This window comes from Lissotriton vulgaris, chromosome 9, assembly GCF_964263255.1.
Source record: "Lissotriton vulgaris chromosome 9, aLisVul1.2, whole genome shotgun sequence".
Taxonomy (NCBI): Eukaryota; Metazoa; Chordata; class Amphibia; order Caudata; family Salamandridae; genus Lissotriton; species Lissotriton vulgaris.
In genome coordinates, this window is record NC_141697.1 from 628,417,489 (window position 1) to 628,561,667 (window position 144,179).

A 144,179-nucleotide genomic window follows, 5' to 3' on the forward strand; every position below is an offset into this window, starting at 1 on the left:
CTCAGTTATTGTTTTTAGCTCTTTTCCTTGCTCTTCGGATCATATTTCTAGGGTAGTGTTGTTCAATCAACTTCGTCTCCAGAGTCTCGGCCTGTTCCTCATAGGTTTCCATACTAGAGCAATTCCTCCGGATCCTGAGTAATTGACCTACTGGAAAATTTTGTCGCAGTGATTTGGAGTGGAAGCGCCCAAAAAGTAGTATGCTGTTTTTGTGTGTGCTCTTGTTGTGAACTTTAGTCTGGATCCATTCCGCTGTCATGCTTATAGCTAGGTCCAGAAAAAAGGCTCCCTCCTTGCTGACTGCATGTATGAATTTCAGATGTTCATCTCTAGTATTGATCCATCTCACAAAGTCCTCAGCTTCATCTTGGTTGCCGCGCCAAATGACAATATATCATCTCAATACTTTCAATTGTGCTGCAAATGAGTTGCCTTGATGGAAGATGTGGTCCACTTCAAATTGGTGTACATAGAGGCACGCCATGCTCGGAGCAAAAGAGTTTCCCATGGAAGTGCATCTGATCTGATGGTATATTGTGTCTTCATATTCGAAGTAGTTTTCCATGAGAGCAAATTCTGCTCACTCCATGATGAAATGTCTGGGTGTCATGAGCTCCCAGTCTCTTTCCTGGAGAATGTGTTCTACCACGCTCAATGTGCGTCTCTGAGGTATGCTGGTGTATAATGCCTCGATGTCAATAGTAAAGAAAAGATCTTCAGCTGTGATGATCTCGAGTTCTCCAAGTAGGCACAGGACAACTTAGTGTCTTAGGCAAGATGTAGACGACTGTACGATAGGTCTCAAAAACCAATCGCAGAATTGTGAAAGAGGTTCAAGAACTGAACCTATTCACAACACTATAGGTCTCCCTGGTGGGGGGCATCCTTTTTTTGTGGATTTTGGGGAGAGTATAGAATCTGAGGGTGCAGGGATTATCCCCCACCGGAAACCCAGCCTCATGTTTGGTTATCCAATCTTTCATCAGGCCCTCATCCACCAAGGTTCTGATTCTGTTCACAAGTCTTGGAGTAGGGTAAATCCGGTGGACTTCATAGCTGTTTTCATCTGATAGCAATCTGATGCATTCTTCGTGATCCATGTTTTTATCCATGATAACGATTGTGCAGCCTTTGTCAGCTGGTTTAATGACAAGTGTAGTATTCTCTTTCAGGTCCATGAGAGCCTTCCTCTCACCTTTCTTCAAGTTCTGTTAGACTTTGATGTTCTGAGAGTCGATTGTTTGAATTTCCTTCAGTACTGCCTGTTCGAATGCCAGGAGTGTCACTGTTGATGTCATTACAGTGTCAGTTATATGTTTTGAAAACAGTTTTGTAAATTATTGGTTGTATATAATTTGAAATGTTTTATTTCTCCATTTTCCTCTCCTGCTTTTTCCCATTACTTTTTTTCTATACCTCTGTTAGAAACGGGGTAGCGTGGTGTGGAGCGGGTAGGCTAAATTCGGAGGCATTGTGTAAAGCATCCACGCAGCACACTCACAGACGACACACTAGGCACACTACAAAAAGAGACCACACCAGGTTAGGTGAAAAAACAGCATATGTATTATGCAGAACACGTCATGAGGCAATCACAGTTGTAACACTGTGCCAAATGGCACCAGGTAGCCATTTACAGGGGACTATTTACACGGCAGGGCCAATCGGCCCGCTGCCAACATCATCACCAGGTACAAAGATAAGTGTAAAACCGTCAGGATTAGATGTGCACCTACAAGTACTTACTGGTAAAATAATTAGGTCAGCAAAATTGCCGTAGCATCAGCCACATTAGCTCAGGCAGGAACATGTGAGCATAAATCACATCAGCATGAAACATTAGGCATAAATCAAGTAGGCGTAAACCTGAAGCATAAACCTCGCCAGTTCAGGCATAAAATACAAGCACCATAGGATGGCTTTAGGCCATCTCATAAGCATAAATGCAATATCATCACCTTGGGCAAAACACGAGAGCCTGGAGACATTAGTCATCGAACTAGCACTGCAACCATTGCAACCCTGAGGGGAAAAAAGCAGGTAACGGTATGGGCCTAAGACATTATCAGTAGGCAGAAATCACTAGGCAGAACATCAACAGCATAGGTCTATGAGGCCTAAGTATATTATGCATAACCTTCAGCACCTTACAATAAGCAATATACAGGGACGTGTGAGCACGGAGGCATTATCATGGGGCACAGCCTGGCTTCAAAAACAAACTGGCCCCAGGTGGCAGATCAGTCTTTTGCCGCAACCGTTGCCACTGCCAACTGTCCAGCGGGGTGGTGGTGTAAAATAAAAACAGTTCTGGGCACGTTGGAGTCCTCTCTGTGACTCGATGGTCACCACAAATGCACAACTGTTGCAGCGGCCCGCAAAGGCATCGCTGCTGTGTAGCCCCAAAGGAACACTGGCACTACTGTGCAATTGGGAACCCAGATGGTGCCTCTCTCTAGGACGCTGTGGTTCAAGTAATGCCCCCAAATCGTTGCAGCTGCCCACTGTCAAGTGGGGCAGCTGAGCAGGCCAGCACAACCACTCTGCTGCCCTCAAAGCGGCACAGAGGGGTGGCCGCATCGACAGTGTGCCCCGGCACCACCCCTATCAAGCTGGGACTGAGACCCCACTCACCAGACTCTCTTTTTCTGCTGCTCCAGGTCTTCTCTGCACTGGGGACAAGCACCAGTAGTGTGCCTTGGTCGACCCTGCCTCCCGACCGTCAATGACTTCACCCGGGCCCCCTCCTGGGACCCGGGACTTCAATCGGGAGATGCGAGGCTCCGGAAGACGTCTCCTTCCTGTGGGCCAAGCATGTTGGGCTCTCCTCTACTCACAAGAGCCCCGCCAACTCCAACAGCTTCTCTTCCTGCGGGGGCACGAACCAGCGGAGTGGGCTCCCGCTCCGGTTTCAAAGTAAGCGAAGGCTCGGGGCTCTCACTAGCTCATGGGGCCCACGCCTGACTTCTGGGTCGCTCCTTCTCCTTCCGGGTGGCCGCGGTTAGGGCGGCGGCCCTCAGTTAATCCCCAGGTCGCGGCAGTGATTCCTGTTCAGTTGGCACCAGCGCGGGGTAGGCTCCCGCTTAGTTTTAAATAATTTCAGAGGCACCAAAACCGTGGGGGGGGGGGGGGCTCCCACTGGTTATTAAATATGCAGGAACACAGCAATGACATGGAGTAGGCACCCACTAATTGGACCTCAGCAAAAGAGTGGCCATAACGCAGGTTAGGCTCCCGGTGTTCTTTTTAGACATGCAGCTCCCCAGACAGCACTTATAATACGGCACAAACGCGGGGTAGGCACCCGCATTTCTCTTGCACACAGGGGGGGTCCCCACCGGGGGTCCCCCCAGGGTCACACAGCAGCGGGGTAGGCTCCCGCTGTATTTCTAAAACAAGCAGCTCTCCCTGGCAGCACGCGCTACAGGTTCCCCGCACCTTCTTCCTTAGGATAATTTAAAAAAGTGCTCAGGCGGCGCTACAGTCCTCCCAGGATCACATAGCGCTCTGGCAGCACAGCGCTGCAGGGGGCAGGCACTCCTCACCTCCAGGGCAGCGAAGACAAAGTGCTTCCCAGGCGCTAGACAGCAGGCAGAGCACAATCCATGCTGGGGTAAAGCTGTGGCGCTACCCCGGCGCTAGGTCCCATAAAGTAAAGTAGTGCCCACGCTCCTCACCTCCAAGGCACAGTTGTAGCACTCACAAGGTGCTAGGGCTGGAGCACAGGCAGGCAATGCTGGACCATATCAGCAGTCAGTGGGCACTAATCAGTACAGGACAGCAGCTCCTAGAAACAGTCATCTCCCATAAAGGCATAAAGGGCCACTCCTCCTGACATAGCAGTCTTCACTCCAGCAAAGGCTCTCACTGGCCCTGTGGACATCAGAGGGGTACAGATGGGCTAAGGGGCCAGCACACATACCCTTGCGGGGGTACCTCCTGGCAGAGTGTCCCTTCTCGATCAAGTCCACGCTCAGTCTGAGCACAAGGAGGCACAGCCCCCCTATATATACCCCCTCACCCCATCTACCAGAAAGGGCTAAAACCTTCTAGAAGGCTCCTGCCAGTTCCAGTCCCAACTGTCACTATGGGGGAGGTGTAGGGCACCCTGTCACTCCAAACACTAGACCACTAACCCTCCTCAGGCAGGCGGCACAAAGCACCCAGCAATGACGTCCATTTTAAAAGTGACATTTTCTTACATGGTGAAGATAAACCTCTGCACACCATTGCGCAGCATGTATTATTTCTAGTGCAACCACCAAACATGCATATGTATGGGGGGGCGTGGCTTGCCATGCTGCGGAATGGCCGCTATGTAAGCGAGCTCCGCCGGCCAAGCCAATATCCTACATTGATTCGTATATATATCGAGGGGTCAAGACACCTTAATCTACATGTCCAATTGATCATCGCGGTGGTGACAATCAGCAGGGGAAATCCTGACCTGTAGATCTGCCCGCCTGCCGAGATTGCTGCTTCGGAGTGCTGCGTCCGGATACAGCCATTGCACTGTGGACCTCGTCTGCGGCCGACCCCTCCTACTTGAGCCCGGGGATTCATCTGGGGCCTAGGAACGAGGCCTGCACTGCCAGGGATGCCGCGCGGTACTGCTTGGCCGGCCGGACTACTGCAGCCGCCCACGCTGCCTGGGACTATCCGCCGCATGTCTGCTGCCCCGCTGCCCTTGGGGCGCCATTGATCCCACGGAGATTGCATTCGGCTGGACGGGTGGTGCTGTTGCTGACGCACCGGCCCGGCTACAGGGAGAATATCTGCACCGAAATCGGCGCGGCGAGGTGAGAGGCGCATTGGTGGGCGGTGGTACTTCTACCCCCCCCCGCGGCTTCATGGGGCACCTGGACTAGCAAGGGGAGGTCGCTCATTGTTCCGCCATTTTGTTTATTCGAACGCCTGAGGTAGAGGTTCCCAGTCACCTCATCAGGCACTGCTACGCTGACACCTATTACTCGTGTGGGGAGGCAGCCTGAGTGTGGATGCTGTGAGAGGAAGAAGGAGGGCTCAGGAAGTTATGCTTGTGCCCCATGTCCAGCGCCTGGCTTCTGTTCTGATTGATTGCCCATTTAGCTGTCCTGCTGTTGGGGAGGAACATACCGCGGAAAGCCTTTCTTCATCTGGAATGACTGTTTCACTATAAAGCTACATACCCACGCTATGCAGGCTGCTGCTGGGACGGAGTCATAGAGAAGGTTTTCCTCTCTGTGGTCTGGAAAGGTCATGCGTCAGCTCCCCCTACTATTCCGGTGCTACATCCTCAGCCGGTTCTCACAGCCTCAATCTGAGTGGAGCATCGCTGGGAGTCGGTCATTGTGCTTGTCCAGGGCCCATTGCAGCTGCAGCAGGGCACGTGGTGGCCGTACTTGCCATCTGCTGCGTGGAGGTGTAGACTTTGTCCTTGAGGAGGCCTAGAACAGTTGGTCCTATGGGGTGCTGGTCCTGCCATGCCTTTCTTGCGTGCCTGCAGCCATAGTAACAGCGCTCTTTGGTCATGGGAAAGTCAGACGCCTAGCAGCCCAAAATCAGCCTCGAGCAGCACCGATCCACTAGACATTTGGAATCGGACTCTTAGTATTCCACAGGAGGGGCAATGGGGGGGCACCAAGAAGATCAAGGTGAGGTCATACGCTCGCTAATGCTGGAAATGCTTTCTAGCCTGCGTACAATTGACGCTAAACTGGATACCCTGACTGCCCAGATGGAATCGGTGAAGACTCAGGTGGGAGTCCATGAGCATCGGCTAGATGCCCTCGAAAATAAACAGTCTGACCTCCATGACTTCCAGGTCGAAACTAAAAGTCAGCTGTCTCAGATGGATCGCCTCTTATCCGTAATCAGAGCCAAGAACGAGGATTTAGAAGACAGATCGCGTCGGACCAACCTACACATCACTGGCATCCCGGAGACCACGGTGATCACGAAGATGGAAGTGTTCGTAACGGAATTTCTGCTGGACTTGTTTACTGCTCATCTTTCACCGGTGTTCGTGGTGGAGAGGGCTCATCATACTCTGGGAGCCAAGCCGCCTGTTGGTGCCCCTCCACGTCCAATCTTGGCCAGACTATTGAATTACCAAGATCGAGATGTGATTTTGCATCAGACTCGCACAATGGGGCAGATAACACATCAAGGCAACCATATCGCCTTCTATCCAGACTTCACCCCCGCGGTCCAGGCGGCCAGACGTGAATTCTTACCAGCGAAGAAGATCCTTCTCCAAGCACAGGTTCCGTATTCTCTCCTTTACCCTGCCAAACTCAAGGTCTCCTATGAGGGCACTGCTCATTTCTTCACGGACGCCAAGTCTGCTCTAAAGTATGCTAAACATGTTGGTGGCAGGCGCGGCAAATCCAGTCCCAGACCAGATGCTGCCTCTTCGCTACAGCTAAGTGATAATGACTGATGAGATAGTGCTTGTTACTTTGAACTGTTGAGAAATTGCTGATGCTCCTGTTCCTACCAAGCACTGTTGTCTTGTTTGCAGTTTGTATACCGCAGGACATCTTATGCTCATATAAGTCTTTTGTTAAATGTTTAGATATGATGTTGCAGGTACCTGTTAACTTGGTTCACTCCTATTGGTCTGCCATCAACGTTGCGTAAGGCGCGCATATGTCTTCCATCACAATATGTTTCATTGATGTATTTCTGTCGGGCTACGGGCTGGGGGGGTTGGGTCGGGGTGGGAGGAAGAAGTTGTGCTATATCTGATGGCAATGGCAGGCTAAGTTAAGATGCTTCTATCCCTGGCCTGTACGCTACCCTACTTTCCACACTGGTTATGCTACGGGCCTTGCCTCTTGCAGTTTCTTGGCCACCCTGCTGCGGTAGGGGAGCTGGCCGGCTCTCTCGTCCCGATGGGAAATTTCCCTTGCAAATGTTATGTTGTGTTTCATGGGAGGGGGGTCATACTTCAACCTGATTGGGGGGTTGAGTTGGGTGGAGGGTGGGGAAGGAGGAAAAGTCTTTTTGTTTTTTGGACATTGCCAGCTAACAGAATTTTAATTGCCATTATGCCGGAGTTACACACACACTGGTCCAGTTGTAGCATTGTTCTATATGTAGATTTACCGTCACTCACGAGTTGAGAGTGAATTGCCTGACATGGAACATACGAGGTCTAAATGACAGTAGGAAGGCTAGGTTAGTGCATGCTTATCTCACCAGGCACAATATTGATCTCTGTTTATTACAGGAAACACACCTTCGGTTCCAATCTTCCGCCAAGCTCCGCAACAGACGATGGGGCGCAACGTATGTATCCGCCTACTCGTATTACTCTCGAGGGGTGGCGGTACTGGCAAAAAGGAATCTAGATTGGCGGGAGAGGGAAATTCACGCTGATCAGATGGCCATTACATTATTATGCTGGGTCAATTGGGGGGCACTTGGCTAACCATTGTTGTGGTCTATGGACCGAACACTGATTCCCCCGAATTTTTTCCCTATCTTTGGGCCAAGGTCCGGGCCTCTGGTTGCGCTACGGTTTTGTGGGGAGGTGACTTTAATGCCATCCTTGATGATAGTTTAGATAGACAGGGCTCGGCGAGAACGCACCACCCTGCGTCTAGTATTAATGATGGTGACATGGTCGACATCTGGTGCCTCCGTAATCCCCTGCTCAAAGAAGGCACATGCTTCTCTGTACATAACCGTGCCTGGTCCCGTCTTGATTATTGGCTGGTGTCTCAGGATGTGGCTAGCTGGGTGGTGGATACTGAACACTTGTCGAGGACCATTTCTGACCATTCGCCTTGTCTATTGACATTGTCTCTCCCTGGTACCATACGTGGACAATTCTCCTGGAGACTCCCCCAGCACGCACTTCTTGATGAGGCATTTAAGGAGGAGATACGCTCTGACATTGTATATTACTTTGCGCTTAACACGGGCTCTGTCGATACCGAAGCCTCGCTGTGGGAGGCGTTTAGGTGGTCATCAGGGGACAGTGTATATCCAGTCAAGCGGGAGTACTTAAAACTATTAGGCACACCCTTTCCGCCTTAGAGGCACAGATTAAGGAACTAGAGAAGAGGATCAATATTGACTGTGACTCAAATCTCTTAGCGGACCTCAAGGTCAAGATGAAGATGAAGAAGAGGCCCAGAGAGAAGTGAAATTCTTGGGGAAATATACGGAAGCTCACCGGTATGGCGAAGGTGACAGACATGGTCGCACCCTCTCAAGTATGCTGCGTGCCCCGCGCTCTATGGCCTGTGTGCCTGAATTAGTGGGCCAGGATGGAAGGACGTTTGGGGGCTCCCTAGCTATTCTACAGGAGTTCTCTTCCTTTTATGCTCATTTATATACAGCCACGCAGACTGAGTGCCCAGAGGGCATGCTGGAGTTCTTGGGCTCCCTGGCACTTGTATGGGTCAATGATCGCCATAGAGAGTACATGCACTTACCCTACATGGTTGAGGACGTCACAGATGTCATAAATAGCCTTCCCCTTGATAAAGCCCCTGGTTCCGATGGTCTGACTTCCGCCTTCTACAAGACGTACGTGGCAGAGCTTTCCCCCAGACTCTTAGCAGTAAATAGGGAAGCGCATGAGGCTGGTATTTTACCAAGCTCCATGCGCGAGGCAATTATTGTCACCTTGATAAAACCAGATAAGTTGGACACTGATCTCAACTCCTATAGGCCCCTATCGCTCATCAATGTTGATGTCAAAATTTGGGCTAAGTTGATAGCGAATAGGCTTTAACCTTTACTTCCCAGTATAGCCTTGCCGGATCAATCAGGATTTATTCCCGGGAGGTCTACCTCTCATAACCTTAGGACTATGTTTTCCGTTTTGCATTATTTACATCCCGATGTACAGGCGGCGGTGGTGTTCCTTGATGGGACAAAGGCTTTCGATTCGCTCGAGTGGCCGTTCTTATTCAAAGTCCTGGAGCGGATGAGCTTCGGCCCATTGTTTCTCCAATGGATTAAGCTATTATATACTAAACCGATGGCTAGGATCCGGGTGAACAATGTTGTGTCTGACTCCTTCCCAATCACACGGGGTACGAGGCAGGGCTGCCTGCTCTCTCCCTTGCTGTTTGCCATCGCGATGGAGCCGTTGGCTGCACGCATCCGGCAACATCACACTGATAAGGGGATAGGTTTTGGGGCGCGCAGTTTGTTGATCTCACTTTACGCGGACGACATAACACTATATATTCATAAACCTGAGCGTAACCTAGACATCGTGCTGCGTGAGTTCATCAAATTTGGTGGGCTATCTGGGGTGAGCATAAATTGGACAAAATCAGTAATATTTGTCTTAACCGACAACACCAAAGCGGTGACCTCGGAATTCCCGCTCAAATGGGATCAGGATCAAGTGAAATATCTGGGTGTCTGGATCAGTCACAACCTACAAGACCTTTGGAATCTAAATTTTGGGAGGACTATGGTTTGGTTAGAGGAAAAAGTAGCATTATGGTCTAAACTTCCGCTCTCACTGGCCGGCAAAATTGCACTAGTCAAAATGATAATCTTGCCTAAATATTTATACCTTTTCGTAAATTTGCCACTGATACTTACTAGCCCGTTTTTTAAGTCACTGCAGACTTCATTGGTCTCTTTGGTCTGGGCGAATGGTCAAGCTAGGGTGTCTTGGGCCCTTTTGTCACTGCCAACAGCTATGGGGGGATGGGCGCGGCGGACATGAAACTGTACGCACTCTGTGCGCAGGCGCAATTCCTGCATTACTGGGTACATCCAACGCCATTTCAGCCTCATGTGGAGGTGGAGGCAGACGCGGTTGCGCCTGTCCCTCTTAAGGTCGCCATTTTTCAATCTTATAAGTGGCCTAGAGATGGTATTGACACATCTGAGACCCTACGGTGGGCTTGGGATGGCCTACGGAGAAGGGCGGGCGCTCGGGTTTTGTACGCCCCCTCTATTCCACTTGCAAACAACCCAATGTTACCCAATGTAACGGATGAGTTAAGTGATAGAGTAGCACAAACGTTGTCTTTGCATACATTTGCTGATCTATCCCCTGAGGGTCTGTTCAGGGGACCCCCGGTTGGAGAAGAGGGCCAGTCGGTGCCCTTTGGTGAGGCCTTTTTGTATCACAAACTCCGGGCCGCATGCAGGGCACTACATGATGAATTTCCCTCCCAGCCAACCCCACTAAATGCTCTGGAAAACCTCTTGCGTTCAACATCTTCGAGGAAACTTATTACTAGATTATACACTACCATGCAAAAGGATGCCCCTGCAACTGCTCTCAGTGCCCATCATAAATGGTCTGCTGAGTTGCCTTCCCCCTTTACAGATGACCAGTGGTCGTATTGTTGTGCCCAGATGACTGACCTGTCACCCAATTATAAACTTAGGTTAATTAATTTCAAGTTTTTGCACCGCTACTACAGAACACCCATTAGTCTTTACAGGATGGGATTGAGGGAGGATGATTGTTGTTGGTGCTGTGTGTTAGAGGCTGCCACCTTTTTACACATGGCATGGGACTGTCCGATCATTTCTGAATACTGGTATTCGATATTTGTAGCCATAAACCAAATCTTAGGGCTATTACTATCTCCATCCTCGTTACTGGCCCTGTTGAGCTATGTGAAAGGCACGCATGTTAAAAAGTGAAAATTGCATGCGCTTTAATTGCTCTTTGCCAAGCGCCAAATAGCCCAGATGTGGGGCAGGAAGAGTAAACCCACTACTGCAAATTGGATCAGAGAGATCACCTATGGTCATACGCAGTTAGATACTTTTTGAGAACTTATGCCACCTGCTTCTAGGCCTAAGGACATATGGGGGCCCTTTATTGATTGGGCTCGGGAAAGGTCGGACGCATCTGAATGAATGAATGAATGAATGAATGAATGAATGAATGAATGAATGAATGAATGAAACTGTTCTTGTATTGCGCAAACTTAGCCCAGTGGGCGTCAAAGCGCCTAAATCAAATCAAATGCAAAAGCTAGCACCCCCACACTGCCATATTCTATCATAGGTAGGCCCTCTTAAAGAAGCAAGTTTTGAGAGCCTTTTTAAATGACTCGATTGAAGGGAGAGTTTTTATTTCAATGGGGATTGAATTCCAGAGCTGTGGGGCAACCACGGAGAAAGCTCTGGCTCCCCATCTAACAAGTTTGGCACGGGGCACAACAAGTTGACAGAGTCCCGCAGAGCGAAGGCTTCTTGTTGGGATATAACGCATTAGAAGAGAGCCAATAGCACTTGAAGGACCTTCTTTCAATGCTCTGTAAGCCAAACACAGAATTTTAAAAGAGATTCTGTGCTGCACAGGAAGCCAATGAAGGTCCTTCCTGGCCAAAGTGGCGGAAGAGGCTTTTGGAAGATCCAAGACAAAGCGCGCTGCAGCATTCTGCACAATCTGCAGTCGGTGTATCAAGCTTTTATTGGCTTCCGTATACAGGGAGTTGCAGTAATCTAGCCTCGAGCCCACCAGGGCGACTGCAACCTGTTTACGCGCCTGGGGGGAAAGATACCCGCGGATTTTATTAAGTATCCTGATCACACCCCAGCAGGTGGCCACGGTCCTGTTGACTTGTAGGGACATAGAAAGCGAGGTGTCAAAAATTACACCAAGATTTCTGGCAGATTGGGAGGGAGTGGGGCAGATGCCAAGAGAAGAAGGCCACCACTCACTCGACCAAACGTCTTGGTCCTTCCCAAAGATCAACACCTCAGTTTTTTTTTTCGCCGTTCAGTTTGAGGGAATTTATAGTCATCCAGTCAGCCACATACTGCATGCATACCCTGAAACTGGCGGCAGATGTACTGACAGAGGTGTGAGCTAGTGACACCATGATCTGAGTGTCATCTGCGTAGGACACCACCTCCATCCCCTGAGATCTAACTAGTCTTGCCAGGGGAGCCACATAGATATTAAACAGGACTCTCAACCATGTTGAGTGTTATCAAGGTATTCAGAGGAATCGAGAAAGGAGGACAGATGAAAGTTCAGATGCGCCTCAAGCATCTTAGTGGGAGCTGGAAGAAGGGAGATCGGTTTAAAGAGTTTCAAAAGGGCCGGATCAAGGGACGGTTTCTTAAGAAGAGGTTTCACAATTGCCTTCTTCCATACTGGGGGGAAAGATCCCTGAGTGATAGCCTTGTTCATAACCTCCAGCATAGAGGGAAGAAGGCTATTTCTGCATTCCTTCAGTTTTTTCAGAGGTAGAGGATCAAGGGGAGAAGCCGATTTGGTCCTGTCAAGTAGTAGATTCAGTGCTTCCAGGGATAAAGATGGAAATTCCATGAGTAGGCGGGAGGGATCTTTGCCTAAAGAATCAAGACTGGATATGACAGGTGGGATTTTTTGATCAAGAGCATGACAATGGGCTTCCAAAGAGACATGTATGTCATGAATTTTATTATGAAAGAAGTCAGAGATATTATTGCAAAGTTCTTGCGAGCTAACTACGGGATCAGGGAGTTGCAGGGAGCATAAGGTGTCGGCAATTTTAAAGAGCTCCCTAGAAGAGGAGAGAGAGCTGGTAAGATTGGAGAAGTATTCCTGCTTCTCTATTACCACTCTCCGTTTATAAGCCCGCAGCGCAGATTTGTGAGCCTCTCGATCATTAGAGTCCCAAGATTTCCTCCAGTTTCTCTCACTGCTCCTACATCCTTGTCTCAAAAGTCTCAGCTGATCGGAAAACCAAGGTGCCGTAGGCTTACGGCGCGCTACATAGCGCAGAGATGAGGGGGCAAGTTGTTCCACTGCGTTAGAAATGGAGTCCGTCAGAGCTTGGGCTGCCTCTGCTGCGTCTTTTAAAGCTAAAGATTCAGGGGTGGAGACCAAAGGGACGAGGACCTCATCAGAGATATTCCTTAAGTTTCTCCTAAGGGTGAAAGGGGAGGTTGTCAAGTTAGTAGAACAGGGGGCAGGAGCGGAGAGTTCCAATGGCACGGCAAAGTGATCTGTCCAGACCAACGGTAGCGGGGGGCCAGTGGAGAGCCTGTCGTCGTTAGAAAATACCCCGTCAAGTATATGTCCAGCCTTGTGGGTGGGACTTTTTACAAGCTGGGCGAGGTCACATGCTCCTAGCGATTCGACGAGTGAAATTGTGTCCTTTGAGTTGGTCTCATCTAGGTGAAAATTATAATCACCAAGAATGGTAAAAGCCGCTTTTCCGAAGTAGGGTTCTAGGATAGTCATTAGTTCTGAAGGGAAACTGGCCCTAGAACCTGGGGGTCTATAGACCAGAATACCGGTAAAGGAGGCTGATGGAGAAAGAGTAATACAGAAATAAAGTGATTCTAAGCAATCTGGAGGAATCGATAGTGGTTTAATCACACAGAGAAAGGAGGATTTGAGAAGAATGGCAATGCCTCCTCCTCTGCGCAAGGGTCTATCTAGCCTATAAAGAGAGTAGCCGTCAGGAATGGCCATAAGCAGATCGTGTCCAGAAGTATCTGAGGCCCAGGTCTCAGTGATGAACACCCAGTCCGGCTGTCGGTTATCAACGAAATTGTGAAAAGCGACATTGTGCTTAATAAGCGAACAAGCATTAATTAGGAAACCGGATCTCCGGTGCGGGGTAGGCTGTGTGGGCGGAAGGTGTAGACTTACAGCGACAGCACTGGAAAATACAAAAGAGGCCGAACAGGCCCAGGAACTGTGAGAGTGCAGGATCCCTTCGGGAGAATAGCGGTGAAGGCAAGGCTGGGATGCAGGTCTTAGTGCAAGGAATTCAGACCTGGAGTATAGTCCAGTTGTCTCAACAGGAGGGGAAGGAGTGTGAGCTGGGTCCAGCCCGACCTGCAGCCCGTCCTCAGCGCGGACGGGCGCAGACGGGCTGGACTCTGGCGTGACTCCGGTTGGGCATCCGGCGCGCCCGCAAACGCGTCCGCTACGCGGAGAAGCCCGTCCCGTTTTATAGGAAGCTAGAGCGCGTCAGGGCGGACCCACACCCAAGATGGCGGCAGTCACACCCTCGCCTCCCCGGGACCAACTCTCAGCGTCTACACTCAGCTGAGAGTGGCCCAGGCGGTAGAGGGAGGAAGGGGAAGTCGAATTCTGGTTCAAACACTTATTAAAATCAAGCGCACGATAGTAACACAAATCACTAAAAGAACAATTCTAAAATGCTTCTTTTTCACCTTGAGCATAAGTCTGCTAGCAAAGCAGGTAGAGGAAAGTGCGATAGAACCTCCGGCTTCCGCCTCAGAGGGTGAAAGGAAAGTTTCAGCGCGCAAGCACTAAGCCCCGTTTTATAGGAAGCTAGAGCGCGTCAGGGCGGACCCACACCCAAGATGGAGGCAGTCACACCCTCGCCTCCCCGGGACCAACTCTCAGCGTCTACACTCAGCTGAGAGTGGCCCAGGCGGTAGAGCGAGGAAGGGGAAGTCGAATCCTGGTTCAAACGCTTATTAAAATCAAGCGCACGATAGTAACACAAATCACTAAAAGAACAATTCTAAAATGCTTTTTTTCACCTCGAGCATAAGTCTGCTAGCAAAGCAGGTAGAGGAAAGTGCGATAGAACCTCCGGCTTCCGCCTCAGAGGGTGAAAGGAAAGTTTCAGCGCGCAAGCACTAAGCCCCGTTTTATAGGAAGCTAGAGCGCGTCAGGGCGGACCCACACCCAAGATGGCGGCAGTCACACCCTCACCTCCCCGGGACCAACTCTCAGCGTCTACACTCAGCTGAGAGTGGCCCAGGCGGTAGAGGGATGAAGGGGAAGTCGAATCTTGGTTCAAACGCCTATTAAAATCAAGCGCACGATAGTAACACAAATCACTAAAAGAACAATTCTAAAATGCTTTTTTCACCTCGAGCATAAGTCTGCTAGCAAAGCAGGTAGAGGAAAGTGCGATAGAACCTCCGGCTTCCGCCTCAGAGGGTGAAAGGAAAGTTTCAGCGCGCAAGCACTAAGCCCCATTTTATTGGAAGCTAGAGCGCGTCAGGGCGGACCCACACCCAAGATGGCGGCAGTCACACCCTCGCCTCCCCGGGACCAACTCTCAGCGTCTACACTCAGCTGAGAGTGGCCCAGGCGGTAGAGGGAGGAAGGGGAAGTCGAATCCTGGTTCAATCGCTTATTAAAATCAAGCGCACGATAGTAACACAAATCACTAAAAGAACAATTCTAAAATGCTTTTTTTTTTCACCTCGAGCATAAGTCTGCTAGCAAAGCAGGTAGAGGAAAGTGCGATAGAACCTCCGGGTTCCGCCTCAGAGGGTGAAAGGAAAGTTTCAGCGCGCAAGCACTAAGCCCCGTTTTATAGGAAGCTAGAGCGCGTCAGGGCGGACTCACACCCAAGATGGCGGCAGTCACACCCTCGCCTCCCCGGGACCAACTCTCAGCGTCTACACTCAGCTGAGAGTGGCCCAGGCAGTAGAGGGAGGAAGGGGAAGTCGAATCCTGGTTCAAACGCTTATTAAAATCAAGCGCACGACGATAGATAGTCTAGCGGTGATAATGATCCGGCGAGAGTTGCTGGGTCGCATGAGTGTTAAAGTTTATCCGAGGTCAATGTTATTGATATTGAGTTATGGTTTTCCATTTTCTAAGCACTATATGATAGCAATCCTCTACTATAGGCTCAATGGGCGATTGCCGTGTTTCTACTGGTAAATGCATATGTTCTTTTTGAATTGAGGATTACTGATGAACAAAAATGCTCTTGTCTCCTGCTCGGATGTGTACTCCGAATCTTGCTTTCTCTTCTGGTATGGTCAATGCACTGTTTCCTTTTACTTTAACTTTTTTTTTGTTGCACTTTATTTATGTATCTTTCATATGCTTTGTATTTGTATTATGGTGAAAATCAATAAAGAAATAAAAAAAATAAAAAACATACATATGTATAGTGTCTCATTTCGAACCACAAAATCTATATTAGGTAAAAAAAAAACTAGGGGGAAGGCAAAAAGTTCAGATGACCCTGAAAGCAGGGCCAAGTCCAAGACCCTCACACTTTAATATTCTTTCCATATTGATGTGTTTTACCCTTTCAGGTTTTTTTAATCTCTGCCATTGTTTCCCTCTGCTCTGCCAAGTACCACGCATCAGATGTTAGACTAACACATTTCAGTGTGGTAGTCCGCATCACTACACTGAAATGGAAATTCAAGCATTTGTAGCGCCTCAGTATCAAGCCAGAGTGCTATTAGTTCTCTGTTAGAAACTGAAATCCAGGTTGCAACGCACGGTCCGCACTGCTTGTGCCATGTTCGGGCGGCGGGCTCACCTTGTGACTAAGCTGGCTTAGGCAGGCGGGAGCAGAGGCCTCATTGTAACAAAGTTTATACACTTCCTCTCAACTCGGGCAATCCATTCAATTTAACCGTGTGACTCACTGTGAGTCCCATCAAGTGATGGCACCTCACAGTCCGTGTTAAAATTATGCCCAACAGCTTCTATCAAGAGACATGCACTCTTTATATATTGGCGGACTGGCTTGGTACGAGGGGGCTATGCAGCAGTCAATGACTAATGCGACAGGCTTGTGACACATGGCCGGTCCCGTCCCAGTCTAGACAGCCACGGGATTGGTGGTCTCTTACAGGCAGCACTTAGCTTCAGCCAAACAGCCTCACCTCAGAATGCATACCGCTGCGCAGCAGGCAAGGGGTCATCAACTCAACTCCTGGAGGAGCACAGCTGCAGCCAACTCTGAAGACAGCAGCACCCTGGAGGGAGAGGCTGAGCCTACACCAGCAGCAGGTAAGGGAACCCGTGCCCCCACCTTGAAACTTAATCTCGCTCCACGTGGGCCAATACTAGCTTCCCTGGTCGGTTTGGTCTTGAATTCTCACAGAGCAAGCCAGGAGAGCAAGTACTCACGCAATCAGCAGGTAATGGGAGCCACAGGGATGAAAAGGTCTGCACTTACCACTTAACCCTGCAAATGGCTTGATGCCCCACTGGCGCTTCACAGCAGATAAACGGCAGTGATCTGCAGCGCCACAGGAAGTAAGGGGCCCAATGTGAGAAACCTGCCTGCAACTGGAATCTTTCCCCCACACCCTCCAAAAAGACCAGTGAAACCCATACACTCACCCCCCATTCACCCAGCGTCCCTGCTTCCATACTTCCCTTCTAAAAAGGACTGCCCGGGTACACCCCCTGCATACTAGTCTGCCACAGGTGAGTGCTGCCTACACATAAATAAGCAGGAAGGTGAGCCCTAGGAAGCAGTCACCAGGATAGATGGGGCCTTCCTAGGGCCTCAGTCTGTTGGCGCCTACCTAGCGAAGCAACTCCGGCCCCTAGCATCGACAACTTGATACCTGGTTACTGTAATCAGGGGCAGTGGTAAGGATGATGGTCCAACTTTCAGCATGGCCAGCAGCTTTGTCACGTTCGAGTCTGTTGTTTTTAGTAGGTCTGTGACAGGTGCAGCCTGCTGGTGTGATCTGCTGCTGCGGGGTGGGGCAGGTAGTGGCAGGCCAACCGGGGCTGACACTACTCAGCTGCACTCATCCGTTATCATTTTTATTCGGATTGATTACATAGTACTATCTTTGAAAAGAACCGCTTTCTGGTTGGCTGTAAAGGGTGTGCCTCACTGTCCTGAGCCTTGCCATCACCCTGGTCTTTCTGCGGCGGTTTGAGAGTTCTAGGTTAGTGCCCTTCGATAATTGGTGACTTGCAGTAATTTTAATACCTTCTTAGAGTTTCTCTTTCGTGATATGGATGTAATTTCTGATATTTATAGGCTTCAATCATCTTTATTACTTAACTTTGCTTGCCAGAAAGTGTAACTCATAGTTGAAATATCACGCATAATTACACTGAAATGATATGAATGTCACACACAGCAATCTAAAACCTTGCAAGCTATGTTCCCTTCTCTGTCCTTCTCTCTCCCCATGCTTTAATTTACGTCATTCCATCTCTTTGAAAATAAAAATTCCATTCTTTCACTCCGACTTCGTGTATATTTTTAATTTTCATTTATTTCACGTTTCCTTCTTTGTACTATTTGCGATTTGCTTAAATAATAAAAATAAAATTCCATTCTTTCACTCCAAGTCCCTGCGTGCATTTATTTAATTTTCATTGATTTTACCTTTCCTTCTTTGTACTAGTTGCGATTTGCTTAAAAAATAAAAAAAAAGAACATTATTTCACTCCAATTCCGTGCGTGCATTTATCTCACCTTTCCTTCTTTGTACTAGTTGCGATTTGGTTGGAAAATAATCATTCCATTGTTTCACTCCGTCTCTGCATTTATTTTTCATTTATTTAAGCTATCATTCTTTGAACTACTTTGATTTACTTCCTATCTCTTGTGCAGCGTGGCTCCAGCATTAGAGAAACTAAACGTCAAGTAATTTATAGCGTGTGCTCGGTCTGGTGTCCCATGATATCGTGTATCCCTGCACTCAGCCCGAGCAGAGATCGACTGCTTCTGTCTGATCCTGCCCGGGCTGAGTTCATTCTCCGAAGACGGCCGAAGTGCAGGGGATACACGATACCAGGGGAATACCACATATTACACAACACCTGTTCTGTTTACACTGGAACATGTGTACATGTGTGCTGGCTGAGTGAAGAAGACAAACGTCTGACTCTACCTGGGGCACAGGTAGTCTGTTGCAGATGAGTCCTTTGATATATTGGTTATGGCCTGTGCATGCCTTTAAATTTAATTGTATTTACAACAAGGGGTGGTGAGGGACAGAGTCTCTGAATTAAGCAGAAAGCTCTCACCCAGTCAAGAGATCAGGGCTAGATCCAACACCGTTTTTTAGCTCACTGCACCATCCCAGTTTCAGAACCTGGCTGTATGCAAATTAGTCTGTTCCTGTCCCAGTGCATGATGGGAACAGGGCAAACCAAACTACAAAAGCCAATTCTTACACTGGGAAGGAAACAAGCTCCCGGGGACCGGTTTCTGGCATTACAGCCGTCTTCGGCCCGGTTTGCTTGAATCCTGATGGTGCAATGAGCAAGGGTCTCACATCTGAGAATACCCTTCCACGCTTAGGGTGGACAAAAATATTTACAACAAGGGGTGGTGAGGGACAGAGTCTCTGAATTAAGCAGAAAGCTCTCACCCAGTCAAGAGATCAGGGCTAGATCCAACACCGTTTTTTAGCTCACTGCACCATCCCAGTTTCAGAACCTGGCTGTATGCAAATTAGTCTGTTCCTGTCCCAGTGCATGATGGGAACAGGGCAAACCAAACTACAAAAGCCAATTCTTACACTGGGAAGGAAACAAGCTCCCGGGGACCGGTTTCTGGCATTACAGCCGTCTTCGGCCCGGTTTGCTTGAATCCTGATGGTGCAATGAGCAAGGGTCTCACATCTGAGAATACCCTTCCACGCTTAGGGTGGACAAAAATATTTACAACAAGGGGTGGTGAGGGACAGAGTCTCTGAATTAAGCAGAAAGCTCTCACCCAGTCAAGAGATCAGGGCTAGATCCAACACCGTTTTTTAGCTCACTGCACCATCCCAGTTTCAGAACCTGGCTGTATGCAAATTAGTCTGTTCCTGTCCCAGTGCATGATGGGAACAGGGCAAACCAAACTACAAAAGCCAATTCTTACACTGGGAAGGAAACAAGCTCCCGGGGACCGGTTTCTGGCATTACAGCCGTCTTCGGCCCGGTTTGCTTGAATCCTGATGGTGCAATGAGCAAGGGTCTCACATCTGAGAATACCCTTCCACGCTTAGGGTGGACAAAAATATTTACAACAAGGGGTGGTGAGGGACAGAGTCTCTGAATTAAGCAGAAAGCTCTCACCCAGTCAAGAGATCAGGGCTAGATCCAACACCGTTTTTTAGCTCACTGCACCATCCCAGTTTCAGAACCTGGCTGTATGCAAATTAGTCTGTTCCTGTCCCAGTGCATGATGGGAACAGGGCAAACCAAACTACAAAAGCCAATTCTTACACTGGGAAGGAAACAAGCTCCCGGGGACCGGTTTATGGCATTACAGCCGTCTTCGGCCCGGTTTGCTTGAATCCTGATGGTGCAATGAGCAAGGGTCTCACATCTGAGAATACCCTTCCACGCTTAGGGTGGACAAAAATATTTACAACAAGGGGTGGTGAGGGACAGAGTCTCTGAATTAAGCAGAAAACTCTCACCCAGTCAAGAGATCAGGGCTAGATCCAAAACCGTTTTTTAGCTCACTGCACCATCCCAGTTTCAGAACCTGGCTGTATGCAAATTAGTCTGTTCCTGTCCCAGTGCATGATGGGAACAAGGCAAACCAAACTACAAAAGCCAATTCTTACACTGGGAAGGAAACAAGCTCCCGGGGACCGGTTTCTGGCATTACAGCCGTCTTCGGCCCGGTTTGCTTGAATCCTGATGGTGCAATGAGCAAGGGTCTCACATCTGAGAATACCCTTCCACGCTTAGGGTGGACAAAAATATTTACAACAAGGGGTGGTGAGGGACAGAGTCTCTGAATTAAGCAGAAAGCTCTCACCCAACGGTGATGGATCAAGCCCTGATCTTTGGACTGGGTAAGAGTGGTCTGTTTAACTCAGACACTCTGTTCATCACCACCCCCTTTTTGTAAATCGTTTTTGGCCACTATAGGTGTGGCAGGGTATACTCAGACATGAGTCCCTTTCTCACTGCTCCATCAGGATTCAAGCAAGCCGGGCCGAAGAAGGCTGAAATGCCAGAAACCGGTCCCCGGTAGCTTGTCTCCTTTCTGGTGAAGAATTGGCTTGGTAGTTTAGTCTGCCCTGTTCCCATGATGCACTGGGCCAGGGACAGACTGATTTGCATATAGCCAGGTTCTGAGCTGGGATGGGGCAGTGAGATAAATAACGGTGATGGATCAAGCCCTGATCTTTGGACTGGGTAAGAGTGGTCTGTTTAACTCAGACACTCTGTTCATCACCACCCCCTTTTTGTAAATCGTTTTTGGCCACTATAGGTGTGGCAGGGTATACTCAGACATGAGTCCCTTTCTCACTGCTCCATCAGGATTCAAGCAAGCCGGGCCGAAGAAGGCTGAAATGCCAGAAACCGGTCCCCGGTAGCTTGTCTCCTTTCTGGTGAAGAATTGGCTTGGTAGTTTAGTCTGCACTGTTCCCATGATGCACTGGGCCAGGGACAGACTGATTTGCATATAGCCAGGTTCTGAGCTGGGATGGGGCAGTGAGATAAATAACGGTGATGGATCAAGCCCTGATCTTTGGACTGGGTAAGAGTGGTCTGTTTAACTCAGACACTCTGTTCATCACCACCCCCTTTTTGTAAATCGTTTTTGGCCACTATAGGTGTGGCAGGGTATACTCAGACATGAGTCCCTTTCTCACTGCTCCATCAGGATTCAAGCAAGCCGGGCCGAAGAAGGCTGAAATGCCAGAAACCGGTCCCCGGTAGCTTGTCTCCTTTCTGGTGAAGAATTGGCTTGGTAGTTTAGTCTGCCCTGTTCCCATGATGCACTGGGCCAGGGACAGACTGATTTGCATATAGCCAGGTTCTGAGCTGGGATGGGGCAGTGAGATAAATAACGGTGATGGATCAAGCCCTGATCTTTGGACTGGGTAAGAGTGGTCTGTTTAACTCAGACACTCTGTTCATCACCACCCCCTTTTTGTAAATCGTTTTTGGCCACTATAGGTGTGGCAGGGTATACTCAGACATGAGTCCCTTTCTCACTGCTCCATCAGGATTCAAGCAAGCCGGGCCGAAGAAGGCTGAAATGCCAGAAACCGGTCCCCGGTAGCTTGTCTCCTTTCTGGTGAAGAATTGGCTTGGTAGTTTAGTCTGCCCTGTTCCCATGATGCACTGGGCCAGGGACAGACTGATTTGCATATAGCCAGGTTCTGAGCTGGGATGGGGCAGTGAGATAAATAACGGTGATGGATCAAGCCCTGATCTTTGGACTGGGTAAGAGTGGTCTGTTTAACTCAGACACTCTGTTCATCACCACCCCCTTTTTGTAAATCGTTTTTGGCCACTATAGGTGTGGCAGGGTATACTCAGACATGAGTCCCTTTCTCACTGCTCCATCAGGATTCAAGCAAGCCGGGCCGAAGAAGGCTGAAATGCCAGAAACCGGTCCCCGGTAGCTTGTCTCCTTTCTGGTGAAGAATTGGCTTGGTAGTTTAGTCTGCCCTGTTCCCATGATGCACTGGGCCAGGGACAGACTGATTTGCATATAGCCAGGTTCTGAGCTGGGATGGGGCAGTGAGATAAATAACGGTGATGGATCAAGCCCTGATCTTTGGACTGGGTAAGAGTGGTCTGTTTAACTCAGACACTCTGTTCGTCACCACCCCCTTTTTGTAAATCGTTTTTGGCCACTATAGGTGTGGCAGGGTATACTCAGACATGAGTCCCTTTCTCACTGCTCCATCAGGATTCAAGCAAGCCGGGCCGAAGAAGGCTGAAATGCCAGAAACCGGTCCCCGGTAGCTTGTCTCCTTTCTGGTGAAGAATTGGCTTGGTAGTTTAGTCTGCCCTGTTCCCATGATGCACTGGGCCAGGGACAGACTGATTTGCATATAGCCAGGTTCTGAGCTGGGATGGGGCAGTGAGATAAATAACGGTGATGGATCAAGCCCTGATCTTTGGACTGGGTAAGAGTGGTCTGTTTAACTCAGACACTCTGTTCATCACCACCCCCTTTTTGTAAATCGTTTTTGGCCACTATAGGTGTGGCAGGGTATACTCAGACCTGAGTCCCTTTCTCACTGCTCCATCAGGATTCAAGCAAGCCGGGCCGAAGAAGGCTGAAATGCCAGAAACCGGTCCCCGGTAGCTTGTCTCCTTTCTGGTGAAGAATTGGCTTGGTAGTTTAGTCTGCCCTGTTCCCATGATGCACTGGGCCAGGGACAGACTGATTTGCATATAGCCAGGTTCTGAGCTGGGATGGGGCAGTGAGATAAATAACGGTGATGGATCAAGCCCTGATCTTTGGACTGGGTAAGAGTGGTATGTTTAACTCAGACACTCTGTTCATCACCACCCCCTTTTTGTAAATCGTTTTTGGCCACTATAGGTGTGGCAGGGTATACTCAGACATGAGTCCCTTTCTCACTGCTCCATCAGGATTCAAGCAAGCCGGGCCGAAGAAGGCTGAAATGCCAGAAACTGGTCCCCGGTAGCTTGTCTCCTTTCTGGTGAAGAATTGGCTTGGTAGTTTAGTCTGCCCTGTTCCCATGATGCACTGGGCCAGGGACAGACTGATTTGCATATAGCCAGGTTCTGAGCTGGGATGGGGCAGTGAGATAAATAACGGTGATGGATCAAGCCCTGATCTTTGGACTGGGTAAGAGTGGTCTGTTTAACTCAGACACTCTGTTCATCACCACCCCCTTTTTGTAAATCGTTTTTGGCCACTATAGGTGTGGCAGGGTATACTCAGACATGAGTCCCTTTCTCACTGCTCCATCAGGATTCAAGCAAGCCGGGCCGAAGAAGGCTGAAATGCCAGAAACCGGTCCCCGGTAGCTTGTCTCCTTTCTGGTGAAGAATTGGCTTGGTAGTTTAGTCTGCCCTGTTCCCATGATGCACTGGGCCAGGGACAGACTGATTTGCATATAGCCAGGTTCTGAGCTGGGATGGGGCAGTGAGATAAATAACGGTGATGGATCAAGCCCTGATCTTTGGACTGGGTAAGAGTGGTCTGTTTAACTCAGACACTCTGTTCATCACCACCCCCTTTTTGTAAATCGTTTTTGGCCACTATAGGTGTGGCAGGGTATACTCAGACATGAGTCCCTTTCTCACTGCTCCATCAGGATTCAAGCAAGCCGGGCCGAAGAAGGCTGAAATGCCAGAAACCGGTCCCCGGTAGCTTGTCTCCTTTCTGGTGAAGAATTGGCTGGGTAGTTTAGTCTGCCCTGTTCCCATGATGCACTGGGCCAGGGACAGACTGATTTGCATATAGCCAGGTTCTGAGCTGGGATGGGGCAGTGAGATAAATAACGGTGATGGATCAAGCCCTGATCTTTGGACTGGGTAAGAGTGGTCTGTTTAACTCAGACACTCTGTTCATCACCACCCCCTTTTTTTAAATTTAATTGAGCATCCATTAACACACATCCCAATTTTATTGGAGTAAACTATACGTCTGTAGTGATTTAGTGTATTTTCCTTTTGAGTGGAAACTGGAACAAAATTTATAATTTTGGATTTTCTGAAAATAGAAAGGAGATTGTTGTGTCTTTGTCTACTATTAAAAGCATCCAGGACACAAATAAAATATTAATTTGGCCATATGCGTGCTCCTTCATACTTTTTAGTTTTTCCAATATTTCCCTAAGCCAGCTCTAAACAGATGCAGGTTTTGAACTACTCTGCTTGGCCAAGGTATTTACACTACGGGATAGCTGGTAGTTCAAAGACACCCCTGGACAATAGGACCATTGTGTGGGATTAGACTTCTCCTCAAACAGCAAGAGAGAGGAGAGAATTATGCATAGATAACTGAAAAGCCTGGGCATGCCCTTGTCACAGGATCAAAAGTAGAACAGCAGTCACACCAGGGATCCCTTTGATGTTTTTGAGAGAAGGAAACAAATTGGCAGCGTCAATTTGGATCAGAGCTAAGGTACAGAGAGAGATCTTGTAGACCACAACTTGATACTGCCATTTTCAAAATACTACGGGTGCTGCAAAGAGTGGTGGCCAGCCTAATGGCTGCTCCTAAGAAGTGTCTGTCAGGGGTAGAACGATGAGTTTACATCACTGGAATAGGCAAATGCCCACTTTCAAGCAACCTCAAACTCTATTTTTGAACCCATGCACAAGGAAGAGATTGGAGAGATGGATTCCAGGAATGTACTTTTATGGGCTCTATTCGCAGGGCTCCAGAGCCAGTGGGTCTTCTCTCTTCCTCTGTGGGAAAGTATAGGTGAACCTGCCCGGGACCGAGAAGGAATATGTTTCCTGAAAATATATGAACTCATTCTGTGGATGGTACTCTTGGAGGAGATCCCTCTACATTCTGCTGGACTTTGGTGCCCTGCATTGGCCACACTGCTGTGGGGTCTTGTGCATGCTAGCAGTGAGTGTATTCTGCCATTAGGGGCTATGGGAATGCTACTGCTAGAAGATCTTGGTCTAAGGAGCTGCGGACAGAAGGCAGCTCCCTCAGGTTCTTAAACAATGAAAGAAGAGTAGGCTTTAAGAGTACTCCTGGTGGCTGGAGCACACCACCAGAGGCATAGAGCCAAAACCCCCATTGAGTGTGACCGACCCTTGAGGATGGAAAAAAAAGTTTAGCCTGCTCGTCGAGAAGTTACCCGGTAAGCCCCCAAAGCTACAGAGCCAAGAAAAGACATAACTGGGCTTGAGAGAACTAGTTCATTATGCCATGACAGGTGTAGGATGGGGCTTGGTAGGGGAGGGGTTGGAGAGCAGCTGTGATGATCTCGAGTTCTCCAAGTAGGCACAGGACAACTTAGTGTCTTAGGCAAGATGTAGACGACTGTACGATAGGTCTCAAAAATCAATCGCAGAATTGTGAAAGAGGTTCAAGAACTGAACCTATTCACAACACTATAGGTCTCCCTGGTGGGGGGCATCCTTTTTTTTGTTAATTTTGGGGAGAGTATAGAATCTGAGGGTGCAGGGATTATCCCCCACTGGAAACCCAGCCTCATGTTTGGTTATCAAATCATTAATCAGGCCCTCATCCACCAAGGTTCTGATTCTGTTCACAAGTCTTGGAGTAGGGTAAATCCGGTGGATTTCATAGCTGTTTTCATCTGATAGCAATCTGATGCATTTTCGTGATCCATGTTTTTATCCATGATAACGATTCTGCCGCTTTTGTCAGCTGGTTTAATGACAAGTGTAGTATTCACTTTCAGGTCCATGAGTGCCTTCCTCTCACCTTTCTTCAAGTTCTGTTAGACTTTGATGTTCTGAGAGTCGATTGTTTGAATTTCCTTCAGTACTGCATGTTCGAATGCCAGGACTGTCACTGTTGATGTAATTACAGTGTCAGTTATATGTTTTGAAAACAGTTTTGTAAATTATTGGTTGTATATAATTTGAAATGTTTTATTTCTCCATTTTCCTCTCCTGCTTTTTCCCATTACTTTTTTTCTATACCTCTGTTAGAAACGGGGTAGCGTGGTGTGGAGCGGGTAGGCTAAATTCGGAGGCATTGTGTTAAGCATCCACGCAGCACACTCGCAGACGACACACTAGGCACACTACAAAAAGAGACCACACCAGGTTAGGTGAAAAAACAGCATATGTATTATAGAGAACACGTCATGAGGCAATCACAGTTGTAACACTGTGCCAAATGGCACCAGGTAGCCATTTACAGGGGACTATTTACACGGCAGGGCCAACCGTCTCGCTGCCAACATCATCACCAGGTACAAAGATAAGTGTAAAACCGTCAGGATTAAATGTGAACCTACCAGTACTTACTGGTAAAATAATTAGGTCAGCAAAATTGCCGTAGCATCAGCCACATTAGCTCAGGCAGGAACATGTGAGCATAAATCACATCAGCATGAAACATTAGGCATAAATGAAGTAGGCGTAAACCTGAAGCATAAACCTCGCCAGTTCAGGCATAAAATACAAGCAACATAGGATGGCTTTAGGCCACCTCATAAGCATAAATGCAATATCATCACCTTGGGCAAAACACGAGAGCCTGGAGACATTAGTCATCTAACTAGCACTGCAACCATTGCAACCCTGAGGGGAAAAAAGCAGGTAACGGAATGGGCCTAGGACATTATCAGTATGCAGAAATCACTAGGCAGAACATCAACAGCATAGGTCCATGAGGCCTAAGTACATTATGCATAACCTTCAGCACCTTGCAATAAGCAATATACAGGGACATGTGAGCACGGAGGCATTATCATGGGGCAGAGGCACAGCCTGGCTTCAAAAACAAACTGGCCCCAGGTGGCAGATCAGTCTTTTGCCGCAACCGTTGCCACTGCCCACTGTCCAGCGGGGCCGTGGTGTAAAATAAAGTCAGTTCTGGGCACGTTGGAGTCCTCTCTGTGACTCGGTGGTCACCACAAATGCACAACTGTTGCAGTGGCCCGCAAAGGCAGCGCCGCTGTGTAGCCCCAAAGGAACACTGGCACTACTGTGCAATTGGGAACCCAGATGGTGCCTCTCTCTAGGACTCTGTGGTGCAAGTAATGCCCCCAAATCGTTGCAGCTGCCCACTGTCAAGCGGGGCAGCTGAGAAGGCCAGCACAACCACTCTGCTGCCCTCAAAGCGGCACAGGGGGGTGGCCGCATCAACAGTGTGCCCCGGCACCACCCCTATCAAGCTGGGACTAAGCTCCCACTCACCAGACTCTCTTCTTCTGCTGCTCCAGGTCTTCTCTGCACTGGGGACAGGCACCGGTAGTGTGCCTTGGTCGACCCTGCCTCCCGACCGTCAATGACTTCACCCGGGCCCCCTCCTGGGACCCGGGACTTCAATCGGGAGATGCGAGGCTCCGGAAGACGTCTCCTTCCTGTGGGCCCAGCAGGTTGGGCTCTCCTCTACTCACAAGAGCCCCGCCAACTCCAGCAGCTTCTCTTCCTGCGGGAGCACGAACCAGCGGAGTGGGCTCCCGATCCGGTTTCAAAGTAAGCGAAAGCTCGAGGCTCTCACCAGCTCATGGGGGCCCCCGCCTGACTTCTGGGTCGCTCCTTCTCCTTCCGGGTGGCCGCGGTTAGGGCGGCGGCCCTCAGTTAATCCCCAGGTCACGGCAGTGATTCCTGTTTAGTTGGCGCCAGCGCGGGGTAGGCTCCCACTTTGTTTTAAATAATTTCAGAAGCACCAAAACCGTGGGGGGGGGCTCCCACTGGTTATTAAATATGCAGGAACACAGCAATGACGTGGGGTAGGCACCCACTAATTGCACCTCAGCAAAAGAGTGGCCTTAACGCAGGTTAGGCTCCCGGTGTTCTTTTTAGACATGCAGCTCCCCAGACAGCACTTATAATACGGCACAAACGCGGGGTAGGCACCCGCATTTCTCTTGCACACAGAGGGGGGTCCCCACTGGAGGTCCCCTCGGGGTCACACAGCAGCGGGGTAGGCTCCCGTTGTATTTCTAAAACAAGCAGCTCTCCCTGGCAGCACGCGCTACAGGTCCCCCGCACCTTCTTCCTTAGGATAATTAGAAATAGTGCTCAGGCGGCGCTACAGTCCTCTCAGGATCACATAGCGCTCTGGCAGCACAGCGCTGCAGGGGGCAGGCACTCCTCACCTCCAGGGCAGCGAAGCCAGGTGCCAGACAGCAGGCAGAGCACAATCCATGCTGGGGTAAAGCTGTGGAGCTACCCCGGCGCTAGGTCCCATAAAGTAAAGTAGTGCCCACGCTCCTCACCTCCAAGGCACAGTTGTAGTACTCACAAGGTGCTAGGGCTGGAGCACAGGCAGGCAATGCTGGGCCAGATCAGCAGTCAGTGGGCACTAATCAGTACAGGACAGCAGCTCCTAGAAGCAGTCATCTCCCATAAAGGGACACTCCTCCTGACATAGCAGTCTTCACTCCAGCAAAGGCTCTTACTGGCCCTGTGGACAGCAGAGGGGTACAGATGGGCTAAGGGGCCAGCACACAGACCCTTGCGGGGGTACCTCCTGGCAGAGTGTCCCTTCTCGATCAAGTCCACGCTCAGTCTGAGCATAAGGAGGCACAGCCCCCCTATATATACCCCCTCACCCCATCTACCAGAAAGGGCTAAAACCTTCTAGAAGGCTCCTGGCAGTTCCAGTCCCAACTGTCACTATGGGGGAGGTGTAGGGCACCCTGTCACTCCGAACACTAGACCACTAACCCTCCTCAGGCAGGCGGCACAAAGCACACAGCAATGGCGTCCATTTTAAAAGTGACATTTTCTTACATGGTGAAGATAAACCTCTGCACACCATTGCACAGCATGTATTATTTCTAGTGCAACCACCAAACGTACATATCTGCACCGAAATCGGCGCGGCGAGGTGAGAGGCGCATTTGTCGGCGGCGGTGCTTCTACCCCCCCCCCCCGCGGCTCCATGGGGCGCCTGGACTAGCAAGGGGAGGTCGCTCATTGTTCTGCCATTTTGTTGATTCAAACGCCTGAGGTAGAGGTTCCCAGTCACCTCATCAGGCACTGCTACGCTGACACCTATTACTCGAGTGGGGAGGCAGCCTGAGTGTGGATGCTGTGAGAGGGAGAAGGAGGGCTCAGGAAGTTATGCTTGTGCCCCATGTCCAGCGCCTGGCTAATGATTGATTGCCCATTTAGCTACATACCCACGCTATGCAGGCTGCTGCTGGGACGGAGTCGTAGAGAAGGTTTTCCTCTCTGTGGTGTGGAAAGGTCATGCTTTTTTGGAAAGGGAAAGTGTACACCGGGTTAAGTGTATTGGTAATCTGAGAGTAATTTAGACATGTGTTTTATAATAAATCATTCTTCACCCACAAAATTATGGTTGATGTCATTTATTTTTTGTTTTTAGAGTATTATGAGTTTCCGTTTTTTTACCTTTTTTTTTAATCTTATTTTACTTTTGCTCATATATATGCTTTTTTTTGTTGCAAAAGATATTGTCATATACAAAACATTAAGAAATTTTCACATAAATATTCACTTTTTTAAAATAACCACATAATCACTGTATAAAACTTAATGTAAACGTAAACGCAGAATTAATTCCTTCAACGCGTTTCGGCCGTTCGCCTTCCTCAGGAAATCTGCCTTGTTCTTTACTATAGTTAATGTGGCTTAATTGTAGGAGCAACACGGCTTCTAATAGATATATTTTGTTTACTTCTGTGCAGGGGCCGCGGACCCAGATCTGTATATCTTGTCTAGTACTTTTATTATATCGAATTTCTCTGTCTATCTTTCTCGTGCGCAGCGTGGCATTGAATAATTCCTGTATTTTTGCTGGGTTCTGCCGGGGTGGTAGGTAGTCCCTACTTCAGAGTGTCTGTCAACTCCACCGAAAAAGCTGCCTCTTTCTATTTCAGTGGTCTGTGTTCCCGCTAAAGATAATTTTAGACCTAGTACTGGTCTTAGACCTCTTCTATGAGTTACCGTGTGTTCTGGTTTGATAATTGGCTGCTTGAATGCTCCGACCGTGGCTGCTATGGGCTGGGTCATCTGATACGTGAGGGTGCCGTCCTCGATGTGTCTCGAATGTCGATCTAGACGGAGTCGTAGAGAAGGTTTTCCTCTCTGTGGTGTGGAAAGGTCATGCGTCAGCTCCCCCTAGTATTCCGGTGCTACATCCTCAGCCGGTTCTCACAGCCTCAATCTGAGTGGAGCAGCGCTAGGAGTCGGTCATTGTGCTTGTCCGGGGCCAATTGCAGCTGCAGCAGGCCACGTGGTGGCCGTACTTGCCATCTGCTGCGTGGAGGTGTAGACTTCGTCCTTGAGGAGGCCTAGAACAGTTGGCCCTCTGGGGTGCTGGTCCTGCCATGCCTTTCTTGAGTGCCTGCAGCCATAGTAACAGCGCTCTTTGGTCATGGGAAAGCCAGACGCCAAGCAGCCCAAAATCAGCCTCGAGCAGCGCCGATCCACTAGACATTTGGAATCGGACTCGGAGTCGTCCACAGGAGGGGCAATGGAGGGGCACCAAGAAGATCAAGGTGAGGTCATGCGCTCGCTAATGCTGGAAATGCGTTCTAGCCTGCGTACAATTGACGCTAAACTGGATACCCTGACTGCCCAGATGGAATCGGTGAAGACTCAGGTAGGAGTCCATGAGCATCGGCTAGATGCCCTCGAAAATAAACCTGACCTCCATGACTTCCAGGTCGAAACTAAAAGTCAGCTGTCTCAGATGGATCGCCTCTTATCCGTTATCAGAGCCAAGAACGAGGATTTAGAAGACAGATCGCGTCGGAACAACCTACAAATCACTGGCATCCCGGAGACCACGGCGATCACGAAGATGGAAGTGTTCGTAACGGAATTTCTGCTGGACTTGTTTACTGCTCATCTTTCACCGGTGTTCGTGGTGGAGAGGGCTCATCATACTCTGGGAGCCAAGCCGCCTGTTGGTGCCCCTCCACGGCCAATCTTGGCCAGACTATTGAATTACCAAGATCGAGATGTGATTTTGCATCAGGCTCACACCATGGGCAGATAACACATCAAGGCAACCATATAGCCTTCTATCCAGACTTCACCCCCGCGGTCCAGGCGGCCAGACGTGAATTCTTACCAGCGAAGAAGATCCTTCTCCAAGCACAGGTTCCGTATTCTCTCCTTTACACTGCCAAACTCAAGGTCTCCTATGAGGGCACTGCTCATTTCTTCACGGACGCCAAGTCTGCTCTAAAGTATGCTAAACATGTTGGTGGCAGGCGCGGCAAATCTAGTCCCAGACCAGATGCTGCCTCTTCGCTACAGCTAAGTGATAATGACTGATGAGATAGTGCTTGTTACTTTGAACTGTTGAGAAATTGCTGATGCTCCTGTTCCTACCAAGCACTGTTGTCTTGTTTGCAGTTTGTATACCGCAGGACGGATCACTGAAATATTATCGACGGTCACATTATCGACTTGCTAAAATATCGTTGAAAAATTATCGACGACAAAAATATCGACTTCCTATACTTATTACACAAACTACAAAAATATCGAGTCAAAAATATCGACTCTTTAGAATATCGAGAACATAAATATCGCCTTAATAAATATCGACTACAAATATATCGTTTTACATGAAATTACCCCTAACACTACAAAAATATCGACAACTAAAATATAGACTACTAAAATATCGTTTTCAAAAAAATATCGAGTTCATTTTTGTACACTTTCATGTCTAAAATACCATATTAATCATCAAAAAAAGTCATTGCTCTATACAAAATACATTTTACATATAATACCTGTTACTTTTATACCATTCCTATTTATCTACATTTGCTATACATTCTATTAAATGCGTTCTATCATTTTCAAAATATTCTTTGCATTTAACAAACATTTTCATTACTTATTTTCACTTAAAAATCAATTGTATTTAACAACTAACCTGCTTTAATGCGGAAATCATCACATACCACCATTCTCACATCAACAAACACACCAATTAACAAAAAAAAATTCAAACTAGCCTATACAATGCTTCATTACATCCTACAACCAATCAAATCAAAGCACACAAAATACACATACTATAAAAGGGATACATGCATTCTACCATTTGTTGCTGCTAACTCTATAGAAAGTAGATGACAACACTCTGAAGATTTTTTTGCTGAAGAAACATCTTTAAAGATCCAGCTCACTAGCTAATTATTCAAGTAAGTAACAGTGCATTATTTAGAAATCTAAATTAGAAGTGTACTATTTTACTTATATCTCCTAAATCTTGCACTTATTTTATTTTTATCTCCTCCTACATTTCTGATAGAAACTATTCCAAATAAATTCCTAATACATGGTCATATTTCTTCACCTGGAAAATCAGATAGTAAGTATATATTAATGTTCTGTTATACACCAACTGCTGTTTTTAAACACTATTTCACAAGATTCATTCTTTATTTAAAACATTATATTTACAGATATTCTGAGATTTTCCTATTTCTACACTACAAATGTATAAAACTACACTAATTAAACATGTAAGTATATATGTTTTTGTTATTAAACACCCAATATTTAAAATGCAAATTTCTAAACAACATATCTTGCATATTACATCTTCCCTACAGATCCTATAAAAACATCCAAGATCAACTATACCAAAAGACAAGACTACCCTTGTAAAAAATGTAAGTATACTTATAATTTGTCTAAAACGTCCGAAAAAAACGCAAACTATGTTCTTAACACCATGTTATATATTTTATATTTCCTCTACAGATATTCTGAATACATCATACATCTATTCTACAGATCCTATAAAAACATCCAACACCAACTATACCAAAAGACAAGACTACCCTTGTAAAAAATGTAAGTATACTTGTAATTTGTCTAAAACTTCCGAAAAAAACACTAACCATGTTCTTAACACCATGTTATATATTTTATATTTCCTCTACAGATATTCTGAATACATCATACAGCTATTCTACCTACAACAAAGAAAACTACTTAGTTAGAAGTTAGTATACTTTTAAATATTTCCCACTTCCCAACGGTTCAAAATATTATTTATAATAATTTACATTTATTTATTCTATCTTCTCTACAGATCTGAACTTTACTACCTTGATGTACTCCACCAAATACTACAACTCAACTATTTAAACAAGTAAGTATATGTAATGTTTACATCAAATGTACTACTAAGCAAAATTCACAACTGCTTTTTCCTAGGAAAAACGTTTGTTATGTGTAAACATTAACTTAGCATTTCTATATTTTCATACCAACAGTAAATAAAGAAATACATACAAGAAAATCCTTCAAAATACAGTTCTGCATTTGTGATTACTACTTTTAGTAACTGTAAGCATAAATACATCATTAATGATGTTTGCACCACAAAGTAAAATATATGTTTTTTGATGTTGTTTCTTTCTACTCTTTCCTAGAACAAGTAAAACAAAATGACAGAAGGTGCAGAATTTGTTATGTCACAGAAAAATAAATTACTATTATGTTATATGGGTTATGTGTATAATCAGGAAAGACAAAGTGGTAGAAAAGTTTTTTGGAAGTGTACCAAATATTACTCAAACAAATGTTATGGGAGGGCTACTACTGAGGAAACTAATGTGTTATTTACCAGGGAACACAATCATCCCCCAAATGTCACAGAAATTAAAATAAGAGATGCTTTAGAAAGTATTAAAAGTGCTAGCACACAAAGTGATAAACCAACAAGACAAATCCTTAAAGAAGAACTGTTAAAAGTCCCAGCCCATGCTTCAGGTCAACTACCCTCTATTGACTCCCTGAAACGCACAATTGCACGCACTAAAAGACTCACTAGCACAACCCAACCCAACCCAACTACTTTTGAGGAAATTATTATTTCACCAGAAATGGGCATCACACACAATAAAGACAAATGTATCCTTTTTGACAATGAAAGCAGTACAAACAGAATCATTATGTTTGCAACTGCAAGTAATTTAAGAAAAATCCAACAGTGTCCCCAATGGATGATGGATGGAACATTTAAACCATGCCCAAAACCTTTTTATCAACTATATTCCATCCACGGTTTATACCATAACTCTAACATACCTTTCATTTACTGTTTGCTACCCAACAAACAGCAAAACACTTATACAGAAGTATTAAATATTCTCAAAACTGAAATGAATAATTATTTTCCAGAAAAAATAATTATTGATTTCGAATTAGCTATGATTAATAGCATTTTGAGAACATTTCCCCACACAGCAATCCAGGGTTGCTATTATCATTTTAATCAGAGCATATGGAGGCATCTCCAAAAATCAACTTTAAGTATACTGTACTCAACAGATAGCACCTTTGCCTATCAAGTTAAAAAATTGATAGCCCTGGCCTACGTTCCTGTTACCGATGTAGCGGAACACTACAATGTATTAATTGACAGCACATATTACAAGAGGAATGAAGATAAACTAACCCCATTACTGGACCTTTTCGAAGATACTTGGGTGGGAAGGTTGCACAGATCTGGACATCGACGCCAACCCAAATTCCAAATCCCTTGGTGGAATGTCTATCATAGTACTTTAAACCAAGAGGCTAAAACAAACAACAGTATAGAAGGGTGGCATAATGCTTTCCAAGCTACCACAAGCAGAGGCAAACCCACATTCCATAACCTTCTAGAAGCTTTGAAAAAAGAACAAAGCTATCAAGAACTAAGAATGGAACATTCTGTGTCCCAAATTGGTCCAAAACTCACTAAACAAACTAAACAAATGTTCCGACTACTGCAAAGTCAAGTCACACTATACCCTACAACTAGAGGATTAGAATACCTGTCAATAATAGCTAAAAGTCTACTATAAAAATGTCTACAAAATATACTAATGTCTTCTTACAAATATGGTAAAATTACAAATCATAAACATTTGTAAACAATTATAAATAATACATATTTGTTTAACAAACTTATCAAAATTTGGAACATTATTTCTGAACAAATATGCAATATTTATAATTACATCACACATACACCTTACATAAAAATCGACATTTCCCACCCAATAAAAAAAGTACTTTAAATACTTACAATTTTTGTAGATGAAAAAGACGTAATCAAACAAAATACAATCCATACAATCCATTCCAATATAGGCCAATTCCAATATGGGAAACCCTCAAAAACCCAAAAATTAAGTAAAAAAGAAATAAACGCTCCAGGAAATCCCGAAAACAGTAGTGTGGACACTTTAGTATTTAAAGTGATATACACACAACTTTTAAAAAACGGTCACGCATATCAATGTATCAATCCAATTCGAAACCCTCCAAAAACCCGAAAAATGTTTAAAATGTGTAAAATCCGCTCCTGGCAAACACGAAAAATAGGAGATACATGTCAAAATATAACCATAATAAGTCATACATTAGTTTCTCCGGAAAAAAACACGCTTCCTTCCATGTAGTTTTCATGCGAGGAACCGGAACCTGTAAAATAACAGACATAACGAAACCCACCCACAAATAGCCCATAACATTTGTAAATACACTCACAATTAACAGTAACCATGTAAGAAGACATTTCCGAACACTTAAAATAACACTAGAACTAAAACATACACAACGCATCTATAACAACGACATTTCACCTAAACGCTACTTAAACAATTCATACATACACAAAAAAACACTATACAGTTCGAATATACCCTCAAACATTACCACTCAGTTATAATTTGTATGTAAAAATAACCTTACCTCTCTCCACGCGAAGCAACTCCCAACCGCAAGCTTCTCCAGTGCTGAATGAAGCGCAATAACCTTACGCGGTAAAAAAGTAGTCCCCTTAAACCATTTTTGATAAGGTATCATAGACAATCCAATGTTATAGTAAAAAAAGTATAATACATACACATTTTTATTTTAACAAATTAATACACTAGACTCATTATAATTTAACATGTTTAAAAAATACAAATATATTTAATATTAATTAATATATAGTAATTATTATATATTAATAATATTAAAAAATTATGTAAGACTTGGAATAAAAGATGTAAATATTTTCTTATTGTGTACATTTATAGTAATAAATTTGTGTTTGTTTTTAACTAAACATTATAATTGTTTATGGTAATAATTAATAATAATAAATAATATAACTTATTTATTGTTATTAATATCAATATTATAACCATTTAATATATAAACAATGCCCTGAAATATTTTTTTTTTCTCTGAATGTATGTTTTTCTTAAAAGAATAAATAAATGATTATGCTTAGTAATTAATAATAATAATAATAAATATATTTGTTATTATTTTTATTAATTATTACAAAATGTTTTATAATAATTTCTAAGTATTATAAAAGTATATAATTGCATAAATAACCTTTTGGCAATACCAGATATTATTATTAAACATATTGTTCCCCTATACTGTTAAAAAGTTTACAACATAATATATTTATATGTTTAATTTAAAAACAACATTGTCTGAAATATGTAACAACAACTGTTTTAATTTGTATTTCAATTTCTTGAGCAAATGTAATAATTGTTATGTTACTTTATAAAAATGTAAATGTAAAAAACATATATTTAATAATATTAATATCTAATATTAACATTATTAAATATGAATGGAAGATGTTTAAAAAAAACTTGTTTTTTATTTAATTCAATATAAATACTTGTAACTCAAAGTTAATGATGAAAATATTTTATATGTACTGAAAAAATGTTGTTAACTAATTTTGTTTGATAATGTACAACATGTATATAAATGATAATGTGTTATTCTGCGAATACTACATTTCAAAAAAATGTTATGTTATTTTTGTTTGTGATTGTATTGTAGTACACATTAAAAAAATCAAAAATTATTTAATAAAGTTTTGTGAAAACATCCATGTTGCATTTTTTTAAATATTATAAGACAGTGATGTAAAAATGTATGCAAATGTGCTGTACACTGACCAATTTAATATTTCCTATTGCTACTCCAGTCAAGCTAATATCATGGAAGGTGGTGGACACTGACCAATGATTATTTACTATTCCTACTCCAGTCAAGTTAATATCAGGGAAGGTGGTGGACACTGACCAATGATTAATTACTAATCCAACTCCAGTGTAGCTAATATCAGTGAAGGTGCTGGACACTAACCAATTAATAATTACTATTCCAACTCCAGTCTAGCTACTATCAGGGAAGGTGCTAATACATATATTTTTTTAGATAAATTAAAAATGTAATAATGTAATGTAATATTTTAATTTTTAATTTCATTTAATGGCATTAATTTATTTTTTTGTTTTTTACCCTGTACGCCTGTACCCCAAAAACCCAAAACTGACCCTGAACACTAAAAATACCCCTTCACCCAAAAACCCAAAACTGACCCTGAACCCTAAAAATACCCCTTTAGCCAAGAACACAAAACTGACCCTGAACCCTTAAAAAACCCCTTTACCCAAAAAATGAAAACTGACCCTGAACCCAAACAGTACCCCTTTACCAAAGAACTGAAAACTGACCCTGAACCCTAAAAATACCCCTTTACCCAAAAACTGAAAACTGACCCTGAACCCTTAAAAAACCCCTTAACCCAAAAACTGAAAACTGACCCTGAACCCAAAAACATACCCCTTAACCCAAGAACTGAAAACTGACCCAGAACCCTACAAATACCCCTTTACCCAAATCTGAAAACTGACCCTGAACCCAAAAAATACCCCTTTACCCAAGAACTGAAAACTGACCCTGAACCCTATAAATACCCCTTTACCCACAAACTGGAAACTGACCCTGAAACCTTTAAAAACCCCTTTACCCACAAACTGAAAACTGACCCTGAACCCAAAAAATACACCTTTACCCAAGAACTGAAAACTGACCCTGAACCCTTAAAAAACCCCTTAACCCACAAACTGAAAACTGACCCTGAACCCAAAAAATACCCCTTTACCCAAGAACTGAAAACTGACCCTGAACCCTATAAATAACCCTTTACCCACAAACTGAAAACTGACCCTGAAACCTTTAAAAACCCCTTTACCCACAAACTGAAAACTGACCCTGAACCCAAAAAATACACCTTTACCCAAGAACTGAAAACTAACCCCCAACCCTTAAAAAACCCCTTAACCCACAAACTGAAAACTGACCCTGAACCCAAAAAATACCCCTTTACCCAAGAACTGAAAACTGACCCTGAACCCTATAAATAACCCTTTACCCACAAACTGAAAACTGACCCTGAAACCTTTAAAAAACCCTTTACCCACAAACTGAAAACTGACCCTGAACCCAAAAAATACACCTTTACCCAAGAACTGAAAACTGACCCTGAACCCTTAAAAAAACCCTTAACCCACAAACTGAAAACTGACCCTGAACCCAAAAAATACCCCTTTACCCAAGAACTGAAAACTGACCCTGAACCCTTAAAAAAAACCTTTACCCACAAACTGAAAACTGTCCCTGAACCCAGAAAATACCGCTTTACCCAAGAACTGAAAACTAACCCTGAACCCTAAAAATACCCCTTTACCCAAAAACTGAAGACTGACCCTGAACCCTTAAAAAAACCCTTTACCCATAAACTGAAAACTGACCCTGAACCCAAAAATACACCTTTACACAAGAACTGAAAACTAACCCTGAACCCTTAAAAAACCTCTTTACCCACAAACTGAAAACTGACCCTGAACCCAAAAAAATACCCCTTTACCCAAGAATTGAAAACTGACCCTGAACCCTAAAAAGACTCCTTTACACAACATTAATTATTATTATTTAATTACCAATTAATTAATAATTAACAATAACAATAAAGTACATATATTAGCACATTAGCTGTAATTAATAGAATTTATTAATTAATATTAATTATTCCCAATTAATTAATTAACAAGAACACAAAATTAAAGATAATAAAAAATTACTCTAATTAATGTAATTAACGAATTAAAATTAATTAATTACCAATTAATTATTTTAAAAAATATGTCAAATAATGTATTAATTAATTAACTAATTAATATTAATTAATTACCAATTAATTAATAATTAAAAAATTAACAAACATATATTAATTAATTAATTATTATTAAATTACTTCCCACCCTATTCCCCTATAAACCCACAACCCGCTCCTAAACATTAACTACAATTTTTATTAATATTAATTAAAAAAAAAGAATTTTTAACATTTTTTCTACATATTCTCGATATTTTTTACTTTGACTATTTATCGATATTTTGTCTGGTCGATATTTTTGAGTCGATATTTTTGTAAACGATATTTTTTTATCATTTTTTTAGTCGATATTTTGACCAACGATAATTTTGATATCGATATTTTATTACAGTCGATATTTTTTACTCGATATTTTGTCCATTCGATATTATGGAGTCGATATTATGTCTAGTTAGCCCGCAGGACATCTTATGCTCATATAAGTCTTTTGTTAAATGTTTAGATATGATGTTGCAGGTACCTGTTAACTTGGTTCACTCCTATTGGTCTGCCATCAACGTTGCGTAAGGCCCGCATATGTCTTCCATCAAAATATGTTTCATTGATGTATTTCTGTCGGGCTACGGGCTGGGGGGGTTGGGTCGGGGTGGGAGGAAGAAGCTGTGCTATATCTGATGGCAATGGCAGGCTAAGTTAAGATGCTTCTATCCCTGGCCTGTACGCTACCCTACTTTCCACACTGGGTATGCTACGGGCCGTGCCTCTTGCAGTTTCTTGGCCACCCTGCTGCGGTAGGGGAGCTGGCCGGCTCTCTCTCGTCCCGATGGGAAATTTCCCTTGCAAATGTTATGTTGTGTTTCATGGGAGTGGGGTCATACTTCAACCTGATTGGGGGGTTGAGGTGGGTGGAGGGTGGAGAAGGGGGAAAAGTCTTTTTGTTTTTTGGACATTGCCAGCTAACAGAATTTTATTTGCCATTATGCCGGAGTTACACACACACTGGTCCAGTTGTAGCATTGTTCTATATGTAGATTTACCGTCACTCACGAGTTGAGAGTGAATTGCCTGACATGGAACATACGAGGTCTAAATGACAGTAGGAAGGCTAGGTTAGTGCATGCTTATCTCACCAGGCACAATATTGATCTCTGTTTATTACAGGAAACACACCTTCGGTCCCAATCTTCCGCCAAGCTCCGCAACAGACGATGGGGCACAACGTATGTATCCGCCTACTCGTATTACTCTTGAGGGGTGGCGGTACTGGCAAAAAGGAATCTAGATCGGCGGGAGAGGGAAATTCACGCTGATCAGATGGCCATTACATTATTATGCTGGGTCAATTGGGGGGCACTTGGCTAACTATTGTTGTGGTCTATGGACCGAACACTGATTCCCCCGAATTTTTTCCCGATCTTTGGTCCAAGGTCCGGGTCACTGGTTGCACTACGGTTTTGTTGCGAGGCAACTTTAATGCCATCCTTGATGATAGTTTAGATAGACAGGGCTCGGCGAGAACGCACCACCCTGCGTCTAGTATTAATGATGGTGACATGGTCGACATCTGGTGCCTCCGTAATCCCCTGCTCAAAGAAGGCACATGCTTCTCTGTACATAACCGTGCCTGGTCCTGTCTTGATTATTGGCTGGTGTCTCGGGATGTGGCTAGCCGGGTGGTGGATACTGAACACTTGTTGAGGACCATTTCTGACCATTCTCCTTGTATATTGACATTGTCTCTCCCTGGTACCATACGTGGACAATTCTCCTGGAGACTCCCCCAGCACGCACTTCTTGATGAGACATTTAAGGAGGCAATACGCTCTGACATTGTAGATTACTTTGCGCTTAACACGGGCTCTGTCGATACCGAAGCTTTGCTGTGGGAGGCGTTTAGGTGGTCATCAGGGGACAGTGTATATCCAGTCAAGCGGGAGTACTTAAAACTATTAGGCACACCCTTTCCGCCTTAGAGGCACAGATTAAGGAACTAGAGAAGAGGATCAATATTGACTGTGACTCAAATCTCTTAGTGGACCTCAAGGTCAAGATGAAGATGAAGAAGAGGCCCAGAGAGAAGTGAAATTCTTGGGGAAATATACGGAAGCTCGCCGGTATGGCGAAGGTGACAGACCTGGTCGCACCCTCTCAAGTATGCTGCATGCCCCGCGCTCTATGGCCTATGTGCCTGAATTAGTGGGCGAGGATGGAAGGACATTTCGGGGCTCCCTAGCTATTCTACAGGAGTTCTCTTCCTTTTATGCTCATTTATATACAGCCATGCAGAATGAGTCCCCTGGGGGCTTGCAGGAGTTCTTGGGCTCCCTGGCACTTGTATGGGTCAATGATCGCCATAGAGAGTACATGCACTTACCCTTCATGGTTGAGGACGTCACAGATGTCATAAATAGCCTTCCCCTTGATAAAGCCCCTGGTTCCGATGGTCTGACTACCGCCTTCTACAAGACGTACGTGGCAGAGCTTGCCCCCAGACTCTTAGCAGTAAATAGGGAAGCACATGAGGCTAGTATTTTACCAAGCTCCATGCGCGAGGCAATTATTGTCACCTTGATAAAACCAGATAAGTTGGACACTGATCTCAACTCCTATAGGCCCCTATCGCTCATCAATGTTGATGTCAAAATTTGGGCTAAGTTGATAGCGAATAGGCTTCAACCTTTACTTCCCAGTATAGCCTTGCCGGATCAATCGGGATTTATTCCCGGGAGGTCTACCTCTCATAACCTTAGGACGGTGTTTTCCGTTTTGCATTATTTACATCCCGATGTACAGGCGGTGGTGGTGTTCCTTGATGCGACAAAGGCTTTCGATTCGCTCGAGTGGCCGTTCTTATTCAAAGTCCTGGAGCGGATGAGCTTCGGCCCATTGTTTCTCCAATGGATTAAGCTATTATATCTTGGGCCCTTTTGTCACTGCCAACAGCTATGGGGGGATGGGCGTGGTGGACATGAAACTGTACGCACTCTGTGCGCAGGCGCAATTCCTGCATTACTGGGTACATCCAATGCCATTTCAGCCTCATGTGGAGGTGGAGGCAGACGCGGTTGCGCCTGTACCTCTTAAGGTCGCCATTTTTCAATCTTATAAGTGGCCTAGAGATGGTATTGACACATCTGAGACCCTGCGGTGGGCTTGGGATGGCCTACGGAGAAGGGCGGGCGCTTGGGTTTTGTACGCCCCCTCTATTCCACTTGCAAACAACCCAATGTTACCCAATGTAACTGATGAGTTAAGTGATAGAGTAGCACAAACGTTGTCTTTGCATACATTTGCTGATCTATCCCCTGAGGGTCTGTTCAGGGGTCCCCCGGTTGGAGAAGAGGGCCAGTCGGTGCCCTTTGGTGAGGCCTTTTTGTATCACAAACTCCGGGCCGCATGCAGGGCACTACATGATGAATTCCCCTCCCAGCCAACCCCACTAAATGCTCTGGAAAACCTCTTGCATTCAACATCTTTGAGGAAACTTATTACTAGATTATACACTACCATGCAAAAGGATGCCCCTGCAACTGCTCTCAGCGCCCATCATAAATGGTCTGCTGAGTTGCCTTCCCCCTTTACAGATGACCAGTGGTCGTATTGTTGTGCCCAGATGACTGACCTGTCACCCAATTATAAACTTAGGTTAATTAATTTCAAGTTTTTGCACCGCTACTACAGAACACCCATTAGTCTTTACAGGATGGGATTGAGGGAGGATGATTGTTGTTGGTGCTGTGGGTTAGAGGCTGCCACCTTTTTACACATGGCATGGGACTGTCCGATCATTTTTGAATACTGGTATTCGATATTTGAAGCCATAAACCAAATCTTAGGGCTATTACTATCTCCATCCCCGTTACTGGCCCTGTTGAGCTATGTGAAAGGCACGCATGTTAAAAAGTGAAAATTGCATGCGCTTTTATTGCTCTTTGCCAAGCGCCAAATAGCCCAGATGTGGGGCAGGAAGAGTAAACCCACTACTGCAAATTGGATCAGAGAGATCACCTATGGTCATACGCAGTTAGCTACTTTTTGAGAACTTATGCCATCTCCTTCTAGGCCTAAGGACATATGGGGGCCCTTTATTGATTGGGCTCGGGAAAGGTTGGGCACATCTAGCGGTGATAATGATCCGGCGAGAGTTGCTGGGTCGCATGAGTGTTAAAGTTATCCGAGGTCAATGTTATTGATATTGTGTTATGGTTTTCCATTTTCTAAGCACTATATGATAGCAATCCTCTACTATAGGCTCAATGGGCGATGGCCGTGTTTCTACTGGTAAATGCATATGTTCTTTTTGAATTGAGGATTACTGATGAATGGAAATGCTCTTGTCTCCTGTGTACTCCGGATCTTGCTTTCTCTTCTGGTATGGTCAATGTACTGTTTCCTTTTACTTTAACTTTTTTTTTTGCACTTTATTGATGTATCTTTTATATGCTTTGTATTTGTATTATGGTGAAAATCAATAAAGAAATAAAAAAAATAAAAAACATACATATGTATTGTGTCACATTTCGAACCACCAAATCTATATTAGGTAAAAAAAAAACTAGGGGGAAGGCAAAAAGTTCCGATGACCCTGAAAGCAGGGCCAAGTCCAACACCCTCACACTTTAATATTCTTTCCATATTGATGTGTTTTACCCTTTCAGGTATTTTAATCTCTGCCATTGTTTCGCTCTGCTTTGCCAAGTACCACGCATCAGATGTTAGACTAACACATTTCAGTGTGGTAGTACGCATCACTACATTGAAATGGAAATTCATGCATTTGTAGCGCCTCAGTATCAAGCCAGAGTGCTATTAGTTCTCTGTTAGAAACTGAAATCCAGGTTGCAACGCACGGTCCGCACTGCTTGTGCCGGCTTCGGGCGGCGGGCTCACCTTGTGACTAAGCTGGCTTAGGCAGGCGGGAGCAGAGGCCGCAATGTAACAAAGTTTATACACTTCCTCTCAACTCGGGCAATCCATTCAGGTTAACCGTGTGAAGGATGTGGAGGAGTGTGGCTCAATGGTTAGAGCGGCAGACCCTGATGCAGAGTTCTGGCCTGGGACCAGGGTTCAATTCCCGCCTCAGGCGGGTCTTGGGCTCAATTACCCCGGACCTGACAATTCTCGCCTCGGTGCCTAGTCTAATCATGGGTCCCACTCTGCAACTCTGGGCAATAGCTTGCTTAACCTCCACACCGGCCCCAACAGCGCTAAGGATGCCTGGCTTCACCCTGGGGGTGCCCAGGAGTGGACACTTCACAGGGAAAGCCAGGAAGGGTTCCACAGCGGTATGAGTAATAGCGCCAGGAAACCGCTTGGTGACAGTGCGCTCTACAAATACCTTGACATTTACATTTACATTTACATTTACATTTACTCACTGTGAGACCCATCAAGTGATGGCACCTCACAGTCCATGTTAAAGTTATGCCCAACAGCTTCTATCAAGAGACTTGCACTCTTTATATATTGGCGGACTGGCTTGGTACGAGGGGGCTATGCAGCAGTCAATGACTAATGTGACAGGCTTGTGACACATGGCCGGTCCTGTCCCAGTCTAGACAGCCACGGGATTGGTGGTCTCTTACAGGCAGCACTTAGCTTCAGCCAAACAGCCTCACCTCAGAATGCATACCGCTGCACAGCAGGCAAGGAGTCATCAACTCAACTCCTGGAGGAGCACAGCTGCAGCCAACTCTGAAGACAGCAGCACCCTGGAGGGAGAGGCTGAGCCTACACCAGCAGCAGGTAAGGGAACCCATGCCCCCACCTTGAAACTTAATCTCGCTCCACGTGGGCCAATACTAGCTTCCCTGGTCGGTTTGGTCTTGAATTCTCACAGAGCAGGCCAGGAGAGCAAGTACTCACGCAATCAGCAGGTAATGGGAGCCACAGGGAATGAAAAGGTCTGCACTTACCACTTTACCCTGCAAATGGCTTGATGCCCCACTGGCGCTTCACAGCAGATAAACGGCAGTGATCTGCAGCGCCACAGGAAGTAAGGGACCCTATGTGAGACACCTGCCTGCAACTGGAAACTTTCCCCCACACCCTCCAAAAACACCAGAGAAACTCATACACTCACCCCCCCTCCACCCAGCGTCCCTGCTTCCATACTTCCCTTCCAAAAAGGACTGCCCGGGTACACCCCCTGCATACTAGGCTGCCACAGGTGAGTGCTGCCTTCACATAAATAAGCAGGAAGGTGAGCCCTAGGAAGCAGTCACCAGGATAGATGGGGCCTTCCTAGGGCCTCAGTCTGTTGGCGCCTACCTAGCGAAGCGACTCCGGCCCCTAGCATCGACAACTTGATACCTGGTTACTGTAATCAGGGGCAGTGGTAAGGATGATGGTCCAACTTTCAGCATGGCCAGCAGCTTTGTCACGTTCGAGTCTGTTGTTTTTAGTAGGTCTGTGACAGGTGCAGCCTGCTGGTGTGATCTGGTACTGCGGGGTGGGGCAGGTAGTGGTGTGCCAACCGGGGCTGACACTACTCAGCTGCACTCATCCGTTATAATTTTTATTCGGATTGATTACACAGTACTATCTTTGAAAAGAACCGCTTTCTGGCTGGCTGTAAAGGGTGTGCCTCACTGTCCTGAGCCTTGCCATTGCCCTGGTCTTTCTGCGGCGGTTTGAGAGTTCTAGGTTAGTGCCCTTCGATAACTGGTGACTTGCAGTAATTTTAATACCTTCTTAGAGTTTCTCTTTCGTGATATGGATGTCATTTCTGATATTTATAGGCTTCAATCATCTTTATTACGTAACTTTGCTTGCCAGAAAGTGTAACTCATAGTTGAAATATCACGCATAATTACACTGAAATGATATGAATGTCACACACAGAATTCTAAAACCTTGCAAGCTATGTTCCCTTCTCTGTCCTTCTCTCTCCCCATGTTTTAATTTACGTCATTCCATCTCTTTGAAAATAAAAATTCCATTATTTCACTCCGACTTCGTGTATATGTTTAATTTTCATTTATTTCACGTTTCCTTCTTTGTATTACTTGCGATTTGCTTAAATAATAAAAATAAAATTCCATTCTTTCACTCCCAGTCCCTGCGTGCATTTATTTAATTTTCATTGATTTCACCTTTCTTTCTTTGTACTAGTTGCGATTTGCTTAAAAAATAAAAAAGAACATTATTTCACTCCAATTCCGTGCGTGCATTTATCTCACCTTTCCTTCTTTGTACTAGTTGCGATTTGGTTGGAAAATAATCATTCCATTGTTTCACTCCGTCTCTGTAATTATTTTTCATTTATTTAAGCTATCATTCTTTGAACTACTTTGATTTACTTCCTATCTCTTGTGCAGCGTGGCTCCAGCATTAGAGAAACTAAACGTCAAGTAATTTATAGCGTGTGCTCGGTCTGGTGTCCCATGATATCGTGTATCCCTGCACTCAGCCCGAGCAGAGATCGACTGCTTCTGTCTGATCCTGCCCGGGCTGAGTTCATTCTCCGAAGACGGCCGAAGTGCAGGGGATACACGATACCAGGGGAATACCACATATTACACAACACCTGTTCTGTTTACACTGGAACATGTGTACATGTGTGCTGGCTGAGTGAAGAAGACAAACGTCTGACTCTACCTGGGGCACAGGTAGTCTGTTGCAGATGAGTCCTTTGATATATTGGTTATGGCCTGTGCATGCCTTTAAATTTAATTGAGCATCCATTAACACACATCCCAATTTTATTGGAGTAAACTATACGTCTGTAGTGATTTAGTGTATTTTCCTTTTGAGTGGAAACTGGAACAAAATATATAATTTTGGATTTTCTGAAAATAGAAAGGAGATTGTTGTGTCTTTGTCTACTATTAAAAGCATCCAGGACACAAATAAAATATTAATTTGGCCATATGCGTGCTCCTTCATACTTTTTAGTTTTTCCAATATTTCCCTAAGCCAGCTCTAAACAGATGCAGGTTTTGAACTACTCTGCTTGGCCAAGGTATTTACACTACGGGATAGCTGGTAGTTCAAAGACACCCCTGGACAATAGGACCATTGTGTGGGATTAGACTTCTCCTCAAACAGCAAGAGAGAGGAGAGAATTATGCATAGATAACTGAAAAGCCTGGGCATGCCCTTGTCACAGGATCAAAAGTAGAACAGCAGTCACACCAGGGATCCCTTTGATGTTTTTGAGAGAAGGAAACAAATTGGCAGCGTCAATTTGGATCGGAGCTAAGGTACAGAGAGAGATCTTGTAGACCACAACTTGATACTGCCATTTTCAAAATACTACGGGTGCTGAAAAGAGTGGTGGCCAGCCTAATGGCTGCTCCTAAGAAGTGTCTGTCAGGGGTAGAACGATGAGTTTACATCACTGGAATAGGCAAATGCCCACTTTCAAGCAACCTCAAACTCTATTTTTGAACCCATGCACAAGGAAGAGATTGGAGAGATGGATTCCAGGAATGTACTTTTATGGGCTCTATTCTCAGGGCTCCAGAGCCAGTGGGTCTTCTCTCTTCCTCTGTGGGAAAGTATAGGTGAACCTGCCCGGGACCGAGAAGGAATATGTTTCCTGAAAATATATGAACTCATTCTGTGGATGGTACTCTTGGAGGAGATCCCTCTACATTCTGCTGGACTTTGGTGCCCTGCATTGGCCACACTGCTGTGGGGTCTTGTGCATGCTAGCAGTGAGTGTATTCTGCCATTAGGGGCTATGGGATGCTACTGCTAGAAGCTCTTGGTCTAAGGAGCTGCGGACAGAAGGCAGCTCCCTCAGGTTCTTAAACAATGAAAGAAGAGTAGGCTTTAAGAGTACTCCTGGTGGCTGGAGCACACCACCAGAGGCATAGAGCCAAAACCCCCATTGAGTGTGACCGACCCTTGAGGATGGAAAATCAAGTTTAGCCTGTTCGTCGAGAAGTTACCCGGTAAGCCCCCAAAGCTACAGAGCCAAGAAAAGACATAACTGGGCTTGAGAGAACTAGTTCATTATGCCATGACAGGTGTACGATGGGGCTTGGTAGGGGAGGGGTTGGAGAGCAAGCAGCAAAACTTCCCTAGCTCCCTGTGTCTGTGACCTGGGGGAGCAAGAGAGCAGAAATAATTCACTTCCTCCCTGGGATTAGCATGGGGGGAGAAAAAAACAGATTCCGACTCTCATGCCGGCACAATAGCAGTCTGCCAAGTGGACAGGCAGCAAGCGTGCCCATGTGGCTTGGGTTACAGTTCAGTCTTGAGTCTTGAAATAAATGCTCAAGTGCCCCTCACATTGGGCAGAGGCCCTCACTAAATAAGGAACAACGAAAAGTGTATTGAGCCACTGGGTGGCTGGTTCAAAAAGGAAATTAAACTGAGCCTTAGGATAACCGCCTCATAAGCCCTTCCGGGGCTGCTAAAGAATTTGCATATTTAGCACACAGTGGCTCTTCCATCCAAAGCTGGCTGATGTATACACAGAGGAAACTGATCAGACCATAATGTAGAAGTTGTGGGCTAACTATAGTGCGTGCCTCAGTAGTTACTCATGTGGGTACGATTGGAGGTGCTTATCAGGAGGGGGATCCGTAACCACTCAAATTCATATTCAAAAAGCTTTATTCGAAATTCACGATTAAAATCATAAAAGCATACATTTAAAAGGTGCCTAACACATAAGTTACAGAATGTAGGGGTTGTTACGTTCACCGGCATTAAAATCTGGTTATACCAAAAAGTACAAAAGAATCTAAAATACAGTTAGTTTACATAATTCTTTACATTGAATTCCTGAACTTGATCAGTAATTTAAAAAAACTAGATACAGCGTGTGCAACGATAACATTTTCTAACTGTTGCAGCCTGGTAAAAGCACTTCTACAGTTGCAGTGGCCCCATGCCCTCAGGATTGGTTTCAGGAAAGCCACCCTAGGAGCGGAATAAAATTTACAAATAAGAATACAATGAATGTTTGATTGGGCGGAGGTATCATCGCATGGGCAAATAAGCGTCTCCCTTGACCAGTTATTACAGACTGGAAAGGTGATTAGGCGAAAAAAGGTACCAAACCTAAAACGGGTCAGTAACATTCTAGAATAACAGTTTAAATCGCTTATAAGACACAGTTGAGGCCCTTTATTGATGGTAATTTGCTGGTAGTCCGTGACTGAGTTTTTAGCTTTTTCCATGTCCAATCTCTTATTAGCTAAATAGTCCAGAGCCATTTTTTCCAGAGACTTTCTTGCGACCACCTCCATGCTAGATGGTCTTGTGAAATACTCTGGGTGGCCAATCTCAGTCATCAAGGTTTTAACATAGGCCAGCCATTTAATGTTGCTGACTCCGTCAAGGGTCAGGCAATCAGAGATTAAATTGGGGTTTAGAGATATCTCCGGAGTGACCCACACCTTATGCCATAGTAATATAGGCGCGGCGATTTTTTTGGCATCTAAAATGCACTATAAGCCCAGTTCAATATGTGCAAGGTAGGTTGCCGTTGATTTGGGGGCCCCAAGCAAGTATCTGAGGTAATGATTCTCAGTTAGTTGAATCGGTGATGCATTTTCGATTCCCCAGATTCCTGATCCGTATATGGCCGTGGAGATGCATTTGGCCTTGTAAATTAGGGCCAGTTCCTTCACGGGTCTGCCCCCTATTTTAGCCGCAAAGTTGTTTAGGGCTCCTACAGCCCGAAAGAAAGCTACATTTCTTGCCCTCACGGCAGTGTGCCAATTGCCTCTCCTATCAAAATGTATTCTGAGGTAAGAGAATTGATCGATTGTCTCAATCCTCCTGCCCTCGAGGAATATTGGGCAGGATGCTTTCTTGGAGCCAGGCCCACAGGCCATAGTGAAAGTTTTCGTGATGTTAACTTTTAAGCCCTTATCTTTCATATAGTTGGAAAATTCCAAAACGACCCTCTGTAAGCCTACCCTGGTTCAGGACATCATGGCAGCATCGTCTGCGTAAAGGAGTATTGGCACCGGCTGCCCCTTGATCGATGGATAGTCGTACTGTGACTCTTTAATATGTTTACCAATGGAGTTTATATATAGGGTGAAGAGTAGGGGTGCTAATAAGCACCCCTGTCTCACACCCCTCCTGATGGGGAACTTGGTCGAGCACGCTCCCTGAGTGCCATACCTTACCCTGGCTCCAGCACCCGTAAATAATTCCTTGATGAATGTAAGAATTTGATCATCAATGCCCATGTCAGATAGTGTGGACCATAGGTTATTGTGGTCCACACAATCGAAGGCTGAACTCAAGTCAATGAAAGTGATGTAAAGATTACCCTTCTTAGCTTGAGTATACTTTTATATAACAAGGGCCAGGTTTAATCCCTGCTCAACTGTGCCTTTGCCTGTTCTAAATCCATACTGAAGGCTAGAAATAATATCACCCTCCTCCGCCCATATTTGGATTCGGTTTAAAATTATACGGCCTGCTACCTTCATTAAGGCATCAAGAAGCGAAATTGGCCGATAGCAGGTGGGGTCGTTCCCTTCTCCTTTTTTAAAGATGGGAACAACTATTGCTTCGGTCCAAGTAGGTATAAAGCCATGGAAATTAGCGCTATTCAGGACGTTGGGTAACATGGGTGCCCAAAGATTAATCTCAGTTTTAAAAACATCTATTGGGACCCCGTCCGGGCCGGGAGCTTTACCTGAGGGGCTTTCTTTAATTGCTGCGGTGACCTCTTCGCAAGTAAAGGTGATGCCCAGCAGGAATACGCCCAGGGAGTTGTTATCATAATCTTCTGACGTTATTACTGATGTGGGATTTACGAGGTCAAGGGGATTTATATTGTCATAAAGACGTTTAAAATGGTTTACCCAGGTTTCACCATTGATGGCAATGTCTATTGTGTCTGTCTGTTTGTTCTGCAGATAGGGGGCATTGATCGCCTTCCAAAAGGCGGTCGTATCCCTGTTTTTTGAGGCTCTGGTCAGAGCTGACCATGCCTCTCGCTTCAAGGATTTTTTCCTGGTTTTAACTGCCTTGGAATATAGCTTTCTTGCTAGGCGGATCTCCACCTGAGATCTCGGGGATATATGCAGTGCCTTTTTTAAAGATTAATGTGCCAGATGTAATGTCGGTAACGGCCGAAATTCGGTAATTTCTGCTGTTACCGACCGGTATTGGGCATTCGGGATGTAGGGGACCAAAAAGTAGCCGAATCGGTAAGTATACCGAATCAGTAAAGTTTCCGAATCGGAAACTTTACTGAATCGGTAAATTTACCGAATCAGTAAATTCACAGAATCGGTAAAGTTACCGAATCGGAAACTTTACTGATTCGGTATATTTACCGATTCTGTAAAGTTTCCGAATCGGTAAAGTTACCGAATCGGTAAATTTACCGATTCGGTAAATAAGAAATGGTAAAAATGAATTTCGAGATGTAGGTCCCCTTTTAAATACCGAATTTGCATGAAAGTCGGTATTTAAGAGTCGGTATTTACCATGGATTGAAATCAGGTGGTAACCAGGTGCAGGCTATAAAAAAGGCCCCAAAATGCACCAATTTCACCAGAATGGCGGCATTCTATGTCATTGCGAGGCGGCTATGGCTCCAGGCAGAAGGAGAGAGGGTCTGGAGGAGGGAGGAGCAGGTGTACAGGCAGAGGATCACACTATTCCAGCTAACTGAGTCTGAGATCCTACAGAGGTGGAAGCTGGCCCCACAAACAATCCTGGACCTTATCAGGGAACTCCACCCACTTTTGGACCACCCAACCCTAAGGGCGCACGCCATCCCACCCCATGTGCAGGTGCTGTGCAGCCTACACCTGCTTGCATCTGGGAGTTACCAGAGTGTGGTTGCTGCGGGCGGTAGGGCGTCCCAGAGCTGTCTGTCCCGGTTCTCCCAAAAATTCCTTGATGCCATGTTGCAGAGAATGCATCACTACATCAGCTTCCCTGCAACGCATGCAGAACTGCTAAGGACAAAGACAGACTTTTATCAGATGGTGCAGTTCCCTAACATCATTGGCTGTATTGATGGTACCCACATACCAATATCCCCACCTGCTGCCACAGAGTACATTTACCGGAACCGTAAATCCACCCACACCATAAATGTACAGGTGATCTGTGATTCAAAGTACGTGATCGCTGACATAGTAGCCAAATTCCCAGGGAGTACTCACGACTCCTACATCTTCCAAAACAGTGGGATCTACGCACGCCTGACTGCGGAGAAATTCGACGAAGGATAATTGCTAGGTGAGACACTGTGTGAAACTCCCTTAATACGTATTTCAGGTGGATGTGTGTGTGTGCATGTGAGTAATGTTTTTTCTTCTTACTATTAAGGGACAGTGCATATGCCCTCCGGTCCTTCATCCTCACACCCTAACTCAACCCTACAACACCAAGTCAGAGGAGATACAACAGGGCACACAAAACAACCAGAAACATTGTGGAGCGCACCTTTGGCATGTGGAAGAGCAGGTTTTGCTGCCTCCACAAGAGTGGAGGGGCCCGCCAGTACACACCAATCACCTGTTGCAAGATGATTGCAGCCTGTGCAATGCTGCACAACCTGGCGGTCAAGAAGGGCACAGAAGTGGATATCTCAGATTATGAGGACCATGATGACGAGGAAGCAGTGCCTGAACCACACACATCTGGAGTTGCAACACCAACTGATGGCAGACACAGACGGGAAGAGGTCACACGCAACTTCTTTTAAGTAAGTAAGGAGACACAGACAGGTGGAGTATGCACCAAAACTAGATGATTTTGTAATGACGTAGGTTGTTAAAACACAAATGTGCAACAAAAAGTATTTAACTGCAATGATGTCAGTCCTGGTTCACTTCACCATGAACTGTGAAAGTTATTTCCTTCCTCGCTTCCCAGTACCACTTGGAGGTTGATCACCCTGCTCACTGTCTTGCTGGCCTGTGGCCTCAGCGTGGCGCCTGCTTCTCCTAGTTTCTGGGACAAGGGTGCTTGCAATGCTGCTCCTGCTTGTGCTCTCCTCACTTACAGGCACATCCAGAGCAGCTGTGTGTGCAGTTTGGGCATTCAACAGCGCCTCAAGAGCACTGGTCATCCTGCCCATGCCCCTAGTGACCTCATTGGTGTTTTTTGGTCATGGCCTCCTGCATGTTACTGCTTCTCCTGCATAACAGGGATGTGGCAGTTGCCAGGTGGTTGATGGCTTTACTTTGGCCATGAGCACGCTGCCTTTCCTTGTGCCTTGCAGCAAAATCATTGTCTAGTTTGGTGCATAGCAGCTGCACCGAGTTGTTAATTCCGCGCATCCCTGCTGCCATCTCTTTGTTGACTTGTACCAGCTCACTGATGCCCTTTCCTATTTCTCCGATGTTATTGTTCAGGGACCTCATCTGTCGTTGGCATGCCTGGATGGCTCTTCCCTGCATCCTCTGTATTCTCACCATGCTCCCCTCCAGACCATGGAACACACTTGGACCCTCAACTGGTGCATCTGCTGGCCTTTCTTTGACTCTGCGGCGTCTTGCACTACTATGGCCCACCCCTTCACTGGAGTGCATTGTACCAGAGCTAACATCTACAGGCAAGTTGTGTGGTCCGTCACCCTCCATGTCAGCTGCTACTGACTCCAATTCTGGGAGTGGGGCCACGACATGCCTCCTGCCTGGTAGTGATGCAGGTGTCATATCATGCTGTGATGCTGGCATTTCTGGGGATGACAGCAGTAGAGGTGATGAGATCTGCTAGGGGACGCCAGCAACTCTTGCTCCATTTCTGAGTCTTGGGCAGGAGGATGGCTACTTGATGCACCTGAGTCCTGTGGTACGTTGTGGGTAGTTGGACCTGCCTCCTGACTCTCCTCCCTCTCAGGTGGTGTGCCTTCAGTCTCCTGCGAACGCCTGCGAGATGTTTCACCTGTGGACATATGAGCGTACATTAGCTAAGCGCTACTGTCTCACAGTCACTACAATCAAATATTTATCACATTGCCTCTATTCTGTATGCAGTCATTTCCTTAACTATTTGGTTGGTGTGCTGTATGACATGTCCTTACATTTCCTGACTACATATCGCATCATGCATTGGCCCTGTATAGTGCTAGCAGTACTGGACTTGGGTTCACTTGCTCACTAAGGGTACAGGTAAGGATGATGGTATTGGGGGGAATGCAGTGCATTTGTCTTACCTTTTTTGCTTGCAGCTCTGGCTGAGCTGTCTACTTCTCCCAGTCCGCAGACGCTGTCTGGTTCAATTGTTGAGGCCACCATCTCCTCCAGGCCAGTTAGGGGGGTGCTGGGTTCTTGCCTCCGCCAGTTTTTGATACCTGCTTGTGATGTTCTGCCAATTTCTTTTTGGTTTGGCTCCTCAGGTCATAAAATCGTTTTTTAAGGTCCTCTGTGTCCCTGGTGGTCACCCCAACTGCATTTACTTTGTCCAAAATAGCCAGCCAGATTTTCATTTTGCTGATTCAGCCACAGTGAGGGACTGCCTGCCAAACAATTTGTGGTGCACCTTCACCAACTCCTCAACAAGGACCTGCAACTCCATGCTGCTGAATTTCAGTTTCCTCCTCCTCTCAGGCTGCTCTTTTTCTTAGGTGCTTGATATTTTGCTGTTTTAAAAGTGCACAAAACCCTTTCTGCTGCTCAGGGACTCAGCTCAGCTCCAACTGCCTTTCCAGAAGCTTCTAATTAGTTGCAGCTGCCTGTGTAGCCACTTCCTGGTAGGGAGGGGGAGGGTGGTAACACCTGATTGGCTGCCTATTTATGTTTCACTTTTGTTTGCTTTCCGATTCGGTATTTACCGAATCGGTATTTACCGATTCGGTATTTACCGAATCGGTATTTCCCATTCATTCCTATGGGCCTTTTGGCCAATAGGAATGCATGGGGAATACCGATTTGGTAATTACCGAATCGGTAAATACCGATTCGATATTTTCCGATTGTCCGATGCCGAATCGGTATTTTTTACTGATTTTTTAGCTACATACCATTTACCGATTCTAAAATACCGATTCGGTAAAATTCGGTATTTATGAATCGGTAAAATTGGATTACCTACATCTGGGCCTAAGTGCTTTGGTACAGTTATTGTCGAACCAACCATTTGGTAGGTTTGATACGGAGCGGTACTCCCTGGTCAGAAGCTTTTTTATTTCTGTTTGTATTTTTAGGAAAGAGCCCAAAGTTTTTAGTGGAGCTTCTGTAAGAGACAGACAAGTGTAGATTTCTTCCCTAGATGTCGATACTAAATTTATTAGCAATCCCGCTGGATCCACCTTATCCCATTTAATGGAATATGCGTTTCTACATGCTAAATTGATCGCTGGTTGGTATAAGAATTTGTCCCCCCGGGTCTGTTCTCGCCCATCTAGTTTTACGCAAAAGGAGATCGGGTAGTGATCGCCATGGATGACATCCAATGTTTCCCATGACGTTACTATCCGGGCATGAGTTTTTGATAAAAGAGTAAAATCTATTATAGAGTTAAACCCCCCCCCCCCTCGAGTTGCTGGAGTGGGTGAGTGAGGTGGCGCCACTGGCCCGCACGCTGTCAGACCATAACCAGGTGCGACTGCTCTTGAGGAATCCGGCTGGAGTGCGTCGCCCTTTCACTTGGAGGCTGCGGGCAGAGGCGCTTCTAGACCCAATTTATGACAAAACCGTGCATGACGCCATAGTACAGTACTTCGCGCTCAATACAGGTACGGTAGATCACGCAGCAACGCTATGGGAGGCCTTCAAGGTCACCATCAAGGGGACCTGTATTGGTACAACGGCGGGTATTCTTCGTGATATACGGTCGCAGATGCAGACCTTGGAGTCTGATCTACGTGCTCTGGAGCGCGATTATGCCCTTCGGCCAGACCTAACTACATTAGCCAAAATTACGGAATTAATTGCGGAATATAATGATCAAGCTGAGGCGGAGATCAAGTATATATCACGTAGGCACGCAGCTCGGCATTATGGCGAAGTGGGCAGGCCAGGCAGGACACTGGCGTTCAAGATTAAGGCGAGGTCGGAACAGCACCGGGTTGATAGGGTAGTGGATGAAATGGGCGAGGCGCACTACACCCCGGAGGCCATAACGGAACAATTCCGTGGCTTCTATGCGGATCTCTATGGCCTGCGTAACACACCGTCTACTGAGGACTTAGATGAGTATCTCGATGGCATAGCGTGTGCTTGGCTGTCGGATGCGCAGCGCAAGTACTTATGTCTCCCTATCGATGAGCAGGATGTCAAGCTGGCAATAGCGGTGCTAGCTAATGGTAAGGCGCCGGGCCCAGATGGGCTTCCGGTCGAGTTTTATAAAAAGTACGCTGATCTACTTGCGCCGCACCTCCTGGAGGTTTATGCAGAGGCGCATGAGGTTGGGATGCTCCCCCCGTCCCTTCGGGAAGCACTCATCGTTACATTGCTTAAAAAGGATAAACCCCGGAGCGATGTGACTCCTATCACCCGTTGTCACTGATCAACATCGACGCAAAGATCCTGGCGAAAATCACTGCTACCAAACTGCAACCCCTAATGCATGGCCTGGTTCTGCCGGATCAATCGGGCTTTGTACGTGAGCGGTTTACCTCGCACAATTTGCGTAGGCTCTTCTCCATGTTCCATGTGCTTGAGCCCTCACTGGAGGCCGCGGCAGTGTTACTCGACGCTGCCAAAGCGTTCGATTCTGTGGAGTGGCGATACATGCACTATGTTCTGAATCGGATGGGATTCCCCTCTCTATTCCTTCAATTGATAACAGTGCTGTACACGGCGCCATCGGCTAGGGTGAGGGTTGGCGGCTTGACGTCTGAACCACTGAGTATAAGGCCTGCCCGCTCTCGCCCATGCTGTTCGCGATTGTTCTGGAACCGCTTGCGTGTGTGATTCAACAGCGTCATAGGGAGACGGCGCTGAATTTCATTCATCGCCCAGTCTCGATCTCCCTATATGCAGACGATATGGTGTTGTTTGGGCGCGAACCATCTCGATTTCTGATGCAGCTGTTGCGGGAGCTGGTGCGCTTTGGATGTCTCTCTGGACTCCAGATCAATTGGAATAAGTCGTTCATAATGCCGCTCACAGCGGGGACCAGATGCCCTGAACTTGAGTACCCACTAGTGTGGTCAGAGGATCCTGTCAAATACCTGGGAGTGTGGGTACCCCCGCGATCCGGCAGTTGTTATACGGGAAAATTATGGTAGGGCCTGCGCAAACCTGGAAAGTACGGTTGAGAGTTGGTTGTTGTTGCCGCTGTCGCTAGCAGATCGTATAGCCCTCATTAAAATGGTGGTATTGCCCCGGTTTTTGTATTTATTTGTAAACGTGCCTATAGTGCTAAATCTGTCCTTCTTCAAGACGCTTCGTGGACATTTGCTCCGACTGGTTTGGGGGGCAAAGGGGCAAGAGTTCAGTGGTCCATACTCACCCGGGGGTATGACGGCGGTGGTTTCGCGCCCCCGGATTTCTATGTATATTATCTGAGCGCGCAGGCTCAGTACCTATACTACTGGTACAGGCCACATGCTTTTACGCCACATGTCGCGGTGGAGGAGGGTGATGCGGCTCCGGTTCCATTGCACAGCATTGTCACTCACAGTTCGCGATGCACCCCTAAATCGGAGATTAACTCCATCGATGCCACGATCTCAGCATGGCAGCGTATAGGGCGGTTGGCGCAGAAGTTACCACTGTACGTGCCGGACCTGGGATTGGAATGGCATGGCCGGTTGTCGGTCACAAGCGAAGGCCCGTCTATGAGAGTGCATAAGGAGGCGGAAATTACTCACCTTAGAGACGTCTACCCAGGAGGCGTCTTCCTAGATCAGGGGGACCTTGGTCACATAGTGAATCAGTCGCTCTTGTTCCGCTTCGCGGTCCATCGTCTGAGCAGTGCGGCTAGGGAGCACTACGTCACCTTCCCAGAGGAGCCTCCGGTTCTGAAGTCGCTGCAGGCGGTTCTTACAGTACCTAATAACAAACGCCTACTGTCAAAATTGTATAAGCTAATTAAAGATGAATCAGTGGTGGGTGACGATAAAAGTTGGGCCAAGTGGAATGCATGTCTGGACACTGATATATCGGAAGACAATTGGAGACACGTGTGTGGACTGACTGGGTCGTTAAGTATGAATGGTAACCTAAGAAGTATTCATTTCAAGTATGTACATCAAGTATATCATACTCCGGCACGGTATGCGACGTTTACAACCCAAGCGTTACAACGCCGTACCATTACCACGCGGTCATAACAACGAAAGGTGTTACAACGAATTGCGCTGGGGGGCGCTCAAGGATAGTAAATCATTTAATTTACTATCCCAACACCTTCCCTACTATCCACGGGGACTGGTGTTGGAATAGTAAATTAAATTTTTTTAATTTGCGCCCCCCCAACGCAAGTCGTTGTAACGACTTGCGTTGTTACAACCGCGTTGTAATGGAACGCGTTGTAAAAGTGTGCGTGGTAATGACGTACATCCCTCCGGCACGTCTGTATAAATATGGCCTGCGGGATACGGCGAGATGTGACAGGTGTGGCCAAGACAATGCGGATTTTATGCACCTGGCGTGGAACTGCCGACCGGTGGCTGACTTCTGGGGGGCAGTAGTAAGTAGTCTGCGAAATGGTTGCTGCGGATATCCCCTGTACGCCACTGGTGTGCCTCCTATGTTGTGTCCCACACATTAGAGGCGCGAATGGCAAGCTGGTGAGCCTGGCGTTGCTACTGGCTGCGCGGAGGGTGGCAATGGCGTGGGGGAGGGGTAGGCGCCCAGGTTGGAAGGAATGGCTGGCTGACTTGGTGTACTGTAGAGATAGCCTAAGTGTGTATGCAGAGGAACTGCCCCTTCGGTCCAGACCGAGAGACATCTGGGAGCCACTGCGCCTTTATCTGCTTGAACACTCCGAGGGGAGCACAGATTGACCCTGATCGGGGAGGGATGGCCGCTGGGGAGGAGATGTCGGAGGTGGGGCCCTTTCAGTGACAATGGAGCGGTTCCTGATTTATGTTCAGACACTTGGATAGTATTTGGATTGATTTGTTTATTATTATCGCACTAGGATTGGAACGGGGTTTGTTTTATGTTTTTTCTTTTCTGTTTTATTGTTCAATGGGGGGTTTGTTTCCATTGCCTCAGGTATGAGTCCACATATACTATGTTCATTATGGTAGCCGTGATGTACCTTTCTTGCAGTGTCTAGCCTGTGATCAGTTCTTGGTTTAACGGATTGCAGTTGTGTGTCTTCACGTGCGGCTTACATGTTTTATATTATGATGCAAATGTGGATGTGTAACGTTTCTGTTACTATGTATGGCAATTTATAATGAAAACGGAATAAATTTTTTTTTTAAAAAGAGTTAAACCCCCTCCCATGAATTGTTGGCTGGAACTGGATGGTTGGAGAGCATAACTCGTTAATATAGGATAAATGAAAATAAAAAATCATATTGTTGAATATGTCGCCCGGGATGGAGTGAGTGAAATGGGTCGGGTTGTCGTCCTTATGCTCACCTAGGCCGCATATGCCCTTCAGGCTGTTAGGACAGACGGTACAATTAAAATCACCTGCCCAAGTCAAAAACATCTCCCCTCCTATCTGGTCCTTTATAGTGGTGACACTGTGCATCAAGTTATTGATGGCCTTTTCCAAGGTGTGTGTAGGCACATTATTATAAAAATTTATTAAAATCATGTTCTTGGCGTTACCCCATTTGATTGTTAAAATCTGATAATGTTCGGTGGACAGATTCCTAAGTACTTTAAGCCCGCCCGTAGTAGAGACATATATACACAAACCTCCTTTGTTTCTTCCCTGGGGGCTTATTTGTGCAGGTGTATGGAAAGACTGGAACCCCAGTAAATGGACTTCATCTAATGTCCAGGTTTCCTGGAAACAGAGGATATTGTATTTGGCAACTAGATCGAGCCATGGTTGTTGGAACGCTTTGTTTGCCAGGCCTGCTAGAGAGAATTTCAAGTGAGAATTTTATGGGTAGGTTTGATCAGCTTAGGGGTGGTGTTTTTGTCAATTACCCTATCTACCACAGTCCTGCTAGAAGGGAAGGCTTTCCTAGGTTGATGTTCGGTTAGTGCATTAAAGTCCAGTGATGGATTAACTATTTCCTTCTCGGTCGAGTGGTTTGAGACCCTCTCGTCCATCAGTTCCCTGTCTGTCTTTTTGTCCCGCGTTCTATCTAAAAGTAGGTTACTCTGAATACTAATCTGATGTACAGAGGGCTTAAGGTCTATTTTTTGCGACTTCCCCACTTGGACAACAGTCTTCTGTCAGTCTAGATCATCCATGCCTGCTAAGGGTTCGTAACGATTTCCTAGAGGAATTGACCAGTGTTGCCTGTTGTTGTCTGCCAGGATGATAGAATAGTGGTCTAGCTGTACCTGGTCGTGGTTGGTATAAGGGTGCCCTAGGATAGGGGGGTCTGGATGTATATAATCTAGAATTACAGCTAAGATTTTTTAAGGTATCGCGAATGTCGGGGGTGGGTAATGGATTTGAGGAGGCCAATAGGGATTGGGGATAGAAATAGCTCAAGTCACGGGTTGATATACCACCCTCTCCTCTCTCCAGATACCAATCGACTATATGGGTGGCTGCCCTCCGATCTCTAAAGTTGATGATTACAACATCTCCCTGAATATCTTTGGGTCTAGGTCCCACCCATGATAGTCTCCTCACGAAGGCTATTTCCCCGTTTATATTAGGGGGCAGTGGTCTATTATTACTTAACCAGTGGATTACTTTATTTTTGAGATCTCTGTAGCCTTCTATCCTCCCTTCTCCCAGCTCTGGGACCCCGGTGAGAATAATAACGTAAGGGGCTGCCTCTGGTGGTAGATCTATATGTTGCCCTGTTCTAATTGTACCAATAACTGGAAAACATGCCCTCATTGTTGGAGCATTATTGGTTTTAAATGCGTTCGTGGGTCCCCCTGTTCCCAACTCCCTAGGTGACTTAGGGGCGTTCTCTTTATTAGCCGGCGCTAGTATTGCCTCTGCTGTTTGTAATGGGGATTCCCTTGTGATATTAGTCACTGTGGGTGGCAGGCCACAAGGCACATTTGGTGGGTAGTGTGATGTCAGTTTCTTGAGGGTCTCACTATTGGAATGAGTAGCTTCCAATATTGAGGACATTTGATCACCCAACCTCCTGACTCTCTCTATGAGTGGTAGCAGGAGAGATTTTACCAGCTGTTCCATACTCTCTAGTACCCCTTCATTTAGAGTGGTTACGGGGGGAGGTATCTTATACATAGTATGAGAACCATGGGTTCCTTGCTTCTTTGTGGAGATTATGCGAGGTCTAAGTGTCTTTGCTTGTCTGCCCGTATGGCGTACCCCGCCCGCTTTCCCTTTAGTATGACCCCCTGGTCTGGGTGTAGGGGCGAAGCCCGATTTTTCTTTTTCGTTCCTTTAGGATTGATTGCCGGCAAAGAGGAAGACTCGCCCTGAGTAGAATCTAAAGAGGAGTCCAGGTTAACCGTGTCAGTATCTTCCCCCTTGGAGAGTTGTGTTGTTACCAAGCGATCCTGTAGGAGTAAGGGGGCCCCTGGGTCATATGTGGGGTTGGTTCCTATGAATTGAGTGGGCAGGGAGATTGCTGTTTGAATGGAGCCTAAGGACGAGCTTTTGTTTGAGTGAAGTTCTAGGGACATGTGATGTTCTGCAGCTGCGATCTCGTGATCTAACTTATTTACGGCCTTCGTTAGGAAATGATCTATTGTACCTCTAATTTCCTACTTTTGGTTTGGCCTTTAGATATTTCTTTCTCTAATTATTCCAACGACTTATAGCGTAAGAAATATAATTTAAGCAGATGAAGTGCTGTGGAAGTGGTACTCAGTCTCTGGGCGAAGTCTCTTACTTTACAACCGATTTCGTGGAGCCAAGGGATGTGGACCGGCCCGGCCTCGTCTGGCCTAGGACGGCCGCAGACAGCCCCGCCCTTGTCCCGGGCTTCTCCCGGCACGCGTCCCGCGGGACGAGATTCCGGGATGCCCTTTATGCGCCTCCTGGCGCCATGCGATGATGAATGCGGCGTCCTTGCCGCTGGCGGGGTTGGCTGGGAGATGGAGTCCAGTAGAGGGGACTCTGTGGAGCCAAGCCCGGCCCACAGGCGCTGTCAGTGAAGAAGGGGCTCGGTGGAGCCAAGCCTGGCTTAAAGGAATGAGTGGAGCAAAGCCCGGCCCGTAGTAAACAAGTCTGCCGAGTCAATAACAATCTCGAAGGGGACTCAGCCCCGGGATGCCCTTTATGCGCCTCCTGGCACCACGCGATGACGAATGCGGCGTCCTTGCCGCTGGTGGGGCAGCTGGGAGATGGAGTCCAGTGGAGGGGACTCGGCGGAGCCAAGCCCGGCCAAGAGGGAGAGCGGAGCCAAGCCCAGCCCACAGGCGCTGTCAGCAAAGAAGGGGCTCGGCGGAGCCAAGCCCGGCCAAAAGGAATGAGCGGAGCAAAGCCCGGCCAGCAGGAAACAAGTCTGCCCAGTCAATAACAATCTCGAAGGGGACTCGGCCACAGGATGCCCTTTATGTGCCCCCTGGCGCCACGCGATGACGAATGCGGCATCCTTGTCGCTGGCGGGGCAGCTGGGAGATGGAGTCCAGTAGAGGGGACTCGGTGGAGCCAAGCCCGGCCAAGAGGGAGAGCGGAGCCAAGCCCAGCCCAGCCCACAGGCGCTGTCAGCAAAGAAGGGGCTCGGCGGAGCCAAGCCCGGCCAAAAGGAATGAGCGGAGCAAAGCCCGGCCCGCAGGAAACAAGTCTGCCCAGTCAATAACAATCTTGAAGGGGACTCGGCCCCGGGATGCCCTTTATGCGCCCCCTGGCGCCACGCGATGACGAATGCGGCATCCTTGTCGCTGGCGGGGCAGCTGGGAGATGGAGTCCAGTAGAGGGGACTCGGTGGAGCCAAGCCCGGCCAAGAGGGAGAGCGGAGCCAAGCCCAGCCCAGCCCACAGGCGCTGTCAGCAAAGAAGGGGCTCGGCGGAGCCAAGCCCGGCCAAAAGGAATGAGCGGAGCAAAGCCCGGCCCACAGGAAACAAGTCTGCCCAGTCAATAACAATCTCGAAGGGGACTCGGCCCCAGGATGCCCTTTATGTGCCCCCTGGCGCCCCGCGATGACGAATGCGGCATCCTTGTCGCTGGCGGGGCAGCTGGGAGATGGAGTCCAGTAGAGGGGACTCGGTGGAGCCAAGCCCGGCCAAGAGGGAGAGCGGAGCCAAGCCCAGCCCAGCCCACAGGCGCTGTCAGCAAAGAAGGGGCTCGGCGGAGCCAAGCCCGGCCAAAAGGAATGAGCGGAGCAAAGCCCGGCCCGCAGGAAACAAGTCTGCCCAGTCAATAACAATCTTGAAGGGGACTCGGCCCCGGGATGCCCTTTATGCGCCCCCTGGCGCCACGTGATGACGAATGCGGCGTCCTTGCTGCTGGCGGGGCAGCTGGGAGATGGAGTCCAGTGGAGGGGACTCGGCGGAGCCAAGCCCGGCCAAGAGGGAGAGAGGAGCCAAGCCCGGCCCACAGGCGCTGTCAGCGAAAATGGGGCTCGGCGGAGCCAAGCCCGGCCAAAAGGAATGAGCGGAGCAAAGCCCGGTCACAGGAAACAAGTCTGCCCAGTCAATTACAATCTCCACTCAAATGGGACTCTAAAGCAACCTAAAAAGGGGTCTCTGCTATTGTGCCTGTCAGATTGTTTTTCAAGGGGAGGCCCTGCGGATATTCCCCTTCTGAAGATGGCATAGTTAGCCATACCACATCAACAATTACTAAACCAAGGCCATTATTTATAGCTTGGACTGAACAAAGAGAGATCTGCTACCCGTCATAATAGAGAAAGTATTGTAGTTTAATGCATCCATTTCTAACAATAATGGCATTACTCCTAGTCCTACTCCCTCGCCTTCCTTCAGCACAATTGAGGCCCCACCTCCCACCCAGACCCACCCCCAGCATAAAAACTCTGCCCACCCCCACCTCCACCCGTACACAAACAAGCCGAGCTAGCACTCAGTTGAACCATACCGGGAGGGAGGGAGGGTCCTTGAAGGAAGGCGAGGGAGTAGGACTAGGAGTAATGCCATTATCGTTAGAAACGGATGCATTACATCCCGTCCCTCCCTCGCCTTCCTTTAGCACAATTGAAGACATAGCACGCAGAAGAAAACAGAGACGGACAACTGAGTGACAAAGAACACAAAACAGTGCCCCAAACACAGCAGATCAACATCCCTGGTCTCGCAAAGAGGACAAGACTCTGAGGCCTGAACCCCCACCAGAGGAAAAGCCACCAAGACTGTGGACCGTAACCAACAACCCCACGGAGCGGGGGAAGGCAAACACCTGAGTCGGACCAAAGCGAACAAACAGAGTCCACCACACGGAAGGACACCACAACCAGCAGGCACCACAGCAAAAGAGGCCGGACAGGCAAACTGAGCAAACGAGACTCCACAGCCAAGGAAGGAGCAGGACAGTACACAGGCAGAACCACCCCATGACAGAGCGAAAACGCCGAGCCACCGGAGGGACAAGGGACGGAACCGGACCCAAAACCAGCAGAACCATACAGACCAGACAGAAGGGAACGCACAAGACAGGGCCCACAACACCCCCAAGCGCCCCTCAGGGGCGACAGCAACCAAAAAACAAGGCCCAAAAGCCGAGAGTCGCAACCCAAGACCCCAAGGAGCCCAAAGGGAGGACCGGATAGGACATCCAACACCAGCAGCAAAGACCACGAAGGGAAGGACCCGACAGGGCGGGAAATCAAACACACCAGACCCGGAAAAGAAAACCAGGCAACAGACCCCAGGCAACAGGCAAGGAAGCCAGGAGCACCAAGAAGCAGGAAAGCCGCCCGCTGCAACCGCAGAGGAGCCACCGACAATCCCAGAAGAGCCCCAGAAGGAGCGAACCGCTACACCAAAAGGAGGCCAGCACCATGGGAACAACACCCAGAGCCGAACCCCAGGCCGAAAAGGCCAAGAACACCAAGCATAGGACAGCCGAGAGGAGGACCGACGGGAAGCCCGCAAGCCACTGCCAGCCGGCCGAGAACCCCAAACCCAGCCAAGGCCAGCTGCACAACCGCCAGGCAGCAGGGGCAAGCCCCGCACAGAACCCAGGGGAAGGGCACAGAACATCAAAGGGCACGGAACCACTGGAAGGAACCCTCACCGAGCGCAACACAACCCGGACAGGAGAGGAAAACAAGGAGCCCAAGGCCAACAGGGAGCAACCAACAACCCCCAAGAACAGACCCACAGGGCCCGCACCAGAAATGCCCAGAGCAGCAGAAAAGCAGCGAAGGGGAAAGGGGGAGGCACACAGAAAATCCCAGAGGCCTAGGAGAGGGCCAGCTGCCGACCACCCCAAGACCCGGGCCACCCAGGCCAACCCCGGCGCCGCAACAGGACCACCACAGGGAGGCCCCAACGACCCACCAACAGGCCGGACACAGGGAAGGAGTGAGAAACCCCAGGATGAAGGAGGGAGCCAGCACAACAGAACAGCCAGCACGCAGGCCACCCGCCAAAGGCGGAGAGCAGACAGCCCCAGCACCCAGACCAGAGTCCACAGACACAGGCAACCAAGGAACCAGGACCAGAACCTGGACCAACCCGACCGCGGCATAGGTCTAAGCCACCGGACGACAGACTGAGCCAACACCCACGGACCCCGCAGAGAGCCCCGAAAGGGCACCAGGGCAAGCCCAGATGCCTCAAATCCGCCAGCAAGAGGACCCCCGGGGGACCAGCAGGAACCAGAACCGGAACCCGAACCGAACCCAGCCAAGCCAAGAACAGGCTGGCGACTGAAGCCACCACAAGTGGAGCCGGAGGAGCCAGTGAACACCCAGCGAGAAGGCAACAACGAAGGGGAAAGGGGGAGGCACACAGAAAATCCCAGAGGCCTAGGAGAGGGCCAGCTGCCGACCACCCCAAGACCCGGGCCAACCAGGCCAACCCCGGCGCCGCAACAGGACCACCACAGGGAGGCCCAAACGACTCACCAACAGGCCGGACACAGGGAAGGAGTGAGAAACCCCAGGATGAAGGAGGGAGCCAGCACAACAGAACAGCCAGCACGCAGGCCACCCGCCGAAGGCGGAGAGCAGACAGCCCCAGCACCCAGACCAGAGTCCACAGACACAGGCAACCAAGGAACCAGGACCAGAACCTGGACCAACCCGACCGCGGCATAGGTCTAAGCCACCGGACGACAGACTGAGCCAACACCCACGGACCCCGCAGAGAGCCCCGAAAGGGCACCAGGGCAAGCCCAGATGCCTCAAATCCGCCAGCAAGAGGACCCCCGGGAGACCAGCAGGAACCAGAACCGGAACCCGAACCGAACCCAGCCAAGCCAAGAACAGGCTGGCGACTGAAGCCACCACAAGTGGAGCCGGAGGAGCCAGCGAACACCCAGCGAGAAGGCAACAACGGCCGAGCCACCAGGAGAGCACTCCCGGAGACGGACAGACAAGGGCAGCAGGGACAACAGACCCCGGAGACCAACCCAAAAGGAGTCAGATGGAGAAGAAGGAAATGAGCCCAGGGAACCAGAAACACCACCGAAGCCAGGTGCCCCAGCCACAGGACTGCAGAGGAGCCCCCGAGACCACAAGGCCCGAACCCACGAAGGAAGAGAGACCAGGTGCCCACCGGACAAGGGACCGGGGCCGAGCAAAGCCAGAAAATGAGCACCAACAGGGGATCAGAGAAGACAAACCCCAGGACACCAACAAACCCGACCACCGGAAGAACCATCCGCAAGAGGTCGACCAGAGACGGAGGAAGGAAAACCCCTGCCGCAGGAAGGAGAGCCATGAGAGCACCCATACAAGCGGGAAGACCCAGGGTAAAGGCCTGAGGCTGAAGGGGAAGGACGCCACATGGAACACGGGCGCACTCCACAGAGAACCGCAGGAAACACAGCAAGAAGCAGGGACAGGGATGCGGAGAGAAGCGCCCCCAAAACCCAGGGCATGCCAAAACCGCCAGGCAGGGCCTGCGGAAAGACAGCCCGAAGGACCAACACATGGAAGGGAATGGACCGAAACCAGGAGCAGAGCCCCAGGAGAACCAGAATGGCATAAAGCCGCCGGACACCCCAGCCCCAGCAACAGAAAAGAGGGGGCCCCAGACCCGAGCCCCTCCGACAGGAACCCAGCAGATGGATCACATGGCAAGCAAACAGGACACCCAGTCCAGCAGAGCCACCCAGCAGGAACCGGAGACAGGCACCGGAGGCAGCCGAACCCCCGACCAGGAGGAGGCCGCACCAAGCCGACCCAGCACCCACGACCCACAGAACCCAGGACCACAGGAACAACAGAAACGGCCCGCAGCCACTGAGGAGGAAACGCCAAAGACGAACACCCACAGTCAGGGAACCGACCCAACAGCAGCGACAGGGACCCAACAGGGCCTGGCACACAAACAAGGAGGCAGCAAGCCAGGGCGAACAAAACGACCAAAACCGTGCCCCTCCGAATGATGGAAGGAGACACCCATAGTGAGGACGACGGAGAGGACCCAGTGCAAGGCAGGCGAGAAAGGCAGGACACCCCATTCACGGCAAGGAAAGCCGAGGGCCCAACGGGGTGACACCCAGCCACCACAAACTATCACCCTCAACGCCATGAAACCCTGCACCAAGGAGGGCACAGAAGAAGCAGAGGACAGGCCAGCCCCCAGCGCCACCGCAGCAACCTAGCAGAACAACAGACCCACCAAGCAGCGCGCCCAGGACAGGTACCAACAGCCCAACGGGAGGAAAGGGGCAATTCACACCAAGAAGTAAAGCCACTGGAGGAAGAGAGGGACGCGCCGCACCGATGAGAAATCCCCGGCGCAAACTGAGCGTGTAGAGAAGCCTGAAACAACAGAGGATCCAACACAGTGCCAAAGGAATACGGAGGGCTGAGGAGAGACCACACACGGCAGGCCCCACAGGCAACCAACAAGCAACTGTCAGCAGGCCGGTACCACAGTGGACAAAGCCACAAGCACAAAACACATACAACCAGTACGAGCAACACACGCCACTCTCACCGCACCAGCCCCCACCCTGGGATCAGCACAGGAGTCCAGCGACCCACGTCCTGCACGCCCACCACCCTGGAGCCACAGACAGCACCAGTGGCGGGAGAAGGATCCACAGCATCCAAGCACCCAGACGGGAAACAGCTGCCCACAGGATCGGCTGGATGAAGAGGGGATAGAAGGCACCAACAGAACCTTCATACTCCAAAACACAGGACAGAGCAGCCCCAATCCAGTATAGCACCAACCCAGACATGAGAGGCAGAACACCCCCCACGGAGCCCAGGGGACCAGGGCGCCCAAGGGGGGACCGGAGTCCTAGCCGTAGAGGAAGAGGACATCAGCATGCCCCCACCAACCCCAAGCGACCCAGTGGCAGACAGCCAAGGCCACCACCAAAGAATCAGGAGCACAGGCAGGACACACACTCTTCTTCCAGAAAAACGCAGCACCAACAAAGGCAAAAAGAACACCCGCCGAAGTACAGCACCAAGGCAGGCATCACATCAAGAGAAACGCCCAAGCATTGGAAGGGGAAAAACAACCAAAAACGGGCAGAAACCCGTCCTACCTGGCCTCCGGGAAGACAGCATACCGGGAGGAGGCAGCCACACAGCCCGACCCGGAAACGCAGCCCCAGCCACAGGAGGACCGCCCGACACCGCCGCGGAGTCCTGAGCCCCCATACCACGAGGGAGACGAGGAGAGGAGGCACAGCCAGGAGAACGCAGCAGAGGGCATCGCCGTAGCAGAGAACCAGACTGAAGACTCCCTGGCACCGCCACAGAGAGGAGCTGAAAAGGTAAGTCTCACTAGGGACACTGAAAAAAACAGGTGGAGGTGGGCAGAGTTTTTATGCTGGGGGTGGGTTTGGGTGGGAGGCGGGGCCTCAATTGTGCTGAAGGAAGGCGAGGGAGGGACGGGAGGTAATGTATTATAGTATTTGTATAGCTCTTACTACTCCTATGTACGGTGCTGAAGCACTTACCTACACGGACAACAATTACACATTGTACTGGGTGTGGTTGGAAGGGTGTTGTTTTTGTTTTGAGCCTATGTGCAAAGTGTTTTCATGTTGTGCATGCTAACCACCCAGGTGAGTTTGTTATGTTATGTCACGCAGCACCTGGTGGTATGATGGGAGCGGGTATGTATGAGGTAGGTGTGCATATTATAAAGCTTAAAAAAATGGACACCTACATAACATCAACCTAGCCTAGGTGTCAACTGAGTAAAAGGATGCAAGGCAAGAATTAGAATTGTTGATATGAGCAGGAACCATGTGATGCTGCTTACTGCTGCTTACGGCTGAACACATTCACCCCATGAACAAGGAAGGACGTGAAAGAACACAGTCTTTTAAGGGCCCAGATTCCACCTACTTCTTCTGGGCCGCAGCCCCCTCCCACACTCCTAAGCTGGGCAAGCCCTAATTAGGTCATGGCTGGCTGGCGCCCCACACAGGTGAGAGTGGGTGCCCTTCTGTCCTCATCCGTCCATGAAAACACTAATGCATTTCTTATATTGCAGCGCCATTTGCTCATTCTAGTTTAGGAAGTTAAGGAATCCTGCTGACCTTCTAAAGTTTCTTTCCAGTTAGCTTTCACTTTCAATTATGGTAGTGAAAAACATTTCAGCGTAAAGATGAAAAATGTGTTGAAAGAAGACTTTTCCTTCCCCATTTATTTCTGCTGGGACAGCAGCATTGCTCACATTCGGTAGGTCTCATTTGTTCAAACTTAACTGAGTTCTTCTGTTACCTGTGAGGGCATTTAGAGAAGCTGAATTGGAGTTGTTCTAGGACAGGAAATGACACCTTCTTTCTACTACTGCTCTACTTGAGGTGAGAGTTCATGGGGGGACGAGGGGTATAATGAGAAGGGACCATACAGAGGAGTTATAAAAGAGAGGGAATTTGTGAAGTTATACATATAATATGCTTTTCATAATGGGTTCCAGTCAATAGAGTGTGTTGATTTTGCCTGCTGGGCACTACACTACAGCTCAGGTCTGCACTGAGAGAGCAGAGCCTCTCCCTGCCTTGTTCATCCAAGTACCAGGACTGTGTCCCTATATGCACATTTTAGGGAGAAATTAAACTACACTTACTACTTTAAAGATGATCACAATGTCTTATGCTAGCCATGATGATTCTTGGTTACTTGGGGCCTCATTTACGAGGATTTAGTGCAAGGCAGCACAGTAAGTGGCTTTGTTGTGCTGCCTTGCATCAAATAGAAAGGGCTGGAATGCACCATAAGGATGATATACTGTGCATTCATGTTGTTTCCCACTGTGCTGCCGCTGCTTTGGCTGTCTTATGGCAACGCAGGTACCCTTGCACCATGATGCAAGGGTGGCTGCATTGTTCACATGATTGTTTTTGTACAGAATGCGACACAAATGAAATAGGGAAAAACGAGGAGAAATGAAAACATATCTCCTCGCTATGCCTACTCTGGTTTTGGTGCTGACCCTAGTTTAAGTGATTTTGGCAATCTGGGGCAGCGTCAAAATTCATGGGTGTTGTGTGGGAACACCACCACAACACCAATGGAATGCCTCCTTGATGCAGAGTAAGGCAAGGCATCGCAAAGATTGCCTTACCCCATATCTATGAGGCAATGCAAAGCCAGGCAGGGTGGCTTTGCATTGCCTCATAGATATGATTGAGAGGCCTGCATCACCAGAGTGTCAAAAAAAGTGATGCTCCGGCAGCTCCAGCCTCTTGTAAATGAGGCCCTTAATCCCATTCTACTGGCTCTTTCTATTGCAAAGATATGACCCTCAATCTGCTCTAATCAGCAGTAGAAGGTTATATTATGCCAAACTCTGCTAGTCAGGTAAAACCCAACTACCTATAAAAGGGGGAGGGCGGGTAGTGCTGCACTTAAAAAAGGGGTATTCCATGGAGAACTAAGGCAAATGGTTTTCCTCTTGTCTGTGAAACACTCTGGCCTTTAGTATCCATCACATATGTGTTGTTTAATCCAATGACTGCAACTCTCAATTTAAATATTTCTCAGTTTGGATTCCAACTATCCCACAGTCCTTAATCAGCATTGATTGTGATTATAGATGATCTCAGAAGTATCCTGGTCAAGGGAGACTCTGCAGCCCAAGTCAATCAGGGATCTCTTGGCTGTGTTTGATACAGTGTCCCACCATTGCATTGCCTGCATAGGTATTCTTGTCCTCAGGGGACCTTAGCCCAGCACTGTTTAATATCCACATATCCTCTCTTGCCAAGCCGGATCGAACCTTTGGGCTCAATATCTCGGCCTATTCTGAAGGCCCCCAGAACAACTGAGATTCTTTTACTAGGCAGAGTCACTTATTTTGGCCATCTAACTGCTGGCCAGGGAGCTGGAAAATCCCTTGAAACCTGTCAGGCTAGCAAAAACGTAGGCATCTTTTTTGATGACAATCTCAATTTCATCCAACACATTAAAAAAGTTGCATTCCCCTGCTATATGCTGTTGAGCTTGCTCTGAAAATTATTTTGCATCCTAATGAAATGAATCAGAATATGTTCATTCAAGCCTTGGTCCTATCTCTGCTGGACTATGCCAACTCCTTGTATTTAGGACTGCCAGGCCATCTTCTGAATCACTTGCAGATTATACAGAATGATGCAGTGGTGTTGCTTTTGAAAATCTCACCCCACATGCCAGGACACCTTCAAGCTCTACATTAGTTCCCACTACACAAAAGGGTCAAATTTAAAGTGTTCCCCAATCTAGGACTTTCTTATTTAACTAATAAATGTAACTGGTATCCACCTTCTCACCCTCTTTGCTCAACAACGTAAGCAATGTTACCTTACGTGGTCATTAAGACCAGTAGTTCTGGAGGAGGATCTTTTCACTACAGTGCCGCAAAAATCTGGAAATCTACTTCTTGAGATAAAACTTAAACAAAACAGTCTTCTTTCAGGAAGCATATTGAGACAGTGGTATTATGTCAATAGCTTCTCTCTTTTCCTTTCACTTGGCTCAGTGTCTGGAGGCCTTTGGGCAGCAGAGTCCTATACAAAATGACTTTCATTCGTTCATTCATTTATTCTAACCTCCGCCAGTTCAGTAAGTACTATGTGCCACATGGTTATGGTATGCTGTAATGCTGTGATGCAGAGCATGATGCCATTCTGCATTGTTCACCTGGGCCCATATTTCCTAAGATGTTGCCACTGGGTTGCATCACGTTTGTGGTGCAGCACCAACACAAAATCCGTTTTTCCATTGACTAAGCCACGCAGAGTTGATTTGTATGGCTGAGTGTGGTTTAGTAAATACAAAGTAACGCAGTGCATAGCGCTGCCATGTGTTACTTTGCGTCAGATAGGCATTATGTGGGTGTAGCATGAGCATTCATGTGCTACCATCCATGTGTAGGGGTGGGCATAGTTCGCGAAGTAGTGCTACGCAAAACTACGCGAAGTGCACTTCGCACTACACGAGCTACGAGTAGCACTTTGCGAACTGCGTAGTAACATGTTCACACTGTGCAAGATGTTGTTTTCAATGATTGCACAGTGCGGACAAGCATCCGGCACTGTGCAATCATTGAAAACGGCATCTTGCACAGTACAGGCTGTACTTTTCTGCCGCTCTAGTAGATTTTCACTCGAGCTGCAGCTTTCTCAACGCGGACTGGTAGTTTCTCTTAGCGAGAGGTTGCGAGCATGCGCGACCACTCGCAATGAGAAAACTGACCTCCCCACGTTGAGAATCTCGCCAGGAGGTTTATTTTCTATGCTCGCGATCGCGAACAAGGAAAAAGTCTCACGAGTATGTCATTTTGCTTGCTCGCGGTCGCCAATGTAACGTTGAGTACTGCCAGCAAGCAAAAAATGACCGCTGCAATACGCTACACATGTTTGCACTGTGCTACGTGCAGTTCGCGTAGTATGAAGTTGCGCAAACTTCGCAAACTACGCGAGCCTAGCGTAGTGCTTTGCCCAGGGTTACCCATGTGTTCTTCCCCTTCCTGACACAAACAATCCTGTCGACAACACAGGCACTCTTGCACCATGGTGCAAGGGTGCCTGCGTTGGCGCTAAGAAACCATATTGCATACATATGGTGCTGTTGTAATTGAATCTAGGCCCCTAGTGTAATTTTCCCGATTCATGCCCTTATATAGGTATACTTTATCATATCCTTATATAGCCATAGAAATCACTACTCTATTTAGTCTAAGCCATACAGCCCAAATACATGATGGCTACTTCCACTAGAATCCGAGAATTAACAACGATTTCTTGAAAAAACCCGCCTTCAGCAGCTAGGAACTTCCCCCTGCTTGAATATTAAGTTCTCCAAGAACTCCTGGCGTTTTCCCAGAATTTAGCCTTTGAGTGACGATATTAAGTCCAAACATGCGTCAAACTCGGCACCTTCAAAGTATAAATATGCCCAGGTTTGCCCAGTCAAACACACGGTGGTTTGGAGTAGATCGACTATCTACTTGCCCGAAGCCCTGCAGCAGCAAGTGCCGAAGGAAGCCGACCCTCCAGCTGACGCACTGAGAGAGACGCTGTCTTTTCTCTTGCCGAGAAATCCAGCTGAAGTGTTTCCGGCTTACCCTTGCGGGTATCTGGGAAATCGAGTCCTGAGAGAGAGATACAAGCCCTCCTTCATTCTAACACCAAGGTACGGAGCTGATTAGACCTCTTAGAGAATTCTTGGAATAGATTCCTGGCAGAGAACTACTAAACTTAGGCTACTCCTCACTTACTTCCTCCCTCGTACTAGATTTAGGCTAGGTACACCGGGGTAGGCGTATTTTAGAAGCACCAGTTGAGTACTTTTAGTTATTATTTATAACTGTATGTATTTTATACATTTTATGCACTTTATGGCTTAGAAACCATATCATGCTTTTACGGTACTACTTTATAATACTGTTTGTATTATATGCCTTGTACTTTATAACCAGTATTACGATTGTAGCAGTTCTTTTCCAATGCTTGAGAAAGAAGACTGTTCAATAAATACTTTTATTGAAAACGCTCGTCTCTCTATTTCTCTGCATCTCAGGTTAAACGAAGCATGGACGATTGACTGAGTAAAATAGTTATCTATTGATTCCGCGACTCTAGAGATTTGATTTTCTATTCTTGGGAAACAAAGTTGACATGTTTATGCGGTTGTCAGAAACTAATCCCTTCTTGTGAATTCGAGAAAGTTTCTAGTGACCTCTATTCGGTAGAGACCTAGTAGACCTCAGTCCTACGTCTAAACTACATTATATATTATTCCAATGCGCAGAGCCTATTGGGAATATAGGAACTACACTACATGGCGCCCAACGTTTGGTAAGGCGATAATTTAATGCTAGATACTAGAGTAACTCAGTCGTGCTTTTCACACAGACCCCTTTTTTCCGGTAAAATACTCCAATAGACGTCTGGAGTGGGTAAAAGGATAATATCCGCCAAAACTGAGTAGGACGAAAATCCTATGTAGTTGTTTTTGGTTTATTCAACGTTGAAGGATGCAGTGTTCTAAAATATTGTGCACCTAATCTTTGTTTCCTTGAAACTTTGCTCTGCAAAAACTTTCAGTCGACAAAATATCGGAGAGTGACGATGAAAGGGAGAGAGCTAGAATAGCAGCTCAAGCAGTCTTAGATGACACAAATCTCCTACAAAATGACGCGGATGCAATAATCATCCCGGCAAATATAAGAAAAACCATAACTATAAAACTTATAGAAAATGGGGTATCTTCAAGAGGTGGTAAAGTAATCTTTGTTATAGAGGCACATGAATATCAGCAGACAGAGGTATTCTATACATCGATTATGTTTCCTGCAGCAAATGCAGTAACACACAAGTTCAACTACTACAAGTTAGAGGAACCTCTGCGGAATACGTTCCTTTCAAGGACGTTAAAATTCCATTAACTTACCAGGAGCATCAGCTCTGGTTTAAAAGCACCCTACAACATCAAAATCACATTACCAGGCTCGGTCCACTAGGTAGACAAGGAGCTACATGGCCTGTACTAGCCAGCTATACACCACATCCTGACATTAACGGAATGACAGGTCCAGAACTGTTAGCTCAGCTGAAACAGTTAATTAAAAAATACACAGACAATTGGTTCAATATGTCATGCAGACTTTAACAGTCCAACCAGCTGTAAGGATTCCAAAGCACACCCCTCACCAGGGTAATACAAACAAAATCACACCACAGACTATACAATCAGTCATTGGTAAATTACCCGCAAAGAGGGAACAAATTCCGTTCTGGTTAGCTCAAAAAATTACTCAGATAGAGGCAGTATTCCCTGATAGTACACCTCATGAAAAACACAGAATTCTGACAATCTGTTTACCAATGGGGATAGCACCACATGTGGAGGACTGTGACACTTGGGGTACAGTCTTTGCTTCAATCTACACAAAAACATATGGTGTACCATTTAAGGCGGTAATACCAGACGTTCTGAGGCAGTTTCAAAATGAATACGGTCCAGAACCGGCCTTAAATCTAAGTATGAAATTACTGAAAGATTTCAAACAGGTCTCAGCTTTATTATTAGCTAACATTAAAGGTGAAGCAGCATCCGTGGTGATCCGCCAAAAGTTAAAAGAAACAGACATAACAGATCCACCATATGAGCTTGCTAGAATTATTGAAAAATTTTATGAAGAATTAGGAAGAGATAGTTTGGGTGGGAAACCAGTAAAACCTGAATTAACAGAAAATCCTGAAAAGGTGTTTATTAAAAACAATCTCACTACTCCTAAAAAGAAGTGGGAAAACACTAAACAGACACTTCCTAGAGAGAAACATTCTCAGTCCAGAGGAAGATCTCCCCAAAGGGGATGTAGGTCTCCCCAACGGGAGCCCTCTGAAAAAAGGTATAACCTTAGGAATAGGGATAATTTGAAAAAACCTGACACATATCAAGATAATGATACACGTCCCTCTTGATCTTTTGAGACGTCCTCCCAGAAATCGTAAAGAAGAGGACGGTCAGAACACAAGGAGAAACGTGTTAAGTCCAAAGACAAAGAACCCGTTCACCAAAGTAAAAAAGCTCAATTTCCTAAAAAGAAGGTAGCAAGCATAAAAATCAGACATGCCGAGGATCTTGAGGACACAACTCAAGAACGGGGAGTGGGCTCAAACAATGCTAGACAGCGCAGCAGAAGTCACCATAGTTCGCAGGATCCTGAAGGATCATCTGGAGACAGTGGATTAGAATGAAAGCATTCAGGTTGAAACTGCCAACACCAGGGTTAGTGTACCCCACAAGCTATATGAAGAAACACTCCGGATGGAGGGGGACATAACTAGAAAAATAAGAACACTCTTTTGGGAGAAGCTCTCTAAGGGCTATGACATTCTTCTCGCTGAACAAGACTGGCCACCTGAATTTGTCAGGGAGTGCCCACATGGCGAAGAGATAATTATGCCAGCCTTCTCAAATCACATTCCAAATCATAAAAAATATACTTATGACAGAAAATGGGCAGTGGCCCAGGCTCCAGCATTATATAAAAATCATGTAGGATGGGATGAGGATTCTCCTCACTATAAAATCCAGTTAAAAAATCAACCTACTGCACAAAGGCAGTACTCAGTAAAGCAAGAAGCTAAAAAACAAGTCAGGGAGATTTTAAATCAACTTGAATTCCCAAGGGGTGATTGAAACATGCACCTCGTCAATGAACAAACCTTAGTTTCCTGTCTCCAAACCAGACAATTCATATCGTCTAGTATTGGATTACAGACACTTAAACTCTTGTTGCAAAACTTTTGCAGTACAAAATGCACACAGTGCAGCACTGATGAATAACATTGTGCGCAAAAAATATAAAACCACATTAGATATTTCAAATGGGTTTTTCCGGTGGCGCTAGAGAGCGAGCAGAGCGAGCGAGCTGAGCGCAGCAGTGAGCGCGGCGGCGGCGAAAGTAAGCTAGCAAGCGAGCGCCGAGCCCCGAGCAAAAGCAAAAGCAGAACCGAAAACCCGCAAAACTAAGAAGCCGCGAAGAGGAAGCGAGGGAAGTCGCGGGAGAGCCGCGGGAGCCGTGGGAGAGGAATCCGGGCAAATACGGGCAAACTCTGGAGAATTCGGGAGATGCCGGCGTTTTACACCTCCGCCGAGCCCGAGCCAGAGCACGAACATTGCCGTAACCCGCTCGAACCGAAACAGGGCTCTACACAAACACCCTAGAGCCCCCCCTCCCCAAGGCTGGGGGAGGACCAGTGGCAGTAGCAGCGGTGGCGGACTCTCTGGCCCCCCAGGCACCCAGTGAACCAGGCAATCAGACATCCAGACAACCGGCTCTCAGCAGGCAACAGCAATTCCCAGAGAGAGGTGAGCAACGGCAAGCAGCGAAGCAGCGGGCAGGAAGTGTCGAAAGGAGCAAGGTGAGAGCGCAGCCCCGCACAATAGTCCGGCCTCACCTGTACTCACCTGTATTCGCCCCGGACTGCTAGTACCACTAACACTGCTGACAGGTTGCAGTGGCCCCCTCTAGCACCCCCAGGCCATAGTAGCCCCCTCCAGCACCACCCAGGACTAAGTGGGGCTTAGAGGGGGGAGCAAAGTATCGGTCAAGTCAGCAGGTGGTTACTACCCTTGCGCCACCCTTGTGTCACGAGGGAGACAAGGGCGAATAAGGGTGACGAAAAGTGGGAGACAGCCCACAGCCCAGCGGACTAGCAAAGACAGGCAGATAGTCAGCGAGGAAATCAAATTGAAGAACCATGCTCAAGTACGAAGACCATCTGCGGGAGGAAGAGGAAAAGGGAGCCAAGCTCTTCCATTAGCTGGCTCATAAACTTATAACCTCGCCGCCCATCCTTCATACACTGCTGTGTTGGTCTGCACTGGACCACGCCAAGACCCCAGTACCCCTTCACAAAGGTTTAGGGGGGTAAAGAGGGGACAGGAGCGGGCGCCCAGTTCCAGCCGGTGAAATGAGATCAGGGAAAATGCGACACCCGTTGGAAAGTAAAAAGCCCCAAAAAAAACAAAGAAGCTAAACGCAGAAGACAAACTGACAGGGGCCCAATCGAGTCCAAGGGAGAGGCTGGTTTCAGCACCAACCCCCGAAATTACATCAAATCCCACAAGAAAATCGGGGCTATTAAAATTCTTTTATCTAATGGACCCTATTGCTACAATTTATGCACCAACAGCAGAGGCCAGCAATTTGCCAAACCCTATTTCCCCAATTAACGCACCCTCCCCACCGGCTAAAAGCCCGCCGAACAGGACCCATGATCAACAAGGGCTAAATCCCCCTCCGCAACCCAAGGTCTCCCCACCCCAGGGAAACTCAGCGTTTGTTAACGCACAAGTGCATCACCCAAACTCCTCTTCAGGGGTAAAAGACCACGCTGAAATCTCAAAGGATACTGCGGTTGATCCCATCGCAAAGGATATCAGTCGGAACATAAACAACAGCATAACACTCACCGATCTGGTTGAAGTAATGGCTCTTAAAGGCCCAATAAGTCTCAATGAGGGACTGGCAAGTCTCAGCAATTCACCCTTAGCATCCCCTCGTGACGGAGATCCATGGCTAAAACCGCTGTTTTTATCAAATGACTCCAAATTGGAGGAACTTACGGAGAGAATATCTATGTACTTAGATACTCAAGGCAGAGTAATACAAACCGATCCGAGTCCCAAAAATCATCACTCGAGTCTTGGTTTGGCGATCTCCACCCCACGCTGCCCAGCGGAAAAAAGAAGCCATCATAATCCCTCAATAAATGACAGTAACATCATGTCAATAAATTACCGTCACTCAAATCAAAACGGTCCAATAACTATTTCATCAGGTAGCACGATGGACCCAGATCCCAAAGACTTAAACAAGACCCAAGGAGATCAGCCATCCACATCATGGACCAGGACCTTATTAAGCTCATTAGATCAAGCCATAAAAGTCCTGACCCACCAATCGAATAAAATGGAGGTGCAGATTGACCTCATCACCTTAGTGGCGGGCCACATTGCGGGCATTAACACAAAATTGGACGCAATTTTGTCACTAGTAACAAACCAGAGGAAACTAGATGCCTACACCTGCTCCAAAAAACAACAGTGTAATTGCGGATGTGGACTTATAATTGAAAAATTAGCAAGTTTGCCGGCTATTCTGACGGACATCCTAGGGGAGGTAAAACACTCCTGCAATGCGGTCGAAAAAGTAACCGATCTTATTTCGTAAAAGTCGCATTCAGTCAACACGTCGAGCAGGAAGGAGCGCACAAGCAGCAACCTGCAAAAGGATTTAGAACACCATCCAAGGGAAGCAGGGCCCGAAAGGTCAGCACTAGACCTGGAAACAACACAGCCCACCCAAAAATCCATTAAGGAGGAAAAAATATCAACCAAGAGACAAAAGAAAAAGGCCAGGAAAGCCAGATTAAAGTATAAACAGCAACAAAATGCAGATCTAGGCAAATTTTCCCGATTTTTAAATCAAATACCCCCCAGGAATTCAATGCCTTTTTGCTGATCATGCCGCAAGGCGGCAAGGAGGGACCAATTCAGCCGCAAGACAAACTGGACACCCAAATCCTCTTGAGGGACGGAGAACCAAGTCAGGGAGTCACAACAATACCCTCCAAACAATCCTGTTCTACAAATTCCCCACCATCTACAGCCCATAGCGATCAAAGAGAAATAAGTTCAGTTTTAATGAAAGACCACAATCCAAGGCAAGGAACCATCAACCCTACTTATATTACTGATAACGGAGGTCCTGAGCAAATAAAGCCCGGACGAGCTATGGGAGAAAACTCTGGCACACAAAGTCCGTCTAAATTGGTCAATAACCACGGTCCGATTTCCATCAGAATGCAGAACACCCCTGTGAAATTGGGTATAAACTTAAATGAAAAACTAGGAGGATCATCAGAACCAAAGTCGAACAACGTACATTCTTGCATGTGCATCACAGTTTTGGAAAACGAGCGCAGCTGCGCGCTATTCCAAAGGGGGCCTATTTCTTTGCCAAACGAGCAACACAAATCTGGACAAAATCAAATTACAATAAACTCAATTAAGTCCGTGAAAATGGATCAGGAACGAGAAGTCCCCTCCAAAAGAAGCAATTTTAATGAATTCATGAAGCCCTTATCGACCAAAACAGGCTTTTCACAATTGGCTAAAGAACTCCCTCATCACCCTGAATCTCCATATCATAAGCTAACTTTTATTCCAGAATATCCAACAAAGGGGCCACAGGATACCCTCAATTGAGGCAACCTGTTAAAACTGTTTCACAAAACACCAGCACTAAGAGAGATAAAAACACAGGACCTTCTGGCTGTCGAATTAAAAAAAAAAGTCATAATACAGACACCGAAGACACCGTCACAACTTGGGCCTCAAAGGGTATCGCAGATAAGATATTTTCCACAAAAGTCCATTTTGAAACATGGGGTATATCGATCGTACGACACACACGCCCAAGATATCCCTATGCGTTACAAAACAGCTCTCGCAACGAAACAACGGGGAACGGAAAAAAAGGTTCTCCCTTTTCCTGTCTACTAGGTGCACGCACCGCCTCACCTGTTGCATCAAGTACAATGGATGGGGTAACCCTGAAAGAAAGTGAGCAATCAACTAGTCAGCATGGCCGGGAAAGAATGGATTGGTCTTGGGTTCCCACGGTCTTGAGTAATAAGGGTCCCTAACACGGAGCAAAAACCTTCTACTGCATCTTGTAGGAGGAAGGAAATGCAGACCTTTAACAAACCAACAAATCTCTCAGTTTGTTCATGGAACGTACATGGCTTCCAAGAAATGGAGCTGGATCTTGACACACAAGCCTTCTTTTACCAACAAGACGTAATCTTGATTCAGGAGTCATGGAAACTATCACCCACAGTAATACCAGGATTTAAGGATCACCATATCTTGGCAGAAAGACTCTCAAACGTTGGGCACCCCCGGGGAGGCTTATCAACCTACATAGCCCAAAAATACAACTGGGTATCGGAAGTACTGGACGCTGGACTCAATTGGGTGCAAGTGATTAGAATCTCAGAAACTCTGACGGTTGGGCCGGAACAGTGGCAAATCATAATATCAACGTTTATATCCACCCGGACCGGAAGTTACATCAAGAAAAACATACAAGCCTAACGTCACTGATAAAATTGATGCAAACAACTTACTCAGGATGCCCATTGCTCATCTCTGGGGATTTCAACTGCGATCTAATTGGCAAAAAGAGGGCAAAAGGAAACATGCCATCGCCCAGTGGTGGTCTGAGGCTAGCTTCCGACCTAAGAAAACTAGGTCTGACGATTCTGAACGGCAACACAAGGGGGGACAAGCCGGCAGATATTACATATCTGTGTGGAAAGGCCCACTCTACAATTGATTACACAATAGTAAGCGATGAGCTAATTTCAGGCATCGAGGCAAATCAAATGGCTCAAGGCCAGAAAGCGATCATTTCCCCCAAATAACTAATTTAAACACCGTACCCACTCTGGCACCGAATATGTCTTGTCTTCTACACCATGCTTCAAAATTCAACCTAAAGAAATTAAAATGGCGAGGAGAAGGGTTGGAAAAAATTCAGTCCACCGTCATAGCTCAAAAGCTCGAGTTAGGGTCGCAAAAAGAGGAAGACCTTGTAAAAAATTGGGAGCAACTGATTTTGGACCTGCTCCATAAGTTTCCAGCAACATCAGGGAAACAGTGTAAGTTTACCTTCAAAAAGGAGCCCTGGTTTAATATGGAATTAAGAACAAAAAAAGGAGGGTAGCCAAAGAGGTCCGAGCTCTAGCCCGCCAAAAAAGACTGGGGTTACAGTTAAACAAGGGAGACCTGATTGAATCCAGAAGCACTTATAGAAAGTCACTGAGTATCGCAAAGTCTTCCTATAAGGAAAAGTTATGGAATAAACTCCTAAGTGCAGGAGAACATCGTAACAGTCGTGACTTTTGGGCATTAATAATGATCTAAATAAAGGATCAAATCTTCATCAGGAAGCAGGTGTGGGAGCTGACTCCTGGTCCCTGCACGTACAAACCCTATATTGCACAACAACAGCAGGTCTCACAAATGGTTTACGGGCAACAAATACAATTGAGGAGGAACCGATTGGAATTAATAACATAGATACCGAAGGCTTAGGGGCGAAGGGGGTCTTAAAAGAGGAGACTGCATTACCGGAATTAACCAACAGAGGGGAAATGTGTAAAATCATAACTAGACTAAAGGCAGAAGGTGCAGCAGGCCCGAACGGCCTGCCCAACGCCATCTTCAAACATGACCCGGCGTTCTGGGCAGAAACCCTAACGCCACTTTTCAATCATATTTATAAAGAAGACCAGGTCCCCGCATCCTGGAAGGGTAATGTCATTCACCTAATATTTAAACACAGTGACCACCGCAAACCAACAAACTACAGGCTTATATCCTTGATAGATGTGGAGGCAAAGCTCTACGCCTCCTGCCTTCTTTTAAAGCTGCAAGGCTGGATTGAAGAATCAAACAGAATTCCCTGGTCCCAGACAGGCTTCAGGCGGAAAATGGGAACAATTACCAACTTGACTTGCCTGTCATTATTAATGGACAGAATGGTAGCAAAGGGAGCATGGTTGTATGCCTTTTTTGTCGATATTAAATCAGCATTTGACCGAGTTAACAGAGAGCATTTATGGGGAAAATTACAGACCTGGGGTGTGCCGACCAAACTGTTAAAGGCAATAAAAGATCTATATCAAAATACCTGGGCAAAAGGGAAATTGGGAAACGGAGCCTACACAATGAGGAGTATACCAACGTACCGAGGCCTAAAACAAGGTTGTGTTTTAGCACCCACTCGTTTTAATCATTTCCTTTCCGACCTTGCCATTGTGCTGGAGACGGAAGAAGTTCACCCACCATCATTGTCTAATCATCTAATTCCTTGCTTGCAATACGCAGATGATATAGTATTGCTGAGTAAAACGCCAATTGGTCTACAAAGAGCACTAAATATACTAGCAGCATACTTAAACCAGGAAGGTCTGGACCTAAATAAAGAAAAAACAAAAGTGGTCCGCCTAGTAGACCCTAAAAAACTAAGGTATACATGGATGGTGAATGGGACAAATGAGGTTCTGTAAATTACTAATTCATTCGTGCTCAGCCTCCATTTTATAGTCGCCGCCATTTTGTGTTGCCCTCTCTCAGGCAGCGCGGCGAACGTGATGTTTTTGTCATTTCTGCATTTACGTGTCAGGTGGCTTCTTTGCCTATGTTTACTAACGAGTGTCAGGGTCTGGCCGAGTACACTAATTCCTGTCTGAGCTGATTAATCCCCGTCCAGACTATTTGTTGGTTCACACCATTCTTTCCTCTAAGTTATCTTATCTGCTGTCCTTCGCTACATGTCTCGTGCATTCTCCTGTTTCACGACTGTCCTTCTAAAACATGCAGCTGTGTTTTCTCTACTCATAAATCGAATTGTGTGGATTCATTTGTAATTTGCTTAAGGGGTCGAGTGACAAACATAACCGGGAACTTGAGTTGCTTTGGACTTAAAACATTGTTTATAACGTTTGCCTATAGCTCATGCTCTTGTGTGATTGCATTTTGCATTGTATTGTATCGTATATAAACCTGTGAGCCACGGAGTTAAGTCGTTTTTGAACCTAGTTATACCAACGACTTCTAAGACCACTGTACTAGCTGCAGCTAATAAATACCATCTTCTACGCCAGTCGAAGAGTCTGTGTCTCTGTTTCTGACAAGGCAGGTGAATCCCCGGGATTTCAGGCGTACCCTGCGCTGCCGGGCCTTAAGGCTGCGGTTCTCCAACTGGCCCCCAATGTGGGGCGACTTCAGCGGTAGCGGTTGAGCCCGAGGGTCGTGAGGAATACCCGCAAGAAAATTCCGGAGGAAGCGCACCACGTGATCAACCCCTGTATGTCGGAAGTGGACCAAAGGTCTTTTACAGCACAGCTACTCCTCTCTGACGGCTGCTGACGACTGCTGCCCTGACTGTCGCCCTGCCTTGGACCCTTCTGATGATGTTTGGTAAAGCGAGACGATAGACGGATCTTCGCTGGTGTAGGACGATCCTTAGTTAAATATTTGGTGGGTCGCTCCCACAAAACTTTGTTTTGTTTTGTTTTTGGGGTTTTATTCGGGTATTGCAATAGCCGAAGCCAAGTGGTAAGTACGTTTGTACTGTTTCATTGATTTACACCCCTTGTTGTTGTGAGCAGTCTAGAGAAGTAACGATGCCTGGACTGAGTAAGTTCAAAATAATTTGTTGCTTAGGTTGTACGAGGGATTCCCAGTTGGAGGAATCATGTCCAATCCCTCCAGTTGGAATCCCACTTATGAGCTCTATTCGAAACGTGGTATTGGTCCCATTACCTTTAACGAGACATGGGTCTGATACACGAAGAATAGTGGAGTTTTGAGATGGCCCCAGAATGGTAGTTTTGACCCCACCATACTAGATAATTTGGAAACGATTCTGTTTAGAAGAAAAGCCCGGCCAGCAATGTTTGACTCTTTTCGCCTTTGGCGTAAGGAAGCCAAACAGAAAGAAATTAAACAAGCAAAAAAGGATAAGAAAACACAAAACATGTCAATTATACAGGCTGCTCAGCTGTTTAAAAATAATGAAGTAGACGGTGCGAATGAGATACTGGAGAGACAACATCGCATGGCGATAGATAGATGCTATCCGATGCTGCCTAATTCCTCTCCAGATAAAAGTAAGGAATTGGAAGAAGATTCCCTAATGTCTTGTTTATTGAATTCACCTCCGCCCTATGCCCAAAATCCTAATGCACCTCCATTACCAACTCCTATTGCTCAACCAGTGGTTGCTCAGTTGCAGATTGTTAAGCAACCGGCTCAGCCTCCTAATGCTCCTTTGCCTACCTCTGCTCCGTCTATACACACTGTGATTCAGCCCCCACCTCCTCTACAATCCCCCGCTCTTGTTCCTCAGTGGGATACGTTTCAGTCTCCGTTGCCTTCTACATCTGTAATGCCTCCTATTCTCTTAAGGGATTCTCCTACCTCACATAGGAGAATAGCAGATGCCGTTTCAAATTTCTTTTCTCCTCTTCTTGGGTCTTTGAATCTGTCTCCAGCTTTCTCTAGACGACAATCTCGTTGTCAACTTCCTCTTACGGACGAGAAAGTAGTTTTGGGTTCCCTCGCTTGTAAATGGATTGAGAATGGACTAGAATATAGTACAGAAGACATTATGAGTTCCTTCCATCAATGGGTAGAGCCCACGCAGAGATATGTTTTTAATGTCATGTGTCAAACTCTTATTAAAGGTTGGGAAGATATGGAGTTAGATACAGTCCCTTCGGAGCTACTGAAGTTACAAGCTGATTTTGATACAGGTTTTATTGTAGGACCACGAGTTGAAGAAGCGGTGAATAGACTCGTTGTGTTTCAAGCAATGTTTTTGTCCTTGTCTTTTTCTGAGGCTGATCCTGCTAATAAAGAAGGCATTAAGAATTATCTGATGCATGAAGTTCCTCCCGTATGGAGAGAAGCGGTGAATGGTCCACCTCCTGTCCCTGCTCATTTCCAGCGTATATGGGTCCAGGAACCCTGGAAAAGGTCTGAAGTATTGGCGCTTAAACAAACTCTTCCGGACCCTCGTAAAAATGCTGCTGGATATTACAAGGAATTGTCTCAAACAGTTGAAGCCTGTATTATGAATTTGGCTGATATTGATATGTTATTTGGAAATGTTGTTCCGCAAGCATTATGGGCACGGATTCGTAGGGAAAATCATGTTAGTGAATTAGGTGGTGATTGGGCTGCTATTAGGGCTGCCGATGCAAATCAAGTGGGTGGTGCGAAACCCGATGATCTGATTACGGCCCTATCAGGCAGAATAATTGAATTGATGTAGACAATGATGCCTGCGGTGCGAGTAAATTGGGATAAACTGGCTGCATGCAAGCAAAAGAAAGATGAAAGCGTCTCGGATTTCTTCACTCGTTTTGAAGAGACGTTTATTAATCATAGTGGTCAGAATTTGAGTGTAGAGGGTGGCCAGCGGTTGTTTGTGGATAAGTTTGTATATAACTTGCTTCCCGAATTGTCAAATAAATTAAAGAGTTCTGAAAGTGCATGGGCTGTCTCTTCCCCTGCTAAAATATTGGCTACTGCACAGTATTATGAGAATAGAGATAAGGAGGAGAAGGAGAAACAAGAGAAGAAAAATAAAGATTTGAAAACGAAGGTTCTTTTACAGCAGGCTTATCCTCCGCGTTCTGCACAGCCTCAGTTTTCTCAACCCCCACAGTTTCAGAAAGTGTTCCAGAAGCCTGAGGTTTTTGTACCACGACCTTTGTTAGGTCCTAATCAGTGTGCGTATTGTAGGGAAGAGGGACATTTCAAGAATAGTTGTCCGGTTTTATTACAGCGTAATAATGGGATGTCTGCTCCACAAGGTTGTGGTAATTTCCAGACAGGATCTAGAGGTAGAGGACGAGGTGTGTCCTCTCAGGAGCAGCATTCTTTTCCTCCATCTACTACGAATTACTTTGATCAGCAGAGAGTTCAGTCTGCGCAGTATTATAATGATGATTATTGTGTTGAAGATAGGGCTGACGATTTTCATATCGAATAGGACAGCCATGGACGAAGTAAGGGAGTTGTGTCGATTCCAGTAGATCAAAATGGGCCGTATGTCACTGTCAATACTATGGGTGTTTCAGAACCGTTTCTTTTGGATACTGGTGCGATGAGAAGTTCTATCATTTATTCTAAACTCCCTGGGGCACCTTTGTCTGGCTTAATGAATACTTCTGTAGGAGTTTCTGGTGCCCCAGTCCGTAATCCGGTTTCTTGTCCCTTGCCCGTTTCGATTGGTCCTTATGATTTGGATGCTCCACTTATTTTGACAACTGGTTGTGGCGAGAACCTGCTGGGTCTGGATTTGTTGAAAAGACTACATGCAACATTGTATTGTTCCCCTTCTGGCGTGCATCTTACGTTGGGGAAGAAATTGATATCTTCCATATATTTGTCCCGAAACCAGTTTCTACCTGAGTTGCTTTCTCTTCCTGAAAGTCTTTGGGCTACTGGCCCAAATGAGTGGGTTGTCTTGCAATCCCACCGTATGTTGTCACAGTTAAAGAGAATGTTAGAATGCCACGCATTCCCCAATACCGTATCTCTAGTGATGGAGAGAGAGCACTTTTGGCTATTGTTGATGACTTTATTCAGAGGGGTGTGTTTGAAGAAACGAGAGGCAATGTTTGTAACAGTCCTGTTCTTCCGATTCTTAAGAGAACTGATCCTTCACAGCCTCCTGTTTATCGATTTGTTATTGACCTTAGAGAAGTCAATAAAATTATTGTGCCACAGTTTCCTGTTGTTCCGGACATTACAGCTTTGTTGATGATGATTCCCGCTTCGGCAGCTTGGTTTTCAGTCATAGATCTCAAGAACGCTTTCTTTAGTATTCCTATTGCTGAAGAAAGTAGGGATATCTTTGGTTTCTCTCTAGGTGGCCGAAGTTTTCGATTTAAAAGAGCACCTCAAGGTTATTGTGAAAGTCCCTCCATCTACAGCAAGGCTCTTAAGTCACAACTTGATGCTTTCTCTTTGCCTCCAGGTGCTACGCTTATTCAGTATGTGGACAATTTGCTGGTGGCTGCTGATACGGAAGAGGTGTGTAAGAGTGTGACTGTTGCGTTGTTGCATCATTTGTCTGCTCTACATCATAAGGTGTCACCCTCTAAGCTGCAATATGCCCGCCAAGAGGTTACCTATTTAGGTCATCTCTTGTCGAAGGAGGGAAGGCGATTGACCCCAGAACGTATTCAGGCTATTTCACTGATGTCTGTACCTACCACACAGAGAGAAGTGAGAGCTTTTTTGGGTATCACTTCCTACTGTAGACAATGGATTCCCAATTTTTCACTTTTTGCTAAACCATTGTTGACAATAACGTTGAAAGATACACCCCATCCGCTCCCTTGGACGGATGAATGTCAGAAAAGCTTTGTTGACCTACGTACTGCTCTGTGTTCTGCTCCAGTGTTGAGTACCCCGAATTATAGCAAGTCCTTTACACTGTACGTTCATGAGAGAGAGGGTCGCGCATTGTCAGTTTTGACACAGCAATTTGGAGATAAGCAGAGGCCATGTGACTATTTCTCCACTACACTAGACCCAGTAGCTACAGCTTTGTCCAGTTGTCTCAGAGCTACGGCAACTGCGGCGATTTCTATTAGACAGTCTGCCGGATTAGTGTTGGATAACACACTCATTGTTATGGTTCCACATGCAGTGGATACCTTGTTGAATAGAACAAGAACACAGCATCTCACGAGTGCTCGTTTGTCTGGATACGAGCTGACACTTCTAGCGAGTCATGTACATATCAAAAGATGTAACACGTTAAATCCAGCTACACTGCTGCCACTCCCAGATGAGAAAGACGCTCAGGAAAAACATGATTGTTTTCTTTGAACGGAAGAAGAAACGAAGGGTAGGATTGATCTAAAGGACACTCCGCTCAAGGACCCAGATGGGATTCTATGGGTGGACGGTTCTTGTTTCAAGCTTCCAAATGGGGAGACTACTTCTGCCTATGCTGTCACCACCTTATGCACAATTGTTGAGACAGCATGTATTGGACATAATTCAGCCCAAGCAGCTGAATTGATAGCTTTGACTAGAGCGTGTGTGTTGTCAAAGGGAAAGAGAGTGAATGTGTACACAAATAGTCAGTATGCTTTTGGCGTTGCTCATAGCTTTGGTAAATTATGGAGGGAGAGAGGATTCTTTACCTTTCACGGGACAAAGATCCAGCATGGTCAGTTAGTGACTGATCTTCTTGAGTCACTTACCTTACCTGCACAAATAGTGATCATAAAGTGCAGCGCACATAGGAAAGTCACAGATGATGTGGGTCGTGGAAATGCATTTGCAGACGAGGTAGCAAAAACTACAGCGAGAGACACTGCTAGCCGAATGTATGTGGCAGGTCCTGCAAACTGGGTTAGGGAAATTGGAATGTGTGAAGACACGATTGAGAGTGTGAAAACGATTCAGGGAGAGGCTAATGAGAAGTAATTGAGTATGTCGAAAGAAAGTACGGTAATGTTAGACTCGATGGGTTGTTGGACGGAGTTATCGGAACATCAGCGATGGTTATTACCGGACGCTTATGTGTTGCCGGTTGTGACTATGGCTCATGGTCCAGCACACATTAGTGCGAAAGGCATATGTAAGCCCTTGGCTCCTGGGTGGTAAGCATGAGCGAATTTTGCGGATCTCGCGTTCGCGAATTTTGCGGATTTGCGGATTCGCAATCCGCAAAATCCGCGAATTCCCTCGAATTTGCGGATTTTTTTTTTTTTTGTGTTCGCCCGTGTTTCTGCCAGTTCGCGAGGGTTTTGTACACTTTCGCAAATTGCGAACTTACCTGTCGGGTCGCAAGTTTCGCGAACTTGTTGTTTCTACGTGTCCAGCCTGTTTGGGACACTCTTCTTCATCACTGCCACTCTCTGTCACCACTGCCACTCTCTGACTACTCATGCCACCCTCTGGCCCACCCATGCCACCCTCTGTTTCATCACCACACCCTCTGGTTGTCCAGTGTACATTATTTTCGGCAAAGCAAAGCACACCTTCCCTGCCTCAAGTGACCTGAATTAATTTGGGGCTGATTAATGTGTCACAGAATATTTTTTTAGTTGGCACCTGCTTCCTTAGTGCGCCCTGATTAGTGATCTTTTGCACTTGCTAAGTGCTTTCATTGTTGCAAAATTAGTTACAGCACCTGCCCTGCCCCAACTGACAATAATGAATTAGGGGCTGATTAATGGATTTTAACTTCCAGCCTAGCTCCTGCTTGTCTCCCTTAGCTGTAATTCATGACCTTTGTGGCATATGTGTAACTATTCTGAGGTTCAGAGCAGGGTCACATAATAGTTTCAACTGGCAACTGAACTCTGGAGGGGCCCCTCAGGAAGCACTACAGGAAATGGCTACTAATGATGTGCCTGAACTTTTGAACCTGGTAAGTAGTTACTTTCAGTTTTGCTTAGATCGTATTTCTGCAATTTCGCACTTATTCGCGGGGCGCGAACTCACGCGAACAGTGCGAGCAGTGCGAGCAAAATCCGCTGCTCGCGGATTTGCGGATTTTTCAGGAAATTCGCAAATCTCGCGGATTGCGGATTTCCCGAAAATCCGCAAAATCCGCAAGCGGAACGGATTTTCCGCCCATGCCTACTGGGTGGCAGAATGAAGGAATCCCGAAATGTGCAGAGAATGTGGTTAAGCATTGTATTGTTTGTTTAATGCATAACCCAGGAAAGGGTACCCCAACTCCGGCAGGTCATTTTGCTCCCCCGTCATATCCTTTTGAAGTGTTGCAGACCGATTACATTCATATGGATCAATGCAACAACCTTAAGTATGTTCTCGTGGTGGTATGTGCCTTTTCCCGCTGGATAGAGGCCTACCCCTTGAAAGATAACACTGCTCTGTCAACTGATAAAGTGTTGCTTAAAGAGTTCTTCCCCAGGTTTGGCTTGGCACGAATTGTCTCGAGTGGCAATGGAAGTGAATTTGTGGGTCAAATTATGCAGAAAGTATGTTCTGGTCTTGGTATTAAACAGAAGTTCCATGCGGCAACCCATCCACAGTCAGCGGGTTTGGTTGAGTGTTATGATGGTACACTCAAGCTTAAACTAGCCAAGATTCAAGCCAGTACGGGCCTTGCTTAGCCTGATGCCTTGCCCCTAGCTCTTTTGTCAACTAGAACTACTGTGCACTCTCGTATGGGACATAGCCCATATGAAGTGTTTTTTGGACGCCCAGCAAATGTTTGGGGTGTCCATCGTCCCAAGAAATACTCAGACATACCATATCCTCTGTTAACTGACTACTTGCATTACTTGACTACTAAATTAAGTATATTTCGTCAAGAGGCACAAAGTGCTTTGCCGGAGGACTCCACAGACCCAGGTCACACCATTTTGCCCGGTGACTGGGTCTGCATCAAAAATTTTCAACGGACTAAGAACTTGGAGCCTCGTTGGTCTGCGCCTACGCAAGTTTTGCTTGTCACCCGCACAGCTGTGAAAGTGGTCGGAAAGAGGAACTGGGTGCATGGCATGCACTCTAAAAAGGTGCCATTGCCATTACCCTACGACCAGTGGATCCGCAGTGGCTTAAGAGAATCTGATTCTGCAGCGATTCCTTGTTTTGTGCCTTTCAGTGATGCTCAAATTTATGGAACTTAGTCTGAGAAAGTGGATGACGACATTCTTCAAGCTGCTGTGTCTGCGCATCTTCGAATAGACACTACCAATCCAGAAACTTTATTTAAGGACCAGACCGTGCCGAGCAAAACACGCTACAACCTGAGGCCGAGAGCTGACCACAGGAACTGAACACTTTGAACACTTTTTTCCTTATTACTCAAAGAAATTTTTTGGGGGTCTTTTTGCCTTTTTGTTTTTTTGTGTGATATTTAGTATTAGATGTGCCATCTGTCTCCGTCGCAGGGTCACGGTAGGAGACTCAGACTGTAATCTGGTTTTTGTTCTTTTAGTAAGTGGCTAGTGCCTCAGGATATACAGAAGTAAGTAGCTGAGTGATTGAGGAAGATTCCCGTGAGCGACTTTTTTTTTTAGATAAAGATGGATGGTATAACAGCTATAGGTAGGGAAAATAGGAAGCAGGAAATGAGATCGAAGTATTGTAAATTATTGCGTAGTCGATTTGGCGTAACTTTGTGTGTTTTTATCTTTTTGTGTATTTTATTAGCGTGCACAGGTTGGATAGTACATGTTCTGCAAAAGAGAAATGTTGTTAATTCTACAACTTCTTTGCCTTCTCGTCTTCCTGTCTTTTCACATAAAATGCATGCTCTACCTCCTCATGAACAGATAAGGAGAGCCGAATATATGAATAATACGTTTATCCAGTTGTTACACCAACATCAGTTGGCTATTATTATGACTGACTGTTGGGTGTGCGGACTTATGCCACACAATACACGAAAGGGAATGCCATATTTGGTTCTTCCTTTCTCATATGAAGGTCCAGCTTGGGCCTATTTGACTATGTTTTTGGCTGCATACCACAACAGACTTAGAAGCCCTGTAAAGACTTCTGGGAATGGATTCGATTTCAGCCACAGCTCCTTGATTAAAGGTATAGTGGTAATGGCTAAGATTGTAGAGAAGAACAAGATTCAGTTAGACGAGAAAAGAGCTTATGAAGGATGGAATGTTACCCACTATGTTTCTAGCCTTGGTGACAAAACTAGAAAGGGTGAGTCTTCTCCAGTATGGACTGTACCCCATCAAGGTAATTTTTGTCTCCAGGTCAACAGTAAGAAAGCGTTGTTTGTACACCTAAATTTTCTCGTCCCCGGATTTCCCTCCGTTAGTTCTGTCTCAAGGAACATATTTTGTGTGTAACGACCGAGCTTATACATGGCTCCCTTCCAACTTTTCTGAAACCTGTTATATAGCTTTTCTATAGGTATATTCGATGCCAAGGACACGGTAGAACAAGAGGGAGGAGACTTCCTTAAAGGATTCCTTCCCTTTTGGGGCCCGATGGTCAACAGCAGAAACATCAGGTAGTTGGTTCGTGTGGTTGAGACCACTATTAATGTTACTGCAGGTGCGATAGGTAACATTACAGCAGAGCTTCAGGCTGTCCGTCTTATGACATTGCAAAATAGGATTGCGCTAGATGTGATCTTAGCAGACCGAGGAGGTGTTTGTAGATTGATCGGATTCAGCTGCTGCATTTATATTCCAGATGATGCTCCGGCAGTATACCAAGCCATTTCCAAATTGGATACCATCTCCGAGTCGATTCATCAGGACGAAGGGGATTGGTCTTTTATGGGATGGTTTCGGGGAATATTGTCAACTTGGGGATGGAAGATCTTAACGTTCCTTGGAGCAATTTTGGCCATCATATTCTCTTGTTGTCTTTGTGTTCAATGTGGTCCTGCAGTTTGTGGCCTACTGGCTACTTTATGTGTTCCGCAACCTGCAACTCAGAGGCCAGAGAATATTAGGATGATGGTGCAGCAACAGCTTGAGGATTTTATGAACATCAATGCTGATTCCGACTCAGATTAGCATGAGTTGGTTTGTTTTTGCCTGAGTAATGGCAAAGAGAGGGTCTGAGGTTCTGTAAATTCCGAATTCGTTCATGCTCAGCCTCCATTTTATAGTCGCCGCCATTTTGTGTTGCCCTCACTCAGGCAGCGCGGCGAACGCAATGTTTTTGTCGTTTCTGCATTTACGTGTCAGGTGGCTTATTTGCCTATGTTTACTAACGTGTGTCAGGGTCTGGCCGAGTATACTAATTCCTGTCTGAGCTGATTAATCCCCGTCCGGACTATTTGTTGGTTCACACCATTCTTTCCTCTAAGTTATCTTATCTGCTGTCCTTCGCTACATGTCTCATGCATTCTCCTGTTTCACGACTGTCCTTCTAAAACATGCAGCTGTGTTTTCTCTACTCAAAAATCGAATTGTGTGGATTCATTTGTAATTTGCTTAAGGGGTCGAGTGACAAACATAACCGGGAACTTGAGTTGCTTTGGACTTAAGTTAAAACATTGTTTATAACGTTTGCCTATAGCTCATGCTCTTGTGTGATTGCATTTTGCATTGTATTGTATCGTATATAAACCTGTGCGCCACGGAGTTAAGTGGCAGTCTCATTTGAACCTCGTTATACCAACGACTTCTAAGACCACTGTACTAGCTGCAGCTAATAAATACCATCTTCTACGCCAGACGAAGAGTCCGTGTCTCTGTTTCTGACAAGGCAGGTGAATCCCGGGGATTTCAGGCGTACCCTGCGCTGCCGGGCCTTAAGGCTGCATTTCTCCACAAAGGTGGAAGAACAAGGGTCTTATAAGTACCTTGGAATCACAATATCTCAGGGCGCAAAACAAACGGAGCATAAAATTGCAATACGCGCAAAAGCCCAAACCTTAATCTTCGCTTACCGTCTACTAAAAACAAAAATGGACTGTCCAAATTACAAGCATCTGTTGAAAGTTATGTCGGCCCAAATTTTACCCTCTCTGTCCTATGGTCTGGTCACCTGGTGTGGCAAGACAGCCGATTTACTAAATGATCTCCAAACCAAAATCTATAAAGCTTTTTTTAATCTTCCAAGATGTGCCTCAGCCTTGCAAGTCAGGATTGAATTTGGTCTGCAAAACCAGAAATACAGGAGCATGAGCAGCTTCGTAAAACTGTGCTATAAACTTAGATCTCCAGATCCGGAATCCATGGACGGGCTAAGCTGGGAAGTAATAAAAAATCAAGGGGAGATCGGAACCCCGTGCTCCTGTGGAAAGTACTTGAAAGTCTGTGTGAAAGAGCTGGAGTTGGAAGCTGCTTGGGAATCAGCGACGGATAAAGCAAGTATAAGTAGATTGGCCAACATGGCAGCAAAAAAGAAATTTTTTCAAGAAGATAAAGGGACATTTATAAAACGACGACACGGCTGGACCATTATCAACTCCTTCAAAGCAGGATTACCACATGCTTACTTAACTTCCCACTTCAACGAGTACTTAAAAAGAGCTTTTATAGACTATAGGATGGGTATGCACATCTCGAAGGATCTATTACCATCCTGGAAAGGTGACCATCAGACAGAGCAATGCAGACTATGCGGTTACAAAATTTAATCTTTAGCACATTTTCTGTGTGTCTGCCCGGCACTCATGGCACAGCGGCAAGGACTGTTGAAATGCATCTTTAACGAGCTAAATATCCGTTCCTGCAGACAAGCTGTAACATGCTGGTTGGGAGGGTGTTCTATTATTATGGCGTGCTGGGGAACAAAATTCTTGGCAAAGGTGAAAAAACGTTTGAGTCAAGTAGAACAGGGAGTAGGCCAAGAAGCGGGACACCTTGGCCCCCTTGAATCTAAAGACTGAAAAAGTCTGCACGAACATGCAAAAACATTCTGATAATCCAAGATGGGGGAGTATCTCTGGAAGAAACTTTTAAACATCGTTCTACATTATTTTTTAACTAAGGAGGAGATATAATTTTACTAAAATATATATTACATTTTGTACTATTACTTATCATGTGAAAATTGTAATATTTTTAATTAATTATGCAATAAACCTTTTTTTGGCTTTTTTTTTAAATGGGTTTTTCTGTCAAAACATTGCACCTGAAAGCAGGCATTTGACCGCTTTCTCAATAATGGGGACACAGCTACAATTTTGCCGTCTCCCCCAAGGATTCAAGAATAGTCCAGGGTTATTTTCAGCCAGGGTAACAGAGTTACTACAAACGTACGATGATGAGGCATTATCTTATGTCGATGACATCTATCTTACAGATGACGACTTGGACAGACACTTGGAAAGTGTGAACAACATAATACTTGGGTTCGCCTCTGAAGGTCATAAAATAAATTTTAAGAAATCACGAATTGCCCACCTCAATGTCCTATTTCTAGGATACGAGTTATCAAGTGAAGGCAAGAGCCTGGCAGCAAACTTTCTAGAAAAATGTGCGCTGCTCCAAACTCCAAGAACGCTGAAAAACTTACAGTCCATTCTAGGTTTCCTGAATTTTGGAAGAACTTACGTTCTAAATTGCACAGAAAAGGTTAAACCTCTCTATGAACTAATCAAACCTGATTTCAAACCAACTAATTGGACTCAAGCACACACAGAAATTCTGCGTTCAGTCCAAACAGACATGTTAGCTAAAAAACAGTTGCAGATACGCAAAAACATTCGCAACTTGTGATCCGAGTCATCCCAGGAAGATGCGGATTCACGTACCTGACCTTTAATGAGGGAGAAACAGTACCAATAGCATACAAATCACACTTGTACACACAAGCTGATATGAAGTTCACTGCTACTGAGAAAATTTTGACAGCGGTTCAAACTGCAGAAGCAAAAGAGAGAGCTCTCGCGCAGGGTAGATGCATAATGATCGTTACACCTGTACCTGCCTTAGAGGCAGTGACAAAAGCAAGCATCCCAACTGCTAAAGCTTTACATCCGAGATGGATAAAATGGTTAACTCTCTTGCTGCAACAGACGTTGAATACGTTTTTGACCCCAGCTTGAAAACACAAGAATCTCTCCAATACGAACACGAATGTCCTCTGCCGACCGAAATTCTGCCTCTTGAACATTACGGATGAATAATGTATACAGACGGATCAGCACAGCCCGCAATTGGGGGTAAACAAGCCTATAGTGCTGCCTGCGCGATTGTTAAAGGTCGCAGGCGCGAAGGCAAATTCAGACCTATGGTCACTAAAACTCAATCACTCAGAGACTGTACAGCTCAGCGAGCCGAATTACAGGCTTTCAAGATGGCACTCATAGTGTGCGATTCGTATTACTGCGTACAATCTTACAATGAATATTTGCAGAACTGGGTTCAGAATGGCTTCAAAGATGCTAAAGGTGGCACAATAAAGCATAAAATGCTTTGGGTACAAATTGTTCTTTTACAAAAAGAACTACAAAAGACTCACGTGTTACATACACTGAGTCATCAGGGTGATGGCGTTCACGTTGCAGGGAATTCATTGGCTGATGATGCTGCAAAGTCAGCTGTGCAAATGGCTTCCTTAGCTGCAATCACCCGTTCAAAAACAAAAATAGACAGCGCAATGATGCAAGATGTCACTACTACAGTCAAAGACAGTGGTAAGACACTCCCGAAAGGCTTTCCTGTAAAGTACTCATATATAACTGATGCGAATAATGTTCCTTTTATTCAAATCCCTGGAGTGGGGGATAGGGCAATCCCAAACATGGAACATAGGTTAGGACTAATTGTAGCAGCATATGAAGGGCTCGCATCTACAAACGCGGGAGTTTCCGCCACAGTGTCATTATTAAAACAGAGATACTGCTGGCCGCGCATGAGGAAACAAACTAGAAATTATGTTCTAGAATGTGAAATCTGACAGAAAATAAAAGTTTCTACTGTGAAACGTCCTGCACAGATGCCCCTTCTTATTTCAGATAAACCACTAGCGTGTGTTTACCTGGACCACTGTGGTCCCTAAACAAGGGATGGCAACTATAAATATATTATGGTCGCAGTGGATTCCTGCACAAGATTTATTTGGTTATGGCCCCAGCGCTCGGCTGACGCCAGAACTGATATAAAGGATTTGCGAGTCTTTATCGGCACATACGCAATCGGTACGCTACATTCTGACCAGGGTCCTGCGTTTAGCTCTCGAGCTTACAAGGAGGCTATGGTTAGCTTGGGCGTTGCATTGCGGTATTCTAATCCCTTCCATCCTGAGGGTAATGCGGTAGTGAAAAGAAAAAACTGTGACATAAAGCAATCCATAACAGCTAAGGTATTAGGTTCGGGTGATGGGTGGTTCAAACATCTAATAAGTGTCCAACGTAGTCTTAACAATCTGCCAAGAAATTCTCTGGGGGGAATCACTCCTTATGAATTACTGTTTGGTACTAGAATGATAATCGAAGACCTCGATTGTCAAACTTCAGTGGTGGAACAAAAACCCTTTGATGTCAAAGATCATTTGGCTGTTTTACAGGACTGAAATGAAACAAGAAGAAGTCTGAGTAACACAGCACAAAAGCCAACAGCCACTGAAGAAAAACCACCTGTCCCAGCAAGACCTGTCTGGATTCCAAAGATTGGGGATCTAGTCAGGGAAAAGATAGCGGTGAAGAAGGAATTTGGGCCTTCTTACAGAAAAGCAGTACCTGTCTTGACAATCCAAGGAACAAGATCAGTAGTACTACCGCCCCTTGATGGTAAAAAGGAGAACCGAGTCGTGTCCATCGACCTGGTCAAACCACAACATGTGGCCAATAATAAGTAGAAGGCCCAGTGGACTCCCAAGATGTAGCAGAAGACCAAATCTTGCTACTATCCAAGAGGTTCAGACTGAAAGTCTTATCACTTTTGATACACCTGCAGTAAGAAAAGAAGGACTATGCAACGAAGCCATGGAACTCGTACCTCTTGAGACCCAAATAACAGTTCGTCAAGAAACACCTGTCTACAATGATGTAACCTCTGACTATACCAATATGACAAAGGAAGAAGCAACTCCAAAGATCAATAACAATCCTGATGCGATTCCAACAATTGACAGAACTGCCTCTGGCTATTTTATCAACTTTGATACATTCTCTGAGGATCCCAGTGACCCGAAGAATGGCCAGCAAAGAAAACTCTCAAAGAAAAAAAGACAGAACTGTTTCATCAACTGGAGAAAATATATCTGGTTTCACCATGGATTGAACTTTGGATTGGTTTGGGTGTATTTTTTCTCCTACTGTAGCTGATATTAGTTTTAAGCTTGGGACAAATGATAGATGGAAAATACAGTACAATGGAGTCAGCAAGTCAGAAAATCAACTTGGTCCTAAAACCTCACAAATCATCCCATCGTGAAAAAAGAGACATGTTGTCAGTGAACATCACAGCCGTTCCTATACCTGGTGGTATAGCATGGGGTAAAACTGATTATGACATCTATGGACCGGTGGAGCTACTAAAGATTCTACACCAGTTCAAGGTTTCTTTAAGTGACTTTGTATCACCCAGCACATTTCCTGATGATTGGGACTTTGAGACTATTAATAATATGATGTCAGATTTAGAAATGTCTGCAAAGTGTACTGAACATGACTATTTAGAAGGGTCATCAGATTATGAACAAATGTATTGTTTCAATCACTATGGTCACCACTATTTGCACAAATCTACAAGTCTTAGGAATGCCTTTACATATAATCAATGGGAACATTGTCCCATACCACCAAAAGGTAGCTCAAAAACATTCCATGAAAAGTTTTCGTACTTCTCATGGTTTAATGTTACAAATCCAGATACGTTTTATTTCAAAAATGTAAATAAGACAGGTATGAAAACAATGTTGACCAACACTAAACAAATTTATTCTGAAAACAGTTATGCGCAGCTGTCTACATTAGGTTTCGACTTTTGGAAAGACAACATTGAGACAAAAACTGTCTGGGGCACGAAAGAATGGCAGGTACAAGGTTTAGAGGCCTTGTTCAGAGCCTGCATTATACCAGAACAAATAATGTTTTTAAACGATACTGTTCAACAGACTTCTTGTCTTGGCTTGGCTAAGATAAAAGATTTAAATAAACCGTCTTTACCTAAACCCACTTCTGAAAGTAATGACAAAACAGAAAAGGAGGTAGACGTTCCATATATTTTAACACAAAGCAGAACTATTCCTGATTGGAAAAAATGGTTAATCTGGCCAACAGACACCAATAACTGTCATGTTAGATTCCTGCACAAAACACAGGGGTTAAAACTGAACAGGCCAGATCCAAGATAGTCCCAGAGACAACATCCAGGGATAGTAACAACATATAGTGTAGGAAAACTATGCCTTGAGTGGCTAAAGACATCCACACTTCCAGAAATCAAACAACACTTATCTTTACTTAAAGATAGCAATGATTTGTGAGATTTCTTAATGGGGCCTCGCAAACCACGGCAAAAACGTTTCATATACGCGGTATATATGCTGCGTACAACGAAGCTTGGAAAATAACGCAAATGAAACTGCAGAAAGAATACGAGAAATTGATTGCATTAATTTAGAGAAAGCTCTCTCTGTAGTGGACAATGGGTTAATGACTCTGTCCTCCAGAATATATTCTTTGGACAGCATTGTATCCTCTGCAATTGACATAATGGAACAGCACTTGCTAATGTTACAACATGGCCAGTCTCAATTACCTTCTATAATGCAGTTAGGCTGGACGTTGCAAAATCTTTGTTCAGGCTACATGCCATGGCGTCTAATCAACACAACGTCATTGTTTGCTGTATTTAACCTTACAGATAAACAAATCTCTTTGGCACAAAGAGGAGCAGACTATACGGTGCTGAGCATTGAAAAACTGGAAAGATTACCATTGACAGTTTCTGAGAAGCCTGTCATTGAATGGATACTTCATGGCAACATCATGATACCAGTGACGATTTTTCAATTTCAGTATTGTCTACAGCATATGCCAGCGGGCCTGTATGAAAGGTTGGGTAAAGAATATATTAAGTCAACATGGACTTTACCTTACACACACAAATGTTGGAACAAGGGAAAAGAGGTATTTCTTAGTGGAAGAAATTGTAAAAACTCACTAAGTGGTACACTTTTGTGCAAAGGTATTAATTTACACGGAGCCTGCGATGGTTCTGCAAATACCCTCTCTTGCACCTGCACGATACTCCCTCCACTGTGTAAGAACCCATTTTTAGGCAGCTATCCAATGGCAGTTACGTTATGTTGAATGATCACAGCTTCTGTGGCATGATGCCAGGAAAACTTTATCTCGTTAGTGTGTCGTCCATGGTCACTTGTTGTATGCAACTATTGTATCCAACTCAAAAGGCAGACAGTGGGACTAAATTATGACCTTCACTGAATATCTCTTCTATACGAATTAATACTTTAAGCAGAATAAAAGCCATTCTTTTGCAAAAGTCTGTGCCACTGACCTCGTCAAAAGAAATGTATGATCTGCAAGTTGTGAGGACTTCTGCAGAGATACATGCATTATTATCGACAAACTGCCCAGTACATTACGCAGAAATGTTAAGTCAAATCTTAAACATGTCTGATACCAGTGGCATCGCACATGTATTTAAGACAACTTTTTCGGGACTGTTAACACCATTTGAAGCAGTCCTTGGCATTTTTCCAAATTTCGTGCACTCTGTGTTCGGCGGCCTGCCTCTCACCTTGGGACTCGTAGCAGGAATTCTATTTTTATTCCTTCTGCTCTGATATGGCAAGTCCAGCAACCAACGATACACAGACCAACATGGAAGGGACCCTCTTTGCCATGAGGTATCGTGAAAGGATTTCACAGGTTCTTCGCTTGGCACGTTTAAGAGATCTGAACACAACCTGGTTTTTATTGTTCAGACCAATCTGGCAAGATTGCATCTTACCTGTTCTACGATGCCTGCTTTGCGGAGAGGAATGCGTGTTGGACATCTGTCTTACACTTCCATCAGTCCTGCCATCAGATGTCAACGCCTTGCTAGGTCCTGTAACTGCTCATGCATTGTGTTGACCCCAACGCCTACCAATCCTGATGACTGCATTCATTGAGGTCTCACCAGTAAGTCTAACTGAGGGTGAGATACGAGAATCAACAGGCACACAGGTACTATCTAATTTGAACACGGCTAATGCGGCACTTGGCGCTGACGGCAATGCTTCTCATCTGTGCACTTTTGATCTGCTTGATCAAGTGGTTCCACTTTCACCTACTGTGGTAGATGATTTCTTTGCCAGCCTTGATGATCTGATGTTTTCTCCTGACACCAAGAATAACTTTTGATTCATGCACACAGCGTTCCCTGAACTCTGAAATCCGGTCTTCAATTTTTCAAAACAAAGAAATTTTACTTTGGGACTCTGTTTTTCACAACCATTTGAATTATTTTTTTTCTCTCCAAAATTATTGAATTTTTGGCACAGACTAATCTGCTTAAAGTAGAACTATTCTTAGAGAACAAGAAATGTTTTTATTTTTTGAAACACTGCCTAGAAAATATATTTGGCCTTGTCCTCATATAACCATTGACATGTTATGTTATGTTATGAAATGTTCTCGACCTTTCTTTCTGTATTTAAGAGCCATTTTCATAAATGTCAGATACAATACTATATGCTTAGACTGTCATCACTTCCTTAAAATGCGTACTGTAGAAATACTCAATATTTTTATTATGTACAAACCATTTCGAAGTGCATTTTTTGTATTTTGGGGTGGGATTGTAAACACTAGCTTTAGATATGTTCAGTGCTTATTAGGTTAGTTTAATTGAACTTAAGATCGTGGAGTGGGTGTTGTAATTGAATCTAGGCCCCTAGTGTAATTTTCCTGATTCATGCCCTTATATAGGTATACTTTATCATATCCTTATATAGGCATAGAAATCACTACCCTATTTGGTCTCAACCGTACAGCCCAAATACGACATGGCTACTTCTACCAGGTTCCGAGAATTAACAACGATTTCTTGGAAAACCCCGCCTTCAGTAGCTAGGAACTTCCCCCTGCTTGAATATTAAGTTCTCCAAGAACTCCTGGCGTTTTCCAAGAATTTAGCCTTTGAGTGACGATATTAAGTCCAAACATGCGCCAACCTCGGCACCTTCAAAGTATAAATATGCCCAGGTTTGCCCAGTCAAACACACGGTGGTTTGGAGCAGATCGACTATCTACTTGCCCAACGCCCTGCAGCAGCAAGTGCCGAAGGAAGCCGACCCTCCAGCTGACGCACTGAGAGAGACGCTGTCTTTTCTCTTGACAAGAAATCCAGCTCTAGTGTTTCCGGCTTACCCTTGTAGGTATCTGGGAAATCGAGTCCTGAGAGAGAGATACAAGACCTCCTTCATTCTAGAACCAATGTACAGAGCTGATTAGACCTCTTAGAGAAATCTTGGAATAGATTCCTGGCAGAGAACTACTAAACGTAGACTACTCCTCACTTACTTCCTCCCTAGTACTAGACTCAGGTTAGGTACACTAGGGTAGGCGTATTTTAGAAGCACCAGTTGATGTTTTATGCACTTTTATGGCTTAGAAACCATATCATGCTTTTACAGTACTACTTTTTAATACTGTGTGTATTATAGGCCTTGTACTTTATAACAAGTATTACGATTGTAGCTGTTCATTTCCAATGTTTGAGAAAGAAGACTGTTCAATAAATACTTTTAATGAAAACGCACGTCTCTCTATTTCTCTGCATTTCTGGTGAAACGAAGCATGCACGATTGACTGAGTAAAATAGTTATCTATTGTTTCCGCGACTCTAGAAATTTGATTTCTTAGTCTTGGGAAACAAAGTTGTCATGTTTATGCGGTTGTCAAAAATGAATCCCTTCTTGTGAATTCGAGAAAGTTTCTAGTGACCTCTGAGCTAGCTGGCACTCAGTATTAAGTTTTCATATATTCGGTAGAGGCCTAGTAGACCTCAGTCCTACGTCTAAACTACAGTATATATTATTCCAAATGTGCAGAGCCTATTGGGAATATAGGAACTACACTACAGTGTATTAGTGCCTTTTCACTTTGGCGTAGGGCAGCACAGCAAGGTGACTTGCTGTTCTGTCCTACGCCAAATTGCCATAAATAACAACCGTAGTTTCCCGGTGTGGCTCATCATGTTGAACTGTGCTCAGTTGTGTGTATGCCTCTTGACTAAATCACTTGGTTGCACTGTAGAGCTCTATCATAACCAATGTAAATCAGTATTCTAGACTCTTACTGCCTCTATTTTGAACTTGCTAGAAGGTTGTTTGAAAAAATATAGATGGTAAGCCAGTTCAAGATAGTGCATACTTTCCCAGCCTGCTTTTTGGTAAAAGGTGGCTACTGATCTTTTGGCAAGAAAAACTCCAGATTCGGTTGTCATTCTTTGAGAAGCTGTGGTTTAAAAATGGTAATAGGTAGAAGCCTGTGCCCTTCTCGGAACAGACCCACCAAAAACCTGTGTGAAACTATAGGAATATATTGAATGTCGTATAACTCCTGCTTTAGTAACTAACTATTAGACGTGGCCCTCTATGCAGGGTCAACCCTAAACGTTTTGAGTTCTCCGTCCTGTTTTCAGAACTCGTGGTTGTTGACTCTTAAGACTCTACACATTTTGCCACTGCTAACCAGTGCTAAAGAGTTTGTACTTGCTCCTTTAATAATGGTGAAATTGGCTTACACATAATTGGAACATTTATTTTTCTTGTAAGTCCCATTTAAAGTGGTACTACATGTACCCAGGGCCTGCTACTAGTGGGTCTGCAGTACATATTGTGACACCTACTTAAGTAGTCTTTTTAAACATTTTGCATGCCTGCCAGTGTATGCAGTTCTATTCTGCCATTTGAACCTTTTTCCAGGTCTTGACGTTCCTTTTAATACATATGCCACCCTCATTGTAGGTCCTAAATTACACATAGGGCAGAGTGCAGCGCATTTAAAAAGCTGGGCATGCACTTTTACATGTCCTGGTTGTGAAAAACGCATACATTTGTTTTTCAAGGCCTGCCTCACCCATAGGATAACATTGCTTTACCTCATTATATTTGATAAAGGATAGCTTTCAATGAAGAGAAGGTAGGAAGGTTGGTCTCAAAAGATTTGTAATTTAAAATCCCCTTAAATGATAAAGTTGGATTTGAAGTCACGATTCTGAAAGTAACAATTTTAGAAAGTTGAAACACGCAAAAGGTGAATAGACGATTGCTTGCAATTTGTCTAACCACTGGCTATTGCTCAGGGCCACAACCTAACCTATCGTTCTTTTGCTCATCATGAAAAACCATATACCATATACCATCATAAAACCAGTATACCAATGGATCAAAATTTCTCAAAATTGTTGTGCGCCTAATGAGGTGGTTCCACCCTACCATTCATCATGACCTGTTCATCATTGATAAGGCAAGTCTAGGACGCAAGTCTTAAACAGAGTGCGCACTACCTAATAAACCCAACTGCTGATTTAAACACACAGCACGGAGGTTCCTTTATCATACCTGGGTTTTAGGAAGTTGCGGGGATACTTCTTCTACGTTAATTTGGTGAGTCTCATTTCATCCAAGGTTAAGGGATATTGACTTTATGAGGCACTGGCTTTATGCACGTTTCTCCATTTTTCAGTTCACAACGTGATTTGCAGGGAGAAATAGCAGCATTTTACAGCGTCACATGAAGGGTTTGGTATCTTTTGGGACCATTCAGCGCTCGGTAAGCTTCAAGTTTCACTTAAGCACTTAGTGGGCTTAGTTTATTTAATTTTCACTGTTCAGGGTAACCATTAGTATTTTTTTTTACCTTTTAGCATAACAACCAGTGGACAGGAGGACAGTTTTTAGTGCTCGGTTGGATTTACGCTCACCTGTATTCCTCACATTAATGATCTACTGGTAAGCCTTAACTTTTTTACCGTTTGTTAGTCTATAATGTCCTCAGTGTTAGTCAGGACGTTCAAGCATGTTGAATATCTTTTACTCTTGTCCTGTGTAGGGTTCTCCATTTGTTTAAGGTGCTCCAAGTCACTGGGCAGTTAACATACATCTATGGGCACCGGCTGTGGACCCGTATTGCAGTGGAGGTATTTTTATGCAATCTTTGTTGAAGGATATATTATTTTTCTCACGGGTGATTCACACATTATTATTATTATTTTTATAACAGCACAACTGGGCATGTTTTTTTCCGGACTTTCCCTGTTCTATCATACCTATGCTACTTTCCCTAGTGCTATACTTCTGTTTATTGGCATGATGTGGCCGTTTTAGATCAATTGTGAAACCATCTTCACATAAACAGTCACTTGATTTAGGAGTCGTAATCACTGTAACCATTCCTAATGTTTAGGCAAGTTTAAGTTACACTGTTTGATTAACAGTCAGTGATGTTACTTTATTATATACATGTTTATCTTTAGATTCCCCCTGACGAAGGGTGATTGTATACCCAAAATGCATTGGGAGTGAAGAATATCCACGTTTGAATGCATTACTTGATTTATGAATCAACAAGAGTGTTTTTTGAAGCTGTCATCTTTGAATAAAGCACTTTGAAGACACGCAGCTGAATACAGCTATCGTCATCATTTATTCTGCTGAATATTGCAAGATTTTTTGCATATTGGATAACTTTGTGAATTCTATCTTAATTTGATGTTGGAGATTTTTGATTACGATTGTGTTGATACACTCATTTTGAGTTTATTAGGTAGTGCACACTGTTATGTTATGTTATAGCGCTCTTGTATAGCGCACGGCTACTCAAAAAGAGTGTCCCGGCGCTTTCCACCTGCAGCTCAGAATAAAAATAACACAACACAGTAGAAAAATAAGAAAAAGAACTGAAACTGAAACAATAAGAACAGCCTAAAGATTAAAAAGCCAAGTCTTCAGGCTTTTCCTGAACTGGAACAAATTGGCAGTGCTGCGCAGAGAAAGAGGAAGCGAGTTCCACAGCTGTGGAGCTTTGCAGCTGAAAGAGCGTCCTCCCATACGGGCCTTCCTCACCCGAGGGACCACCGCTTTGTAAAGGGATTCCGAGCGCAAGGAGCGGACTGGTCGATAGAAGGCCAGTCTCCGCCGCAGGTATCCGGCCCCTGATCCAAACAGGGCTTTATGCATCAGAGTCAGGGACTTAAACTGGATCCGCTTCCGGATAGGCAGCCAGTGTAATGCCTGTAGCAGCCCGGAAGCACGGGCTCGTCTATGCAAGCCAAAGATAGCCCGGGCGGCAGAGTTCTGTACCACCTGTAGGCGCTGAACTAGGTAATCAGGGAGGCCAAGGAAGAGGGCATTAGCATAGTCTAGCCTAGAGCCGGCGAGAGCCTGCACAGTAATACGCCTGTGCTCCTCAGACAGCAGGGGCAGGAATTTACGGAGCATTTTCAAAATTCCATAACAGGTGCCCGCCAGACCCAGAATATGTGTTCGCAGCGACAGCTGGTTGTCCAGCTTGACACCCAGATTTTTAGCCACCAACGAAGACTGTGCAGGAGGGCTCATGTCGGACGGCCACCAATGCTGCCACTCCGGATCAACAACGCAACCAAAAAACAGAACCTCAGACTTGCTAGAATTGGCCCTTAGACTGTTCCGTTGGAACCAGTCAAAGACCACTGTAAGACAGTCCCGAATTCTTCCTCCATCGAACTCCTGGTCTTTCCCGCAAGTGAAGAGGAGTTGCGTGTCGTCGGCGTAGGAGACGATCTGGGCCCCATATGCTTCCACCAAGGCCGCCAAAGGGGACATAAAGATGTTAAATAACGTGGGGCTCAACAGAGAACCCTGTGGAACCCCAACTCCCAATGGCGGCATCTCGGCAGAGCTCTGGGAAACCCAGACCGTCTGGCGGCGGCCTTCAAGGAAGGATGTAAACCACCTGAGCGCCGTCCCCCTAAGGCCGATGTCATAAAGCCTCGCTAAGAGCGCCTTATGGGGGACGGTGTCGAAGGCCGCCGATAGATCTAACATGACCAGCATGGCCCTCCCGCCGACATCCAGAGTCTCCCTGATGATCTCAGTGACCTCTAACAATGCCGTTTCCGTACTAAAGTTAGGACGGAAACCGGATTGGGATGGGTGGAGCAGATTGTTAGCTTCCAAAAAGCGCGACAGGACACCGTGGACGTGTTTTTCCGTGATCTTCGTGAGGGCCGGAAGAAGTGAAATTGGCCTATAATTGGCCAGAGCCTCGGCGTCAAGACCCGGTTTCTTTAGGAGGGGGATCACCATCGCTCTTTTCCAAGAGCTAGGGACCCTCCCCTCCCTCAAAGAGGCGTTGAGGATGGGATTAACCAGCGGGTTCACCACCTCCGCCATTCCAGCCAAAAATTTGGCGGGACAGGGGTCGAGTGGCGAGCCAGATTTCAGATTGGCCAGCAGCTGCCTGGACACATCGCTGGAAACAGCAGGAAAATCAGACAGCACCGCCGCCGGTATGTGCGGAAGTCCGCACCCAGCCCCGGTGACGCCGCTTCCATCCTCCGGTCCTTCCACAAAGGAGGCCTGAATCGCCTTGATCTTATTAGTAAAGAAGCCGGCAAGATCCCCTGCCCACGTGTCCGAAGAAACCAAAGGGGGCGATTGGGAACTAGGGGTCGTGAACTCCTTCACAATGGTGAAGATCTCCTTGCAGGAGTTCGCGGATGCCTCGATCCTCCTAGCCAAATAGTCCCTCTTAGCTCCCAGAATGTCCTGATGGTAGGCCTTCACCGCCGCCTTATAGGCGAGTTTAGCCTCCCCATCATAAAGACGGCGCCAGGCCCTCTCGGCCACCTTACATTGGCTGCGAGCCGCACGAAGAGCCTCGGTAAACCACGGTGCAGATTGCCGTGCCACCGTGGATTGGGGGGCTGCCTTGGGGGCCAGATCGTCCAGCCTGTCAATGAGCCACAGCTGCAGAGCCTCAGTGTCGCTATCCAGATCGCCTGAAAGATGGCATGGGTGGTCCAGAAGCGCCTGTTCCAGCATGTCAGGTGTCACTTTGTGCAGCGCTCTCGAGGCCGGTCTAGACAAGACCGAGGCAATGTTATCTGGCCGCGCACTCTCCAGTACCGAAAATCTGATCAGCCTGTGATCGGACCAGAGCACCGGCAGGGTGTCAACCTCCACAAGAGGGACAGACGAAAACACCTGATCCAGGGTATGCCCCTTCTCATGAGTTGGCCCCGACACGAACGGTATAAGACCCAGTGGAGATGTAATATCCAACAGTTTAACCGCATCCGGGTCGTCCGCTACGTCAAGGTGGAAGTTGAAATCCCCGGCCATGACGCAGTGCTGTGAGGTCAGCACCAACTCAGAGACAGCTGTCTGCAGATCTTCCAGGAAGGAACCCAAAGGGCCCGGTGGCCTATAAACCAACAACCCCTTCAGAGCCTGGCCCGGGGACAGTCTGAGCGTGAAGGCGAGTGACTCAGCGCTCCCGATGGAATTGAGGGGAAGAACTGAGCAGGAAACGCTCTTTTTCACCACTACCGCCACTCCCCCTCCTCTACCCTTCGCTCTATCCTGCCGGAAGATATTATACGCCGGAGGAATGGCTGAGAAGACATCCGGGTTGGAAGCCTCTCCCAACCAGGTTTCGGTGAGTAGTAGGCAAAGGGGATTTTCTCTAACAAGAAGATCGTAAATATGTAGGGCATGGCAACCTACCGACCTCGTATTCAACAGCAAACAAAGATGCTGTGCGCCAGCCGTTGCAGGACGAGGAACATTGGCATGGGTCCAGGAAGGCGTCCAGCCACAACCCGGACAACAGCGTTTACCCTTAAATCGCCCCGGGAAAACGGAACGGCAGGAGCTAGAGTTGCCCCGCATATCCCGCAACGTCGCAGAGGAGTAACAAATCATCTCAGCCAGAGTGGCACCGGACCGGCGTCCCCCGCCGCCCCGTCGCCTCCGGGACGCTGACGGGCGCAGACGGGCAGGACTCCGGCACGACTCAGGCTAAGCGAAGGCGTCCACCTGCGCGTCAATCAGCCCTGAGCGTGCGAGTCCGCTCCAAGATGGCGGCAGCCGCTGGCTGAGGTGTCCCAAACAAAGATGGCGCCCAAAATGACCCCCAGGACCCGGACCCACCGAAATGGTGGTGCTTTTCAGGCAGAGAATGCCGTTTTTTAAATGCAGGTAAGGGGAGAGAGGGGCGCAGGCTTCAAACAAGCAGGCTAAAAGCAGGGGTAAAATAGAACAGAAAAACGAACCCAAATACAAAACCAGGAAGCATTAAAATACTCTGCGCTAGTAACAGCGCGAGTGCAGCGATGTGGTAGATGGTCTGACCAGCACCGCGCTAAGGCCCGCCTTAAATAGGCGCTCCAATCAGCCCTGAGCGTGCGAGTCCGCTCCAAGATGGCGGCCGCCGCTGGCTGAGGTGTCCCAAACAAAGATGGCGCCCAAAATGACCCCCAGGACCCGGACCCACCGAAATGGTGGTGCTTTTCAGGCAGAGAATGCCGTTTTTTAAATGCAGGTAAGGGGAGAGAGGGGCGCAGGCTAAGACCTGCCTAAGACTTGCGTCCTAGAATTGCTTTTACAACTTTTAGAAAGGCAGCATTTTCTTATTCAAACCATCTGGTTCCTGCATCCTATATCCTGGGTCACATGAGATGTAGCTGGCAGTTCGTATTTTTGTATTGATTCCAGATAATGAGAAAAAGACAAATTGGTGTTGGCAGGATGGGCCATCTCTGACTTCATCGGGGGCAGAGCTGTCACCCACCACACTTGCACTTTACAAAGACTCTGCCTCAGCACACTCACATGGAGTTTCACATTAGCCTTTTGTATCCTTGACAAGCTGGGGGCAGGAAGGAAATCCTAAACACCCTTGGAGGTGGAAACCTCTATAAATGACGCCTACTTTAAAGCTGGCACCAGTAATAAATAGTGGACCCGCAAATCTAAGTCTTCAGCACACCTCTGGACCTGTGAAGGACTCAGAAGGATGTCTGTGATGCTCCGTTGCAAGAAGGACTGCTACTCTGCTGCTCTACTACTCTGGTGCTCTGCTGCCCTGCTGCCCTGCTACCCTGCTGTCTGAGTGAGAAAGACTGGACCGCCAACTTGAACCCAGGACCAGCAGGCAGAGGGACTTCAAGGGCTAGTTGGCTAACCTCGTGATCAGAGGCTCAGGGACAGAAAAGGCTCCAACCATCTTGGTGCCACCCTAGTCCTGGACCCTTGGAAGTGGGTCTGAGGGTGCTCTGTCAGCCCAGCTGTGGTCCTATCAGAACTGACGCATCTCCACAACTCAGCCTCGGAACCACCACTGCGAGGTGCATCCCTAAGGCAGGATATTGCAGCTCCACAGACCTGCTGCCACATGACTCTTCCTCAGTGCAGGACCTCACATTGTTTCAATGCTCCGCAACCAGGATTTAGGGCACCATGTTCAGCGGGCCTAACTTGGTCCCTATATCTAGCCCACACTCCATCGCAGTTGCCCTAAACTTGTGATTTTACAGCACGACCAGATTACCACAGTTGGAGCTTTGTGCTTTTGAGTACTATTTTTAGCAAAATCTTTAAAAACTGCTTATGTGTGGTTCTACTAATTGGATCTTTGTTGTTTTGATGTCAAATAATGTATTACATTTTACTATGTTTTCCTGGGACTTTTCCTGTGATATGTTTTCACTTTATTACTGTTTGAAGTGCTGCATATATACTTTACATACTGCCTCTAAGTTTAGCCTGACTACTTTTGTGCCAAGCTACGAGAAGGTTGAGTGCAGGTTAATTTGGGGTTGCTTGTGTTTCACCCTGACAAGAATGGTGCTTTCAGCTTCAGTAGGGTTTCACCCCCTCAACCAGTAACCCAATTTCCTACACTAACCGACAGCAAAGCACTGCATTTGGGTGTTTTTTATTGCAAGTGATCCAGCGCTCTGATTGAAAAACTGTCTCATAAACGCTACCTAAAACCTCAATACTCACCATTAAACATCAAACACATATTCAGGCCCATAACACCAATGAGACAATTTCTGAGCAACTGAATCAGGTGATTTGATTAATCAAACTATTCACAAAATATTTACACTATTATATACATCTGCAGTTTATCTTTCTTTAGCATGATATTAAATCTATTATCACTCATAAATCAAATCACTTAAGGCGATTGGATCAACTGATGGAAACTAGACCATGAATAAACAAGACCAGCTTGTCATTTAAAATCTAATTTTAATATCTTTATTTTTCATAAAGAAAAAGCATTTACGTTTTAGAATCTTTATTTTATTCTCAAAGAAGAAAGCAGCATTTATTAAAGAATGAAATAAAGACTGACATATTAAAGCAAGTTCAGAAATATGAATTATTAGCAAAATAACAGTATTCCATTCCCTAAATCTATTTCCCCAACTATTTCTCTCTTCGCCTTAAAAGGAAAAAATCATTAAAAGTCTGCTGTCCTTACATGCGCCAAAGGTCCATCAGCATGTCTCGACACTCAGGAATCGGAAAGTAAGTTTTTTCCCTGCTCATTGTGTCAGACTTTATACCTTTCTTTCTAACTAAACTTTCTACATTTTACATTCTTTCATAGAAATCCGTGCTTTTCATTGGCTGTCCGGTGTCAGACCACGATAAAGTAAATTATGTCATCTCCGATCCTCAACCAAGTCCAGGTTTTACATAAGCCCTATTGTCTTTTAATTCAGCTTCCTCAAGAATGCAACTTTCTTCGAGTTTTGTACATTTCACTTCCTAACCTTGGCTAGCATATCAAGTTCCTGTCATTGGTTCATCTTTCCATGACCACATTCAACACGACCAAAAGGCTGCTTTTTAATTCACGATGTCTGTGCAGCAATAATCTTCTCAGCTGAGCATGTGTGAAAAATTCACTCTGGACAAGCTTTTACGTCTGCAGCTCTGTCAGCCATTTTCACTGAGCCATCTTTTAGGCCTCACTTCGGAAACTATTATTAAACAAACACAAGACATCAATTAATTAAAGAATTTTGACCCATTCTGTTACCCTCCCCCTTTGCTAATTAACCCTGTTAATTATATTACCTAGCAGAAGCACAGATAGGCGCATTATAATTACTTCTCCTTCAGGAACTGCACGGAATCCATGAGCTTTTGTCACAAAAGCCATAACATAAGCACACATAATAAGCACATGCCATTAGTTAAACAGCCGCATTTATTACTGACAAAGACAAAAGACAAGGTTAGTTTATTACTTTTCTTCTTCGCGTTTGCAACATAAGGCACATTAGTATTACCCCGCGTGTACTGATGATTGCATTTTTAAACTAAGTTGATTAATAATTTCACCACAAGCTTATTAATTTGGTTACAGTTACAAGGGATTAATTTCGCAAGTTTGAACAAAATTTTGTTCTTCACCTTGCTCCATCACAAGTCATGCTGGTGTAGTTAGGACCAGGGACAATATTGAAAATGTATATCATGGCATTATGTTTCATGACTTCATTTAGTTAATTCGCCACACAATCATTTTCTCAAATTTAGGTATATTAGTCAAAGAATGTTGCCAAATAATCTACACATGTCTTAGCTCGGCCAAGTAAAGTTGTGCAATTTACGTAGCTTACATTAGCGAGCTTCACAGCGGACTCATGGAGCTATGCTTATCAGTACTCTTCGCCAATGACACTGCCGATTTCAGACATACAGGGGCAGATTTACCGTTTACTTATGCAGACCAGTGCAGCAGTAGCAAATGCTGTGCTGTATGAAAAGGAGAGAGGAGGAGAGCGCCATATTGACAGAAATATGGCACGCTTCTCCCCTTTCTCTAGCGTGGGCTGCTTAAATCACCTTTCTCAAACAACAGCGGTCCCATGCATAGATAGGTACATGAAAAATAAATATAGACACAATGGAGCTATATTGAGTAACGTGATGTATCCAGCCGGACAGGGATCACTCATTTTTACTATAAAATAATCAAACAAGGTAATACCTTACATTCAAAAGAGTGAGACACAAGCATGTGCCCTCACGCTTACAAATTGGCAAAGTGAAAGGATAGAAAATAGGCAGAAGGGAGAGAATTTTTAGGCAAAGAGTGAACGATTTCTGAAGATTAAAGAATGACAGAAATTCAATTACACCATTATACGCATAACACATTCGGTATACATTTAAATATATGGTGTTTCAACAAGTCGACGGCGTTTCAATCCCTTAAACATAATACATGGGATCATCATCAGGACAATAATTAAAGCCTAAAGAGTTTTTTACACAATAGCCTAAGGAGAAGGAAGGAAAAATGGAAAATATCAACAAGAGAGAATATCACAGCAAAAAATCTTGAGTGACATCCAGTGAATGTGAGTAAAAGTTCCATAAGGGAAACGATGATCTAAACACACGCGTAATCCTGTCAGTGAAAATCATGTGAAGGTACGGCGAGTGTCTATGAAAATAAAAAACATCAACCGTCACATGCAACACTGGCGTGCACAAGTCGTCACGAAATTGCGCGAAGATTTGCAGTATTGGTGAGAAGGCGGACAGTGGGCTAAGAGTGATCAGTGAAGACTGAATTATCGACAAGGTGGTCATTATAAGTGCAAAAACTAAGAGGATGTGAAGAAAGCTAACAGGATGTGAACATAGCTCCCCAGTGAATGTTTACATAAATGAAGGCCGGCAAGGCAGGAAACATCCGTTACAACGCGGATGTTACAACGCGGTGCTGTTACGACGCGTCCGTAACAACGCAAGTCGTTACCACGACTTGCGCTGGAGGGCGCTAGAAGATTAAAAATAGTAAATTTACTATTCCAACACCTTCCCTAGTGTCCACGGGGACTGGTGTTAGAATAGTAAATTATACTATTCGATATCCGCGCCCCCAACGCAAGTCGTGGTAACGACATGCGTTGTAAGGGACGCGTTGTAACAGCACGCGTTGTGACGGTACACGTTGTACCGTCACCAATCCGGCAAGGCTACCTGTTAAACTGACTCTGTCAGTTCCGTAGGACGAGATAGGGAGCAGTTCCACGATTGTTGTTGTGGAAGCAGGTAAGGATTCGTGCAATGCCGGAGGCTTACTGTCTAAGGACGTATAATAGGTTCAAGGGCTGGCGCGTCACACTAATACATGCAATACTGGAGGAAAAAGGGGGTGACGATTACTTATACATCATGCAATTCCGGGAAGAATTAACATTGAACTGTAACACGCGTCTTACCAGTTAGGTCTCCTTTCACCCGCAGGCTCATGTGCTCGCACCTTATTTTTGGAGTTAGAATTGTTTGTTTCCTGTTATACAAGGGTCCATACACGAAGCGCTTCATATTGATGAGTTTTGCAACCACTGGCAGCCTCGTGTGCCGTCACCTTCTAATTGCCCACCTAATTTCACGTCCCGTTTACTTTCCTTACCCCAGAACCGTGTACCAACGCCTCACCTTGGCGTCAGTAATTCTCCTCAAATGTGGGATCCCAAACTTTTTACTGGTTGCCCCACCGTGGAACTGCCCATCTACCAGGAAACACGTTTAACCCCTACCCAGTGCCCACTGCGGGCTATGTTCGGCTCTGTCCTAACGGGTAAGACGCGTGTTACAGTTCAATGTTAATTCTTCCCGGAATTGCATGATGTATAAGTAATCGTCACCCCCTTTTTCCTCCAGTATTGCACGTATTAGTGTGACGCGCCAGCCCTTGAACCTATTATACGTCCTTAGACAGTAAGCCTCCGGCATTGCACGAATCCTTACCTGCTTCCACAACAACAATCGTGGAACTGCTCCCTATCTTGTCCTACAGAACTGACAGAGTCAGTTTAACAGGTAGCCTTGCCGACCTTCATTTATGTAAACATTCACTGGGGAGCTATGTTCACATCCTGTTAGCTTTCTTCACATCCTCTTAGTTTTTGCACTTATAATGACCACCTTGTCGATAATTCAGTCTTCACTGATCACTCTTAGCCCACTGTCCGCCTTCTCACCAATACTGCAAATCTTCGCGCAATTTCGTGACGACTCGTGCACGCCAGTGTTGCATGTGACGGTTGATGTTTTTTATTTTCATAGACACTCGCCGTACCTTCACATGATTTTCACTGACAAGATTACGCATGTGTTTAGATCATCGTTTCCCTTATGGAACTTTTACTCACATTCACTGGATGTCACTCAAGATTTTTTGCTGTGATATTCTCTCTTGTTGATATTTTCAATTTTTCCTTCCTTCTCCTTAGGCTATTGTGTAAAAAACTCTTTAGGCTTTAATTATTGTCCTGATGATGATCCTATGTATTATGTTTAAGGGATCGAAACGCCGTCGACTTGTTGAAACACCATATATTTAAATGTATACCGAATGTGTTATGCGTATAGTGGTGGAATGGAATTTCTGTCATTCTTTAATCTTCAGAAATCGTTCACTCTTTGCCTAAAAATTCTCTCCCTTCTGCCTATTTTCTATCCCTTCACTTTGCCAATTTGCAAGCGTGAGGGCACAGGCTTGTGTCTCACTCTTTTGAATATAAGGTATTACCTTGTTGAATTATTTTATAGTAAAAATTAGTGATCCCTGTCCGGCTGGACACATCACGTTACTCAATATAGCTCCATTGTGTCTATATTTATTTTTCATGTACCTATCTATGCATGGGACCGCTGTTGTTTGAGAAATATGTTCCCCGAGGTCCTATGCTGACTCGTTTGGGTGCCCTTGTTGTTTTTGAGATGCTTAAATCACCTGCCATGTGCAACGGAGACACCTTTGCGCCATGGTGCCAGGGTGTCTCTATGAGTCTAGCATAGGTTTTGTACTGGAAGGTGCTGTAAAGTGTAGCACACATACAAAGTCGGAAAAGGAAGGAGAAAGCATTTCTTCTTCCTTGGGCCATTTTCCAAAAGGGAGCAGTTTTCTGAGGCTAAACTTATGTCTACTTTATTTAGTAAATAGGGTTTTATCATCGGAAACCTTAGGTGGTTGCAAGGGAACGCCCATGCTCCAACCATGGTACCCCCTCCCTTGGTGCTAAGTAAGTGCATTACTTGCACGCTACCTGTTTAGAGATGGAAAATAAATTGAGAAAAAAAAGTTTTTTTGCCGATTTGTGTCAAAAACACACCATAACATCGTAGTCAATCTCCCCTCGGAGGGGCTTATATACAAGCCCCCTGCCCCACCAGTGCGTCACTTTTAATATAGGGGAAAAGCAGCTCAAGGGGCTTGTAAATAAGCCCCACAGTGTGATTGACAGCAAAGGGCCGACTCAAGGGTTAAGAAGTAAAGGAAAAACGGTGACAGGCAAAGAAAAGAAAAGGGTCATAAAAAGAAGGTACGGTCAAAAGGAGAACAAGGAGAAAAGAGCAAGCAGTCAGAAGAGACAAAAGGACAGAGAACAGCAGAAGCAGGTGAAAGGATGAGTGAGAAATGAAGACAGAGATAAGAATACAAAGGAAAGCTAATGAGGGAAGAAAGTGGGTGAAGCAAGGAAAAAAATGAGGCGTTAGTGTCTAGATAGGAAGAAATGACGGATGTAAGAGCAAGGGGTCAGAAAAGGATCGAAAATTAGAATGAAGGATTAGAAGAAAGGGTTGCTAAGGAAAAAATCCTATAGATTTATGGATCGAGAGAGGGAGAAAGGACGAGAGAGCAGAATAATTGAGCAGTGACAGGAAAGTAGATGGGGAAAGGGCAACAATATATGAAGAAAAAATGTGTTGTAAAATACTAATTTTTTCATTTCTTTAAAAACGTGCTCTGTCTGAAGGGGGCGGACTGTTCAAACCGAATGCATTGTTGGGGTAAAATTTGCTAGGGCTGCTTTTGTGTCCTAGTCCTGACCTGAACAGGATTCTTGCTTAGGAATCCTACTCACATGTTTGGTCACGACAAAATATTGACGTTCAGGACTAGAGTTTACAGCCGAAAGCCTCACGACCTCCTTGTGGTTCCCTGTTTATAAAGGATTGCAAGATGTGCGCGTTCTCCCAATCATAGAAGGCAGGAGGGGTGGGTATCTGGAAAGAAATGTGAAGCAAACCCAGTCAGCGCCAGGTATACTACTGGGTGAAGGCAAGAAGCTAATTGATAAAATAAATACCAGCTTGGGTCAGAAGATGGCACTGTGACCTAAGGTTTGATGTGATATAGCCCTCGTCACCACCACTTCTCAGGATAGAAAAGAGACAGCAGAGGATGTAAATAAAACAAGCATTGAAAATGCAATAGGTCTCGCCTTTGATTAAGTTAAAGCCATTTGCTTTGCTAATTGTGTTGTATAACTTAATAAAAGGCGAGACCTGTTGCATTTTCAATGCTTATTTGTAATGTGTACTCACATTAAGGGAAAGCTGTCACATTATGGGAAAGCTGTCTCGTTTTTTAATTCAGATATGAGCCCTACTACATCAGACAGGCTGATCCTGCGCCACAGCCTAAGCACCTGCCCGTGCATTTTCTTTTTCATATTTTCCATTATAAGTTTTTTAGACATGTGGTCTCAAATTCATGTACAAAGAGTGATTGCCACGTAAATATAAAACAAAACAAAAAGCAAAAACACTATTTGCGCTAGTGAACAGCTTTAAGAAAGGTACCGAAGTAATGTAGCAGTAAACAAACACACCAGCTAACGAGGTTCTTCAAAATCCATATGCTGATGTTGCGCCGCAAATCAATTTAAGTTGCTATATTCTCGATGCTACATTTAGCCGCGGCTTGCTACAGAACTTTTGGTTTGGTTTTGCTTTGTTCACCCTAAGTTGACAAGGTATGCCCAGACGTGGGTCCCTTGCTCACTTTGCCACTGGATTAAAGATAGCCTGGCTGATGAGGGCTGTTGGCGCCAAATCGGTCCCAGGAGGCTTGTTTCCGGTCCAGGGAAGACATGGCTTGGCAGCTTGGGCTGCACTGTTCCCATGAGGCACAGGGTCAGACTGATTTGCATATGGCCATGTCTGAATTGGGGTGGTAGAGTGAGCTAAAGAATGATGGATTGGGGCGTGGCTAGCAGCCGATGATGGCGGCAGCTAAGGAGACGAGCTCCGAGAGTAGAGCGGCCTCTCCGTAAATCTGTGAACTGATCCGACTACTACTAGGTCTCCATCGGAGGGTCCCGAAGCCTAGGACCGGGCAGTACTAGTGGCTGAAACTCCGGCAGCGAGAGGAGTCCGGGTGACGACAATATTGCCGACCTCCTCCAGCGGCCTGCAGGCGACAAGAGACCGGGGACTGCCGTCTATGTGGTGCCCGCCCGGAAGTGCCAGCATTGGGGGCATGACTCGCCGGAAGTACCCGGTGCCCGCGAAGTAAGATCGCGGCGACCGGAAGGGTGCTCGCGGGGGCGCATAAAATCGCAGCGGACAACTAATGAGTACAGATACTGCCCCTCGAGTGCCAGCGAAGTTGCAGGCTGAGATCGCTGGGGCCGACGAGAGGGGCAAAGCTGCCATTTTGACCCGCACCGGCAACGCAGGGGAGGAGGCAGCGCCACTGACCGGCACGGAAGGAATACGCAAACCCGGAGGCACCGGTGCAACCAACATGCCTGTGAGTGCAGGGGAGGTATGTACTAACAGCCCCCAGCACCGACTCTGAGGGAAGGGTTGGGATCCAGGCGCGGTTCATTATCGGCAGTATCCCCTGACGTAGGCGAACACAGCCACACGTTGCCTGGCGGGGGCCTGCTTCGCTCCCTCGCCCGAGAGTGTCTTGGTGAGGGCTGGGCAAAAGGGAAAGCCGGGAGGAGGACTCCGGTCATGCTGCAGGTCGGATAGGAACCACAACCCCATGGGATGCAAAATTACACGGAGACGATCCGGGAGCTAACGCGGGGATACTGCCGCTATCTCTGAGGACCGAGCTGCACTGGGGCACAAAGACATACGCTAATACTGTGGCGAAGGACAATAAACGGGGAGCACTGGGCATTCAGTGACAAGGCTGTAGAGCCACAAAGTGGGGACAGCTTCAGCGACACACTACCCAGCAGACACACAACTCCTTGTGGGCACGATCAATTCCCAGGGCTCCCTAGCTACTTGCAGCAAGATTTGGCCCCAGAATAAACGACGTGAGAACCCCCCCCTTGGATTGAAACCACAAGACTTACCAGTGTGAAAGGTGACGGTGAGACCTGCAGCTGGCACAGGCGGACATTAGCCTTATGCATGACATAGGCGATTTCATCTCTGGCGCCAAAGGGGGGTGGCAGATTGCGTCCCTAGCAAGCAGAGGGTTGATTCAAGCCCGTATTGCTCCATCCTCCGAATTACCGTACAGGGTCAAAACTTAACGGTGATCTGAGCAGGTGTCAGGCGACGTCTTCCTCAGGGTCTGTCGTGAAGTTATAAGGGCCCACCTCTCGATACCTCCAATTCCGAATGTAATTATTACACAGAATCTTGGAGTGATCAAGCGAGGGGAAAAGGGAATTGGGAAGGGAACTGCGGGGAAGGAGATCTGAAAGGGAAAAGTTAGTGACAAAATATTCTGCAATTCTAAATTGACTTTGACCTTTGTATCAAGACTGAGGGTATTCCAAACACTAGCCTTTACAACAACTCTCTAAGCATCCGATAAGCTTCTTGCACAGTTATTTTCAAGAACCAGACTCTTTATTCATTATACTGCTAATTTTCTATTTCCTTGTGAATTGCGACAGATTCTCCATCAAATAAATAACATCACACTTCAGTAAATAAACTCCTTTACCAAAGTTTTGGAAGGTAACCTAAATAACTATCACATAAACATCATCTGCAAAAATAACCACTAGGCCACATCGCCTGAATTTACAAGGAAAGGATTGCGCCTAGACAAAGTGCAATAGAAACAGAAATTACGTGGTTACAGATAAGTTTAGCGCTCCCCTGAAATGCCTTCAACAACCCTTGCCAGCAATGGATTGCAATTCTCGCATCTGAAGAATAAAGCATGGAAAGATTCACATATTTCTGTGTTTGAAATTATCTAAAATGAATTTGCAACTTTAATTATCACTTTAGAAACAATAAAGCTTCTTTTAAACAGCTTACGCAAAAAACTAGGATCTCTTATTCCCTACCTGTAGAGTACGACCTACTCTACTACTTTGAGGACCAAGACAGCTTCCTGGAATCTCCAAAACGGTTCTTCAGCACTGGAACGCTGGAAACTGAGCAAGCTGAGGAACTGCCACGCCCCCTACTACGAGCACCGAAAGCCTCCGGTGAAATCCCAATGCGAGGCGCTGGATCTGCAGGAAACAGGAAAGGGAGCAGAGAGAGAACACAGCCACTCCCTAGGAATCGTCCAGAATAGTGAGCGCTGAAGACAGGGCGTGGTCGCGTAAGTCAGCGTGCCTCCGGAGCTCACGCATGCGACCCGACAACCAAAGCTCACGCATTAGGCGTAACATGCCAAACCTCACGCATTAAGCGTGACATGCCAAATCTCACGCATTAGGCGGAACAGCAGCAAACAACGGCTAAAGATGAAACATACATGCTGGCCTAAAGCACAACAACCACCAACGCCCTCCCAAGGAAGACTGATGCATTTTCCCACATGGAGAACCCCGAATGCTGAGTGGGGCGGGCCCTAGACCACAAGCCACCCTAGCTCTGACAGTACTCCCCCCTCCCAAGAGTGGTCTAGGGCCCGGCTTTAGGGGGTGAAGGAGGTGGAAGCGGCGCAGCAAGCGAGGGGCATGGACATTATCAGCTGGCTCCCAGGAGTCATTTTCAGCACCATACCCCTTCCAAGAAACAAGATACCACAACTTTGAGCCCCGACGTTTAGAATCCAAGATGTTCTGCACTTCATATTCCCAACTACCATGAACCAAAACTGGTGCTGGACGAGGGGCCAGGGTCTGATCAGCAGGTTTAAGAAGGGAAGTATGAAACACTGGATGAATGCGTAGAGACTTGGGTAACAACAGTTTGAATGTCACAGGGTTCACCTGACGTAGAACTGGGTAAGGACCAATGAACTTAGGATGAAACATACTCTTGTGTTTAAAGTTCAAGTTCTTTGTCGACAGCCAAACTTTGTCCCCAGGGGCGTACTCTGGACCAGAACGATGTTTTTTATCATACTGCTCTTTATATTTCTGCTTGCTCTGTAACAAGCGACCTTGAATACGTCGATGGATATTTTGCATAAGCTGCACAGAGTCTCTAACTGCTGGCACACCATCCCCATTATTGGGCAGAGTCAGTGGAATGGTGTTCGGCACGTAACCATAAAGCGCCTCAAAGGGAGATGATCCGGTTGATGAATGAGGCGATGTATTGTATGCAAACTCAGCAATCCAAAGCAAATCTAACCAAGATTTCTTAGAGTCTGTAACATAACACCTTAAATATTGTTTCAAAGTCTGATTCAATCTCTCAGTTTGTCCATCAGTTTGAGGGTGATAACTGGTGGACATATTGGAAATGATCTGTAGATTTTTACACCATTGTTGCCAGAACTTGGAGGAGAACTGAGAACCACGATCTGAGAGCAAAACTGAAGGCAGTCCATGTAGGCGAACCACATTTTGCAAGAATAATTGAGCTAATTGACCAGCAGAAGGTAACTGTTTGCAGGCAATGAAATGTGCATATTTGGTTAAACTGTCCACAACCACTAGAATCACAGTATACTGATTGATTGATGGCAAGTCAGTAATGAAGTCCAATGAGATGTGCTTCCATGGTTCAGTTGGAGTTGGTAGAACCTGTAGATATCCTTTTGGTTTAGTGTGATCAGATTTACATCTTGCGCAGACTTCACAATTATTAGCCATCTTCATTACATCTCTTTGTAGCGTTGGCCACCAAAACATTCTTTGTATTTTCTCCACAGTTTTTTTTGGACCGGGATGTCCAGCCATAGGATGTGAATGTAACCAGTTGAACACAGTTTCCTGTAATTGCAAAGAGGGCAGATATACTTGCTTTCCGTGAAAAGGTATCCCTTCTTTGATAGTTTGGTCAATGTTGGGTTTCAGCCATGATTTCCACTGAGACAAAGGAAAACTTTCATGAATATTCTCCAGGAATTGATCCGCCGAGAGTACACTGATTACCTTGCCAGGATCGATAATAGGTTGAGGGGTACCTTCAAAGCGAATCAAAGAAGAGTCTTTTCTGGATAAAGCATCAGCTTTCTTGTTGTCTTGACCTGGACGAAAAGTTATTACAAAATCATATTCAGCAAAGAACATCATCCACCTGAGTTGTCGCGGTGTTAACATTCTGGCTGAACTCATGAACTGGAGATTTCTATGATCAGTGTAAACTGTTACTGTAAATTTTGCTCCCATAATGTAATGTCTCCATTCTTTGAAAGCTTCCAGTATAGCTAGTAGTTCTTTCTCAGCTATAACATAGTTTTGTTCTGCAGGATTTAGTTTTCGGGACATATAGGCAACCGGATGCATTTGACCAGTAGTATGATGTCTTTGAGAAAGGATGGCTGCAATGGCTACATCTGAGGCGTCAGCTTCGATGATAAAAGGTTTTTCTACGTTGGGATGCATGAGAACAGGTGCTTCAGTAAATGCCTTTTTTAGTTTCTGGAATGCATTTTCAGCGTCTGAGGACCATTCAAATTTTACCTTCTTTCTCAGCAAACGTGTGATGGGAGCTACCACAGCAGAAAAGTGATCAATGAAGCGGCGGTAAAAATTCGCAAAGCCCAAAAAACATTGAATGTCTCGAACTGATGTTGGAGTAGGCCAATCTGCAACAGCTTTAATCTTCCTGTCAGTCATTTTCATTCCAGTTGGAGTGAGGAGAACTCCCAAAAATTCAACCTCTCGGACATGAAAATCGCATTTAGATAGTTTACAATACAAGTTATGAGACTGAAGAGTGCTCAAAACCTTTTTGACATGGCCTTCATGTTCAACTTCGGAATCGGAATAGATCAAAATATCGTCTATGTAGACAATGACAAAGAGATCCAAAAATTCCTTCAAGGCGTCATTCAAAAAAAACTGAAAAGCTGCTGGTGCATTGCACAGCCCGAATGGCATGACCAAATACTCAAATAGTCCATATCTAGTTTTGAAAGCAGTCTTCCATTCATCTCCTTGCCTAATACGAACCAAATGATAGGCCCCTCTAAGGTCCAATTTAGTGTAAATTTTAGCCTTTTTGACTTGGTCCAACAGAACAGGGATGAGAGGCAATGGATATTTATTTTTGACAGTGATTTTATTCAATGCCCTATAGTCGATGCAAGTCCTTAATTCCCCATTTGCTTTCGGAATGAAGAACAACGGAGAAGCTGCTGGTGACTTGGAGGGACGGATGAACCCATTCTCTAAATATTGGTCAAGATACTCTCTTAAATGCTGGTTCTCTTTTTCAGACAAAGCATAGATACGGCAATTAGGAACACTAGAACCTGGTACTAGATCAATTTGACAGTCATAGCTTCGATGGGGTGGAAGGAGTGCCGCCTTAACCTCACTGAAAACTTCTGTGTAATCCTTGTATTTTTCTGGCAAAAGTGTTTCCTTTTCTTCTGCTGTGGCCACTTGACTTAGAGTTGGTTTTGGAATGTTTAAACAGGAAACATGGCAAAAGTCAGACAGGAAAATCAGTTCTCTCTTCCGCCAATCTATGGTTGGGTTATGTAAACAAAGCCAAGGCATTCCCAGAATAAAACCATATTGAGGTGCTTGGATAACGTCAAATTGAAGCTCTTCCCTATGTATTTGTTGCTTAGCATCTTCACAGAACATAACAACCTTAGAAGTTTGCATGGTTACTGGTCCACCAGCTAGTACTTTGCCATCCACTGCTTGGACAATTTCTGGAATTTCCTTTTGTTCACAGATGATTCCCAGGCGTTGGGCAGTCTCTAAATCTACAAAGTTACCCGTGGCTCCAGAATCTACTAAAACCTCCATCTGACATGTTTCACGAATTAACCTGATTTGCACGGCTAATCTGAAATGTGCTTTGTAGTTAGAGACACATGAATTCACAGAAGGGAAGGCAATGGTTCCCAAGAGATCTCCCTTCAAACATCTTGGGCCAATTAGTTTTCCGTCTTTTGGTCTGCTTTTTCCAGAGCCGCTGACTTACTAGAATTAGGAAACCTTCCTTTAGGCTTAGTCAAACAGTCCCTCACAAAATGGCCTTTTCGACCACAATAAAGGCATTGCCCATTCTTTCTACGATTGTCTTTTTCCTCTTTTGACAAAGGTTGCCTTAAAGTTCCAATTTCCATTGGTTCTGTACTAGTTTCAAAGTTTCCAAATTGAGGTCTAGATTTGCCTTCAGATTTCCAATTAGGTTTGTCTGTTCTCTTTTTATCAGATCTTCGTTCAGAGAGTCTGTGATCTAAACGCAGAGTTAGGTTAATTAGTTCAGAACAAATAGTTGGTTGAGGATCAATTTGCGCCAAAACATCCTTTAGATCATCTTTTAATCCTTGATAAAAGAGAGCTGCTCTTTTTTCCTCTGGCCAAGAAGTTTCGGCAATCAATCTATTAAAGTGAGACAAATATGAAACCAGGTCTCTACTACCTTGTCTTAGCTGAAGTAGTTCTCGATCTGCAGATAAAGTTACAGTTCGTCGATCGAAAACTTTTTCGAATTCTTCCACAAATCTTTTCCAGTTATATAACAGAGTGTCATCTTGTCTGACCAAAGGAACGGCCCAGTTTGCGGCATCTCCGGTCAAATAAGAAATTAAAAATGCAATTCTTGACTGTGGGGTTGGAAAGGCCGCTGGTCTACAAGCAAAATGCAATTCGATCTGGGTCAAAAAGATTTGCACCTTGGAGGAGTCCCCAGAAAAACGTTCAGGGGCTGCCAAAGGAATCTGAGGGGGCACTGTAACGGCTATGTTCGTAGAACCCCTACTAGCCCCGGTTTCTTGAAACTCTTCAGGAAGAGGAGTATTCTGCAATTGAATATTGTCTACCTTAGCTGCTAACAAAGCAGTTGCATTCATAGTTTCCTTTAAGTCAGCTTGCATTCGCATGATCGCTGACATTATGTCATTGATGGTAGTCATTATGACTTCACGTACAGACCAGGAGGAAAATAATTCGTGGGCTCACTATTCTGTCAGGCGACGTCTTCCTCAGGGTCTGTCGTGAAGTTATAAGGGCCCACCTCTCGATACCTCCAATTCCGAATGTAATTATTACACAGAATCTTGGAGTGATCAAGCGAGGGGAAAAGGGAATTGGGAAGGGAACTGCGGGGAAGGAGATCTGAAAGGGAAAAGTTAGTGACAAAATATTCTGCAATTCTAAATTGACTTTGACCTTTGTATCAAGACTGAGGGTATTCCAAACACTAGCCTTTACAACAACTCTCTAAGCATCCGATAAGCTTCTTGCACAGTTATTTTCAAGAACCAGACTCTTTATTCATTATACTGCTAATTTTCTATTTCCTTGTGAATTGCGACAGATTCTCCATCAAATAAATAACATCACACTTCAGTAAATAAACTCCTTTACCAAAGTTTTGGAAGGTAACCTAAATAACTATCACATAAACATCATCTGCAAAAATAACCACTAGGCCACATCGCCTGAATTTACAAGGAAAGGATTGCGCCTAGACAAAGTGCAATAGAAACAGAAATTACGTGGTTACAGATAAGTTTAGCGCTCCCCTGAAATGCCTTCAACAACCCTTGCCAGCAATGGATTGCAATTCTCGCATCTGAAGAATAAAGCATGGAAAGATTCACATATTTCTGTGTTTGAAATTATCTAAAATGAATTTGCAACTTTAATTATCACTTTAGAAACAATAAAGCTTCTTTTAAACAGCTTACGCAAAAAACTAGGATCTCTTATTCCCTACCTGTAGAGTACGACCTACTCTACTACTTTGAGGACCAAGACAGCTTCCTGGAATCTCCAAAACGGTTCTTCAGCACTGGAACGCTGGAAACTGAGCAAGCTGAGGAACTGCCACGCCCCCTACTACGAGCACCGAAAGCCTCCGGTGAAATCCCAATGCGAGGCGCTGGATCTGCAGGAAACAGGAAAGGGAGCAGAGAGAGAACACAGCCACTCCCTAGGAATCGTCCAGAATAGTGAGCGCTGAAGACAGGGCGTGGTCGCGTAAGTCAGCGTGCCTCCGGAGCTCACGCATGCGACCCGACAACCAAAGCTCACGCATTAGGCGTAACATGCCAAACCTCACGCATTAAGCGTGACATGCCAAATCTCACGCATTAGGCGGAACAGCAGCAAACAACGGCTAAAGATGAAACATACATGCTGGCCTAAAGCACAACAACCACCAACGCCCTCCCAAGGAAGACTGATGCATTTTCCCACATGGAGAACCCCGAATGCTGAGTGGGGCGGGCCCTAGACCACAAGCCACCCTAGCTCTGACAGCAGGACATTGAAACGGCCACCATGGCAGGAATGGGATCAAAAGGTAACACCACGCAGACCCGCATTGAGAAATATGCATTCGAGAAGGGTAACTCTTCCCCGACGGACGGCAGAACACCCATCGGTAAGTCCACAGAAGGTCCAGGAGGGAAGAAGGCAACGCTGGAGGATGTCATGAAGGCCCTGACACAAGTGCAGGCAACAGTGGGCTTGATCTCCACAGAAATTACGCTCATCAGGGCAGACTTCCATAAAATGTCCGAGAAGGTCCGAGAATGGAGGTTGTCACAAAATCATTGGTGGAGGACGTCTCAGAGCTGCAGACAGCAATGGAACGGATGTCGGCGTAGAACAAGGTGCTGAGGGAACGACTGGATGATCAAGAAGGGCGCTCCAGAAGAAACAACATCAGGATCCTTGGTATTCCAGAGTCTGAAGGTACTAGAGCGATGGACCTCTATATAGAAGACATGATAAAAACTAAACTCCAGCCTCTCCACATTCTTCTCTGTTGAGAGAGCACATTGAGTCCCGGGGGGACGGCCCAAGCCGGGAGCGGGCCCGCGCCCGGTCCTGGCCCGGCTGTTCAATTTTCGAGACAAGGATGCCATCCTACAAGCAGCACGAGTGTCCCCACCTGTAAAAATCCAAAATGCGACGTTGGACTTCTTTCCGGACTATACAGCAGAAGTCGCTTGCCGCAGGAGAACGTTTCTCGAAGTTAAAAAGGAGCTGAGAGCAAGAGAACTACCGTACTCAATGCTGTTCCCAGCCAGACTGAGAGTTGTGGCGGACAATAGAACGTGGTTCTTTGACACTTCCGAGTTCGCCCAGGACTGGCTGGAAGGATGGAGGCAGGCCACTCAACCTCGCCGTTCAAATAGAACACAGAAGAATCGAGGGACAGGGAGCCACCCGAGCTTGCAAGCTTCGGGGCACGGACTGGAGGATCAAGCATCAGTGAGAGGGAGTGGGGATGAAGATGCCGAAATGGAACAGTAGCCACCCGGAGTGCACAGAACATTGAAATGACTATGCTGACTGCCTAACGGACTGCCGCTGGACACTGGGCTGAGGGCATCCGAGGAGGGCAAGAGAGGCCGCTGACTCCGGAGAGTCCTCCACCCCAACGAGCAAGTATTTTGTGTGAGGGATGGGTTAAGCACTCTGCTAAGTTGGGGGGGTGGGCAGTTCGAAGTCCATATGGCAGGGGGGCAGGGAGGGGAGATGTTGGGGGGGATTGTTTTTGTTTTTTCCATTTGTTTGGCTCACGGTGGGTGGGTATGGCGTAAGGAAACTGGCATATTGATCAACACACACATGATACGTGAATATCAATCCATAATGCAAGTATATTGTTCACCACAAGAGAATCATGACACAGAACTCCCAGACTGATCTCAGGGATGGAGGACCTCGCACGGGGCCAGTAACACCACTGAAATTGATGACCTGGAATGTTAGGGGTTTGGGGGACAAAATTAAACGAGGGCTAGTGTACAGGGCATTCGAAGGTTAGGCCCCGCCTTAGTTCTTCTACAAGAAACACACTTAGTGGGCAAAGCTAGTCAGGCACTTGACATACGGGGTTACCATATGTTAGTGCATTCAGACTTCACCTCTGGATCACGAGGGACGGGTATTTTGATGCGGAGAACATCCCCATTCATACTGCAGACCACCAAAACAGACGACCAGGGCCGATTCGCGGCAGTTAACGGGCAATGGGAGGGTAGACCGATAAACATAGTATCTGTGTACATTCCGCCAGCACTCCACACAATTGCCTTTCCGGACCTGGGAAAGTTTCTACTTGAACTGCCGGAAGGCGACCTTCTTATAGGAGGTGATTTCAACGCGGTGGCACATAGTACGCAGGATAGGTCCCCGGTCAGAACACAAACCCCGGGTCACTCCAGACTCAGTGAATTTCTAGAGGCGCAAGGACTGATAGACGTCTGGCGACAGTTACACCCTGACGAACAGCAGTACACATACTACTCCACTGTTCATAATAGCCTGTCTCGTATTGACTATTTCCTCGCCCTGGGCGAGGGAGCCCTCACTATAGACGACGTCCAAATGAAACCTAGAGGCATATCTGACCATTCCCCACTCACACTAACGCTGTCCTGTCCAGAGAGGACTCGGAAGAGAATGTACCTGATCTTCCCGGGATATCTACAGGTATCGCCCATACGTAGAGACCTGAAAAAAACGACCCAACACTACTTCACCGAAAATACAACCTCAGTGACATCACCTACGATTGTGTGGGAAGTTTCTAAAGCAGTATTGAGAGGGCATGCCATCGCGACCATAGCGGGACACAAGCGGTAACAACAAAAAGAATTGCTAGACCTAGAAACACAACTAAACAGGGCTAATATAGCCCACATGACTGACCCGACGGAGGACACACTGCACTCGCTACAGCTCTATCAGCGACTTCACGACGACCACCTACGACGTAGGGTGATTGGGAATATTGAGGACACAGCACATAGAGTCTATGACATAGGGGGCAAAGCAAGTAAGCTTCTGGCGTGGCTGGCTGGATAAAAAGAAAGGAGGGGGTAGACACATTTTACAGCTGCGGGATACCGCTGGAGAACTGCATACACGCCCGTCGAAGATAGTTGAGGCCTTAGCCGATCACTACCATAGGGTGTACACGCCGGATGTCGAAATAACACCAGAGATGGCAACGGCGGCGCTTCATAACGTACCTACCCAAACCCTATCACAAGAAGCCGTAGAGGAGTTAGAAGCCGACTTATCACCGGAAGAGATTCAGATAGCAATTAATACTCTCCGCTCTGGTAAAGCTCTGGGTCCTAATGGAATTCCCATTGAGTGGTACAAGGCGATGTCTGGGGAGCTGAGTGAACCTCTGATGGCGATGTATAATGACAGTCTAGAACGGGAGATCCTGCCCCTCGATCAGCGGATGGCAACCATTGTGGTGATCCCGAAACCGGGCAAACCACTCACAGAATGTACATCATATCGCCCAATATCACTTATCAACGCAGAAGCCAAAATTCTGGCGAAACTGTTGGCTAACAGACTGATGCCTCACCTCACACATTTGATCCACACGGACCAATCTGGCTTTATGCTGCACAGGAGCACGGCTCTAAACCTCAGAAGGGTACACGGAGCGATAGCGCAAGCCCCACGGTTGATTGAACCAGCAGCCATCCTGTCGTTAGACGCCATGACGGCATTCGATATGGTGGAATGGCAATACCTATTTGCAGTGCTGGCCCACATGGGCTTCGGACCCAAATTTATCTCGTGGATAAAACTATTGTACGCTAGCCCGGTAGCGCACGTAACCGCGAACGGTCATATCTCCCGCGAGATACCACTAGCTAGAGGGACGAGGCAGGGGTGCCCGCTCTCACCTTTGCTGTTTGCCTTAGTCCTGGAACCGCTGGCCAATGTGATTAGACCCCCCCGGCTACTAAAGGGAATATGCTGGGGAGACAACTGGGAGGATAGAATCTCCCTTTATGCTGACGACATGCTAATTTACTTATCAGACCTAGAGAGGAGCATTCCGGTGCTTCTGAGGTCGTGTGACGACCATGGACAAACTTCCGGGTATACAATTAACTGGTCGAAGTCCGTCGTCTATGAGCTTAGGGGTCCTTTACCGAATCTCCCTGCAGACTGCCCACTCACGGTGGCAGGCTCATCCTTTAGGTACCTGGGGATCCATGTCACCCGTGATGACCGGGTCTTCTATGAGCTGAATTTAATACCACCGATGGCTCGGCTGAAAACTGATGTAAGACACTGGAAAGCATTCCCACTGACAATGCTGGGGAGGGCAGCACTGTTTAAAATGATGGCGCTGCCACGTTTCCTCTATGTGTTAGAAAACACACCAATCACGGTGCCACCCGCATTCTTCCGAAAAGTGATGGCTGAAATAACAGGATTGTTGTGGGGGGACCACCCGGCTTGTATAGCACACGTGAAGCTGGTCCGAGACTGGTGCAACGGCAGGATAGCCCTAACCAATGTACAACTGTACTACTGGGCAGCGCACCTTAAACTTATAAACCAGTGGCTCCATACCCCACAGAATGAACCAGCTTATTTAGCAGACAGAGTACAACTGGGCACACACAGTTTATTGGCCCCGCTGTACCATAAAGGAATAACGGCTAAACTGATAGGCCCAACCAAACACACGGTGGAGCTGTGGCATAAGGCACAGACGAGGCTTAAATGGAGGGGTGTTATAACCAAGCTTACGCCTCTGTGTCAGGATTGAACCCATTGCAGACCGCTCTTTGCAGGTGTCCTCCACTACCAAGTCTTCACCCACTCCCACCAGCTGGACTCAGCTTGTTGCTAATTATCGCTTCGCACTGAACAGGCATTTCCCTGTTGCCAGAGATAGCTAAGTCAGTTAGCGTTCTAGTGTTTACTTCGAACGCTGGCTCAGTGTACTTGAAGCGCGAGCGTCTTTCAAACGTCGCACTTCATCTGAAGAAATTCCGAGAGGCGAACGTGTCATTCGCGCTCTTTCCATAGTTAGCAATTTAGTGACAATTATAGTGGTTGTCAGTCAGGTTTAGTAATTAAGTCCTGTCCCCTCTTTGCAGTTCATTTTCCCGAGGCTCCGGCGGCAGTTTCGGCCGCGTCTGTCACCCCTCCAAGTCCCGCTAGCCTCACGGACTTCTTCAGCGAGGCTTCCTTGCGGGTTCCTTCCCTAGTATCCTTTCCTCTTCTCGTCTGACACGAAATTATCCAGCTCCACAGAACTTGTCGGCGTGAGCTGAATTTCTTGTCACATGGCAGCGGCACGCTTCACTGACAGCTCAACATTCAGCGGCAGTTGCAGCGAAGAAATTGGTGAGCTCGAGCCAGTTATCTTAGTCTGGAAATTCATTGTACTGTTGCTCAGCCTCATATGCTTAATTGGAGTCTCAGTGGAATTCCTTGAATCTAATTCACTGCCAGCTTAAGACATTAAACTCTACTGCTTTTGGAATTGAACATTTGGCAGGCTTCTATTGGTGTAGAGAACCGGAGCTACATATCATCAATCCTCCATACAGAGTCTACAAGTAGATAATAATATATATATATATTCTTGTGTACCACCTATACTGCATTCTCTGTTCTTTTGCCAGCTAAGCTCCAAAGACTTTTCTACACAGCAGATACTTTTGAGACCTACTAGAGAGCAGCTAATTCTCACACATACACAGGTACTTGGGATAAGGTCTAAATGAGATTAGTTCAGGAATTTAGCATATTGAAGTTCAGAACTTAGTAATGTTGTTGTTATGTTTTGCAGAATGAATCTTCACTAATCCTAGAGCGGGAGAAGATATCTGTGTGAGCAGTCTCTCTGTTTGTCTTATCCACTTCCCCTTTCCCTGACGTCCCTGTAGCCAGAGAAATCCGGCTCAGTGGCGAAAGGGAATTGGGAGCTAGCTTCACCTTCGGCTTGGTACCCCCGCGGAGCTCTGGAACTACAGGTACTTTCTGACACTCTGTGGGACACCAAGGCCCTAGGACAGTTAAGACAGAGCAAGGGATTCACCCAATGGGATAACATAGGAATCTCCACGGTAGGAGATATGTGGACAAAGGATGGGGTTGTCCCGTTCGAGCGCCTCCAACAGCAATACCAACTGGGTCCTAACGAAACTTACCGTTATATCCAAATACGGCACGCACTAATGACGGCCATCGAGATAGGTGTAGAGGTACCGGAATCTTCCCCGCTGGAGGATAGCCTGCTAACTGACTATATGGAGACTAGAGCCACTTCTCTAACTTACCGAAAACTTATGAATAATTTGCCAAACCCCTTACTTAAACTGCAGGAAAAATGGGAGGCTGAAATAGGCGTAATGGACAAGATAGATTGGAACGCAGCGGTGGCATCCCCGAAAGAAGCGGGTATATCAATGAGATTCCGACTGGTGCGGCTTAAAATACTGCACCGGGTTCACTTTACAAGGACCACACTACACAAACTACATAGGGCTGACCACCCATATTGTCTTAGAAGTTGCGGAGGAGAGGGCACGTTGTTACACACACTTTGGGAATGTCCAGATATTGCCGTCTACTGACGACAAGTACTACGTACCATTTCCCAAACCCTGGAGGTATCCCTTACACCTGGCCCGCGAGTGTGCCTGCTGAACATATGGGGACCGAATGACTTGTCGCGCCAAGGGCAACAATGGGCCATTGTGGGGATAATGGTCTCCAAACGGGATATAGCACAGAAATGGGGAGCAGCGGAAAAACACAGACTTTGGCGCAATGGTGCAGGAATATGGACATGCTTCTGGTGATCGAGAGGGCAGTTTATAAAATGAGAGCCAACCCCCGCACATGGAATAAGATTTGGATGCCTTGGAATAGCTACCGGGGGACATATGTGAGCCTTTACCGGAGGAGGACATTGATAGTTCAGAGGATGAAGAAGACATTGATTAAATAGATCTCTGAATATCTGGTCGTGAAGAAATGTTAGAAAGGTGGTCTTAATAGAAAGGTCGACCAACTCATGAGAAAGACCCCAGAGACTACCAATACTGGGACATGTGTATGGGCTAAATTGACAATGTGGAAGATCAGAAAAGAGATCACTGGCAAATGTAATGCCTGTTGAACCTACTGAGTCACTTGTTTGTTTATGTTTATAAAATATAAAAGAAAGACGTATACTGATCCATACAGGAATAAGTACTAGTTTTCTGCTATACTGTTATTACAATGTTACCGGCCAAGGGTGCAGGATGCTAAATTATGTGATTATTTTGCCAAAGTGTTGACATGTATGGCAGCCGGCCTCAGGGTTGTAGGCAAATGCTGTGTATGAGAAGCAGATGTTAATAAACGTCTTTTCAAAAAAAAATTTTTGAAAAAAAAAAGAATGATGGATTAAAACCAGATCAGTTGACTGAGGGTGAGTGCTTGCATTGTTCAACACTCCATCCATCATCCCCTTTGGCATTGCTTTGTTCGCCCTAAGTTGGCAGGGTATGCCCAGACATGGATCCCTTGCTCACTTTGCCCCTGGATTGAAGCTAGCCTGGCTGATGACGGCTGATTAACCAGAAACCGGTCCCAGGATGCTTATTTTTGGTCCAGGGAAGACATGGCTTGGCAGTTCGGGCTGGACTGTTCCCATGAGGCACAGGGTCAGACTGATCTGCATATGGCCATGTCTGAACTGGGGTGGGGGAGAGAGCTAAAGAATGATGATAGATTAAACCCAGATCAGTTGACTGGGGGTGAGTGCTTGCATTGTTCAAACACTCCGTCCATCATCCTCTTTGGTTTTGCTTTGTTCGCCCTAAGTTGTCAGTGTATGCCATGTCTGAACTGGGGTGGCGGAGTGAGCTAAAGAATGAAGTTGGATCAACCCAGATCAGTTGACTGGGGGTGAGTGCTTGCATTGTTCAACACTCCGTCTATCATTCCCTTTGGTTTTGCTTTGTTCGCCCTAAGTTGGCAGGGTATGCCCAGACGTGGGTCCCTTGCTCATTTTGCCACCGGATTCAACCTAGCCTGGCTGATGACGGCTGACAGCCGGAAAACGGTCCCGGGATGCGTGTTTCCGGTCCAGGGAAGACATGGCTTGGCAGTTCGGGCTGGACTGTTCCCATGAAGCACAGGTCAGACTGATTTGCATATGGCCAAGTCTGAACTGGGGTGGCGGAGTGAGCTAAAGACTAATGATGGATTAAACCCAGATCAGTTGATTGGGGGTGAGTGCTTGCATTGTTCAACACACTGTCCATCATCCCCTTTGGTTTTGCTACAGAACTGCGCCATTTCAAAACCCTCAAAAGGGCAGGAACTCCCACAATAAACTAAACAGTTCCTCGACTGTCCCTTTGCCTAAAGGAAATGCTAAAATACTCACCGAACTCCGAGAAAACAAATTCCAATGAATAGCGTGTTTACATTGGAACCTTTTGTGTCTCAGCTTCCTTCTTGCTCCGGGCACTTCACACTCTTTATCGGACAGGAAGTAGCATAATGTAAGGTGACTCGGACTTTTTGAAGCTGTGACAGGAAGTGTGGCTTTGTGAGCGTGGTAAAAAATAACAAGGCAAGAAAGCTGCTCTACACCTGGAGTTCATCTGAAATGTAAATGTGACAATGGTAGTGTATGTAAACTTTAAACATAAAGTAGAGGGTGTGCCATAACGGCCACAACTGCCGACTACACAGCTGGGAAACCAGGTTTGGGTCTCGGAGCTGGCTCAGCCCCCTGTTATTCTGGGCACGTCTTAATCTCTGCCGTGTCTACAAAAGTGGTGCGTCCTTGGGTAAAGTAACTGGGTCTCAAGTAAAGCAATCCCATTCCTTCGGGAGGAGCTTGCGCAAAATAAAACTGCCCTATGAAGCAGGGTGAACGTAGCCGCTTTACGAGCAGTGATGTCAGGCCTTAAATATCTGAAAATTCGGGGAAGGGGGATGCAGGGAGGGTTACATCGTTGAAGGGGGAGCTAAATGACGACCTTGCCATGTGCCCATGAAGGCGGCTCGCTGCTAGGCGTACTGATGCTGTACTGCAAGGGGCTGCCTGTCCTGGGAGGGCTGACTTCACGAGCGCATGGCAGTGTGCGTTGTGCCAGGTCCTGGCAGGGCTGACTTCTGTACGCGTGCATGTTTAGCTTTGGCTGAATCGAATGCGAAATGCTTTTTGAAGAGACGCCGTGCGGTGCGCATGCTGAACAAGATGCCGTCGGACTGTCCACTGTCCGTACGTACGGATGCATGTTTAGCTTTGGCTGAATGGCGAGAGTAGCCATCTTTGTCCAGCCCTACGTGTGCATGTTTAGCTTTGGCAGAATTGATTGCAATAGGCCCTCGCATGCATGGCGAGTGCGATGCATGAGCACTGCTAACGCCAGGCAAGACCTAAAAAACAAGGTAGTGCCTTATTCAGAATCAGCAGAGGAGATTCAATGCAAACCAGTTTCCGTCAGTGTTAATACCACAAAATTACCAGACTCCTTGGTGCTTATTTTGTTCAGTGTGTTGAAATATAATCGACAGACGTGAACATCACCGGCGCCATCTTGCCTAACAAGAGCAATCGTTTGCACGTAAACGGCACCCATTTTAGATACCGCAGCCATTTGGTGCGTTGCTGATCGCCAGCGCATCACCATGACCCGCAGTCATTCCCTGCGCTCTGCCAACCCCCAAGCACACATGCTAGAGTCATAAAGCATCCTCAGCGCGACCCAGCCCCGGAGCCACTTCCCGTGCCTAACGCCCATGTCCTTTCATCCCCCTCGCACGAACAGGCCCATCGATAACCTCCTCCCCTGCACCTGGCTGTTCGGTCCGGTCCGGTCCCAAGCAATAACCAGCCCCTGCGGATACAGTTTATTACCCCCGTACAGTAGAAACTCGCTCCCCATGAAAGGGGTGGGAATTAATCAATGACACAATCCTCTTAGATCTGACCGATTCCACATACTTCAGACCTTGCCGGAATGCCCAGCTGCGTGATAACAATCACCTGCTGAGACCGGGGTGGGGGACATGTGCTGTTGGGTATGTGTGGAAAAAGTTGGAAGCGGGGATTCCGGGGATGTAATAAACAACTGTCAGGAGTGTGTTACCCTGCAATAAACAGTCAAAATCATTTATAAAAGGCCATGCCACAGAGGTACTTTTAGAGCACCTCGAGAAGACATTTCGTTTGTCCGAAATGACGTGTTCTCCTCCTGAGAAATAAACCTGTTCATCGCTATCCAGATGTCCAGCGCCTGTCTCTTTATTTAATTAAGCTAATAATCGAGTAGATCAGAGGCGATTAACGCCAAAGCAGTGATTGATGATAACTAGAGAAAATCTGCTTTTCTACAATTGATGTCCCAACGCGGGGCCCATCAGTGACACGTGGGTCCGATAGAGAGGTCCTAATGACGGAGTGAACGACTGCAACAATTGGAAATCGGATCCCACAGGAGTGCTGCGGTAAAATTGGAGTAAGAGGACGATCTGGCGCTGGAAGGGGAAGGTGAAGAACTGTCCACTGGTCCGGGTAAGGTTGAGTAGGACGTTTATACGTCTGATTGGTAGGACGTTAATACGTCTGATTGGTAGGGTGGTTTATCCACCTGATTGATTGATTGATTGCATTGGAATTGTTTTATTTGAAAATACTAGTATTACGCTCTTTGGTTTTTTGGTTCTTTGGTTCTTAGGATATTTGGTTCTTTTTGAGATATTCGCAAACAACGAATAGGAACGTTCTCTCTCTTTGCAGACAGTGAAGGATAGGTAGTGCGGACCTTTGTCCACAATTGTTTGAGATTTTCATTTGTCCGATTATACGTCATGCCTATCCTCTCCTCACTGATTGGTAATTGGTTCTGCCCGGACCGTTTATTAGAGGTCAGTCATCCGGCTCCACCGGAGGACACCCCTAATAAAAAGGACATGTATGTGAAATATGGATTAGCCACTGTAGCTTTTAGCAGACTATGGCATAAAACTCCCTAGGAAAAATCGAGTAAATCAGTAGGCCACTGATGGGATCTTTTGACCCCGCTAAAATGGAAACGCTAGGAATAGCCCTTCACGAGAAATATGGAATTAACAACATAAATATTGATTCATTGGTAGGTTTTGAATAATGGTTACTATTGGCAAATAGTAAAGGACATGTAATGCAGACTCCTTGTCTGAATTTAGGATTAATTGAAATGTTTTGTTTGACCGATATCCATCATGCCTGTCTTTTCTGAAGTTATTGAAAAATGGTTGTTTTAGCTTGAAATGTTTGTTGAATAAAAAATATGGTTTTTTTCCCAAAATGTATGACTCATTGAGGAACAAATACGCAAAGAAGGAACTTATATCTAAATGGCCAGTAAAATGAAGTAACTCGATTATAAAAAGTTAAAAAGATACAATACGCAGAAACAATGTCCAAAGAATAGTCAAGATCTGTTGTATTTTACAATCAGTAAAGATCCTGATATTTAGATATATCAATGAAGAGGACAGTAGATCGAACCTCTTTTACTTAGCAGCTCCCTTGGAGGAGCAAAAGCGCGCCTTTTTCAGACTAGGAATTTTTTATTACATTACAGTCGTAAGGTTCCTAAAGAAGTACATTAGCCCGAAATTTGTTAGCTAGGAACCCCAAGTGCATTCTGGTCCTTGGAGTCCTAAACATCGTAATCTTTTGTTTTACACACCACATGTTTTAGAGGAGTTTTTCAAATGCTCCTAAGCCTCACCAAAGGAATGCCATCCAGTCTAACATTAGGCAGGAGTAAGTTATAAACGTATTAAGTAAAAGGAGAGAAAAAATCTTCTCTAAAACATATTCGCCCGCATGGCCAAAGCCAAGGGCTCGAAAAACATCGCAAGAAAGCTACTTTTAAATGTCAGCGTTTGATGTCCTTACACAAATTATATGATTATAATGAACACTTTTAGGAAAAGCCCTGCTCTGTTTTAACCTTTCGTAACCTCCTAACGCAGCGGTCATCTGTTTAGATTATATATGAAAAACATTTCTAGGCACAGTATTTTAGCAGTCGGGCACAAATGCATATTACCAGTTTTTAGAAAGGCACAGTTTCTTTTGTGTGTTATAGATTGGTATGCCTTGCACAAACATTTCAGACATGGCCTAGTCCGTGTTTATGGACCCCATGAATAGGTCTGCCAGCCTTGGCAATTACGAATCTGTGATTTTCTGGCACACCTGTGCTCCCGTGCTATCGAACTAAAATTGCGCCGTCTCCTCCACCCGCCCGAAAAACTGATCTCCATGCAGACATTAGACAAGTCTGTTAGTGGTCTTACCGTGTAGCAAAAATGCAAACCATTGAAAGCACGAATGCACCCAGCGAAACTCGCTACCCCCTATAGTTTCCCTGCTCCACGAATGGGAACGGCCCCAGGCCGCTGTAGATAATTTTTATTCAAATGAAAACATGGATCCATCACCCCCCCTCACCTGATACTGAGTACCTCTGGCTCCTGGCCCTTTCCTACACACGGTCCATAATACCGCACTCGGACGATCTATGTAGTGAGCATCCTATCATTGGTTATCTTTGCCGCTCTAACAGTTCTTCTGGGCTTCAATGCCGAGATGCCAAGGTCTGCATCCCAAGAGATAAGTCAGGTACATGGTAAGTAAAAATATTTTCATTATAATGCACGCTGATGTGCTTTGAATGCTGCCCCCTCCCCCTCTTTTCTTTTTCTTTAGGTTACATCGGAGTTTCAGATGAAGAATGGAGAAGGCCTAAACGCACCGTGTTCAATGCGAAAAATAGGCTAGTACTGTGAGATGGTACGTTGTATGCAGAGGCTATCTCTGGGAGCGTGAAAAATTGTATGGTATGAATGTGTGTGTGTCCTGATTTGTATGGTATGAATGTGTATGTGTTGTGTACGCCTGGGTCGATAAGAGAATGCTTTTTGTATGACTAAAGTGTTGATCGAATGGTTAAAGGGATGAGAAAAGTAGGCCCGAACGTGGTACCTACATCCGGAAGGCGAATAGAAAAATAGCATTCCATACTTAGAAACGAGTCTCTCTCTGAAACTAGTGAATGGGAGGGTAGCCTACATCAGGAGCTTGAAGGATTACTGCAGTACAACGAGCCCAACTCCAACCGATATCCCAAGTGTGCGACCACAGTAATACACACCTGTGAGTTGATTTATGTACTGACCAAATAGAGAATTGAAGAGTACCCCGGGTTGGGGCTCATCCAAATTCTCCTCCACCCAGAAGTTAGAGATATTGTCATGTTTTAGATTTACCCCTTCTTCTTACATCCACATAGAAAAATAAGAATTGCACTGTCACACTCCTGACTGACATCCCTCCTTTACCGCAGCTTGGATCATCGTTGCTAGTTGTTGGGGGACCCCACAGTGAGTATAAGTACGACTGGGCTAGTGTCCGACCAATTAAAAGGGAGTAAGTATCTTCAAAATAGGTCACCGGCTAAAATTGTCAACTATTAGGAAAGAAGGAGCCTGACCCCCGAATAAATTAAGTAGAGTACTGAGAATACGCAACATGCATGAAAAAGTCCTTTTGTTCAAAATAGCTCTGTGTTTTGTCCTCGGTTTTTGGACTTGATGCATGTACTGTCAAGCCCTATTCGATATTTGTGTGTACGTTAACTATGCATTTATGTTTTCCCTCGGCTTGTGTGTTTTATATGTAAACCGACCTGTACTGTTCTATGTTGTGTGTGCACTGAATAGCCTATTATTGTACTCGCTCTCTCTCTCTCTCTCTCTCTCTCTCTCTCTCTCTCTCTCTCTCTATGTTGTACGTGTACTGAATAGCCTATTGTTGTGCACAACGCTCTATCCCTCTGAGGGCTCACTTTTGAACAAATGACGACACTGCACCTCACCGGTACACGTCTAATTGGCTTTGAACACAACAGTGTTCGAACAAATTGACAGAAACAAAATATCACGTTTTGCCATATTACTGCCTTTCCTTTCTGTAAAATGATGGAACTTAATTGGCTAAGAAAGAAAGGACAGGTATGACGACTGATGTCCCCTAATCTGGCCTTTAAAAGGGAGCTATATGTCAATGGCTTTTGTTTTAGTGCCTTAGTGACATAACCTTCATCGTTCATATTACCACGCCCATTGCACATAAGTAGAGTGACCAAAACGTCCCGTTTTACCAGAATGGTCCCAGTCTTGTACCAGCTGCCCCAGAATTTTTTTTTTAAAAATGTAGCTCATGTCCCGGTTTTTAAAGATAGATCGTCTAAAACTGATAGAAGTTAGCCTTTATTTCTAGAAAAGATTTAATTGACAAGGAAGCCACCAGGTTTAAAATTCGCAATTTATGTAAGTTCTTACTGACCGTTCTGTAGCTCTCTGCTACGGACCGCACTCGTAGCTTGAAGTAAGATCGTAGTCCTTCTCCCAATTTTGTGAAATGACCCTAGTTGTTTTTACTTTAAGATTCCAGTCACCCTAGATATGATATAAGTTGTATGGACATTGCTAGTCCCTCATTAACTAATGAAGTCGCTAGGTTGTAAAGGATGATGCAGAAATGAGAATAATGTTTATAAAAAATGATTCGAACCAAAGTGAAAGGAATGTTGAAGCCAGCCCGGCTGAATGAGTACTGAAACCAAAATGTTTAGCTGAAAGTAAGGAACATTGACAGGATGGAACAATGTTTGGCCTCTGTACTTTGTAAATGTAAACTGATACTTGTATAGCGCACTACTCACCCGCAAGGGTCTCAAGGCGCTTGTACGAATACCGCTGTGGAACCCATCCTGACTTTCCCTGTGAGTCGTCCACTCCTGGGCACCCCCAAGGTGGAGGCCAGGCATCCTTAGCGTTGTGGGGGCCGTTGTGGAGATTAAGCAAGCTATTGCTCAGAGTTGCAGAGTGGGACTCCATGATTGGGATAGGCACTGAGGCGAGAATTATCAGGTCCGTGGAATTTTGAACCCTGGTCCCGGGCTAGACCTCTGCATCAGGGTCTGCCACTCTAACCATTGAGCCAAACTTCTCTACTTTATGGTAAGCAATAGCTAGGAAGGGTACCTATATGCCCAGGACAATAGCACATCACACTTTTCGTAGTTAGCAGACCTTGAAGAAAAATATAGCTCAACAGGATTTAGTTTAGAACGACGAGTCTCTGCCGGAGGAGCCGGTTTGAATTTGACAGACCATGTAATTGATAGATATTAGATTTCTTGCCACAATCACGAATGTAAAAGGAATGAGCACCAAAGAGAAAAATTATGGTGGAAATTCATAGAAATGCATGCAGACCAGCACCACAGTAATGATTTATGAAGTTAATGATATGCACCGATGTAGGGATTAAAAAGTATCCACCCTATCGTCATTTTGAGTAACCGATAAACGTTTCCCCAGCTACTTGGGGTTGGGAGAGAAATTGAATTGTGTAAACGTCTTCCCCTACCAGTTCTCTAAAACTTGTTTTGTACTTATTCAAAGATATCATGCAGTCGGAGGAGGAGAGGTGCCGGACGTGACGCACAGCCTGGCTGCAGATCGTGGAACATGTATGACCTCGACCAAGGTGGAGCCGCAGAGCAAAGAGATGCTGGATGAGGTACCATTCCCAACATAGAAAATGAAAGAAAGAAGGGCTGTCCAGAAGCCCCCATCTTGTTGATCCGCCCGTGCCGAAAGTCCCAGCCCATTGAGCCTGATTGATGGGCCCACTTGCGTGAAATTTCTGCCCCCCTTGGTCCATTTCAGATCTGACCCCACTCCGCCCTCTCTTCCTTCGACCTTCCAAAGCGCACCCCCTTTTCCATATGGAGTTTTTTTAATTGACTCAATGAAGAAACACAACACAAAGATAGAATAGGGTTAGTAGGGATGGACTTCACGGATAAAGAATAGAATGCGGGCACCCTTTCTAAGGTACCTATGATAGATTAGTTAGGGAACAGGGCAGAAAGAACTGTGGTCCAAGAGCAAAGAATGGCCATGCCCTGCAACGTGAAATCTGGATCAGAGCTGGATGCATAGCTCCACCGCCTGTGCTCAACAGCGCCAACGAAAGAAGAAGAACAATGGGAGCCTACCGGTGATGGCTCATTGTAAAAAGACACTGGAAAGAAGAGCCTCTTCGAACATTATCCATCCCTGACCATCACTTAAATTAGGTTGAATTTCTCTCCCAATCACTTTGTATTGATTATGCCCCAATTGGACAAGAAAAAGATTTTCCTTTGAGATCTTACTTCGGTCGCTTTTACTGTATATGAATAACCAAGAAAGCGTTAACTCAGTAGAACGATAATTGTAGAACCCCAGTTGTCCGCATGAATATGCTCTCTAGTTTGGAACCCCATGGAGTCTAGACCTCAAATAATGCACCTAATGGTCCTTATCCTACCAGAACAATTTGTATGGTAACATGTTTGTATTTGAATGAACTTTCTGCATCATCTAAGAAATATGCCCATCTCCACGTCTAAATGTATGATGCGACAAATGTAATTTTGTATACACTGCCTCCTCGCCTATCGCATTGACTACATATGGTTATTTACGATTTTGCCAGCATTGGTAGCAGGATTGTTTTCATCTGCCCGTAATACAAATAGGCCACCAAAGACCGCAATAGACAGCCCAATTGCACACCGCCCTTGTGTTCCCTATGCCTAAACCCTTTGTACACCTAAGACTAAAGACACGGATCAAAATAGACTAGCAAGATACCTTGGGAATGTTCAAAGGGGCGACTGTTGAAATATAATCGACAGACGTGAACATCGCCGGCGCCATCTTGCTATAACAGGAGCAATCGTATGCAGGTAAACAGCATCCATTTTAGATACCACGGCCATTTCGTGGGTTGCTGATCACCAGCGCGTCACCCTGACCTTGCAGTCATCCCCCGCGCTCTGCCAACCCCCTCTTTAAACATGCTAGAGTCATAAAGCATCCTCAGCGCGACCCAGCCCCGGAACCACTTCCCGTGCCTAACGCCCATGTCCTTTCATTCCCCTTGCACGAACAGGCCCATCGATAACCTCCTCCCCTGCACCTGGCTGTTCAATCCGGTCCCAGGCAATAACCAGCCCCTGTGGATACAGTTTATTATTACCCCCGTACAGTACAAAACTCGCTCCCCATCAAAGGGGTCGGAATTAATCAATGACCGGAATGCCCAGCTGCGCGATAACAATCACCTGCTGAGACCGGGGTGGGGGACATTTGCTGTTGGGTATGTATGGGAACAAGTTGGAAGCGGGGATTCCGGGGATGTAATAACCCACTGTAAGGAATGTGTTACCCTGCAATAAACAGTCAAAATCATGTATAAAAGGCCATGCCACAGAGGTACTGTTAGAGCACCTCGAGAAGACATTTCATTTGTCCGAATTGACGTGTTCTCCTCTAGAGAAATAAACCTGTTCATCGCTTTCCAGATGGCCAGCGCCTGCCTCTTTTTTGATTTAGCTAATAATCGAGTAGATCAGAGGCGATTAACGCCAAAGCAGTGATTGATGATAACTAGAGAAAATCTGCTTTTCTACAAGTGTGTAATGCTTTTATATCTAATTCTAGTGCAATAGTTTAGCATCTGTAGTGTCATTTTTTTAGGAACCAATTTTAAAGGTTTTAATGAAGTCCTTGGCATAGTCACTGTTCTGCCAATAATTTAGCAGAACTTGCCTTGCACGAATTAGAAATAGTTACAAATTTGTTTTAAGAGTTGTGGAGTAGGATTGGTGGAATTAAAAGTAAAGCCTGTCACTGCTGTTTGCATGTTTATATGCTGACAGATAATCTGCGAATTTAGCTGGTCATAATTCATTTTTAGGTCTCACCTTTACCATTCCGCAGGAATGGGAAATGGGGAGAATTCAAGTCGGTAAAATCCACTTCAAACCACGGGCTTTCAGCCGCGGTTTTCTTTAAGTTCACGTGAATCACGTGATTAAACATGCACGCGCATCAGCAGCATTTCTCCTGCAGGCTCGCAAAAGGCTCTCCTCCCTCCCCACATCAAAGGCATCAATCACCCTCCCACAGGCTTCCCCAGCGCTGCCCCGCCCCCTGCTTCACAGCCAGGCCATCTGTTTCCTGCCAGACCTCTCACACCTCCGTCACAGCATGCCTGTGTACTTCAAAGGCTTATCATTTCACACGGCCGGCCGCAGGCCGTGCAACCAGATCACTTCAGTTGGTGTGCAGCCCCCCTCCCAGCACTGCCTTGTTACTCTCGGCAGCCGTGAGTCCCTAAACACTTTTTATATTTAATTAGCAGCAGCAGCATTTCTCCTGCGCCAGGCCACATCAAAGGCTCTGTGCCACTTTCACCCACACAGC